The sequence below is a fragment of the Pteropus medius genome, unplaced genomic scaffold (assembly GCF_902729225.1).
Source record: "Pteropus medius unplaced genomic scaffold, Ma_sr-lr_union100, whole genome shotgun sequence".
Taxonomy (NCBI): Eukaryota; Metazoa; Chordata; class Mammalia; order Chiroptera; family Pteropodidae; genus Pteropus; species Pteropus medius.
The window spans coordinates 24,879,309-25,023,487 of record NW_024350319.1 but is presented as its reverse complement, the minus strand read 5'-3'; the positions used below and the strand labels follow the sequence as shown (position 1 = coordinate 25,023,487).

General features: G+C 35.1%; 2 protein-coding genes and 1 long non-coding RNA gene across 5 annotated transcripts; 1 reads left to right on the top strand and 2 right to left on the bottom strand.

Moving 5' to 3' along the window:
- Positions 1–17,826: 17,826 nt before the first annotated feature.
- On the bottom strand, positions 17,827–20,026 carry LOC120583367 (uncharacterized). Its single transcript, XR_005647780.1, has 3 exons — positions 19,493–20,026; positions 18,739–19,306; positions 17,827–18,283 (listed from the first exon to the last, which is right to left on the bottom strand). It is a non-coding gene; the product is annotated as an uncharacterized LOC120583367 (long non-coding RNA).
- A 5,847-nt stretch (positions 20,027–25,873) lies between these two features.
- Positions 25,874–43,593, top strand: CSRP2 (cysteine and glycine rich protein 2). The gene is made up of 6 exons (XM_039838898.1): positions 25,874–25,981; positions 35,708–35,820; positions 38,507–38,675; positions 41,827–41,956; positions 42,616–42,709; positions 43,286–43,593. The coding sequence occupies exons 2-6, from the start codon at positions 35,709–35,711 to the stop codon at positions 43,360–43,362; spliced, it is 582 nt and encodes a 193-aa protein (XP_039694832.1). The 5' UTR covers positions 25,874–25,981; position 35,708; the 3' UTR covers positions 43,363–43,593.
- Positions 43,594–48,284: 4,691 nt separating this feature from the next.
- Positions 48,285–127,325, bottom strand: ZDHHC17 (zDHHC palmitoyltransferase 17). Of its 3 annotated transcripts, none has more exons than XM_039838896.1 (17): positions 127,113–127,325; positions 108,159–108,262; positions 102,313–102,435; positions 97,212–97,289; positions 96,273–96,417; positions 91,272–91,336; positions 90,473–90,635; positions 84,126–84,251; positions 69,251–69,393; positions 67,791–67,891; positions 60,614–60,738; positions 59,466–59,528; positions 56,772–56,865; positions 55,773–55,856; positions 54,611–54,768; positions 53,849–53,943; positions 48,285–51,130 (listed from the first exon to the last, which is right to left on the bottom strand). In XM_039838896.1, exons 1-17 carry the CDS (start codon positions 127,203–127,205, stop codon positions 50,992–50,994), a joined length of 1,899 nt encoding a protein of 632 aa, XP_039694830.1. In that variant the 5' UTR covers positions 127,206–127,325; the 3' UTR covers positions 48,285–50,991. The 3 variants fall into 3 exon arrangements, with proteins under 3 accessions (XP_039694830.1, XP_039694829.1, XP_039694831.1); XM_039838895.1 differs by having other exon boundaries at positions 48,285–51,145; positions 127,113–127,304; XM_039838897.1 differs by lacking the exon at positions 48,285–51,130 and adding an exon at positions 51,171–51,473 and having other exon boundaries at positions 127,113–127,304.
- Positions 127,326–144,179: the final 16,854 nt, after the last annotated feature.

The window sequence follows — 144,179 nt, the reverse complement described above, 5'->3', positions numbered from 1 at the left end:
CAAAAGAGAATTTTCAAACTACTTTAGCAATGGCAGCATCAATGTAAGACTTGCATAGCTTTACCTACAGTATAGATAACTTCCTTGAAGAGACTAAGTTTCAGTTTTGTTCTATTGTTAATCAGCCATGTTACATCACAGTTCATGCATTCATATTCGTATGCACAGATCGTGTATCTATATCTGTGTGTATACAGCTGTCGGTCATGGTATGCATTCTTTAGATTGTTAGAATGCTGTTGCTTACCTCAAATGGCTGATAAAATTTTGGCTATCTGATTAGTAGTTTATTAGAGTGAAAAGGACAAGTGAAATGCCCCAAGAAACATTTTGAAAAAAAGAACACCTAGTCCCAGTATGGTAATTACTCTTTATCTCCTTGCCCTGTTTTTATTTTCATCATACCACTGATTACTTATCATAAGTTATCTTGTTGATGATTTGTCCTCTTTTTCTCCCTACTAGATTCTAAGCCCCATATGAGTGGTAGGGTCTGGGTCCATAGCCTGAGGCCCAGAACAAATAAGTGCTTGATAAATATTTTTTTAAATGTAGGGAAGAAGGGAGGGAGGGAAGAAAAGAAGAGAGAAAGAAAGGGTTCTCAGGTCTGGGCTGCAGTTTTAGTCGGTTCTCTGTGAAGGAAGTTCGGTCCACACTGAATCCAAAACAGGAGAGAAAGCTAAGGATAATTCAGCCACTCTTTTTGCACCTGACCTCCTCCAGCCACAACCAACAATCTCTGCCAGTTCCTACTCCACCTACGTCATTATTCTTTGATAAGTGTTCTCAATCTTAAAGCACAATGCAAATGCAACTCCAAGCCAAAGATTTCAGCCATTGTTGCCCTTTCTGTATAGATATTATGGAGCTGCCTAAGAAACCCAAAGTTTTGAGTATTTTATTTAGGGCAGGTTCTATGGCATCAGATAAAAGGCACTAATCTCTGCCTCTCTATGCCTCTCTCCCCTTTTCTCACCAAGGATCAAGGTTCACACCCTCCTCTACCAAGGTCAAGAGTCATCCTAAAGGACAGTTTAGGCTGCCTCTCATATTCACAAAAGTCTGAAATGTAGACTTTAGATATTATCTCCAGGTGAACTGATACTTATAGTTGTCTTTGGGGATAGAGGTGTGTTAAAAGAAAAGATGTGTTAAATATAAACATTTAAAATAAATATAATCCTGGGTTTGGGCATTTCTTCATTTTTAAAAGATATTGGGAGTCTCAAGAAATGAAACTAGCTTGGTAATTCTCAACCTCTAAATGTCTTAAATATGATGAGGAACTCTGGCTTATGGTTGACACTGAATATAGGTCTATACCTTAGAGACCCAGTTTAGTCATTTGTAAAATGGGATCATTTCTATCCTGCCTAATGCATGATGCTGTTAAAAGAACTAACTATGAAAATGCCTTGGAAACTGTGAGGAGCTTTATGGCGAGGTGAAAACATATGGGTTAGGGTCTAGTGTCTCCACTGGCCAGCTCTGTGAATTTGGTCAAGTCAATGACACATGTTGTAAAAAGAAAAGCACACCCAGATCTGTTTTCAATCTCTGTCAGCTATCGAATTCTATGATGTTAAAAGAAAAGAGGGGTTATTATAACCACTTCGCCTTTGGTAATTGCTGCTATGTTTACAATAGCTGAGACTGACATAAACTGGCATTTTTGAATATTACTTTTATTATATGGAATTAAGAGTTTACCATTAACAAACTTCAGGAAACTAAACAGAGTAGAGCTAAAAGAAAAGTAGCAGTAGGTTTATTGAGAAATTGGATTTCTGCAAGTCTGTGGCTAAGCAAATTTTTTAAAAAAATTCTTTATGCTTCTAGCCATTACAGGTTACTAATCTTAACAGTCTTCAGAACTAATCAACTGTAGCCAGTCTGGATTATTACATGTAATTCAAAGCATGTAACGCAAAGGAAATGAAAGCTAAAAGGGGGCAGGGAAAGGTGGTCAGAAAAACAGTGAATTTAGTCTACACGTGCTTTGCAAATAACAAAACAACAAAGAAAAAAAAAGAATGTCTGCTTTGAGTTTGATAATGACTAAAATAAAGCAAGAGGTTTCTTTAGAAGCATTTATAAAATGGAATTCTAAAGTTTCTTCATTCTTATTAAAACTTCTTTTAAGTAAATACCTTCACCAGTTTCCCTCAAATAGATGTAAACTCAGTTGTCTTGGGTTCTCACTCCTTCGCTCACTTACACCTGTCTCACTTTTTCTGTTACAAAAGCCACTGTTACCACCATTTCATGAGACTGTCCATAGCCATGAATTAGTCTTAATTCACTAATTCTTTATTGATTAATATTGTTATTAAATAATATATATTAGCTATGAAGAACGTACAAAAACTGTATTCTGGGCAATTATACTAATACAGAACTGTTTAGTCTTATAATGATTTCCTGATTATATTATCAAATAGTTATATTTCAGAAAATGTATGTTCTGTCATGCTCATATGTAGTTTATATAAATAATCTTTATTTTTATCACTAATGTCCAGGAGCCAATGATCTTATCTCTAAGAGTTAAAAAAGAAAAAACTTCATCTGCTGTCATTCAGAGATCCATTTTAATGATAGATCCAAGGCATTTTAATGATAGATCCAAGGCTGTACCATCTGCTGTCATTCAGAGATCCATTTTAATGATAGATCCAAGGCTGGATTCCAAAGAGGACATTTGTCCCTAGATACCGTCATTGTCTGCACTTAAAACCTCGCAAATCAGAGGCCAACAGGCTGAGTCCCTAGCACAGGTATGTTTTGTTTGAATAACAGTATTATAGAATTTTTTGAGCAAACAAAAAATATAGAGACATTTAAAAAGAAAAAGCCTGATTTCTGGCTTTTAAAAAAATTGGAAGATCAGGCAGCAATAGACACCCTATATTCTCTCTGGTCCCAGCCCCACTTTCCCTCCCCCCGATTCTCTCCTTTAAAACACTAGTAGATTTCATTTATTTAGATTTCCTGCCTGGCCCCAGATCACAATTCTGGTAGCGTCTTTGTTTGGATTTCCTTTATTTACAGTATATTTTAAAAGGTTTTCCTGCTTCTGAGTTTTTGTCTTAATGTCAGTATAATATGACCACTTTAATAGTAAAAGACCTAAAGGATAATTTTTTAAAACATATATTTGTGATATAAATAGAGAAGGCAAAGAGTGAAGAATTGTAAATGAAAAAAATATGCAAATTAAGAAAAAAGAAAATTTCACCGACAGACTCAAAAATCCAAAGTTCATTAAAATGAATCTGTAGTTTAAGAGAACATGAATCTCATTAAGTTTCTAACCTCAAGGAACTAATTTTATGACGAACCCTCAAAATAAATCAGTTAAAAAATAGTCTGCTCATATACCTGAAAGTTACATACTACAAACCAGTTAAATGCTGGAGCTATAACTATCACAATGAAGTCCCTGATTGCAGATCAGAAATTCCTAAACTTGGAATTATCATGGAAGCTTAAAAAACTTGGAATTACCATGGAAATTTAAATCCACTCCAAAAGTTTAGGATGTTATCGGTATGCAATATGGCCTGGATGTTGGGAATTCAAGAAATTGCCCAAGTGCTTCTAAAATGTGACAAAATTTTAAAACGTTGCTATAGACATTACTTTGGCTATCATGAACATTAGGGCTACTGTCTCTTAAAGCCACTGGTAGTTCTTGAGAGTAAAGTAAATCCTCTGCGTATCCCCATAGCTGAAGAGAGAAGGTCTGCATACAACTCCTCCAAAAGATGCATCATGTCATTAAACTAAGGATTTGAGAGAAGAGCAAGCCAAAGGTAAAAATTTTTTACCCCAAAGGAAAATCCGATCTGATCCATCAAGGGAACTTCTGCAGTCCCACCTGAACCTGAACAAGTTCATTCCTGAACTGAGCCTTGATAGCCCCGTTTGTAAAATGGAGACAATAATTCTTCCCTCTTAAAGTTATTCTAAAGGTTAAATAAGATCATGTATATAAAGTAATAGTTGGTTCTTAATAAACAGTAACTATTTTTTCAAATCCAATATTCAGTGATTATAGTTTTTCCTCAAAGCCCTAGCCAATAATTCTAGCTAATGTTAATCTCTCTCCTCTTTTACATTACGCAGCACTCTAATTTCAAATGCTTCATTTTGTCTTGTTCTATAATCGTTCAGTGAATGTAGTTTTATTGGACAGACAAGAATGATTTGAAAGAAAAGGAAATTAAGCAGACTATTTATTAGCGATAATAAAACTCGCTTGCTTTTGACACAATTTAATACCATATGTTGAGAGACTTGACCCTAAAATTGTCAGGAGAATCTGGTCATGAGTTTTTAAATGATGTCCAGAAAGTCAGTGGTTCAACAGCTGGGGAGGGGTTTGTGGAATAGTATTTGCCTTTTTAAAGGTAGAATAAGCCATATTTTGGATATTACTTTTCCACTGCAGCTATAACAAATTACCACGAACTTGGTGGCTTAAATGACACAAACTTATTACCTTATAGTTCTGTATGTTATGAAATGTAACAGAGTATGTCTCCTCAAAATATACCACTTTGGTATTTTGGTTATTTTAAGCTGTAGACACTTGAAAAACAGCAGTGAGATGTTTTCTCTGAACTCATCTGCCTAAAGACAGAATCTCCGTAAGGAATGCAATTATAAATTCCCTCTCAGGAGTTTCATCAGAAAGATTGACTCATCACCGGATAGGAGATTAGAAGTCGACATCACACCCAGATAAACTTTGTCATAAACTATCATATCTCCCATCTATTCTTCTAAGGGCCCATTCATCTTTCATAAAAATCATTTCCTCTCCCCTAATAAGTGTATATCCTCTTGGCCCCTTTCCTTACTAAGATAGTATTTAATCCTGAATTCTGAAGCTACCTCTTTGAGTTACTCATTTTTTTCTGGGTATTTCCCATGTATACATGAGGCATACAAGTTAATAAATTTCTGGGGTTTTTTCTTGTTAATCTATCTTTTAATACAGGGCTGTCTCAGCAAAGAACTCAAGAAGGCGAAGAGAAAATTATTTTTCCTCCCCTCTGGTTAGAAATATGACATGGATCTTACAGGGCTAAGAGCAAGGTGCGGGCAGAATACATTACTTTCTGGGGACTGGAAAGGAGAATCCCTTACCTTGCCTCTTCCAGCTTCCAGAGTCTGCTTTTCTTGACTCTCAGCTCCCTCCTCTATCTTCAAAGCCAGCATGGTGAAGCAAAGGCCTTCTTCATGCTGCCAACTCTCTGGTTCTCTATTCCATACTCCCATCTCCCTCTGACTTTGTGTCTCCTACCTCTCTCTCCCACTTTTAAGGATGCTTATAATTAAAGTGGGTTCACCTGGATAATCCAGGATGATCGCCCTAGTTTACAGTTAGTTGATTAACAATTTATTCCATCTGCTCCCTAATTCCCCTTGCCATGTGACATATTTACACAGCAACAAACTATGGAAAGAGACATCAAACTAGAGTGCCAGCTAGGTTGCAGTCAGCGACCATCTTATCTCTAGGCTTAGTCAGAACTGTTATCCCAATTCCAGGGATTAGGATATGGACATCTTTGAGGGCCCTTATTCTGCCTATCACATTTGAACACACCCTTAGAAGCTAATTAGGATCAAGAGTTTGTAAAGAAGTAGGGCCTACAACAAACATATGAAAAGATGCTCCTCACACTAGCTATTAGGGAAATGCAAATCAAAACCACAATGAAATACCATCTCACACCTGTTAGAATGGCTATAATCCACAGGACAAGTAATAACAAATGTTGGAGAAGATGCAGAGAAAAAGGAACCCTCATACACTGCTGGTGGGACTGCAAATTGGTACAGCCACTATGGAAAACAGTATGGAGGTTCCTCAGAAAACTAAGAATTAATCTACCATATGATCCAGGAATCCCTCTACTGGGTGTTTACCCCAAAGACTTAAAAAATCATATCCATAAAGATATTGCATACCAATGTTCATGGCAGCATTATTCACAGTGGTCAGGTCATGGAAGCAACCAAAGTGTCCTATGATAGACAATTGGCTAAAGAAGCTGTGATACATATATACAATGGAATATTACTCAGCCATAAGAAGAGATGAAATACTGCCATTTGCAACAACATGGATGGAACTTGAGATAATCATGCTAAACGAAATAAGCCAGACAGAAAAAGTTGAAAATCACATGATATCACTGATATGTGGAATATAAACCTAAAAGCAACAAATGAACAAGACAAACAAACAGAGACTTAGGGACATGGACTATAGATTAGTGGTTACCAGAGGGTAGCAGGTAGAGGAGGAGTGGGGCAGTAGATGGGGTAAAGGGAGTCAAATATAGGGGGTAGGGGGAGGGTGAAGTAGGTAAAGGGGATCAAATATATAATAGCTAAAGGAAACTGCACTTTGGGTGGTAAACACACAATAGAATATACAGATGTCAAATTATAATGTACAATTTAAAAAATTATATAATTGTATTAACCAATGTTATCCCAAGAAACTTAATTTAAAAAAAAAAAAAGTAGGTCCTTATACTAGACAGATTGAGATAATAGGAACTGACCAAATGGTACGAGCACAAAGCAATCATACTTCCTCTGCTCCACATCTGATTCATCGCAGACATTGCTAATCAAACAGTATAACGGTAACCCGAGGCACCTTCCCTATACAGCATGCTCGGTAATCGCCAATACAGTCAATTATACTTGGCACACCAACTGAAATCTATTTTCCATTCTAAATCTGAACAATTAGAGTGAGAAGAGACTTTCTCTCGACCTTTTCTAGCAAAAGGTGATGTACTGATGTTTTTAAGTCAGCAGACAAAAGGAACCCAGCTGAACTAAAGAGATCATAATAAGACAGTAAAATAAGTGAAATAATTAATTCAACCTTGACAGAAATCTGTTTCTATGATACCTTGTAGAGAATCTTTACAGTAAATAAGAAAATCTGCATTTATTACTGGCCCTGCCCACACAACACAAAACCTTTACTTGAGATTTATTATAATGCATCTTTTTTTTCCTCCTATGAGGATATTTTGCTTAGAAAACTATTTGAATATATGTTTATATATAGGTATATAAAAGCTTTTATTATTTTAAAATAAAACACTACAAGTAAGTATATAAGAAATCTATGATCATGGTAAAGAATTTAGAGAAATTAAAGAAGAAACAAAAAAGGAAAAGAACACATAATTCTATCTGCCAGAAATAATTGTGGTGTTTATTCTGCCAGATGTTTCTCTTCATTCATTCATTCATTCATTCAACATGTTTTTATTGATCCTCTGTGCCAGAAACTATTCTAAGCTTTCAAGGTACAGCATAAATAAAACTAACAAGAATCTATATTCTCAGTGAGCTCAGCTACATACAAAAAAAAAATACATTTTTTTAAAACCAAAATGATACTATTTTTCATATTGTTTGCAATTGGCTATATGCTAGTTTGTTTAAGCATCCCCCTAATTTTGTCAAGCTTTTGTTGTTTTCCTTTTGTAGTTGTAACTGAACTGATAAGATGAACACTGATTGCTAATTAATTGGCAGTCCAGTCTGACTTCTGGTTCCATAGTTTGATGCTATGATCAGAATGCTATGAATTCTTTAGACCACAAAAGGATACTTAGGGAATTGACGAGAACATTCTATTCTGTTCCAGTTATCTATTGCTGCATAATGTGTCCCCCTAAAACTTAGTGGCTTAAAACAACAATCGTTTTATTATTAACTCTTACAATTCTGGAGGTTTTCTCAGCTCAGGAGGGCAACTCATTCCTGGAGTTTTTTTTTTTCCTCTTGCAGTCTGACAGTTTTTGGTACTGGAGTCATCTCGAAGATTTCTTCATTCACATGACCCATCGATTCTGGCTATTGGCTGACTATCCTTACAACATGGTGGTTGAGTTTCAAGATAAAGTGTGTCCCGAATCAGAAGTTATGTCATCTTTTTTGACTTAGTCTTGACAGTCACACAGGGTTACTTCCACCATAGTAACAGGTTCATCAGTTTCCAGGAGAGGAAACGTATACAGTTCTTGATGGGAGGACTATCAACATCATTTTGTTAAGAGCAGGATATACTGTAGTGACCACATTTGGAAAATACAGTCTGTCCTGTAGCTCAGTCTCCTTACACCTTTCATTTATATGGTTAAAATCAGGGACAGTAAACTTCTGGGGCCACTGTAAGTTTAAGAGAAAGTTCTATTGTTATCAATCCTCTCAAAAAACAATATGCCTCAATGATGCAGTTTAGTAAAAAAAAAGAACTGATAACTGAATAACCAACTATTCCAATGTCCCCTTTACTTATCCCATGGATTCACATTAAAAGTATCAGTGGATGATAACACAACTTGATCATGTTTTTTCCTCTTTAATTTGCAAAACTCTGCCTGAGAAAGTGACACATAGAGAATCTTTCCTATGCATGAAGCAGGGAAAAACCATTATAATGAATCCTGGCATCCAAGGCTAATAAAATTGTAAAGTAAGTTAATCAGTGTTTAAATGTAATATTAAAAATGCTGCTAAATGAGTTTCAGACATCTGTGGGATCTCTGTGTAAATTATTGAGAAAGGACAAACACATTAAATCATATGAGGTTACTCTTCCCAAAAAGCCAAATAATAATTTAGAGGAAGCATTTAATACTTGTGAAAAAACAAAAACATAAAAAAAAAAAATAGTTTATCCTTTTATTACAACACTTAATGAGCACTTCTGATGTATCTGGTACAAATAAATGCTAAATACTTACTGAATATTAGCTATTTAGGCTATATATAAGGCAATATTAAAATGATTGATACTATTATCATTTTAATAGCCCAAATACCATTATTTCATAAATACCATTATGAAAAAGGGTTCTATATATTCTATATTCTGCAGATATATAAATATCATAGCAGAATCCCCACAACATTAGAATGCTATTGATCTGATCACAACACACTCTACCTGCTATACAGTAAATACTTTTTCATGTCTCTCTTTAAAAAAAGAATACTTCACAGGTTCACAACTGTTTCCTGTAGAAGAGAGAGTCAAACAAGATGATAGCTGAAAGCCACACATTTCTTTTGTCCTGATGTTAAAAAAGCACTCACTTCTTCCTTGGTTGGTCGAATCCATACTCTAGAAGTTTACGTAAAGAAAAAAACATTTTTCTATTCCTGAATTCAGTTCTTTCTCCTTGTAAAATTCACCACGAAGTGAATCAATGTTAATTGTTTCTTTCAGACCTGTTTTCTAATGAGTTCATTAAAATTAAAGTTCTTGTTTAAAAATTTTTTATATTCTTTAAAGCTCGTTACAATGAGAATCAACTACCAGTTTCCAATGACATTATGCATTAATTGATAAAATCATCCTAAGAAATCGGAGATTCTTCTGCATGAAGTACTCAACTTTGTGAACTTAATGGGTCATTTCATTTGAGAGGGGTAAAAAAAATATGGAACACACAGAAGACTATCACAGACTAGTAAAGGGAAGTTCTATTTTGTTCTTTATTTGTTTTTTGTTTCTGAGGTTTGGGATTGATTTTGGTTTGGTTTTGCTGAAGAAAGAAAAGCTTTTTCTTCTATCAGGAGCCTGCTCACCAGTCTACGATGACAAAAAGATGGCATTGACAAAACCATATTTTCGTGAAATCACAGCTTTTCTTCCCAACTACCAAAGATGGTTTAAGGAACTCACACCATCCACGTCTTTTCCAGAAAACTCAATTTTCTTTGTTGAATTAAATACAATACTTAAACAGAGGAAGGAAATGATGAAAAAGTCTTTTTCTTGTTCTCAGACTCGCTGCCTGCATGGGTCCATGAGTGGAGATTAGACTCACTTGTGAACAATTTTGGGTCTTCACTAGATATTTTTTTGTACTTTATAAGTTAGAATTTTAAGTAATCTAGAAAAATATAGCTTATGTAGCTTGCATTTTTGCCTTAACGTTTGACATGGTAACTACCTTAGTGTTTCAACTATTTTTCTTCAGATACTGCAAATGTATAAACTACATGATGCGAACCATTACTCTTTTTTTAAGTCTTATACACATGATCATAGGCCTTCTTAGGTCAAAGAAGTATAAGAGTTTAGTAGTAAAAAGTTATCATCCCTTTTGATGATATAAAGTCATAGAGAAGAAAGAATAATAGTTACGACTGTCAAATTCATATCCAGTTTTCCAAATCTGTCATATATATAAGAACTGAGGTGTCATTTCATAGGCATTGAATATACATATCTGGGAACTCGATTTACAAAAACCGAGTTAATTGGCCTTTTTATGATAGGCTCTATAATCCCTTGCTCTGGTTTGATTTCATATCTTTTCCCTTGTATTTATTCAATCATTCTGCCAATACTTCCATTACTTCTACTTTTCTTCCCCAATGCAAATCTTCTAGGCTTACCTATTTATCAAGTTTTCCCTCCACTGATTATCCCAACCCACATAATAAAGTTCAGAAATTCCCTTAAAAGGTAGGAGTGGGAGGGATCAAATGGCTACAAAAGATTGGACTATTTTAACCTGAAGAGGTGAAAAATACTCTACAAATGCTTATAATGTCTTTCTTTCATCTCTGCTATTCAAATAATCATACTACACAGTATATCTTTTTAAAATGTAATGAGTATCTGGGTGGGGGTAAGGAGAACATTGGTGGCTTTTGAATTAATATCTAAAGGATGAAGAAGAACAAACCAAGTGAATGGGTTTGGCAGGTGAGAAAATACTCTGGGAGGGAGACCCATCATTGGACAAGACGCTGAGCCTGGAGGAAGGTGGGAAGCGTAAGGAAGCAAGTGTCCTGAGAATGAGGGGAGCATGAGGCAGGGGGAGGCTGAGGGGTAAGTCAGGTAATACTCAAGCAGCTAACTGCTGAACTGCGAAAGAACAGACATTCCTGACCAAACAGGAGAGTCTGGCCCAAAAGGTTCGCAGTTTCCTTGAATCTTCGGGGGACAAAGTAAAATCATTTTCATGGTGTGCCTAAGCCTCAGCCTTGTAAAAAAGAATCCCTTTCAAAACTCTATGCCTGGGTTGTTACACTATAGCAAATCTGAGTTACGTAAGTGCTCTGTGAAGAAAGAAATGAAAAGTGCCTTCAGCACAGTGTCTCTTGGCTGAACTTGTTAGACATCTTTCTGTGATATGCTTAAGTTAGAAAAGGGATCACTGCCAAGATCTTTTTGCTGTTATAACCATGATTAGTTCAAGTTTCTAATCTTTCACTGCACAGCTTTCTGAGAGAAATTTAATGCTAATAGGAGATCAAAGTTGACTTGGTTTTTTGCCTAAGAATATGGGCCTAAAAAACTTGTTTATTTGTCCAAGTGTTTACTGATATGGTTGGATTTAAGTCCATCATCTTGCAACTTGTTTTCTGTTTTACCCATCTGTTCTTTGTTCCCCTTTTAAAAATATTTTTCTGCCTTTTTTTCAGTTGAGTATTTTTATGATTCCATTTTATTTCCTTTGAAGGCTTATTAGCTATAACTGTTTTGTTTTGTCTTAGCGGTTGCTTTAGTGTTTATAGTAGGCACCCTTAATTACAGTCAATATTCCAATGATAATATACCAGGGGTATATTACCTATAGTATAAAAACCTGATAATAGTATTCTTCCTTTTCCCACCTCCAGGCCTTTGTGCTATTACTGTCATACATTTTACTTCTACAGTATTCCCCCCCTTATCCATGTGGTATATGTTCAAAGACCCCCAGTGGATGCCTAAAACCAAAGATAGTACTGAACCTTATTTTTTCCTTTACATATATAGCTATGATAAAGTTTAACTTATAAATTAGGTGCAGTAAGAGATTAACAACAACTAAAAATAAAATAGAACAATTACAACAATATACTATAATAAAGGGTATATGAATGTGGCATTATTAAGTAAAATAAAAGCTACTTGAACACTAGCACTGTGATACCAAGATGGTTGGTCTGATGACTGAGTTGGCTAACTAAGTGGCTTGTGAGTGAGTAGTGTCTATAGCATGGATATGCTGGACAAACAGAAGATTCACATCCTGGGTGGGATGGAGCAGGACAGCAAAAGATTTCATCATACTACTCAGGAGGGCATGTAATTTAAAACTCATGAATTATTTATTTCTGGAATTTTTTATTTAATAGTTTCGGACTGCTGTTGACTGCAGGTATTTGAAACTATGCAATGCAAAACTGCAGACAAGAGGGAACTACTGTACATACATTATAAACCCTACAATACATTGTATATGTTGCATTTTTTCTTGTTAAACAATTGCCTTTTACCATATTTTAAAAATAAGGAAAAAAGTTTTTGTATTTACCTCTCTATATACTATTTCTAGTGCTCTTCATTCCTTTAAGTAGCTCCAGATTTTTTCTAGAATCTGCCTGAAAGAGTGTTTAAAATTTCTTTTGGTTCAAGTCTGCTGTGATGAATTCTTTCAGCTTTTATATGTCTGAAAGGGACTTTAACTTTCATTTTTTGAAAGGTACTTTTCACTTGTTTTTGAATTTTAAGTTGATAGATTTATTTCTCTCAGTACTTTAAAGATATTGTGCCATTGTCTTGCATCTTGCATTGTTTCCCACAAGAAATATGCTGTCATTTTTACCAGCACCGCCCACCCCCCATCTGCATATACTAAGGTATTTTTCTGATTATCACTGGTTCTAAGCAATGTGATTATGATTATGATATGCCTAGGTATGGTTTTTAAATGTGGTTCTCAGAGTTTGTTGACTTTGTTGTTTGTAGAGCTATAGTTTTCATGAAATTTGGAGAATTTCTGGTCATTATTTCTTGAAATATTTTTTTTTGCCCCTTTCTTTCAGAGACTGTAAGCACATGTATTAGGTCATTTGAAGTTGTCCCACAACTCACTAATGATCTACTCACTTCTTTTTTTGTCTTTTTTCCCTCAGAGTTTCATTTTGGGTAGTTTCTGTTGCTGTCTTTAAGTTATTTAATCTTTTATCCTGTTGAGTATAACTGATTGCAATTTTCATCTTAGACATTATATCTTTTATCTTTAGAAATTCAATTTGTGCCTTTTAAATATTTTCCATGTCTCAATTTAACATGCTCAAGCATTTCTCTACTTTACCATATGAACTTATATTAATATAGTTATAATTGTTTTAATGTCCTTATTTGCTAACTGTATTATCTATGTCATTTCTGGATATGTTCCGTTGATTGAGTTTTTTAATGTTCATTATGTATTCTCCTGTTTCTCTGCATGCCTGGTAATTGTTGATACCAGCCACTGTGAATTTTCCTATCAATATTCTAGAGCTTTGTTCTAGGATTCAGTTATGTTATTTAGGAATAGTTTGATTCTCTCAAGACCTGCTTTTAAGCTATATTAGTAAGGACCAGAGCAGCCTTTGCCCTACTACTGAGGCAAATTCTACCAATATTCTGTGAATTAGAAAATTCTTCCTCTCTGGCTGGTGGAGACACAACCATCCCCAGCCCTGTGTGAGCTGTAGATGTTGCTTCCTCTGCTGCATTTGGGTGGATTTTCCATTGCCTCAGGTGGTTTCTTCACACTCATGCTCTGATCAGTACTCAATTGAAGACTTGGGGGGGACTCTCTGTAGCTCTCTCAATCTTTCTCTCTCTGGAGCTTTCTCTTATCTGGTACTCTGCCCTGAAAATTCTAGCCACCTTGGTCTCCTTGGACTTCCAACTCCATCTTCTTAATCCAAAGAGATGGCCAGGCCCTGCCTAGGATCCCTCCCTCTGACTTCAACCTGGAAACTCCAGGCAGTAAACTGGATCATTCATAGGGATCATTCCATTTATTTTCCATTTCTCAGGGATGACTGTCCTTAGCTGCCTGACGTCCAATACATAAACTGTTGTTTCACATGTTTTGTCCAGTTTTTCAGTTGTTGCAGGTAGGAGGATAACTCCTGCTCCTGTTAACTCTTCTGAGCTGAAAGTAGAAGTCTTAAACTGTGTTAAACAGGTGGTTCTCAAACTTTAGTGTGCACCAGAATTAACTGGCAGGCTTGTTAAAACATAGGCAGCTGTACTCTCCCCCAGAATTTCTAAGTAAGTAGGTATGTGACCTGAAATTTTGCATTTCTAACAAGTTCTCAGATGATGCTAAAGCCTCTGGTCTAGAGACCACGCTTTGAGAACAACTGTGTTAAACTATTCGATTATCTCAGATGATGCTCATCTGTGAATCAGCAACACAGAGTGAACCACACTGATAAAGATAAAACCTGTTATCCATAGAAGCACAATCATAATGACTTATATGCTGATGTTTAAAACCATTGGGAGACACATACAACAAAAACTAAAAAGCCATTCATGCTCTTTCATCTGATAAATCCAGGAAATAAACTTCAAGGAATCATGTAAACAGAACTTTCCCAAACAATATTCTTTAGAACATTAATACTCTGTGAGTTGTTAATAGGTGCTTTGTGGAAATTTCTAGAGTCAGATAGTGTTAGGAACCTATAATATGCAATGTATTTTATAAATCGTCTAAAAGGAAGATAGAATACAAAGTGTTTTCCAAACTCATTTGACCACAGGACCGTTTTATGTTGCCAAACACCTATTAGCAACTTGAGAAACTCTAATGCTCCTTGGAAGCCAGTTTGGAAAATACTGGAGCAGACCCTTGGCGTCTGTAAGTTTACCATTTTCAATGTTAGCTATTTGTCAGAATAAATTCCATTGCTGTAGTAATTTGTAATTCTGCTAGAGCAAGATGGAACTTGGTAAGTGAGTCACTCAGCTAATGAATGAGCCCAGCCCACTGCCCACAAAACATACACTAATGTGGTTTTTAGTTGGCCGCTCATCATGCAGTTGCTTTTGTAGTAATAAAAATTTGTTCGATGTGTGAAAATGGCCCTGAAAAAAATGCCAGCTGTTGGTTTGGGTGATGGAAAGGAATTAAAGGAAGAAAAAGGACTTGGAGGTGGAGGTGATATTAAGGAGGGGACGGGGTGGGGTGTTGGTCTTAGCAAGAAAATAGAAGTTTGGGGATACATTTTAAAGGTGGTCTCCTAAATTTGGTAGGGACTTGGGGCTATAGGCAAATGAGCTCATCCTGTAACCTACATGGAAACCACAAAAAGTGATTCATGGATGCTTTAGTGAGAGACAAAACTTAGCAAGATAAAACATTACACATGCAATTGCTGACTGAAATGTAATTCAAGAGAAAGCCAGAAGCCTGGGCAGTTGTTTCTGTGAAGCCATAGGAGAAGACACTCACACAGTAAATAAAGTTTGCTTCTAGAATTTAAAGAGGAGCATTTCTTTGCATATTATGATGTTAACAAGGGAGATGTGGCCTTAGCTGACTATATTATAAGGAAATAGAATATGTTTTATCCTAAGCAAAAGACCTCACAGACGAAAATATCTGAGAAATAAATTTCATATCTCAGGACCTGCAGAAAGTTGTACAGGAAAAAAATGTGCTGCTAATCACAATGATTCTTTTATAAGAGCCTAAACTTAAGTTCTTTTATTACCTCTTTCACACTCTACTTATGGACTTTTCCCTATAATTTAACCAATGTTACCCAGCATCTACTAAGTGCCAGGTGATATGATAGTTACAGGGGTTTAAATGTAAGAAAATCAGTGCCCTTCCTGCAAGGAGCGCAAAGCAGTCACCTGATTCACCTCCTATTCTCCGAAGGCTGGAGGCCTTCTGAACTACTGTAGCCTGACTAATCAGTAGCGGTGCTTCAATGTCCCCTAATAAATGTCGACTCCATATGGGCAGGCGTTTGATCTGTCTTGTTCATCTTTGTAATGTAGAATACTTATTTATTGATTAAAAGAATATTCCTTATTATAAAGTTTGAAAACAACCTAGATATTTGAAAATGAGGAAATGGCTAAGAGTTGACACAATGAAATATTAGGCAGCAATAAAAATAAATATTGACTTATTATTAACTTATTAACTGCACAAACTGGCCACTGACAAAAACAATCCCTATTTATGTGACTTCACTGAGATAGTACCTGAATGAGCAGGTGAAATACGCCAAAAAATTGGGTGACCACGTAACCAACTCTGCACAAGACGGGGGTCCCTGAATCTGGCATGGCAGAGTATTGCTTTGACAAGCATGCTCTAGGAGGCAGTGATAACAAAAGCTAAGCCTTAGGTTATTAAGGCAGCGTATGCACGTTGGCGTTACCTTTACCCCTTCTATAAATTGTTCCAAAGCAAACATCCACTTAAATTCTTTCTTTTGTATCATTCTTTCAAATAAAGTAATTGGTACCCAACACCCCCCAATACAAAAAAAAAAAGTCAAGAATTAAAATGTCAAGAAGGAAAACAAACAAAAAAGAATTATACCAGATGTATTAATTATCTAAAGTATCCTGAACTTTGCCTTCTCTAGGTCCATGCTCTAACTCTTCCCTGTGTTTGGAACGGCTTTTCCTTGCCTACATCTGTTGACATCTTACCTCATTAAGATTCAGTTGAAGCACCACATCCATCTTCAGAATCAACCTACTAGAAGATGCTGGTAATTCTCACCCATGTGGTTCCAGCTTTAATTTCGTGTTTACAGGTGAACTTCCAACTGCTAGTAACAGTGTGTCTTTGGTCAAGAACCTCCTCCGCTTGCTTGGCAGGCCAGAGTGCTGGAGAAGTAACCTCCTCCAGAAATGCCCCAACTCCAAGATGGGTGGAAGTTGGTTGTTTTAGTCTCTGCTCAGGCTGCCTTAATAAAATAACTTAGACTGGGTGGCTTAAACCACAGAAATTTATTTCCCATAGTTCTGGAGGCTAGGAAGTCCAAGATCAAGGTGCAGGCTGCTTCAGTTCCTGGTGACACTCTCTTCATGTTTTGCAGACAGTACTGTAGTTTTCTTGTCATGTCCTTGCATGAGGGAGAGAGAGAGCAGGCTCCCAGTTGTCTTTTCTTATAAGGGTACTAATACTATCATGAGAACCTCACCTTCAAGACCTCATCTTAATCTAATTACCTACCAAAGGTCCTATCTCTCAATACCATTATACTGGGTGTTAAGACCTCAACATATGAATTTTGGGGGAATACAACGTTCAGTCCATAACATTGGTGAATTAGCATCTCAGCTCCTTTGCTCCTTGGTATGTAGTAACTCTGAGGTTGTATTCATTTCATTTCCCTGTTTTCCCAGGGGATTAAGCTTCTGTTGCCCACAGTGGTGACTGGCTTGATAATAAATCTTATGTCAGCCACCTTCTCTTATGTTCCCCGCTCACCTTCCTTCCTACACCTTCCAAAGAAAACTCCCTGTTCTTGCATCTTTGTATCATGGTATGCTCCTCATTTAGCATCCTGTGTTCCTATATTATAACATGTCTCACATTATTCTCTTTATTGCAGGATTTTGTGACTGTCTTGGCCCTCATAACTAAACCATAAACTCTTTGAGAACAGAAACCTCTTTAAATGCTGTATTCCCCAAAGCCTAACAAAATACCTTGCATGTAGCAGGTGCCTTAAAAAAATGAATAGATTAATTAACTATATTAATAAAATTGAGGATTTTTATTAAAACGGCACTATAGAAATCTAATACCTGATCAGTTCACAGCATTCTTTGGGTTGCTAAATAAATCAAATGATTTAAGCAATGTTTTTATGAATTGTAATTATTGATTTAGAAATTTCATAAGCTGTTACAAGTTCGAAATGAGTCTTCAAGTTTAAGCAATAGATTGAATATATTTTAACATTTTCTGGTTGAAAAAATATCAGCAACTACTGAGGGAATTAGAGGGGACAAGATTTTAATCGAGTCCATATTTCTTGACACAGCATTCAAAGACTCACATGGTCTAGCCCTCACCTGCCTTTCCAGATTTTCCTTTCGTTGTTTCACCACTGCTGTATATATAGTTGTGCAGTTTTCATGCAAATGATTTGTAGTTTAAATTTATCTTTGCTTGTTACCAAAGCTGCATAATACCACAGATCTCACTTCATAAGAAAAATTATCATTGTTTTAAAATGGGCAATGGGAGACAAACGAGGAAAAATAACTCCTCAGATAATGCTACTTCAGACCCCACTTTGGCTTCTCTGTCATTATTATATTGCCTATAATAGAATTTCTTCATTAGGAAATTGATTTAAATATCTAGAAATTTGATAGCACGATCTGAATTGAAATAATGATTTACATGCACTTCAAAGTTATTTCCAAGGTCTAATTCTGTGGCCTGTCTCTTGATATCTACAAGACACAAAACAGCAGAGTCACCACTTCTATGTTGCGTGTAATCCTAGGAACATAAATAATAAGCATCATTCTTTTAAGAAATTACAAAAGTCATACTCATTCATGGTAGAAGTATCGGTCAATACAGAGAAATAAAAAGCATACCATTTTACTTCTGATCAATGCAAAACTAAAATTTTAGTGTATAATGTTTCAGACTTTTTTGTATAGCATTTTATATACATATACAAAGGGCTCATGGTGTGCATATGTTTCCCCCCTCTTTTTGCACTCGGCAATGTAACACAAAGTGGCAGACACTACACACAGGCTCACTTAACACCCACTCACACTTCTGATACTGCTTCTTTTTTTAAGGGGCTAGAAAGCTAAACATTTCCAAGGTTTCCTTGCAGCTTGGGTTTCACATGTAACCAAATTTCTACCAAGCCCCATTGCAAGATACATACCCTGAAGCAGATTTTGAAGGCAAATGAGTAATGCGAAGTGATGGCTAGGATCAGGGACAGCAAATCTTCAGGTAGCTGAAATAGGAAGACTTCTCAGGCTCTAGCATAACAGAAGTTGAGAGGCAGGCACGTGCAGCAGCGGGGAATCCTATAAAACGGTATCATACCAGAGTCAGGCGTTAATCCTGGCTCTATAGCATCATTTGCTCCCTTATTCCTCTCAGAAAGTCTGTTATCTGAAACTAAGAACCCTAATGAATACATGTGAACACTGTTCCACGTCCAAAAATACATGACTATAATATCGTATAATTTCAAAGCTAAATGGGGCCTTAGTGATCAACTAGACTGAGGAAAATTAAACTCAAAGAAGTTAAATAACTCACCTGTTTCTTCGGATGGATAATGATGGAGGCAAGACCACATGCAAGTCTTCTCATTCTCACTCTGTATAAGGAGTTTATTCCATCCTTGTGCCCCAATGAGGAGATGGGACAAAAATGGCTGTTCCCCAACTTAAGCTTTAGTGTTTTGTGTTCCATAACGTGCTCATCCATTATCTGACAGGCTTTACCCCAAAGAGAGTAGTCAGAGTGTGAAGTGTTTGCTTCCTCTTCATATCTACCTTTGTTTCCACCCTCCCCCTGCCCCCTCTGCACCATTCCTCACCCCCATCCCCCACCTCACCCCTCCATCCCCCATCCCTTCCCCCCCATCACAGACCCCATCCCCAGACCTGTTCCCTGTTGAATACCAGCTAGGCTTATTTGTGGTGCCACTTCTGTCACAGCATTCACTCCAATCAGCCACAGTGTGGAGCATCTCCTCAGACCGCAAAGGACTTGCTCCCAAGGAGCTAGCAGTCTTTGGTGCTATCGAGTAAGGGTACTTTATTTGATCTTCTAGTATGACAGGAAAGAGTCATTGTTGAAAGGCCCCATTCAGTAATGAACAGACTGTGCAGTTTGAATCCAGACTGGATTTGAATCCCAGTTCTGCCACTTAATAGCTATGTGGCTATGAGACAAGTTACTCAGTTTTCATGAGACTTACCTTGCTCATCTATAAAATGGAAAAAAAAAGATAACGACCTTAAAAGGCTGTTGTTTGGACTAGAAGAAATATTCCTATAATGTCTGACATGCAAAGAGCATTCAATAAATAGTTATTGTTATTGGGTTGCATTATGCACTGTTGGCTTGAAAAATTGGCAATGGTGTGTACTTCGGCTCTTTCCTGTTTATAATTTTATAGCTGAATTTAGACAGGAGAATAAGATCCTTCCAGAGTAGCCCAATGCCCTTTCACAGAGGACTCAGATGGTTTTTGCAAGTCCATGTAAACATATATATTTGAGCTCATACCTAGCCATTAACAGGTCAGTGGAGTTTGGTTCTGCTGTAACACTCTAAGTCTTCTATTGAAGTGAACATAGGGACAAATAAATAAAGAGCTTGAGTCTTTTAACACATGACATTATTTAAGAATTAGAAATAGGAATTAGGTATTCTTACAATCTTTTTGGACCAGCGTTAAGTCAATAATGTTTAAAGTAAAATCTAAGTCAGCTGTCCTTATAAACATATAAATATAGAATTTGCAGGCGCTAGTATTTTAAGTATTAACCTTTTTTCTGTAGCTCAACACTTCTCTTATGAGGTGACAGCTGCAGAAAATGACAGTTTTTATTTTCTTTTACAAGAAAAGTTTTATTTTATAAATGAATTTAATCCCATGTGTAAGGCCATATGCTATAAATAATTAAGTGCCTATCAATTACAGTGTTATGCATTGTTTCCAACCACACTCCTGTTAACCTTCCTTACATCATTTCCTGGAGAAGCGTGTGTGTGTGTGTGTGTGTGTGTGTGTGTGTAGTGTTTTAAGTGGAAATTTTTATGAGATATTTCTCTGGAGATTTATTCAACCCAAACACTAATTTTTAAATTCCAAATTACGCTAATTTTCTACTTATTCTTTTTCTGAACGGGGGAAAAAAATCAAAATTGTTTGATAAGCCCTATTTCAAATTTTAAAAAACTTTTTTTGAAATTTGGTTGATAAATATACACTTATTTTTATATAATCTGTAGGAAAGAAAAATTCTTTGTAAAGATTAGAATATATATTTTTTATTTTCTTGAAAATGTCTGGTGTTTCTAGTCAAAAGAGAGAATAAAAGTTATTTAATGCATCCTCTAGTATGCTCTGGTCTTCATATTACAGTTTTGGGGGGAAGAAATACATTTCCTTGGTTGTGGCTTTGAGAATTTATTTTTATATCTTATCAGAACGGTATCTTAAGACAGAAGTTAACATCCCTATGAAACTCCACAAGTGTGACCTTTCTTAGAAAATCTCATTATATGCATGTACACATTATCATATCTTTATTCAATGTTATCTTATAACCAAGAGGCCAAGTAGGGTAAGTACTGAAAAATGGTAATTGGTTTGACTCTTAGGGGCTCTCTGATGACCACATTGAGAGGCTTAGGGTCTCTCCCAAGGTTGTAATCAAAGTGTCGGCCAGAGCTGGAGTCATTTCAAGGTTTGACCAGACTGCAGAATCTCCTTCTAAGCTTACTCATGTTTTTGTTGGCAGAAGGCTTCAGCTGCCTTGGGGCTGTTGACTGGAGGCCTCTGTTTCTCACCCTGTGGGCCCTCCATAGGCTGCTTAAATGTCCTTCTGACAAGGCAGCTGGCTTCCCCACAGCAAGCGATTAGTGAGGAGGAGAGAGAGGGAGAGAAAGAGAAGTTGATGGGAGGAAGAGGAGGAAGTCACAATGCCTTTTTTTGACTTAGTCTTAGAATCATATGCTTCATTCTGTTTTCTAGAAGTGAGTCACTAAATCCAGCACACACTCAAGGGGAAGGGAATTAAAGTCCACCTGATGGAGGAAGGGAGTACCAGTGAATTTGTGGACATAGTTTTAAACCACTACAGTTAGCTGGGAGTCTTAACCTCGAGTAACAGAAAATCCATCTCAAAATGGACTAAACAACAATAGGAATCCATTTGCTTCCACGTGAAAAGATCCTGCAGGTAGACAAACTTTGTGAGGAGTTTGTTCAGAGATCTGTCCTCTCTGTGTTGAATCATCCTCAGGCTGGCTTCCAAGCAACAATATACGCACACAGCACCTTCCAGAACCGGGGAGCATGGCTCTGTCTCAGCACCCCAGCAAAGTTCAGAGATTCATTCTAATTGGATGCGTCCAAGTCACATGACCACCCCCAATCAAAACTGAGGGTTGGAAGGCTTTGATTAGTTCCACTGCTCCACTCTTACACCACAGCTGTGGGGGCACTTCCCTGTAACCAAATGAACCCCGAACAGAAACCAGGGCCTCTGAGAAAAGAGGAATGTATGCTGGAGAAGCAACCACGAATACCTGCTACAAAAGTCAGGGAAGTTTCTGTCAGCTTTTTAAAAATATGGGTACACAGTATTTTTGTATTCTGAAAGGAAGGAAGCAGCAGAGACAGAGAAATTGAACGGCAACAAAGTATAAGTAAAAATGCCGAAGAAATGGATCGAAAGCCCAGGCAGAGTGTATATTCTTGGTAAGGAGCTGGAGAACCCCCCATTCCTCTAAGATCAAGGACAGCAAGTATAAGCAGGGGAATGAATATGGATGCTTAGAGGCAAAGCAGAGAAAGGTAGAGGCAATGTTGGTTGCTGGTTGGGAATGTGAAAGAAGGTGAACTCGATATCACCAACCGAAAATAAGGGAGAAAAGTGAAATAAGTCATTTAAAGGTTTGAGATAAGATGGATAAGATAGATTGTCTTGGAGGTTAAGGTTTTTTTCATCCTAGTGGCACTAGAAATACTCTGCAGTAAGAAGCATAAACAGAACTCGAAAAGCTAGAAAGCTCTAGTAGAAAACAAAACTGTAACAAGATCGCACTGAGGGAAATAGTAATCACTGGAGAAAAAAGTTAAGAAATAATGCAATTAATTTATAAGGAAGTGGTAGTTTAAAGCAAGTTGGTTTTTTTTTTTTAAAGCAACTATCACAAATATCAAGAATAAAATAATCTACTTTTCAAATTTTAAGCAAATTTTAAACATTTTCTCTGCCAAAAAATGTATCACAGACTATTAGGGTTGAGTATGAGCAATTTTTATTTCCCACCACTGCTCCTAAATCTTGGCTAAGAAATAAGTTGGAACAGCTGCTTGCTTTTTAGTATAAACTGTATAGATTAGCAAAGTGAGAATTTATTTTTTCTTTTATTTAACATATACTAAAAAATTCCTCCCTATCATAGCTTAGCTGGCATCTAGGAAGGAATATTTGCCCTAAAATAAAATAAAGAGGCCCTATGTTTATATTCACACTCATCTGGTTGGGGGTTTTGTTAAAAAAAAAAAAAAAAAGAGTAGCATGAAATAAAAATATTAAAATTATTTGAAAAATCTGAACTTGGAGGACAAGGTCATGAAGAAAGGCAACCTTGGTTCACTTTGCCTTAGAACAGCGACCTTGACAAAGGACTTTAATTCAAAATTGGTTAATGGGTTCCAGAGAATGAAGGACCTGTTACAAGTATAATGTGCATTTTTTGGGGACAAGATTCTGAACACGTTTAACCTTCAGTGTGCCTTTATAAGGCTGAAGGAGTCATAGACTAGGACCATATGGAATTAAGAAGGGCCTATTTCTCTCCATGAGGGCAAATTTCTCCTACTAGCTCCTCTCCAAGCACACAACTTACTTTCTACTGGAAGGCTCTTAATTGTTTTGGAAAACACTGCTTTCTTACTACCAAACCCTTCAGCAGAAAACATAAGGATGAATGCTCAGCAAAACACAGTTTCTATTTCTTTCTCAAGGCAGAAAAGGATATCAAGATATCCTTAAGATAACAACCATCGCCTATTGAGTATTTACCATGTACCAGGTAAATGCTTGGCATTTTAGACATCATCTGATTTAATATTCTTGACGATCCTATAGGGTGTGTAGTATCATTAGTTTACAGATAAAGAAGCATGTGCAAAGAAATATTAGGCCAAGTTCACAGAACTAGTAGGTGAGAGAGTTGTATATCAAAACCACGTGTGTTTGATTACAAAGTCCACACTCCCTTCTGCACCGCTCTGTCTAACTAAAAGGAAAGAATTTCTTAACATTTTTAAGAGACTCAACAGTTTAAAGAAAAGGGAAATAAAATACTTTTTAAAATGTTGATAATTATATACAAATACAGATTTATTCAAAATCAAACGTTGTACATTATCCCCAGACTCACTGTAAAATATACTAAGACAAATACATTTAGGGACGATAGCAGAAATACTTTTAGGTCAGAAGCAAGCTTAACTTCAGATAAGATGTGGCTATGGAATTTAGAGACAACATGAACCTGTCAGAAAGCAAACAGGTCAGGTCCTGGAGGCATCAAGAACTGAAGGGTAGGAGAGAAAGAACAACGGTTTGCTGAAGAGTTCGGCAGTGAAATTCACTAATAGTTTCATTCAGTAGAAATACTTCATAAATCTAAGCATAAATAAATGAATAAATACTACATAAATCTAAGCATAAATAAATAAATAAATACTGTAAGCAGCAAAGCTAAAGTGAATGTAGAATCTGAAGGCCAGACTTTTCAAGTCAGCCCCAGGAGTCAAATTATTTTTACATGAGCTGATATCATAAAAATACGGATTGCCCATATTTAGAAAAGCTCACAGCAGGCAGGAATATTTCCAGACTCCTTCTACAATACCAAGAGATGTTAATCACCACTATGTGTTTTTGCACAGTACTTGGTAGAGAATAAGGCTGCTATTATAATGCGTTTATCCTGGATTGGCCCCAGCATATGAAATAAAATGATAGTATTATAAGCCTGTTCTGCACTTTGTCATGCAGATATATACCAGTGGTTCTCAACTAATGCCCTCTGCCCCTCCGCAAGAGGGTATTTGGCATGTCTGAGAGCTTTTTGATTGTTTCAAGGGGAGTGTGGGGTGGTATTGGCAGCTAGTGGGTGGAGGCATCCTACAGTGTAAGGAACAGGCCTCCACAACAAAGAATTACCCAGTCCAAAATGTCAATAGTGTGGATGGAGGTTGAGACGCTCTGGACCAGGGGAGGCTATTGCATTTGTGACCCGAGGGATAGTTTTTTGCTCACCGCCTTTTCTGAGCTCCCCACTCTCGCAAATGTCAATTCTCAGGGATCATCACTTCTGGCACAGAGTTCATCAGTGGGCCTAGAATGTGAACCAGATATCGAGACGTCATTGTTTATTGCTCTTTTCATATAAAACAACAAATCATACTGTAGCTCAGGCATTAGGTCTCCTCGGTTGTCACTGTCATCCGTGGACCTTTCTGACATTAACAAACCTAAACCTAGGCACTTTGGAGCCCGGCTTTCCGGCTGGGTTTAGGTTTCTTCCCCACAGCAGCCTTGCTCTCGTGTAGCTTTGCCCTCGTGGTGGGAAAAGCAAAACACTTGGGGGAATAAGGCGTTTTCGTAACGTCATTTATTTAGTCTAGATGAGAAACTTTACTCTTTACGAACAGGAAAGTTGCAGATTCCCAGAAGCTGGATATCGAACCAGAGAATATTTGTGCGCTGGGGAAGTAAATCACGTTGTGTTTACTTATAAGGATAAGACAAGGAAAGGAGAGGGTGGTGGAAAGCCCCGATTTGGCAGGTTTTCTACTGCTGGAGCCTCCTCGACCTTGGATTGTTCCCTCCTTTAGGAGAACGGTCGCCTGCGGTGGGAAGGGTACGTCGTCGCAGGGCGGCAGGGGCTATTTCCCGACGGGACGATCCCGGCCTCTCTGCACCGTAAGGAAGTCCTTCTTTTCCAACTCTTAATTACTCCTGGAAACTGCCGGGTCCCGACGGGGTAGAGGGGTAAAGCCGGCGGGACCGGTCCCGAGACGTGGGAAGTTGCCGGGCGGGCGGGAAGCAGCAGGAAGAGGCGGGATTCCTGCCTTTTGTCTCCCGGTCCTTAAGCCCAGAGCCTGGCGCTGGCGGCTGCGACGCCCACCCTCCTGCCCAACGCCCCTGGCCGGGTCGAACGGCTCCGGGAATCCGCCTGGCGCGGCGCAGGGGGCGGGGCGCGGTACAGGGGGCGGGGCACACAGGCCACGCCCACCAGCGGCTTTTAAAGGTGCCGGCCATCGGCGGCCGCGCTCCCGGATTCCCTGCGTGCTGCCTCCAACTCGGCCTCGCCTGCTCTGCCCGCGGTGCGTGGTCCTGCCTCCGACTCGAGTGAGTACCCGCGGTGGGGGCGTCTCCGGCAACCCCGGGAAAGGGGGGTTCCCACAGCCTCCCGGGGTCCTCAGACCGCCCTGCCGGCGCCGCCCCCCCGTCGTCATCCTCTGACATCCCGGTCGCTGCCCCCATTCAAGACCCCAGCCATCCCCCCACCCCTGCTCCCCCTCCGCACAGCTACCCGACTCCACGCAGCCGCCCCGGCTTTGTCCTCGGGTCCTGGGCCCACTGGACAGATAAATAATCATGCGTGACCTCCATAGCACTCTGTCCCCACCAGTGTTCCGGGAGAGAGACGCGGTGGAGAGTTTCTCGTGGCAGCTAATCCGCCTTTGGTAGCCTTGAACCCCCCTCCCCCAGAGGCCGATTCTCTCTCCGTCAAAGGGAGGGCGGGATCCAAGTCTCGGGGTCTCCTCTGACCCAGAGTGTGGCGCGCGCTGAGGGCGACCTTCCCCGGGGCTGGTTCGGAGCCCTGGGGCTGAGGTGGGAGCGTCTACAGCCCGCGCAGCCTAGAATCCTTTCCCTGCTGCGGTACAGCGCACTTGGCATCCCCATTGTTTGGTGGTCTCTGCCCATCAAGCAGCAAACTCTCAATGTTGAAGGAACAGCAGCAGTGAAACGTCAGATTGATCACTCCAAGCCTTTTCCGGAACTTTCTACTGTTTAGACACAAATAGGAAAATAAGAATGCTTGGTTGCGAAATTCTGCAACAGGTCCCGAAAACCACATCGGGGGTTCCAAAGCTCCACGTAGGCAACCCCAGGAGGGAAGGGAGTTTTCTAGGTCGGGAGACACCCATCTCAGCACTCACTCCACCCGCCCCCGCCCCTGCCTCCCCGCCCGCTGCAAGCTGGGACGTTTGTTGAACGATACTTGTTTAAATGGTTACTCAAAATGTTTAACCTGTTTTATTAGTAGTCTGCAGTCCAAGGACATTTTCATTTTATAAATGTTTTCTATTTGGGGTAACTTTTCATGCTCGGACAGTAAGAATGGTCTCTTTAGTTCTTAACTTTTCTGATTAACCTGTTTTAAAGCTCTACCAATAAAATGCCAAGAATTCAAATAGGACAAACCACAAAGTTGACTATAATTTGACTCGAAATTTTCAGGAAAGAGATGGGCAATAGATTCTAAAAGAGTGGCTCACATTCTTTAAAAACTGCATACCAAACTATAACCAATCTTACAAAGTCCTCCGTGGTCTCCCCCCACTTTCTTCGTGGTCATTACTCTTTTGGGTTGATTGCCACTGGTGCTTTATCATTATTTCTCAAGGTTCTTTCTACTCTCGATTCTAGTTTCTTTTGCCCTGTCAGAATGAAATTAGGTAGGGACAGGATCTGCATCCCATGAATCCTTGAAACTCACAGTTTTTGCTTATGTGCCTTAAACATGGTTGGACCAGAGCCAACATTGATTAACTGAATAAACAAATGAAGGAATGAGTAAGGTCGCAGTTGTGGAAAACGGAGATTTAATTGGACTCAAGCAATATACACATTAGCAAATTTGATCCGTTTCTGTTGTAATTTTTTAATGTATTCCTCCAAATGTACTCAACAAATACTGATTGATACTGGCATCTGCTAAATACTGTGCTGAAAGCAGTACTCATTGGAGCTCTGTCCAGATTAAACTGCCAAATTATAGCATGGTGAGAAGGGCAGGAATGAAGTTGGTTGGGCCCCAATTTACATGCGGCTCCAGCACCCATTGGTTTGATGGCCTTGGGCAAGTTAGTCTCTGATCTTCAACTTGTAAAATAGGTATAACACACCTTGCTGGGTTGTCCTAAGGCTTATACAAAGCCTAGACAGCCTGGAGAGGTTTCTTGTAATTGGACATTGTTCTACACTTGTTGAATCTATGGGGAAATGGCTATTAGTGAAAGCCACTTCCAGGAGAGCATTGACTCAGACTGGAACACTATCTCCTTGGCCTTGCCTGAAGGTCAGCTCTTTTCCTTTGCAGATATTCACAGGTTTCCTCAGAGCACCGCATCATTTCCTGGGCTGATATTTGCATGGTATTTGTGCTCTAATGGGTGGAGAAATCCCTAGACTGCCTTGGGACCTTGATTACCTAGAATGGTGCTACCTGTTTTTGTGTTGTGAGACTTTCTGGTAGTCTGGTGAAGCCTCTCAAAATATTTTTAAATGTATAAATAAGTGTATGAAATAAAGTACACTGTACCAAGTTGACTGATCCCCAGAACTTCAAGTAATCTATGGACCTTGAATTCAGAACCCTGACATAGGGGAGTTTTCTCAAACTGGATTGTGAGGGAGCTAGACACATGCTTTGATTGTTAAAAATTTTAATTATATTGTGAATAATTTGCAGAGTATATCAGGTTCCTGGCTTTTAGTACTACTAATTGTCCTTGACTCTTACAAAGAGGACACATACCATGTAATACATTAAGGCCAAAGCACTTCCCAGTTCACTATAGGAAAGAAGGTTTCATGGTGGCTTCTCCCACAAGAGAAATGTGAAGAGAGAATCAAATCCTCATCTAGCTCACAGCAGTACAGGAACTACGCAATTTAAAAAGAACCTAGAATCAGAGACCTAGAAGCCAGTATTATATTCGAGCCGCTAGCAGTGGTTTAGTTTTAGTGAAACATCAAATGAACTCAAATGTAGTTCATTTGAATTTTATTGGTATTAATTCTTAAGTTGAATTGGTAATTTGTTTTGGTTACAGTTATAAGCCAACTTAATATCTCTGTGCCTCAGCTTCCCTACCTATAAAATGGGGAAAATAATAATGCCTATCGCAGTTTTTATGAGGATTAAATGAGTTATTGTAAGTAAACTACTTAGCATAAGTAAAACATATAGTAAGCTTTATGTAAGTCATAATATAATAAGTGAATAATAGTGGATAATATAATTATTTTTACCTACCATATGTAGGCAGTGCTTTGCATATGTTGTTTAATCTCAGAACTGCCTTATGTTCTGACATTAATTATAAATAAGCATTATCTCCATTTTTAAAACGAGAGAACTAGCAGATCAAATAACCAAAGTAAGATCATTTGGCAAATAAACAGTAGTCTTGGCACGTAACTCTTGGTTTGGCTCCATGTAAAAATCATGCAAACATTCAATTGTTTGAATAATTAAATATCTTGTAGTTGGCACTGATTGTGAATTGCTATGGCAGATGTTGGAGGTCAGAGTGACTGAGTTTATAGCATAGTTGCATTCTAATTACAATATGTGATTTGGTAAGTAGTATCCAAATCTCTGTCAAGGATTTTGCTCTACTCCAAGTCGAAGAGATAAGTAGTAACAGGATATAGAATTAGTAATTAATGATGAGGCTGAGGTAAACACAGGAGAGCTCACTAGGTAGAAGGGAAGTTTCCTTCTGTAGTGAAGAGACTTAAGTTAGGAGTGGTAGAGAGCTTTCTGATTGAAAGGGGTGAGATTGGCACACAGAGGACACTTATTAACTACTAGTTAATGGATGAAGGTTGGGTGAAGAGGAAGGTATTCCTGTACACAAGTAATTTGCTAACTCAGAGACTGATAATTCTCAGGAAGTTTGAGTGGTCTCAACCCTTAAATCAGATACAGGAGTTGGGGGACAGCTTGTGGTTCTACAGTCAAATATGGGAGGGATGTGCCTGGATTTGCTTCTTTGGAGGTCAGTGACCTCAGCAAGTCACCTAACTACTGAACTTTTAGTAGCCATTTAGGCCCAGTAGTGCTCCTGAAGGAAAAGGAAGCCAACATTTGTGGAGTACAGGCCTTTTGCTAGGTACTTTACTAATGTTATCTCATTAAATCCTTTCAGCCATCCTGTGAGAGAGTTCTCACTCCTTTACAAGTTACAGCTGAGGAAGTTAAGGCACTTGGTCAAGACCACAGAGCTGATAGCTGACTTTCAAACTTTGTCTTATGCTAAATTCCACACTTTATCTCTTATACCAAGAGTGTCTTAGAGGTGGCACATGTAGTGAAATTTCCATAGCAGACATTAGTGATCACAATAATCTTTAATGTGGAAACTTGACTGAAGTTCAAAATCTTTCTCAGCATAATTCCAGGATCTATAAGATGGAACTGTTTTGCCATTCCTGTATAAGTAGACCATGCACAGCCCTTTCTACACAAACATTGGTCATGTTGGACTATCATTTGTTTATGTATTTCTACCACCACAGCAGAACTCCCTGAGAAATAGGCACCTGTCCTTATGAACCTTTTATCCTTAGCTCCTGACCCAGGATGAATTTATAGGCTTATATGTGAGCTTCATAAACAGTAACATTGTACGTTGTTTATTACCTGCCCCTACCAGAGAAGAATTACTTGAAATACAGAATGAAGTCAGAAGTTAGCTGGATGAGGGAGGAAGCTAAGTCAGTTACCCTGATGAGAGGTATTAGGAGCATAAGGAGGAAGAGATATATGAGTTGGGTAGGGGTAGATGAGTAGTGATAACAAAAATCAAACATTGCTAAATATTGATGAGAAAGGCTACCAATCACTGAGTGCCTACTATAAACATTTTTCTCATCCCATTCTCTGAACAACTCTATAAGAAATGTAGTTATCTTCATTTTACATAGAAGGGAAGTCAGACTGTGTTGACTCCAGAATTCATGCTCTTAAATCACCCTGAGGCTGAGCTGTTTTAAAGGCCAGCTTGAGTATTTGGCTTTGGTAGAAAGAGCCAAATGGAACATGGAGATGATTACTAAGAGAAGAAAAGTCTATTCTTGGTTCATGATATTCACTTAGATAAGGGAAGTAGACTAAGAAGGTAGTTTGGGTAGCCGAAGAAAAAAAATTTAGAATGGGCATTGAGTATAACTTAATTTTCAATTAATGACAGCTCTTAAACCCTGGCCTTGTTAAAAATCACTGTAATTGTTAGTGCTTCTAACTTACGTATTCATTAACAAGTGACCATGAAACTGGTTTATAATAAATTCTCCCTTTCGGGAAATTGGATTATAACCAGGTTCTAGTATAATGGCAAAGCTTCTGGAAGCATTTAGAATGTGGGATAATAGACGGATTCACTCCAAACCTTTGGTATTAGAATGACTTAAACTGCAAGTGGCGACATGTAGACTCGAAGCCATGGATTCGAGTCGTTCATATTCTAAAATAAGACGGAAAATGCAGCACAGGTGGTATGAGAATGATTCATGTGCTCATTTTGTGGCTCTCGTTGGTTATCTAGCGAATGAAGTAATTTTACCACAAGGTGACTCAGAGGTAGACTATAGTAATTTTCTTGTAGGGCTAGGTCTATGAGTTTGGGGTGGTGTCTTTGACGAGGGAGAAACAGGAAATAGAAATTGCATATCGGTGTTCAGATGTAAACCAAGCTTTTTAATCTAAAGCAGTGGATAAATCCTAGTGCTGGAACTCTCTCAGACATTGAAAACCAAAGAACAAGACACTGAGAAACAGAATAAGCTCGCATTTGGCTTCTTTAGTGAGATGTGTGTTAAGTGGGATTTCATTTCTCCTCTTACCCTTCTGTAAATTAATGCATAGGATTGAGGAGAGGCATGCAGCCCAGACTGCTCAGTGCAAATCCAGTTTGCTGTGATTAATGTCAGCTGTTGTGAAGTTGTGCAGCCAAATGCCTGTATGAAAAATGAAGCCTTGGGTTTTTGTGTGTGTGTGTGTTTTTTAATATGCATAGCAATGCCAAGAGTGACAGAAATGGAAGATCATCACTCTTCCCTCTGCCAAATGCAGAAGAAATGTCCATAGTTCACCCTAAAAGTATAAATTTGAACTTAATGTCTGAGATAGTCACCACAAGTGGAATAATTGTTATACTTGGAATGCATTTTAATGTCCCAGAAAAAGAAGGTTTGTGAATGACTAATCAGCTAAGTGTTTTTCTTTACCCTGTCTGTTGCTCTGAGCTTTGTTCTATAAGTGCTAGTCAGTGGGTTTTCCTACTGGAGTACTGACAGCAAGGTAGACGGTATGCGATGCCCCCTCCATCTTCAAGCTAACAAGTTATCGGTTGTCTGCCAAGGCAGTTGTTTACCTTGTTTTGTCTTCCCAATATCAAAGAGGTAGAGAAAGCTACCTTTCCCTATTTTACAGGCGAGAAACTTACGTATTTTACAGATAAACACAAGGTTGTACAACCATTACAATAGTCAAGTTAACCCAGGTCTATCTAAACCAAGCCTCCTTCTGCCCTCCTTTCCTCTCTCCTTCCCTCTCTCTCTCCTTCCCTCCTTTCCTTTGTGAACTATTTCAGACATTCAAAATAGAGAATATAAGGAACATCCAACTATCCGGTATTCAGCTTAAAAAAAAAAAACATAAATCCAGCTGAAGCTTTCTGAGGGTGCTCTTTCTATTACACCATTTTCTGGGACCACAGAGAGGGTTATTCAGAAATCCTTAGGAAAGTTTTTAAAATGGATGGAACTTTAAAAAAGCTAATGACTTGGAAATTTTACTTAGAATCCAAAAATGTGACAGAGAAGTAGGACAGTGCTACGTTTGTCTTGAGAAGCATAAGATCTAATTGGGAACTGTATCAACAGGATGAAAAAGGAAGGATTCTTTAAAAGAATAGAAATGACGATGTTTTGATATATGCCAAGTACTCTGTTTGACGAGGTGCAGAATATAGAGATGTGGTCCCTATCCACTGAGGGGAGGAAGCTTGTAACACAGTAAGCTGAATGTTGTAGAACTTTGATAGGTATTTCCTGAAAAGGCAACATGTTCACATTTGGCTGGTGTGGAAATACATTAGAAATTAGACTTGACTTAAAAGAAGTGAATTTAAGTAACCTTGAATTATATAAAGGGCAGATACTCTCCTCTTTTTAAAAAATCCAAGCTGATCTTTAATAGAGAATAATAAAGTGATGAATTAGCTTTTTAAAAATGTATTTTTTAATGTTATTCAGTAACAACCCAAGATAGCATTTGTCTTACTAGAAATCTGACTCTTATTGGTGATTGCTCCAAAGTAAATATGTATGAATATGTAAGCTACTAGGTTGATATTAAACAGTGTACTTTCTAATACAATGAAAAATGCCTAGACAATAACAAATATTTTAAATGCCAGCTGGGCTATTAATTCTTGGAATCCAATTTTAAGTAATTGTAATGTCATTAATGGCCTGCAAGCCTGCGTTGGTTTTTCCGTTTCCTAAGGAATCATGAGGGCACTTCCGGCAGATGTCTGTTGCCTCCATGAGCGTTCCAGAACACAGTAACTTTGGAGCTATGGGGCAAAGTCAATATCACTAATTGCACTCCAAACTCAAGCCAGTGCAGGCTGCTGGGGCCAAGGCTTTGTGTCAGCTTTTATAGTCAGGCTCAGGTTTCATTGTGGATTTAAACAATGGAGCACCTGTCTCCAGGGAAGGGAATAAGAGATTTATGCAACTACTAAAGGAAAGCTTGCAAATATATTCAGTTGTTGCTAGATATTGATCCTATATGGATGCCTTCACAGTAGCCTGGTAACACTTGTGGATCTTGGAATTACTTTGTTCCTGTCTGAATAAGGGGTACTAGGCTTTTTGCAAGTTCAGACTTAGTGGTAACTAGTCATATCACTCAGGTCTTTGTATGTGTGTATGTGTGTGTTATTGTTGTTATTTGTTTCAAGGAGCAGGAGCTCCATCTCCAGATAACTTAAGAGGGAATTTATTGGCTCACATAACAAGAGTATAGCATAAGGTGAGGCATGGCTGAGAAGTGTCTACACCTAGTATTTCCATCTCTGTTTTCCTCTGTGCTAGCCTCATTCTTAGGTTCTTTTCTGATAGTGGCTAGACAGCTGCTAGCAATGCCATCCCACATTCACACAGCTCTAAACTGAAGCTCCGTGTTTAATTTTTATTGAACTGGTTTGGGTCATGTGCCCATTCTCAAACCAGTCACTGTGGCAGGATGCAGAATACAGTGATCCGGTTGCCATGTCCTAGTCACATGCCCAGCCCTGGAGTTAAAGGTGGAGTCAGTACTGTTTAAACCAATGCTTTCCAACCATCTGTGATAAAGCACCATGTTTGTTGTTTGTTTTAATTTCCAAATACGAATTGATTCTCTGACTGTGCCGTTTAACAAGATGAGTTCTCTGCTCATGCTCTTGATTGTTGTGGCATGAGAATATATAAAAGTTACCAAATTTTGTCTTGACTTGATAACCAGCATGGTGGACCATCCATCACCAAGAGGCCACATTTCATAAGTACTTTCCTAAACCACATGGACTAAGGAGATAGTTGCTTCCCTGAAGAATATCTGGAGAAAATTTCGCCCGAAGGGGGAAAAGGGAATGAATGCTGTGTGCTAGAAAGATGCCCATCACAGTGATTCACTCTAGAAACCTTTCTTTTGAAAAGATGTCATCGCAGTGTTCAGGAAGTCGTTGGGTTCTGGATGTCTTCATGCTGTAGGATGGAAATATAACACCCTCCTGTTTATTTTAAGGATTGAAGATCCCTCATTCTTTTGCTTGGCAGCCCCCCTTTTCCCTTTTTTTAGCTAGGCTTGAGTGAGTAAGGTCTCAGCTCTCTTAACCAGCTCTTTCCTAGAGAGGCAGCACTCAGCAGAGGAGACATAACAGGCAGGGGCTGCAAATACGACTCACAAAAGGGAAGTCCGAAATTGTTGGTGGGGCAAAAAGGAATTCTTTCACTGTGTTTTTAGATTCTACTCAGGGTGGGGCAGACACAACACACAGTCCTCGAAGGACAACTTTCTGGACTATTAGCGAGAGCACTTGAGTCCGTGGGCTATTAAAACTAAGCATTTAAATGGAGTCCAAATGGACCGACTTGTTGAGAAGGGGATTAGAATGTGCTGGCCCTGAATCAACAGCAGGACGACCGAGGAGCTAGACTTCTAGCTCTGCCACCACATCAGGCCTCATTGCTCCGAGGTTATCCTGACATACTCGACAGACTATTCACTTGGCCGGGAAGGGATCCTGGTAGCATGTTCTGTATAGAATGACAGCCCCATCCAAGAGGGAAAACGAACTATTGGCTGGACCAGAGGACCTTGGGATTAGTAAAGACAGAAACTTAAATTGTAGCCATCTGGATGGGTGTGTGTTGTGGTTACAGCAAGGTTTCATGCGTGCAGTTGTGCTAGTCACAGGCACAACTATTTATGCTATATCTCACGTAACTTAAGCAGACAAATAGAAAACTTGTTCTTGCAGGGCAATACACTTTCTTCCTCCCTTGAAAGTGTGTCATAGCTTGTATATGTTAAATGTTAAGAATTTGGTGGTGTTGCAATGAATTAAACATGTAATAAAAAAACTCCACCCAAGGGTAAGTTCTTCAGCTGAGTTTTTTTTATTCATTATGACGGGGTGTGGGGGGCAGTGTTTGCCTTTCCAGTCTCCACTCTCTTTTCTTAACTCCTGTGGATTCTAGTCGCTTAGTCTGTTTTGTGCCTGGTGACCTCTACTGTTCTACTGAATGCTGGTCCTTTGTTCTGTAGGGAAAAAAAACAAAAACAAAAACAAAAAAAAACGAGCAGGACAAGCCAGAGTTTCCTAATGAAAGACCTGTAACTTGAGAGAGGAGAGGAAGTTATTTTGCCTTTTAAAGATGTGGTTAGAGCAGTTCATTAAGACACAAAATCTGCAGCTATCTCCTGGATTTAAACAGATCCCTTGGAAGCTTGTAAGACGTCTCATCCACTATGAGGACATTCTAATGAATTTTTTCTTCCTTCAGAATGCCTGTCTGGGGAGGTGGAAACAAGTGTGGGGCCTGTGGGAGGACCGTGTACCATGCCGAAGAGGTGCAGTGTGATGGCAGGAGCTTTCACCGCTGCTGCTTTCTGTGCAGTAAGTACCTCCCAGGGCTTGACCTGTGACAGAACTTATGTGTAAGAGGCTTCAGTTTACTTATTTAAGTAAAAATTGTGGTTCTGTTAAGGATTATTTTAGAATATTATTTTTTACTTGTCTGTTCTCCTAGACATTGTAAGTGCTTAGCCTAGCAGCAAGGACAGCAGGGTGTCCCAAGACATTTGACCTTCCTGTGTCCCCATCACTCTTAGCCCCCATTTGGCCTTTACTGTACTTTATTTATTATCACATCTGTCTCCCCTGCTTCATTCTCTGAGAGCGCAGTGTCGTTTATAGTCTGGCACCAAGCGCTGTTTCTGGCACATTGTATGAGCTGGCTCTGATCTCTGAATGAACGGATGGCTCCTCATCCACCCAGCTTTCTCTTCCTGGCTGGGCTCGTTCTCTTTGAAACCGTCTTGCATGTTTCTCACCACACTATTAGTTGAAATTCAAATGTGTAGAAGCTCAAATTCTGTCTTCTCTGGTAGTGAATATTCAGAGTTATTTCTGATTATTGATATCCTAAATTTGAGGGAAAGGAATTTGGGATATGAAAATCCCATAGAGACAAGTTGAGAATTACTGTTGTTTATAGATGAAAAATTATCAGAGTGTCTGACATAGACAGGAAGTAGGACATAAAACAATACATACCTCTTTGTTAGAAAGACAGTAAATACCTGAAAATGAAAGAAACAGAACTAGAGATAAGCCCCCTCTCCCCTACATATTCCCTCTAGGGACAGCTAAGTCTTCAGTTTTAAAACAGGAGCAAGCTCTTCATTAATCATCTTCTGATTCAAATGACAAAATTTTCTTTAACAATGGATTTGTTATGTGAGGAACCCACCATACATGCAGATATTTGCTATATCTGTAATACTGAACAGTGAAAATTAGTTAGAAACTGCACATGTTAAAAATAAATTTGGTTACACTAAGAAATGATCTTGAGGAAAAAATTCTCAAATTTTTGTTGTCTTTTTTCCTCTAGGCACTTAAGGTGTCTGGACCTTTTGGTAGTATAACTGCCTTGCAGAGAACTAGAAAGACAACAGAAAGCCACAGCTACAAAGAATAAAAATACACCATGTGAATGTTTGCTCTGTATGCCCCCATGATAGCTACCATTTCTCAGATTTGGTTTAACCATTTCTTCTCTTAGAAATTACTTTTTTTTTTTTTTAAGAATCTATTTTTCAGTAGGTTTGTAGCCAAGAGTACGTGAACACAGAGGAAATGCAAATACTTAAAAAATTGTTCTTAGTTTCATCAAGGGTAAGCCATGATGTCTACATTATAATAAAGTCAGTATTTATGAAATGTCAAGCTCTTTACTGGTCATTTTTACTACTCCTCCCTAATACTTGTCTCTGATGACTACAGCCTTTTAAGAAAATAATTCAGAGTAGTTTGAATAGGGGTGAGGACTGGGGGAAGGAGAGGTGGTTACACAGAAAAATCTTCATTTACTTAAACTTACTTTGGTTATAGAGTTTTTCAAAATAGCTTTTATATCAATTTATATTTATTCTGTTAAGGATGTCTGTTTTTCAGCAGTGTACGATTTTAGGTTAACTATGTCTTGAGCAAACGTCTCTCAGTACTTGAGTCTCGACAGTAAGATATGAGTAGGTGATGTCAGTTCTATCCTACCGGAGAAGACTTCGATCCAAGGTGATAGAAACTTCATGATTTACCTGTTTTCGGCTAACCAGCTAGTTGCCTTTCCCTGCCCTTCTCTTTCTTTCCTTCCTCCTCTTGTTTCTCCTCTTTTAAATAAGGGGGGAGACCCCTTTTCTACTACACGAAACTTGGATTTCCAGCTGCCTGACTGTGCTACCAATAAGGTCCTTCACAATTTCTTTTTTTCTCAGGCTTAACTGAAGTTTTAGAAAGTGAAATAATGTCTGGATAAAACATGATGACATTTGGCAATTTTATGCAGTGTAGGATACGTGGAAATGCCTTGTGGCAAGAAATCCATCAAGAAAGAATGCATTTTCCTTTGGGACGAAAGGGCAAACAAATGCAAACTTTAAACCGCTTGATGATTTTCAGACATACTTATCACTGCTAGAGAAGCCAGTGGTGAGATGAAAAAAATAATACTTTTTCTCTTCTGGACTAGTGATGAAAACTAGAATTCTAGATTGAAAACAGTTTTTATCCCAGGGGGTTCTTTTGGGGGAGGTGAGGTGACCGAGGCAACTCCCCCAGGGCACTTGACCACTTTTTGTTGGTTGTTAGGTTGATTTAACAATACTTGGTATGGAGAGGCTGAAAAGATTTGAGTGTTGCGAGACTGGAAGTAAAGGGTTAGTTTTGTTCCTTTTGTGCATGTGGTTATAGCCATTTCAAACGTCTCTCCCTCCTGCCAGAGGCAAATCATATTGAAAAGTTTTTGAGGCTTCAGATGTTAAAATTCTGATACATTTCTGAAACAAGCGTCATATTCATGAAGGCAGGCAAATAGTCATCCAACGTAGTCACATCCAACTGGTCCAGATGCTGTCTCATGGCTTTTGGGAAGCCACAGAATTAAACTAGGGATGTGAGAAAGCTGGTGCCTTCACCATTTGTAGACCATGTGTCTGTGCCACCATTGTTCTCAGGAAAAAGGCATCTTTGGCACATTTTTCAATTCTAATGTCCACCCCCCCTACCCCCCATCTCCCAGTGGTTTGCAGGAAAAATTTAGATAGCACAACAGTGGCAATCCACGATGAAGAGATCTACTGCAAATCCTGCTATGGAAAGAAGTATGGGCCAAAAGGCTACGGTTATGGCCAGGGCGCTGGCACACTCAACATGGACCGGGGCGAGAGGCTGGGCATCAAGCCAGAGAGGTGAGTTAGGACCATGTTTGCTACATTCAGAAATGCTATGATAATTAATGTTGCTTGTTTAACAGGGAGCTGGAAGTCTTCAGATTTTTAGCTTAAACTAAGTAAACAGAACAACGCAAATTTTCTAGGATAAACTAGTGACTATTCTTTAAGCTTGAAATATAGACAGTGTTAGACCTAACAGTTCTTAGTGATTTTTCCAGTGATTTGTAATCCTGGTTCAAGAGCATTCCAAGGTGTATCAAAGAGTCATGATGTTCTCAAAATCAGGTGGTTTAAATTTACTTCCATTTCACAGCACTTTAGAGACCAGATGTCATGAAGTCAAATGATAAAGAAATGTGGTATCTGAATCATGAGATGCATTTCTCATGTGCAATTAAGCGGTCAATGAAAATTCCTCATTCTTTTATGTAAGAATATTTCCTCATTAGGAAATTACTTTTCTCTAACTTAATATTACTTAAAAATTGAATTTTTTTTTGGTTTTTGACTCTGAGACATTAGTATTGAACTTTAAAAGTTTCAGTACCAAAGTAGCAAGATGCTAAGTCTGCTAAACTTAAACTTAGTTATTTTATTTTTAGGCTACATCAGTCACTTAATTTATCTTAATTTCTTCCTCTTCATTTGTTTTTGTCCCAATAATTCCCTCATTTGAACTTCACCTTTTTTTTTTCATATCCATTTTATGTTGACGAGGCCAAAACTGGTGTAATGCTCCAATAAGATGGTCTTCCCTGGACAAGACTGTAAATCATGCCCTTCCCGCAGTATTAACATATGTTAGCTCATTTAGTCCTCGCAATAACCCTGCCATCTTAAGAAAAATTGAGACAGTGAGAATTAAGTGATTTGCCTAAAGTCACACTGCTAGTTAATTGTAGAGCCTGGAATTTAACCTAGTGTCACTAGGTTACAATTTTAAACATGATACATGATGGTATGACTGAAATAATAATCATTGAGTGCCTATTGTCTGCTGAATATTTATGTTCATTATATACAATCCTCACAGTTACTCTGAGTTTAAATACTTTGTCCCTATTTTATAGACAGGACATTAACTTTCAGGTCAACACAGATAAGTGGCAGAGCCAGGATTTGAACCTATGTGCACTTGGCTCCCAAACATGTGCTCTTTCCACTGCAATGTGTACTGCACTGAGGCCCGCCTTTTTCTCTGTTCTTGGCTTTGTTTCCACACTCAGGGTTTCTGAGCAGTAGCGTCTTGCTGTGCACCAGTTGTGCAAGGGCCGACTCATCCGTTGCTGCCTGCCGTCACTTGCAGCAGCCCAGCTTACCTTTGTCTTTGTTAAAGTTCATCGTTCTTGTTCTGCTCTCCTTTTCCAACTTGTTAAAATTTACTTGTTTCCTAAGATCTTATGTCAAACCTTTCAAAACACACATACTTAGACACTCTCCCCCAAACAAAACCAAATTCATCCATGGCCCCAAAAGTCAGTCAGTGATTGTGGCAATAGTTTTAAAGTCACAGAGACACAGTGGACCCTATATCCACTCCTATTTCTCCACCTTTACCAATAACTGGCAAGCCCTCTGTGCTAGCCTGTTTCACCTGGTGCCCTCGACTCTTCCCCTTCTTAGGCTGGCTACATGCTACTTATCCTTCAGAAGCAGGTATAGGGACTTCTTTTTCCAAGAAGCTTTTCTTATTGACTTAACTTCGGGAGCACCTGTAGTCTGGGCCACTCTTGTGGCACGTGGTGATTTTAACAGTTACGAGACCAAACACCTTCACAAGGGTCTTCTGGAGAGGCAGCACTGAGTGGGCAGGAATATTTTCATTGAGGCAGACCTGCGTCTTTCATTTCCGGCTTACCAATGCACTCTCTAGAGCTCTTCAGCAAATGATTTGACATCTAAGACCCTATTTCTTCGTCATTAACATGAGATAACAATTATCCTTACCCTACAAAGTTGTTAGAAGGCAGGTGAGAGATAATCTATATGAAGTTCTTGTTAACATAACCATCAACAGATTTGGAAATTTTTGTTGGGAAACTTGTCACTGGAAGTGTTGGATATGACTGGGAATGGCTTTTAAAGATCCCTTTTAAAGGTAAGTATATACAGTAGGTTGGGACATTTAAAAACATATGCCTACACTAGAGACAATTGGAAAAATCAGTACTGTGAATTGGTATTTGTTGCTAAAGGTAAAATGTCCAGTGGCCACATCAAACATGATTCAAAAATGCTGTATTTTTTTCCAGTAGGAAGAAATTGGTGCTTAGTTACCATTTTTTGAGTGCTGTTGTTATAGCTTATCCGCTCAACTAACTTATAAGGTTCTAGAAGGGCCATTAAATCTTCTCAAAGCCCGGAACGGTGTTTTGTATTGTAGCTGCACCTACATATGGAACAGAAAAAAGTTACAGAGAGCTAGGAAAATGTGGTTTACCCAGTGGCCTGTAATAGTGCAAAAATACCACTTGGATGGGAGGGAGACCACCTAGGAAGACCAGGTGCTATAGGTGTAAAAAATAAAAGAATAAAGGATTGTAAGCTGACAAGGTCCTTGCAATCAGTGAGGGCAACCAAAGGTTGCCTCGCCTAAAAAAATTAAAAAAAATAAGAAAGAAAAGAAAGTGGCATATTCACCTTTCCCCTACTTAAGATATATTGGGAAATTAATTTGTAAAACATGCTTAACCTTCTTAATTATAGACTACTTAAGTCAATTGGCCTGTATGCAAAAACTGCTTAAGTTCACACTGATTTTTCAATCTCATGTGACATAAAAAGCAAGGTGTGATTCTAGTGGTACTAATATGACTCTGGGTTAAAAATACGTGCTATGATAGGATTTTATAAAGCATAGACTAATAGTTTAGTGGAGAGGCTAGCAATGGGGATTTAAATGAATTTTGACGAGTTTAGACTCAGGAGAACAGATATTTAAGTTTGGGTCTTTTTGAAACAATAATTAGCCCATAAATAAGTTAAAGTAATAACTCTGGCCAGCACCTGAGATTAACTTCTTTCTTCTTTCCCATCTGCTGGCCTGTGAAGGCATCCAGCCCTGAGATAGTATAGCATTAAGTCTATGAGTTCCATTCTGCCTGCTTTATGTACTTAAAAGGGCTCTTTGAAAATCTTGCCTAAATTTTTTTCTCCTTTCCACAAGTGTTCAGCCTCACAGGCCTACAACCAATCCAAACAATTCTAAATTTGCTCAGAAGTACGGAGGCGCTGAGAAGTGTTCCAGATGTGGGGATTCCGTATATGCGGCCGAGAAGATAATCGGAGCGGGAAAGGTAAAGTGCTGTGTTGCTTTAATGACAGTGAGTGACCACTCTTCGCTCCTTTTCTCCACATCCACTCAGGCACTCTGTCTTATAAATAAATGCCTTGGACTGAACCTTTTCTTAATTGCATTTCCATCTGAATCATTTGTTTTTTGAAGTGCTGCCCTTGACAAATCACATCTGTGTCTAAAAGGAACTTGTTTTTATAGGGGGCGCTGCTGAAAGCTGTTAACTAAAAAGGCCAGGCTGTTAACAAATCTGAACTCTGCAGGTTATTTAATGTACTGGAAAAAAAAATCAGTGAACCAGAGTCAGGACGCCTGGTGCTAATTTGGTGGGTGGATTTGGAAAAGTTACTTAACCACTTCACCTTTTTGAGCCGCCGTGGTCTCAACCGTGAAGGAGGCATTCCCTTAAAGGTGCACAGCAGGCTTGCAGAGGGCTCAGGCTACCCTGAGGGAAATGGCCCTTCCGCAGCTCCCAGCCGATATCTTCTATGAAGGAAGTTTGCACTCAGACCTTTTGTAGGTGGCCAAGAATGGAGATACTGGGGAGGTCTAGTTCCAACCACAGCACACAGGCACTCACTTTGGATTGATCTTCCTGAGCGTCTCAGTTGAACTGCAGGAAACCGGCCTCTCAAACTTATACTCATTTGTCTCTTCCAGCCCTGGCACAAAAACTGCTTCCGATGTGCCAAGTGTGGGAAGAGTCTTGAATCGACGACTCTGACTGAGAAAGAAGGTGAAATCTATTGTAAAGGTAATTTCAGTTTTGCTATCCATGTGAATATCTCATACTGGCTATTGTTTAGTGAGATGTCACTAGCATTTAAAAACAGAAAAGTACTCTGAACATGGAGGCAAAGCAAGTAGGGATAGTGTCACTGGCTATTTGAAAAGATCTAAGGATGCTTACAGGTGGCACAGAACCACAGAACAATTTTAGATGCTACAATAAAGTTAAGTTCCTGATCATTTAAACCTCCCCTACTAATAAAAATAAAAACCCCATGAAAAATAGTCTTCTGTCAACTCCATGTTTTAGGCAAAGCCTGTGAGTATATGCTTTGTATATATGAGTATATAAGGTAATTGACAAATATATGTTGCCTGGCCTGATTTTTATGCTTGTAACTCAGCGGGACTATGAGCTGAACACTGTGCAACCAGAATGCTTGGACTTGGCCTTTGCAGCTATAGGATACTACATTAAGTTGAACTCTTTTTGGTGTAGCCAAGTTTTGTTTCTTAATTTATGGGGGTGTTGTTGCATGGGTCATAAGCAATGTTACCAAAGCTTAATGGACTTGTACTAACTCTCCCTTTTCTTTTGTAGGATGCTATGCAAAGAACTTTGGGCCTAAAGGATTTGGCTATGGCCAAGGAGCAGGAGCCCTTGTTCATGCTCAGTAAAGGTATAAACCCAGAACTGAGATCGCACACTGAGAATCGCTATATAATCTAGGCATGAATAATCTAACACTAAACTACTGTGAAATTTTACCATCACTTACGTACTGTATGTTGCTCTATACTTGGATAGGCTGGCCGGATAGTAGGAAGAGAGCACTGTATCCTTTTGCTTTATTCATCAGCATTTTCAAGAACCATTTCTTTTACATTTTAAATAAAATTTCAGCTTGATTCGGGTGTTCATTGTCTTTCAGTTAACCTGTGATTTTAGTGGAAAATCCTTTAGGTCCCTACTTGCATTTTGTTAAAGAGAGTCCACCTCATTACTCCATTGACTCACTGGGTTAATGTGTGCACTACAGCTGTTAGAAAAGACCTTTTTAAGATAGCAAGTATGCCTCAATAGTGAGGGTTACTAGGCAACAGGCCTCACCATTCAGATGCCTCAGAGCTGGCATTCAGCATTGCAGCATCTCCTGTAGCAGCTGGGTGGTTTTCTCTCTTTTGGAGCAGTTTAAGTATAGCTCCTAGACAATCTGCATTAGAATCACCGGGGAACATGAAAAGGTAAGATTCTTAGGCCCCACTTCAGCCCCACAGAAGAAGAATCTGTAGGGGCCGGGCCACAGCCCTTTTAACAAGCTTCTGAGAAAGGCACACTAGAGTGGGCACACTGTTAAACAAAAACACTTAAAAATTCTTTTGATTTCTCTCTGCCAAAAGATCATTAAAAACAGCAGCCTACAAACTACAGAATCCAAGGCTTAGGGTGACTTTTTTAGGCTCTACTCTCTACTAAATCCTGGAAAGGATTGCTCTTCTCACATATTTCAATTTTGCATAAGTAGCAAAGAATGTTGTATTGTCCTGGCACATTCAGCTGGCTCAGACAGAAAAGAGCATTAGACTATATAAGGAGTGTTTTTATTATTTCCCCAGAAAATCTTAATTCTTTACCAGAAGCTCAATCCAACCTTTTATTTTCCAGGGGTAGGTTGTGAAATTGGTCTATGTTTCAGTAAAATTGAATTAGCCTGATCTGTGAACACAATCTTTTCCAAAGACTATCTTAACATACCATATTGCTTACTTTGAAAAGCTAAAGGGGGTGTGTGTTATGTATGACATCAAAAAATAATGGGAAGAAGTTGAGGGTGTGCCAAGTAAAAGAATTCTTGTTAATTTACATCATAACCTCGAGCACTAAACATGTTCCATAAGGCCTACCAATTCCACTCTAGGAGAGGGGTACACCTTTTAAGCAGGCTGGAGAAGTTAGCAATAAAGGAGATAGGTTGACTTGATTTCTTTAATATGTGGTAATTTTAAAACATCCACAATTCTTCGGCATTCCCATCAAAAGATGAAGTCTAATTTCCCTTCCCTATAAACAAAGGCCAACATTGGTGATTTGTTTTCAACTAAGAATTTGATGGACAAGACTAGGTAAAAAAAAAAAAAATTCTGCCTACCTTTCTCTTAGGATGCTCTACCATGTTTTGAGTAAGCCAGATGATACAGGGAAGCCACATGTAGGTAATACACCCAAAGCCTCAGCTGAGATCTCATCCATCAACCTGTATCAACCATCAGACATGTGAGTGAACCTTCAGATTATTCTAGTCCCCAGTTTTTAAACCATCCCAGCTGACAAGTGGGGCAAAGTGAGCTATTCCTGTTGAGTCTTGACCAAATTGCAGAATTGTGAAAAAAAAAAAAAATTCCATTTTAAGCTACTGAATTTTGGGGTGGTTCGAGGCAGCAAAGATAACCAGAATGTTATATATATTAAACTTACCCCCACAGAGCCAACATTTCCCATACTTACCATGTCTCCCAAGTTGTACTGGAGACACTAGTAGATATCCTAGAGGAAAATATTCTAAATGAAGTTGACAAGTACCTGGTAATTTGAGATTTCTGCCTGATAAACAATTTAGACATCCATTTATAAATTATTCTTAAATTCGGAGCCACGGCAAAACAGCTACTCCAAAACTGTAAACTTAGTTGCCAATGGTTTTGGGAATGGAGAATTTGGCTTTGGGCAGACTCTGCTCTGGGAGGAATTACTTCCATTATTTGAATATAAGTTGAGAGGGTGGCCCCAAAGTAATCTGTGATGTTAAAGTGCTGCATGGTAAATAAATACATATTTTTATTTTAAAAACAATCCATTTGGGATATTTTCAGCCTCTTGTGGTGATTTGTTGTATTTGTGAAGGACTGGTAACAACTCTGGTTCCCAAACATCTTCATCATTAAGTGTAGGGAGTCTTGCAGCTATCGATCTCTATATATCCCCATAAATTCACAGTGCACACTAGTATATTGAAAGCCTTGAGATCCTGTGGTTGAGAAGTCTGTTTTAACTTGAAGAAAGCCTTACACTAAATTAGTTGTCCATGGAGCCACTAACACTTTAAGGAACACTGGGAAATGCTGGTCTGAACCATTGGTTCTCAAATGTTTTTTTATCTTAGGACCCTTTTATATTCTTAAATTACCGAAGACCCCAAAAAGCTTTTGTTTATGAGTTATATATACCAATATTTTCCATATTAGAAGTCAGACACATTTAAAAAAGATATTTATTACCTCGGACTTCTACTTATAGCCAAGTTAAAATAACAGGGACTAGATTTACCCTCTCACTTGAAACAATCAAAACCACAAATTACATTGAAAAAATATGGTGGTTTTTGTGACACTGGACAATAGACAACAAAGGACAATAATGGGGAAAATGAGATCAGTCTTAGGATTAGTGTCTACTGCTTTGAAAGTTTCCAAACTAAAGGAAGGAGGGAGAACACAGGTGGGACTGGAAGGCACCCTGACTTAAGGAGATAGAGCCGAGAATCCAGAGGGACTAAGGTGGCTAGAGTTGGAGGGACAACAGAGCTGCCCAGAGGAAAAAAACTCCAGAAATAAGCAGAGAACATCCCAACCCCCAGCTTGCGAGTCTTCATGTGAGGTTACTAACTACCCAAGACTGGGGAAAAGCCATCTGAAAGACACAGGGAAGTGTCTGGTGTTCATATGTAGCCAGGAATAGTGCCCGTTCCTACCAGTGAGATTGGAAAACCTGATTCACGGGGCTTTGGATGGAGTGAGTACACAAGTCTTGCCTCACTAATGGGGCCCAATTAACCCTAAACTGAACACTGCTCTGGTCCTGCCTAACAAATCTTGGTTAACAGCAAAGCCTGAAAGGATCATTGTTTCCAAATAACTGCATCCTAGAATGAAGCTCTGGAATTTTTATAGGAACACAGTAATATCTAGTATTCAGTTCATAGTGTCTGGCATCATCATGTCACCCAATCAAAAACTATCAGGCATTAAAGAAGCAGGAATACGATCCATAAAGAGGGAGAAAAATCTATCAAAACCAACCAAGACCTGACAGATGTGAAAATTAGCAGGTAAGGATATTAAAATTAATTATAATTGTACTCCATATTTTCAAAAAGTACATATGTGGAAAATATAAAAACAGTCCAAATCAGATATTGTAAGCAAAAACTATAAGTGGAAGATGAAAAATACACTGAATGGTATTAATGGCACACAATGCAGAAAAAATTTAAGTGAACTTAAAGACATAAAAACTATCCAAAATAAACAATGGGAAAAATAGAGAAGTTAAAAAGTGAATGGATCGATGAGCTGTAGGACAATCTCAGGTGGCCAAATATATGTAAAGTTTCTTGAAAGAGAAGAAAATATTTCCAAATTTGATGAAAACAAATCTACAGATCCAAGAAGCAGCGGCGGGAGCAAGAGGCTTTCTAATGCTTTAAATGGAAATGGTCTCTCTCTCTGCGTGCTAGAAACATTACTATCTATTACTAAAAAGTATTTTTCGATCCAAGTAAGTTCTGATGGCAGACATATTCTGGTTAAATTTATGTGAGCAAAACATTTGTGGTCCAAAGGCAATGCGTTTAAGAGACATGGCTGAGACATCTTGAGTTTGTGACTTAGCTGACCAACATCACGGGACATTCTGAATATTCCACTTGGAATTACAGATTTTCCTATTTTAAGACACAAAGATATTTAATAGAAACCTCTTATACCAAGAACTTTATGAAACTGAAGGTTTACTTTCTGACAAGAAGCTAAGATTTCTTGTCCTGGTATGTACCACTTGTTTCCAATATCTCTATAAACTCTTACAACCAGACATCCATATCATAGCTACAATATATCAATCTAAGAAGGATTTGGGGAGAGGAGGCATCTGATCCACACAACTAGACAATGAAGAAAACAAAAGTACTTAACTGGAATGAAAACTGATGGCTTGCTGTAGAATTTGCTTTATTTTATACCTTGTGCAAATGATAATTACTGGAGCTCTACATATCATTGGAGGCATTACTTTCAATATTATAAAACAATTATGAAATGAGTACTAAATCCAATATGAAAATATTTAATACCACTGAGTTCTCAATTAAACCATAGACGATCATGTGAACAACAGGAAATGGTTCCTTCATAATTTGTCTTTTTGAAATTTCCAAATAAAAAAGATTTCTCATTCATTGCTTCTCAAGTAACTAATATCGACGTTTGGTAGGTTTCATTTTTCCATATTTTACTACACTGTCTTTAGACGTACTCATATTTAAAACTTGAAGATTCATACAGTCTCTGAGGATCCTAATTAACTCCATGGAATCCAAAATTCTTAGAGAAAAATTCTTTATTAAAAAAAATATTAATTACACAAATACACAAAATTGGGGTTGTTTTAGAATACCATCACCACCTTTTACTTGCCAATTTCTCCAATCCTGCAACTTGAATCCTAGTTAACTCAGATATAAATGTATAATCTTTTCATATCATATGTACCACTACCAGTGTTTCATCAATTTCTTGAAATGAATCGAGCGAAATAATAAGCACACATTTAAGAGTCAATATTTATTCTGATTAATATTTTACAAAATTTTGACAGGTTTAATTTATGTAAGGAGAGCTAATTTATTAAACACTTTACAGGTTTTTCTTTCCACAGAGTAACACAGTAAGTAGCAAAATAATACTTGGCACAGTTATAAATAAAGAAAATATAAAATAAAAATATCCATAGTATAAGTAAAAGGATGCCGTTTTACGCCTACTGATATTGCAAATAAACTCCTGGGAACCATAAAAATATGAAGGAAAAAAAACTCAAAAGAAGAAATTCATGTTCAGAGCTGAGAAACAAGTTCCTATTTGCTAAATGTATCCAATTAAGCCAATATGAAGTATTCCCCAAAGGGTCACCACATACACAGCTTTAGAACTGGGTTAAGCTGGTTCTACACACAAGACCTACAGACAACTAAACAGAGGGCACACTGCTGCATAGTTGGCTCCTGATCATCTGACCATTTCTGAGTTATAGATTTCACTGGTACTATGGGATGATTAGTACTAAAGCTTTAACATTGCTAATATTTTCCATGTAATTTATATGCCTAGAGGTTTTTTTTTTTAATTTAACAGAAAAAAACATCTCTTCTGCACTGAAATGAATATTGTACCACAAAGAAAGAACATGGTAACAACACTCTTATGCAAACTGAGAAAACCACTATTCTATTTGACTGTTAATAAAAATGTATTCAATAAAAATTGCAACTGAGTCTCCATACGAAGTGGCTCAAAATACAAAAAATTAAAACAAATTCTAGCCTTTTATAAATAACTTTGAATTTAAAAATTATCTAAAATTTCTCCCAATTAGTAGTCAAAACTAGCAGAGACATTTGTAAAGTTAACCAGTTTTTTACACTCTATGACAAAATGGCACAATGCTATTGCCACTCCACACCCATCTCTTCCCTTTTCAAAAATAAAGTACATATGCCAATGTTCTAATATTAAAACACTCACATATACTAAGGGTAATCTTTTTGATATGTGACTTGTGGTCAAAAAACTACTATATAAAAATGGTACTTGGAAATACTGAACATCAACTATATACATTTTCACTGCTCCTCTTACTAAGGCAAGGGGCGGGTATACCACTAGATTGCTTTAATGCCTGTAATCTGCATCTTACAGGGAATACTAATTTTACCAAGCATCAGACATGCAGTGAACTTGCAGGGTATAATGCCTATTAACAGCAATACTGAACATCACTAGAAGCTCATTAGTTATCTCCCTTTTTTTGGTTGGATAAAATGAAATGAGCAGCTTTAAACACACTAACACATACAGACACAAAGAAAAACTATTTGATAAATTATTTATATACAGATACACAATCTTTACACTGGTCTAGGATCTGTCGTCGGTCTGACCACCCTTTCCCCACCCTCCCCTAGCCCATTCCCTCTCACAGATTTCCCACAGGTTGCTCGAACCACAGTTTGCTACAGCACTTAAGAGGACTAAACCAAGTCTCACTCTGTAAACAATATTTATGAAAGGAGTAACAAATAGTTCACTGTGAGTATAAAAATGCTGCAACAAAAATTGATCAGTGCATCACGTTTAACAATAAGAAAATCTTTCTGAAATTGTGTCAAACATTAACAAATTTCAAAACATTAAATATTGAGAAAATTAAAATACCATTGGGGGTTGAACTGTTAGGTCATATTTTTAAAATCAGAATATACCATTAGCTTTTTTAAAATTCACATTGCTATGTACAGAGATCATGCTCTATCTTTAGCCAAACTCCATTATTTTGTCTATAATTTATTTTGCAGTTCAGAATTTAAAAAGTATATCCATTTCTATTACTGAGAATTTTGCAATAACTTATTCTGCCTTTTCTTGAAAATACCTCAACTCTTAAAAATTGGACTGTTCACACATCAAATTAAATTCTAATTTATGCTTTACTGGACAGTATGTGCTAGTATACATTCTATGAGGTGTATCATGCACTTAGTAGGGCTTTTAAGTTTGAACAAAATAACATGACTTACTATACTCATGCAAGTGCTTTATTATCAGACCATAAAACCTCAAAGCAAGGTTACTACAAATTATTTCACTGAACTAGAAATATATCAGCACTGCAACTGCTGATAGCAATAAAATATTGTTAGCACATTTTTTTGTGAACATTATTTTCTCGTGCCTTTGAAGACACATTACAGAATCCCTAAGAAAACCACATGATTTTCATTACAGTATTTACATGTACATTCTAAAAGGTACATAATACTAGTCTGAATCAATTTAAGACAACTCTCATGGAATTAAATGCAATACTATTAGTAGATTGCATCATAAAATTTGGCCATATACCATAAATTTAGTTTTAGCTAGACTCTAACATTTCTGCTTAGTATACCATATCTGTCAACAGAATAAGTTTACACTTTTTTCATGAAAAATGTTATGAGAACAAAACCAAAAAGTTGAGTATGTTGTGAATTCCCACCTTAAGATGTTTACTCTTCCCAGAAGTGGCAGTGTGTTCTGTCCATGTTTACTTTTGTTAATAAAAGTGTTGAAAAAAAGACTGAAAAATTTGCCGTTAGCCCTACATATAGCATGCTGTTGTTCAAAGGATGTGGATTCTAGTGTGAGAGAGACACGGACAGACACAATCTCCAGGCACCACTCAGCAATATGCTTCGTATGATAAAGATATTTCTACACGAGCTGGTACCCAGATCCAGATATTTGGTCATATTCTATTGTATACTGCCTGGTCCAGTCCACGATAACAGGACGAAAGAGGCCACAGCATCGAAATTCAAAGAAGTCTATAATATTCCTTACACATCCATGGCTAAACCACCCCCACCAAAAGAAAAGAGAAAAAGAAAAAGTCTATTAGTACAATTATTTAATATATGAGTTTAATATAATTTTGATGTTAAATATATTTTTCTTCTAAACTTAAAAACTCAGGTTACTTGCCAAAAAGGACTTGTTTATAACTATACAAAATATTTACTCATTCATGTTTCTTCACAGCTTGGCCAACTCTGGTTTTTCTTTTCTCTTTTGCTAACTTAATGGGTTACACAATTATATTTTAAAGTTATTCAAATTTGTATTTCATTCCTGTGTCACATGTCATTTTTGATAAAACCTTTCCTTGATTGATGGCTCTTTGGCAAGGAGACAAACTATATCCAAAATTGAGAAAGTAAAAGACAAAATAATTACAACAACATGAATTTGGCAGTATACCTAAAAGTAACAATGTAAAAAACAGAATTGTCCAGGATAAGTTCAGGGAATTTTAGGACTTTAAGAACATCTTTGGAAAAGTAGTCAGTTTTACATCTTATATAATTACTGTGCCTATGGGAAAATTCTCAAAACTACCCAATTTTTGCTTTAATTAAACGTTTGCTTGATTTCCAGAACCATGCAATAATTAATAGCACTGCAAAAGCTTGAACGTGGTAGGCAAGTAACTTGAATAAAACTCCAAGTTCTAAAAATTTCATATAATTAGGAAACTACTGTTTCTTAGCATCAAACTGAATTCAAATTTTAAAAATGTATATATATAAAAATAGAACAGTCTCTTTAATGGTGTCGGAGAAACTGGATAACCATATGCAAAAAAAAGAAAAAAATGAAAGTGGACCACTACCTTACTCCATACACAAAAATTAAGCTAAAAGGAATTAAAGACTTGAACATAAGACCTGAAACCATAAAACTCCTAGAAGAAAACATAGGCGGTAAGCTCCCTGACATTGGTCTTCGTGATGATTTTTTGAATCTGACAACAAAAGCAAAAGTAACAAAAGCAAAAATAATAATTGGAATTACATCAAACTAAAAAGCTTCTGCACAGCAAAGGAAACCATAACAAAATGAAAAGGCAACTCACTGAATGATGAAATATTAGCAAATCATACATCTGATTAGGGATTAATATCCAAAATATATAAAGAACTCTTACAACTCAATAGCGAAAAACGAAATAAACAAAAGAAAACAAAAAAACAATCCACTAAAAAATAGGCAGAAATTCTGAATAAATATTTTTCTGAAAACATACAAATTGCCATCAGGTACATGAAAAAATGCTGAAGATCTTTAATCATCAGAGAAATGCAAATCAAAACCTCACATCTTTTAGAATGACTTATCAAAAAGACTAAAAATAATAAGTGTTATTTAGTGAGGCAGTGGACAAAAGGGAACCCTTAAGCACTACTGGTAGGATTGTAAATTAGCGCAGCCACTATGGAAAACATCATGGAGATTCCTCAAAAATTAAAAATAGAACTATTATATGACCCATATGACCCAGCAATTCCATTTATGGGTAATTACCAAAAGAAAATAAAAATACTAACTTGAGAAGATAAATGCGCCTCCATGGTCATTGCAGCATTATCTACACTAACCAAGATATAGAAACAACCTAAGTGTCCATTGATGGATGAATGGATAAAGAAAATGTAGCATGCATATACACATACAAACACTGGAATATTATTCAGCCATAAAAAAGAAGGGAATCTTGCCATTTGTAACAACATGGATGGACCTGAGGGCATTATGGTAAATAAAATAAGTCAGACAGAGAAAGGCAAATACCATATGATCTCACTTCTTTCTGGAATCTAAACAAACAAACAAACAAAAACCAAGCTCATAGATAGAGAACAGTTTGGTGGTTGTCGTAGGTAAGAGGTGGGGGGGTGGGTGGAGGTGAAATGGGTGAAAGCGGTCAAACAGTACAAATTTTCACTTATAAAATAAATAAGTAATGGGTATATAATATACAATATGGTGACTATGGTTAATAATACTGGGCTGCATCTTTGAAAGCTGCTAAAAGTGTAGATCTTAAAAGTTCTCATCACAGAAAAAAATATTTTTTTAACTATGTATGGTGACAAGTATTAACTAGACTTACTGCAGTGATCATTTTGCAATGTATACAAAAATGATTATGTTGTACACCTAAAATTAATATAGTGTTATATGTCAATTTTACCTTAAAAATATATAAAACTAGGCATGTTAGGATTTTTCTATCATTTGGGGGAAATAAATAATTCTCACTGAAAAGTAGCTGCCCTACAGTCTGGAAAATTTCTCTAAATATGAATTTCCATTAACTGTATTTTTAAAAATCTTATTTTGCTTATCTGGATAACATTCATTTTTTAATGAAAATTTGTAAATTGAGTGAAAGGTTAAAGAACAAATACTAAATGTTAGTAGGTCAATAAAATCCAAATTGTGCAATTAAGAAAAAAAGAATCACAAATTTAGAAACAATTAATGTAGTGAATTCTAAAGTTATGATAAACTAACCAGTGCTATGTCTGGTAGAAATCTAGAATTCAATAGGATTTTTAAGCTATTTTACATATTGCTAAGTAAAAGAAATATTTCTTGTTTAATATCCTATTGCCATACCTAAAGAAAACACTTCTCTTTGATATACTCACTAGAAAACTGCTGAGTCTGGTTTAGTAGGAAATTTATATGCCAAGGGAAAATATTAAATTCATAAATATGTACGTACTTGAATGGACTTTCAATAGATGTTGTTGTGACTTTAAAGTGCTTGTATCTTCTGGCATTCATTCTTTCATTTGTAGTAATACCTAAACATGATATCTAAGAGATAAGGGAAAGCAAACCATTAACTCTCTCAATATTTAATATAAAATAAGTTAATTCTCAAGAGGACCAAGACAGAGAGAAAAACGATGAAGCCTGTTTTTGGTTTTCCATTAGGAGATCATTAAGCTAGTTTACATGACATCATTTGACTCCATGAAAATTAGCTAGTTAAATGGGGAAAATATTTAAAAACAGGTTACTTGGCATTCTACACACATGGAGAGATGGACACTGTGTACACAGACCACCTCTCCATCAGCCCCTTTAAGAATAAGCTTTTTAAAAAAGTCCTTAATTTAAAAAAAGACTCAAATAAATACTGGTATCTGTGGGTAATAAAACATTACTATTAAAATGAAAACAAAATTAGTGGCATCATCAATCTAAGCTCACAAATATACTCAATTGGATGTATCTGAATCAGGGAAAACAGAAATAAAGAGTTCTGTCAAGAGTGGTATCCAAAGTCAAAAGTTCGTAATATGAGAAGAAGGAGAAGAGGAGGAAGGAAAAAGAGACAGAAAGGAAAAGTAAATTAAAATTTTAATTCTTGAAAAGAGAGGTTAGAAAGAGAATACATTATCATCTTTTAAGCAAGAAGTGAATTTTTAAAGAGTTTCCAGTTAGCACAGTGAAGAATAAATAATGCATTTGTGAATACCTGGTACATCTGACACATGAGTAATACAGCCACCCACATGAAATGAAAAACACTGTTCAGAAACATCCAAAACATCCAAGGTGAACATGTGGCAATTTGAGTAATATATGTCCAAAATCCATCCTTGGTGTAAGTGGTCTCACAATGGAGTCCCCAGTCTAAAATGAAAACAGAAGTACTCATATTTACTCAAATATCATCCAAGCACCCTGTGTAGGTATTTGTGGTAGGCACCACTTAAAAAACATGATCTAATAAGAGTCTAGCTTTAATTAATGGCTTTCAATGCAATTTTTTTATACTCTTAAATAATCTCCTTCTACATTAGTGAAAAACATATCAAAAACAGTGATAGAAAAAGCAGCAGCCAGTCTTAAAAAAAAAACTATAACAACATATAGTTTTTATTTGATGCGTATTACATACATATGTTTGAGGGCATAGTCTCCTTTTTCATTAGGGGAATAACAGAGATTATTCTTAATATCTGTGGAAGTAGGAGGACCAGGAAATCATCCTTCTGAGACTTATTTTTAAGCTAGAATTTAATATATCTTTATGCTAAGTGCTACTAAGTCCTAAAAGCATAGTAACAAATACCTTCATTTAAATTATGACCTCAATACAATGAAAAAACCCCCCAAAACTCTAAAATACTAAACTCATATGACAAGTCAACGACAACTTATTCTTAAAAGAGTAATTCTAATATCTTTTAATATTCACTAATAGGCAATAATTATACCTGACTTTTCAAAATATTTCAAGTTCTGGGAAACTTAACTTCAACTATATTTTCCTACTTGGTAAGAAAGAGTAACTAGCACAATCATAAAATCTATAAACTACCAGAGTAAAGCAAGTCATGTGAAAGATGTTGGTGTATTTTACCCAGAAGTTTTTCAAACGCTACTAAGCCAACATGTTTTTCAGGGGACACACATTATTAGAAGGTAGTTAACTGACAATTCTGTTGCCTACACTGTATGTTGAACTTGTTCCATAGTTCTATTATCTAATTTTTTCTGTATACTTCATTGCATTGAGATGCCCCAAACGATAATTTTGTTAAAACTTTTGTCATTATATTTTTTGTTAATATGGTAAACATGAATATGCAAACACTTATGTTTTAAGAAGAGAAAAAACTAATTGTACTCACAAGAAATACAACCATAAATCATCCAGCAGATCATAAAAAGCAAGAAGAATAGGTAGCCCATAAAGTACCTATGGTTGCCTGCACCTAAAGAACAACAAAGGAGCAGTTTTTTTCAGCTAGGAAAAAAAAACAACTGGAAATATTCTGTGGAGGGGTGGGTAGAGTAGGGGGGATTGCCGTGAAAGGTACAACAGAACTTAGACAATAATCACATACATTAGTATTTTAGAAAATGTTCTTCAAAAAAAATGTTTTAATAGTCTTAAAATAAGAATGCTTGTAATTACACACAAAAATGTGATGACTGCAATAATATTCATTCTGAAGGCAAGAGTCCCAATGAACCAAATTAAATAAGAATTCTGAGCTTTAATCCTACTGTGTGCTTTGTGATGTTTAAAATAACCCTATTTTAGCTTTAGTTTTATAAACTTTATAATGCAACTTTCCAAAGGCTTCCCCCCAAGAAAGTCACACAATTTTTATAATGTTTCCCTGATGTTACCTCTTAAAATTCCCAGAGCCATCTCTCAGATCACTTAGTCTATCAGACTATACCATTCTTGAACAATGAGGTATGTAGAGTTCTTATCCATCATTCCTCTCTGCCTCTGTACTAATATCCTTTCAAATATTTTTACCTTTTCTCTAGTATAACTAAAATTCAAAATTATTTAATATGAGTCTTCTCAAAAAACTAAAAAACAATACTATCTGCCTCCTTCTCGATTTCACTATTCTCCAGTGGAGAAAACAGAAAAGAGTAGGGACCAGAAAAAAATGATAGAGAAATTATATCAATATTTTCTAGACTGATTTTATAACTTTTTTCCCTCTCCTGCTCAACTGAGATGCTGTTTTGTCAACCAGATGATGAGGAGAATGGGAATATACAGTAGAGTACAAGAATAAACTTTCTACTATCTGCTTTAATACTGTACTTTATTAATTACCTAACTTAAATGAACAATATATTTAGAAATTACTAATAAAACTTACCTACACAGTTACCCACCCATGGGCAATGATGATCAAATTTCGCTATACAGCGGTTGCATACACCACAATGTTTGGACCTCACTGGTTTCCGTATCTGTTAATAGGCATGTTAAAAGATTATGAAAGGCACTATACCTAAGAAAGGAAAGCTGAACATTTATTTTCTCAAAATATACTTATGAAAAAATAAAACTACATTTTTTTGGAAAAATTTATATCAAGTTTTCCAAAGGGGGAAAAAACAAAAATCATTATTGTTTTGTTTAATAAAATTTCAACTGCAACAACAAAGAAGAAAAAGATAAAGCTACTCCAGAATATAAGCTCAAGAATGGAGTAGAATCATTAATTTGCAAAAATGATTAAGAATCAAAGACCAATTTGCTGTTTGAATGAATGGTACTATATTTAATTCATATCCCTCAAATTTCTGAATAATAAAAACATCATTCTTTAGGTTTGTAAATAAAAATTTATTATGATTAATGGTCATGATACTAGTTGTTCTTTAAAAAAATGAAAGTGTTTCTTAGTAAAAGAAAGGTCAAGTTAGAAGTGAATAAAAGCAGCTTTTAAAATTCAAAATCATTTAATATATGAGTCTTCCCAGTTAACAAATCTAGCAAAAAACAATAAATATTCACATCCATTTCTCTTTTAGTGTCTCCTGTGGGCTCAGATTAAGGTACAGCATGTACTCTGCTGAAATGCATGACGATATCTAAGAAAGTACAACATGTTTAGGAAGTTTAGGTAGTCCCTATTCCTTGCAAAAGAAACTCCACAAAATACATTATTCACTTTTAAGTCAATAAAGAATACATGTTTATGATGTTTTAAGTATTGGGAAATGTTTTACTCTACATTACTTTAAATCAGCCAAGTGAAAACAAGAATCTATTAGTGATCTTCAAAGGACTGGTAGTCCCAATGCTGGATGTACAACAACAGAGTTATTAATCTAGGCCAGAAACAAAATATATAATATCCTTCACTGATGTTTCAACAAAAGCACTGCTATTTTTCTAATAGTATGCATAAGATTATACACTATTCTGAGGTACTTAGAAAAAGGGATAGGTGGACTATGTAGTTCTTACATGTACTAAAATGATCTGTGGACCAAAGAAAAGGGTAAGTTATTCTTCACCAAAGATATGAGACGAAATCTATTTAAGAGAAAGCAGTAGGATATATCAAACAAATTCTACACCCACTTCCAACCTTCAGCTACATTTCCCCTTTGGGAATTCACTTGTCAATGAATTCTAAACTAAAGACAGACACAAGGCTCCTGAATATAAGTCTCTTCAGTTCACTTACAGGGTAATTAATTTAAAAAAAATTCTGATCTACATGTGTATTCTTAGGGACTTGTCTATTTATCAAAGAGAAGGATACCCATATGACAAATACTTCTGTCCATTTGAATCATTTTATAATAGGATATGCTTTTTACTTTACAACATTAAATTATCTATCCAGAAGTACACAGCTTACAAGAACATAATATGTAATAAAACATTTATCCTATGATGACAAAAATAGCCTTGTTCTTACCTAAAATACTTAACTGTACTGAGTAACTCTATAACGAATTTGTTTGCCATGTGGCAAATACATCAGCAATGCATTCTTGACTACAGGATATAATACTTTTTTAAAGAATGCTTGGAAATACAAAAGAATCTAGTCAGCACCCTAAAGTTGCTACTAAAAAAAAGTAAAGCAGTAGATATTTTGAATATTCAAAATCATGACTGTTTGGTCAAAGAATGTTAAATGAAACAACTTAAAAAATGTAGCATTAGAGGTCAGTTTCAAAAGAAAAACTCATTTCTTAACCGTAAACTATTTTATTATTCAAACATTAAGACATTAATTCAGTTGTAATGTATAACTTAAAGGTATAAAAAAGCATTTAGTTTCAGGTATGATTTGAAGATATTTCAATTTCCATGTAGAAAAACATGGTGTACCCGTTGTGGTGGTTTATACATTTTTCACAAGAACTAATTATAAAAATTAAGCAAGAAATAATTAAAACACTAAACAGTACTATTCTATAGAAATCTGATGTCTATAATAATAAAATAAAGTCAATATTACTATACCTGATTCCATAAGTAAACACTATTTAATTTCATATATATCTTAAATCTTTGACCTGGTTGAAGATGACAACTTTTAATATCAATGATAAAATAGTGCTCAAAGTTGCATAAACATTCTAATATAGACAGACTGAAACAGTTTGGAGGCCATGTTACCTGAAAAGTTATCTAATGAATTTTCCCACTATGACCTTGAAATATAAGAATTTTCTTAAAATGTAAATAGAAAAAACTATAGTATTAAGAAATCACACTAAACCTTAAAATAAGGCTTTACTACTTAGTTTTTTATTGTTGAATTACATTTTAAGAGAGAAACAAAGAATGAATACGAATGAACGGCATCTTCTGAATCAGAAATGGAGTGAAGTTCTACCATCAGAGGGAAAAAGCACACTGAGGAAACATTGTTTTACCATTTTTCCTCTTGTACCATGGTCTATTACCATTTTTCTTGGCAGGTATGAGATGTGCTCAACCAAAAAGCAGAAGAAACTGTTCTCCTTATTCCTCACACCCTCTATGCTATGCCACTGCTAGGGGAAGGAGAGAGAGGGAAAAATAAAGAAAAAAATACTACCAAACAGGTACTGCAGAATATACTGAGGTCCAGACTTCCTGTCTCTGCAAGTTCAACTATTGTCTGTGAATTAAAAAAATATATTTTATTCAAAACTGAAAAATGTTCACCAACTATTGTGCCATCAATATCAATCAATAAACATGATGTTCATCTTTAATTAACCAATGTTTTAGTTCAAATAAAATCTTTTGTTCATTTACTTCTATTTCACTACAGTATGAATATAGGAATTTTATTTCTTAATATGAAAAGGAAACCCTAAACTTAGTTATGAGAATATTCCTCTGAGAATAAAACTAAGTTAGCTACTGTAAAAACTGGTCTGATTAGATTTTGATGATTAAGACATGAAAATAAACCTAAATCCAAAAAGAACTGGATTTTCAGCACTGGATTATGACTAAGGAAACCTGGAAAACCAATTAGCAGTAATGTCTGAAGAATACTAATGTAAGAGTACAATCTCTATGTAGCGTAGAAAAAGGGGGATTAGACCATAAGAACATGACAGTATTTTAGTTTATTGTAGACAGAAATAATTCATCAGGACTTGTTTTGTTTACAGAAACTAGATAAAATAGCTCTTAAAATAATCCTGCCTCTATTCCAAGTCTCTACTTACTTAACATCTTTAAATAATAAATTGAGTTTCCTAAGTACCTGCACCATAGGTGAGAGGTACCCTAGATTATATACAAATATATATATATATATACACATACATACATATATATATATATATATACACACACACACATACACACACAAATATTTCAGTTTTTGGAGTGATATATTAGCACTGTTGACCAATTTATTGGCCTTCCAGTTTACAGTCACTCAATATTTACTGAGTAGATATTATTTGCTGAGGGTTTACAGAAATGTTCAAAATATTGTATTTACACCTCAAGGCTATTACATAGCCTTATAAATAAGAGAAATATGAAATTATAAAATGTCATGAAAGTATAAGGACAGGTATCACAAGAGCACCAAGTGCGAGCATCAACTATACATAACCTCATTTTGGTCTGAAATTTCTTTAAATTCTAAAAGACAGTCTTCCTTTGTACTCTAATATCTGCTATAAATACTAATAATTTGGCAGTGAAACACATGTGACTAGTTAAATTATATCTTGCTACCTTTTTCTTTTGTTCTTCTGTAGCTTTAATTATCCCTGGATCTGATTTCCAAGATTTCCCAAAATTGTAGAAAAGTGCAACACTATTGGCAAGGAATGGAAGATGGATAAATAAAAAGTTGAGATGTGCTTAAAGTTAAGGAATCTAAAGAAGTAATGATAAATGAGTTACTCTTATAGGTAAACTTATAATTCATAAAATTTTACTACAAAAAATGCCAATCAAAAAATACAACTTGGTTTATTTATTACATCAAAATAGTTTACATCTACTATACAAGCTGGTTTATCTATTACATCGAAATGGATTACATCTACTACACAGGCTGGTTTATTTATTACATCAAAATAAATTACATCTACTATACAAGCTGGTTTATCTATTACATCAAAATAGATACATTTTTCCATTATGTTCAAAACTAAATGTAAAAAGTAAAACTGATTTTTTTATAAACTTTTTAAATCATGTAGGCTTATCAGACACTTTTTAAAAGTCAGTGAATACATTAAAAATTCATTGAATACATCATTTTAAAATGGTCATTATTTCTTGACAAAAATGAAGAGATTTCTCATGTTCAACATAATTAACATATTACTTCATTTATATGCATTAAAATCTTTATATATCTACCAAACACTTAAGATATAATATTCATATATGTAAAAGACTGCTTTTAAATTCTCTATTGCCTTTTTGAACACATTCAAGTTGATCTTAATTTTAGAAAAAATATTTATAAAGTTACTTAAGACAAAGTTTCTATGTTCACATTTTTCTAACAAAAATATATCAAATGTACTAGGTATTTATAAATGTAAGTAAAGAATCAAAGACTTTTAATTTAAAAACACTAAGAAAAATAATGTTGCTAACACAATACATTTGAGACACCAAAATGTCTGGAATAGCCAGCTTTCATTTTCATGATTTTATGTAGGTACAGTATCATACAATAATTTTGTAAGATTTTTGGGCATTATCACATATACACACTATTTACATTTCTTATGAAATACAAAAAAAGAACAGTGTTTTGAATAAAATGATCCTGTTTGGTAAATATCAAAACACTAAATAACCACTTAAAATACAGGAGAAAAAAGGAAGAAGAAAATGAGTAATTATCATCACCTGTCATATACAAAAGTGGTATCTCATTCTCTAGACCCTGGTATCTCCCACCTTTCGCCATCCTTATTTCAGAAAATGCACTGGCATAGACAGCGGAGAGTAATAAACAGAACATCAAATTTTCAGTTGTTCCAAAAGCTAAAAATTTGAGAATAAAGCAGGGTAAATGTGCAAAGAATGCTAAACCCAGGCAATTTTCAGGGGCACTACCTTTACTTACTGTATTGGTTTCAAAAAGGTGCTAACATGTAAATAAGTAGGTCAAGTTATCATAGCCTGGATGAAGTTTGCAGGAGACTAACTACGAACTCAATAAATAACTACAGATTTCAAAGGGATATTAAGTATCAAGAAGAACTTAAAATTTCTTTGCTTGTTCTTTAAAAGAGATTAGATATCTTCAAATAATAGTTTGAATTTAGCTTTACCAATAGGTCAAACTAGCTACTTTTTAAAATTTAAATGTAACAGACGCTCTATAAATGGCATAGCTGTTTTTTGTAAAGGCTTAAAACAACCTTTATTCCTGAAGAAAATTAGAAAATGCTAAGAAGTATAAAGACAAAGCAATAATTCCACAACTCAGAGATAACTTCCTTTATTTTTGGCACTGTGCATTTTTTATCACACTGGGATCATAGCATATTTATTAACCTTAATAAAATAATGGTCATTAATCAACAACTATGTGGCATTTAAGCTGTTTGAGAACTCTATGATAAATCCTGCTATCCCTACTTTACAGATAACAAAACTGAGGCAGAGGTTAAGTAGTCCAAGGTTACAGAGTAGATTAGAGTAGAGCAGGTATTAAAATCCAGGTTTTTATTATCTATGCTATATTGCCTCCCCAAAGTACTAAGAAGAATGTCTTAGGTTATTAAATATTACAGAAAAATATCTTTGTGTATGTACATTTTTAAGGATAAATATATATTTTATATTGTCAGATTATTTCCAGAGAAACAAACCAAATTTATAACACCACTAGCAACAGGTTTATATTGCTTGATTACTACATTTGCATTAGCACTGAGTAAAGAAAAAAATGTTGCCATTTTAGAGGCAAAAGTGTTATTTTATGGTCTTAATTTGCATGTGCTTTCATGTTTAAACAGTTCTCCAATTAGAGAGAAAACAAATATTTGTCATCAATGTTTTCATTTAAATATTTACAAAATCTTTTTTTACATTTAATTCTTTAATCTGCTGGGATGTTATTCTGATGCCTACTGTGAAATGCGGCTCTAATTTACCATAATACCCAACAAAATGAACCCAAAACAGTAAATCAAACCTACCAACTGGCCCTCAAAACACCAGAACTTTAGAAAGGGGACAAGCCACACCACATCATACTCTTCAGACTGGAGTTCAAGGAAAGAAGATTCTAGTGAGACAGGATGCCTGGGGAGTTCCTAATACCACTATCAGTTGTTATTAAGTAGCATGAAAAATGTAGACGGGAAGACAAACTCAGAATCCCACTCTAGGCCACATGCCTGCGAATTCATATGTCTAGCCCTAACCTCTATTGTGAGTATACCTGGAGTTAAGGTTTTTAGGAGATAATTAAGGGTTAAAAGACGTTATGAAGGTGGGACCCTAATGTGACAGAACTGTGGCCTTCTAAAAAGAAGATCTCTCATGCTCTCTTAGGGAGAAGGTGGCCATCTGTAAACCAGGAATATCACTTGCGACTGAGTGAGGAAAGGGTGTGTGAGAGCAATGACTTCTCTAATAAGAGAAAAGGAAGATACCAGCTCCTCCCTTCACATTATTCATTATAAACAGTAGGTCAAATATATATAAGAACTTAAAGAATATCTTCAAATGATTTCAGAGAAACTTTGCACATGTGCTCAAAAAAGATATAAGAATATTTATAGCAATATTGTTGAAATTTATAGAAAGTGATGACTGGATACCAGAAGACAGGTATTAAAAAAGTTAGAGGATATGAGAAGGAAATTAGGAAAGATACAGAAAATTGAAGAAGTCTTAATAAACTATAGAAAAAAATGCTTGAGGAAAATGCAGAGAAATGTAAAAATGATAATTTTGCACTCTCTTTTTATATATGTAATCAACCCACACTCTAGAAGTTCTTCATATCTATCTTTAGTTTAAAATTTTAAACTGACTGAAAAATTTATTTTTAGACAAAAATTTCTAATAACCTATGTCAATACTTCAATAGTGGTACCAACCACAGCTGACTGAACTGGTTATGACAGTGAATTTTAGAGCTGATTATTATAAAAGAAGCATGGACAATGAACAAAATTTTCCAATAAATAAAAGGACAAGACGTAAGATAAAATCACTCAAAAATTTAACACCCAGAGATAACCACTGCTAAAACTACATAAACTCGCCTTGAGTTCTCAAACTCTGTGCATTTAAAATTAGAATTACTCTGTAAATTTAGTGTTTTTTCACTTATTATATCCTAAGTATTAGCCCATATCACTGTGTGTTAGGAAAGTATTTTAATGGCTATTTTATTCCATACCATATATAGTGTAACTTAAGAAATTATGCCTGTATTCAGGTTGAATATTTAGGTTGTTTCCATTTTTCCCTATTATAATAGTACTATGATAAACGTAGTAGTAAATAAATATCTGATCTTATGAATGATTAAGAGATCAAAGGGTATTTTTAAAGCTCTTTCTAGAGGTTGCTAAATTGCTTTACAGGAAACTTTAGGAACTTAAAATTATGTTCAGAGTATAGTATAAAGATGTTGGAAGAGAACTGTATCAGGTCAAAAGGGTGGTTCTACACCAGACTCTTGATAATCACCTACCTTTGTGAATTTGACCAAGACACACAACTTCTCTGAACCTCAATTTTCCACTGGTTAGAAAATAGCGTTAGTTTATTTTTTTAATCTCAAAGAATTGTTCTAAGAACCAAGTAAAATACCTCAAAGAGCTATAAACCAAAAAGCACTGAATAAATATAAGGTGTTTAATGGGGTGATAATTATTTAATAGTAAAAAAGAATAAGAACTTATTAAAACAAATAGATTATATCAACATAAAATGCATATCCACAAAAACACTTAAGTTGGGTATCATATTATGAAAAACGTAACATTGATACTCACTAAAAATTTACTTATAATCCCCAAATCAATACTCACAGTGTTTCTGCAGTAATTCATAGATATGCACACAAAGTGGAAAGTAATCTGAGTCACCCACAGCACACATTTATAGCCAAGTTGAACAAGGCAATAATCTCTTGTCTTCATGTTTCAGCTCTCATACACTAAACAACTGCCTTTTTTTATGGTCTATCTAGGGCTATATTTTTCACATTTTTGTGCTTTTTGTTGGGTGATTTTTCCTTTTTAAATGACCTCCAAGTATAGTGCTGAAGTACTATGTAATGTTCCTAAGTGACAGAAAGCTATAATGTGCCTTACAGAGAAAATACATGTGTTAGATATGCTTTGTTAGATATTCAAGGAAGGGTTACAGTGCTGTTGGCTATGAGTTCAATGTTGATGAATCAACAATATTAAATTTGGTTTTTAAACCGAAACATGTAAAACAGGGAGGGTTATGTACTGATTGGCTGACAAAAATGTTGTGACCAGAGGTTTACAGGAATCTAAACTAATCTTTTTCTCCTAGGAACAATGGGTATTTGCAGCAACTTTACAGTGCATAACTACCATAAATAATGAAAACTGACTGTAATTCTATTTTTCAAAACTAGTCTAATCAGTTTCAATTACATATGTAGTGATTAGCTGCATGAAGAAAGTGGCAGAAGCAACAGCAAGGAGACTGAGGTCAGCAAGAGGTTGTCCCTGACAGTTGCTGCTATTTTATCTCTGTATCTTAATCATTACCTTATACTTTTCCTGACTAACATCCTTTGTGTATCCATTATAAATTAATCTTGACTCTTTACTGTTCCCTTCCTACAAGCTTCTTGAGCTTCTCTCTCTGACCTCAAAAATTTAATGCTGAAAAACAAAAAAAATGTAGCTCTAAAATCACACAGGACCTAGAGATATAGTTCTTTATATTATAGAGAAGTATAAAAGTTTTTTTCATAACCACAATTTAAAGTTATTTGTGATTTCATTCCACATTGCATGAGTATCATATGCACATATACAAACATTCAATATGTAAATGCACATTTAAAGCCCATTGGGACATAAACTTAGATTTAAAAAGTCATATATAAATAATAACAGGTACTTATTTAGCATTTTTTACATGTCAGGTATGCCCTAAACTATATTAATCTTTTCAAGAATTCTCAGAGACAGTTTTATGATCATCCCTCCTTTACAGACAAGTATAAAACTTAGTATTCTCGTACTACAATTTTTATTTAAAATTAAATTAACGTGCAATTTATTCAGTGTTATTTTAAAAAGGAACTGTATCCCAATCTATTTTAAAGGCAGAATTATTCAAACAGGACAGTTAAATAGACTTGATTGTTCTGGCGTTCCCTTCAAAATCTGCCTCTCACATTCTCGACTCCCCAGCTTTGAAAACTTGCATAGCTATTTTTTCCCCTATATCCAAATAAAGAAAAGAAAAAAATTCAAATTACACTACTTAAAACTGCCTGGCATAAAGTTTTCATTATTTGATAATTTACTAAATTTCCTACTTTTCTCCAATTACATGTATAACAGATTAAGAGTTCAGCAAGTCTAAAAGTATTTTGAGATGGGAACTAATTTTTTCTCTTGCATATAAAATTCACTGTCCAATTTAGGAAATAAAGCTAGAAAATATGTCTGGAATACTAAAGTCATTTCAGAGGTCAGTGCTCTTTTATAAATTTAAAATAGTTGAGGTAATGAAAACAAGCAAATCTGTTTTACTCATACTAAAATATCCCAATAAGACAATTATAATGCTTAAAACATACATGAAGAACAATTTTTAAGTCAAAGTATGATACAAAGCTAGATAGGCTAGTGAAAACTACAACAAGAAAAAATTTCAATAGATACTTAAACTAAGGAAGTATTTAAAAAGTACTATACTTTTCTGAAAGTAATCATATAATACTATAAAAATATAAGAATTACAAGTGTAGCTATAATTGTGCCTTATTCTCAAAAATCAAATAAGCATGTTTTGTTTTTCAACTAAAATACAAGACAAATTAACAAAAAGAATACATCATTATGTCATGCAAGACTGTGAAGTGAAACCAAATATTAATGAGAATCATTCAAAATCATTCAAGGTACAAGTCACAGAAAACTGCACTCATTTAAAATATATCTTATAATCTTTTGAAAATGACTTATTAACATTTATGAAACATTTGCCTTTATTATAATAAATCAGACTGTCTTAACAGACAACTTTTTCTTTGTAAAAATCTCAAAGGTTGACATTGGCCTTCTCTGATAAACACACATGTACATATACATTTACAATTTAAAATTTTATTACTTTTTAAAAGTACACTACATTGAAATTATCTGCTGAAGATACAGCATTATATGCGTTTTATGAAGCAAAAAAGAAAATTAAACTGTTATCTACAATGGCAAAATAATAAATTGTAAAATTAAAAGAATATTTAGATAAAATAGTTTGATACTAAAACATAAAAATCATAGTTTAGAAGGAAGGTTTAGAATATGTGTTATAGAATCAGACAAATATGTTGAGCTCAGCTTTACCAACAGACTAGCTGTGTGGCCTCAGGCGAGTATAAAAGTCAAATCTATTTAAGCCTAAATTTTCTCATCTATAAAATGGAAGCAACAATATTAACATATATGATGTGTATTAAATGAGTACAGTTTTTAAGAAAATGCCCTTTAAACACTAAATAAATGGTAGCTATTATTATTGATGTTATTAAAAGCAGCTTTCAAAAGCAATCTATTCAATAGGAAACAAGTTAAAAACAATATTTTCTAGAAATACTGTTCTACTATAGCTAATAATGAGTTTAGTCCTAATGTTAAATTATTAAATATTTGTTTAAATAACAAAAATTGCATTAGATATGACCTTTATAACCAAAGGATATCATTCCAAAACCAGAAGAACCATGTGACATACATCCAGAATTTGGTTGCCAAATATATTCCAAGGGGCAATGCACTATGCATTGAATGATCAAAAAAGGATCTGTAAAACACAAATTTTATAAAACCTGAGCTCTGTATTTCATTGTAAAAATGAGGATTTACTTATTTAAATGAAAATAACATGTTTTGCATAGTAAACTCTGGTTTAATCAAAACCCAGAAGTCCAGGATGCTTAAAAACCAAGACTGTTTTTATAAATGAGTTCTCAGGTGAATGGCTGATTCAAGATTTTGAAGCTCCTTTTAATTCACCAAGAGTTAAAATTATATTCCATTTACTTTTCATTTTCAAAATTTCAGTGTACTATGCTCTTATATCAAAAACTCATCTTTAATATAAATAGTAACTCTATCATTCAGCATATTATTCACTGAAAATGTTATAGTTTTGACAAATAAGTACAAAGCAACGCTCATGTTTTTGTATTTCATCATTACTTCTCCTTACCGACATACTCCTGGTTAAGCTCTCGGCACATCTTTTCAAGTAGAATGAACTGCTAATTTAGTGGAATTGAAGGTCATTATTTACAGTATTTAGAATTCAGGAAAAATAAATATTAATAAAGTTTATCAAACATAAGCAGGATCAACCATCCATGTAGGCTAAATAGAAAGTCTTGGTGAATTCCTATTTAAAATAGCCCTTGATGCTCCTAGAAACTCTAAAATAGATTAATTACCTAGAATTAAGCCCCTTCCAGAGAGTTAACACATTAGTGTATTACTAGACATTCTCATCTCTGTGTGAATTATTTTCAGAACTCTTTTTTTGAAATTCAGGTGAAGACAAAGTACTAAAGGAATGGAAGTTAGATGGGAAGTTCTGGATCACAGGCACCCGCCTAGGTTTGCTGGACGGGCAACCTTAGGGCAATGGGATCTAAGGACAAAAGAAAAAGGAATGATCACAATGTTTAAAGGAAAAAGAGAGAGGAGAAAAAAAAAAAACTGAGCCTACTTCATATGCTTAGACTCTACCTTACTACTAAAATGAAACCTCTTTTCTTATATACTGTCTATGACCAAAGAAAATATAATTTCTATGGAAAGTTAATCTCAAGCATTATAATTACCTACAAATAAACAATGTGTATGTTACATTGACAGTTCAACAAACTCAAGTTCATTTTTACTGAAATGTTTTAAAACTATATTTTAGCCTTTCAAAACAGATGCTAGGCTGTCATTGAAAGTACCTTTAGACTCGGTTTAACAATGTTAAAATTTTAAAATATTTCATATATAAATTTGCCAAAATTCTTTAACATTAAATTAAGATATGAAGCATGTTACAAAAAAGCAGTATTCTAAACAGACAAAACATTCTTTTATATAGCTGGATCCAAATTATATTCTTTCATATAGTTAAAAATATATTTTAAAATAATATACTTACTTTGAAAGAAATTGTACTGTAGCCCAAACACCACCATACATTAGCCCTTTAATGAGCCAAGAATCAATATTTAGGTCTGCTATAAACCCAACCAGCCAAATAACTAGGAAAGGAGTTCCTAGCATTACTTTTTGCCGAAATTCCTGTACAGAATAAAAAACAATTAGAAAGTTTTGCATGTTTCGAGTAATTTCAATGTGAATTATTTTTAAGTTACCTTTGTGAAAACATGCAACAGAGGATGAAATTCATTCAAATATGCTTTCTATATGCAGGTACTATTCAAGATGCTGGCCTCTGTCTTTTGGAGACAGGTAATAAATACATGATTTAAAAGTACTTGGTTAAAATTGTGGAAAATGAAAATAGAAGTTATAGGAGTGAGTCTAGACGTTCAGATGTAGGAGAGAGCAGTACCACCTGCTAACATGTGGACATGCTAGAAAACAGTTTATGTTGAATAACCTCCCATTTTACCAGGGGTACTGATAACTAGAGACTGATGGTCTAAGAACTAAGGAAACTGAGGATGCTTAGCCTCAAGAAGACATTTTGAATGATACATATAAAACAGTATATCAAAACCTTAAAATGAGATAGAAAATAAAATCAAATAACCTATTGGGCACCAGAGTCCATAGAATTGAGATTATGTACCATTGAACACCTATCAAAGCAGAGTGCTTAATACTCCAGAGGTAGTTCTATTTCATTTTTATACTGGTCTGGTTATTAGAAAGTCCACAATTCTAAGTATAAAAACCTATTTCCTGTTAACATGTATCACAACTGTATTTTCAGAGCAACACAAAGTTAAGTCTTTGCCTCTTCCACATAACAGCCCTTCACAAACTTATACTCAGCTATCAAGTTTTTCAAATTATGTCAGGTAACAAAACTATATGATATTCCAGCTGTGTTCTAATGAAGCTTAGAGTGTAAATAAACATTACTTTCCTCATAGAATGTTTACTTGTCTGAAGGCTAAGATTATATTATACTTTTTTTAGCATCCCTTTCATACTGTTGGCTTTTAATGAAATACTTATTCATATAAATGGCCATGTCTTTCCCAATTCAACCACTATAATTCATTTTCTGAACTAAATATGTAATTTTAACTTAGACTAATAATTAAACATAGCAACTTCAGAGTTTAATTTTATGCTGTAATAAAATAACTAATCCTTCTAATTTGTTTTTTTTACCCCTAATTTGAGAAGTATAAAATTCTTTCAAATTTACCTCAAGGTATTAGAGAAGATTTATAACTAGGAAGAAAGAGTGTGTAGGTAAGAGTAGGTATTGGTAGGAGAGAAGGAGGACACATATCATCTAAAAAAGTATATTCTAAAATTATCTGTAATTTGGCTTTTTTTTAGTTAAGATACTTGTTTTCCCTCAGCAAAACCACATTTTTTCATTATTAAAAATTAAGATACAATTTACATATAATAAAATTCGCCCTTTTTCGTGTACGATTTTGAGTTTTGATTAACATACACAGTTGTATAACTAGAACAAAAATAAGACAGAACAGTTCTATCAAGCTCCAAAATACCCTGTGTCTCCAGTACCAGCCCCTGGCAAACATTAATATGACTCTAACTCTGTCCCTCCACTTTTTTTTTTTTTTGCAGAAATGTCATATAAATGGAATCATACTAAATGCGCTCTTTTAAGTCTGGCTTCTTTCATTTAAAGAAGGCATTTCACATTCATCCATGGTATTGTGTTTATTACTTTTTTAATGCTGAGTAGTAGTCCATTACAGGATGTATCAGTTTTTTAAAAAATTCTCCACCTAAGGGATTAGGGTTGTTTTCAGTTTTTGATGATTGTGAATATAGCCACTATAAACATTCACATACAGGTTTTTGTGTAACATAAGTTCATTTCACTTAGATAAATACCTATGCATAGGGTTTCTAGATTTCTTTTCATACTGTCATTTAATATACATATTATAATATTATCAAGGGGTAATGGTGATACACTGCTTTGGTAGATATGAGAAATCTATTTTATCTTATATTTTATTATGAAATGTTCAAATATATAGAACATTTGAAAGAATTTTATACTAAATACCCGTATATCCACCATCTAGCTTCTATAATTTCTATAACCTATTTTTTAATGCAACGTTTTATTTTGAAAAAACTGCAGATTCACACGCAGTTGTAAATAACAAAGACAAATCCCAAGTACCCTTTAATCGGGTTCTTCCAATGACTAACATCTTGCAAAACAATAGTACAATACCACTACCAGGATACCGACATCGATACAGCTAAGATATAGAATATTTCCATTGCTACGAAGACTCCCCATGTTGTCCCTTTATAGTAAATTTCCTCCTACCCTACCTGAACCCCATATTAACCTCTAGCAACCACTAATCTGTTCTACATTTTTATAATTCTGTCACTTCAAGAATTTTATATAAATGGAATTATACAGTATACAACCTAATAAGATTGAATTTTTCACTCAACATAATTCTCTGGAGATTCACCCAGGTTATTATATATACAATTACTTCATTTCCTTTTATTTCTGAGGAATATTCCAAAGTATGAATGTACCACGCAGTTTGTTTAACCATACACCCACTGAAGGACTTTGGGGTTATTTCCAGTTTGGGGCTCTTATGAATAAAATAAACATTCACATACAGGTTTTGTTAACATGTTTTCGCTTCTCTGGTATAAGTGCCTTAGAGTGAATTTTCTGGGTTGTATGGTAATTGCATGCTAAGTTCCTTTTTTGTTTTTGTTTTTTTAAAACTGCCAAACTATTCTCTAGGATGCTATATTGGTTTATAGTCCTATCAGGAATGTAAGAGGGATCCATCCATCTCTCTGCATCCTCACCAGCATTGGGTGTTTTCAAAACTTTTTATTTTAGTTATTCTGATAGATGTATAAAAGTATGTCACTGGTTTTAATTTGCATTTCCCCAATGACAAATGACATTGAACATCTTTTTATATACTTATCTGCCATTTTTATATCTTCTTTGGTAAAATATTTTATTCATGTCTTTAGCCTATTTTCTAATTGGATTGTTTGATTTTACTTTTGAGTTTTGAAAGTTCTTTATATATTTTAAAAATCTTTATTGGCTATATGGAAAATCCTTCTCTCAGTCTATACACTGTTTTTTCATCCTAATAACAGGGTCTTTGATAGAACTAAAGTTTTTAATTTTGATAAAGTCCAATTGATGAATTTTACTTTATGGATCACGCTTTTTGTGTCAAGTCTAACTCTTTGCCTAGCCCTAGATTCTGATAATTTTCTGGGGTTTTTTTCCCTAAAACTTTTATAGTTTTACATTTTACACTTAAGTATGTGAACCATTTTGAGTTTTTTTAATATGCTGTGAGATTTAAGTAGAGGCTTATTTTATTTCTTTGCTTATGCATGTCCAAATGCTTCAGCATCATTTGTTGAAAAGGCTATCTTTCTTCAACTGAACTGCTTTTGCAGTTCTGACAAATCAGTGGATATATTTCTGTAGTTCTATTTTTGGGCTATCTAGTCTTTTCCACTGATCTGTGAGTTTATTTCTCTAGCAATACCACAGTCCTGACTATTAAAGTTATACAGCAGGTCTTAAAATTGTGTAATTTTTCTTTTTCAAAACTGTTTTAGCTATTCTAAATCTATTGCCTTTCCATAAAAAAAATTTTTATAATTTTGATTACATAAACAAAAATTTGCTGGAATTATTTAATTGAAAAATCTATGTATCAATTTTGGGACAATGACATTGCTATGAACAATTCATGAACACAGTATGTCTCTCCATTTATTTAGAACATCTTTCATTTCTTTCACTGATATTTAAAAATTTTCAGTATACAAATACTTTATACATTTGGTTAGATTTACAACTAAGTATTTAAAATTTTTTTAAGGTTGTTAATCAATTGACTTTATTTATTTATTTTTAACATTTTACTTTTTCCTCCCTCCTCCCTGGTAACCACTAGTCCATTGTCCATGTCCATGAGTCTCTGTTTGTCCTGTTCATTTGTTGCTTTTAGGTTTATATTCCACATATAAGTGATACCATGTGATTTTCAACCTTTTTCTATCTGGCTTATTTTGCTTAGTATGATTATTTCAAGGTGTATCCATGTTGTTGCAAATGGCAGTATTTCATCTCTTCTTATGGCTAAGTAATATTCCGTTGTATATATGTACCACAGCTTCCTTAGCCAATCATCTATATCAGAACATTTCGGTTGCTTCTATGTTCTGGCCACTGTGAATAATGCTACTATGAACATCTGTGTGCCAATATCTTTTTGGATATGGGTTTTCAAGTCTTTGGGGTAAATACTCAGTAGAGGCATTGCTGGATAATATGGTAGATCAATTCTTAGTGTTTTGAGGAACCTCCATACTGTTTTCCATAGTGGCTGTACCAATTTGCAGTCTCACCTGCAGTGTATGAGAGTTCCCATTTCTCCATATCCTCTCCAACATTTGTTATTACCTGTCCTATGGATTACAGCCATTCTAACAGGTGTGAGATGGGATCTCATTGTGGTTTTGATTTGCATTTCCCTAATAACTAGCGATGTTGAGCATCTTTTCATATATTCATTGGCCATTTGTATGTCCTCTAGGGAGAAGTGTCTGTTCAGGTCCTCTGCCTATTTTTTGACTGGATCTTTTTTTGTTATTGAGTCATATGAGTTCTTTGCGTATTTTGGATATTAGGCCTTTATCGGAGGCGTTGCTTGCAAATATATTTTCCCATTCGGATGGCTGTCTCTTTACTTTGTTGATGGTTTCTTTTGCTGAACAGAAGCTTTTTAGTTTGATGTAGTCCCATTCATTTAATTTTGCTTTTACTTCCTTTGTTTTTGAGGTCAAATTCATAAAATCCTCTTTAAGTCCAAGATTCTTGAGTTTAGTTCCTATGTTTTCTTTTATGCATTTTATTGTTTCAGGTCTTAAATTTAGATCCTTAATCCATTTTGAGTTAATTTCAGTGATAGACAACAGTATAGTTTCATTCTTTTGCAGGTGGCTTTCCAGTTTTCTCAGCACCATTTATCGAAGATGCTTTCTTTTCTCCACTGTAGGTTTTTGGCTTTTTTGTTGAAAATTATTTGCCCGTATAAATATGGGTTTACTTCTGGACTCTCGATTCTGTTCCACTGGTCAGTGTGTCTGTTTTGCTGCCAATATCATGCTGTTTTGAAGTCGGGCAAAGTGATGCCTCCAGCCTCATTCTTTTTTCTCAGGATGGCTTTAGCAATTCAGGATCTTTTCTGCTTCTATATAAATCTGATGATTTTTTGTTCTATTTCTTTAAAAAATGCCGATGGGATTTTGATGGGGATTGCATTAAATCTGTATAATGCTTGAGATAATATGGCATTTTAACTATGTTGATCCTTCCAACCCAAGAACACAGGATATCTTTCCACTTCTTTGCATCTTCTTCGGTTTCTTTCAATAGAGTCTTGTAGTTTTCGTTATATAGGTCCTTCACATTATATAGGTGTTTCGTTAGATTTATTCCTAGGTATTTTATTCTTTTTGTTGCAATTGCAAAAGGAATTATTTTTTCCACTTCTTTTTCTGACACTTCATTATTAGAGTTTAAGAACACTATGAATTTTCAAATGTTGATTTTTGTAGCCAGAGACTTTACTGTATTTGCTTATTGTTTCTAGTAGTGTTCTCGTGGACTCTTTAGGGTTTTCTATATATAAAATCATGTCACCTGCAAATAGTGACAGTTTGACGTCTTCGTTTCCTATTTGGATGCCTTTTACATCTTTCTCTTGCTTCATTGCACTCGCTAGGACCTCCAATGTTATACTGAATAACAGTGGTGATAGTGAACAGCCTTGCCTTGTTCCCAATCTTAGAGGGAAGGTTTTCAGTTTTTCACCATTAAGTATAATGTTGGCTGAGGGCTTGTCATGTAGGGCTTTTATTATATTAAAGCATTTTCCTTCTATACCGATTCTGTTAAGTGTTTTGATTATAAATGGGTGCTGTATCTTGTCGAAGGCTTTTTCTGCATCTATTGATATGATCCTAAGATTCTTATTTTTTAATCTGTTTATGTGGTATACCACATTAATCGATTTGTGTATGTTGAACCATCCCTGTGCCTCGGAGATAAAGCCCACTTGATCGTGGTGTATAATCTTTTTAATATGTTGCTGTATTCAGTTTGCTAGTATCTTATTTAGGATTTTTGCAGCTGTGTTCATGAGAGATGTTGGTCTGTAGTTTTCTTTTTTTGTGTTATCTTTACCAGGTTTTGGTATCAGAGTAATACTGGCCTCATAAAATGAGTTGGGAAGTATTGCCTCCTTTTTGATTTTTTGGAAGAGTTTGAGGAGAATAGGTATTAAATCTTCTTTCAATGTTTGGTAGAATTCACTGGTGAAGCCGTCTGGTCCTGGACTTTTACTTTTTGGTAGGTTGTTGATGACTGTTTCAATTTCCATTTTGCTGATCGGTCTATTTAGATTTTCCAGTTCTTGTTTCAGTCTAGAAAGGTGGTAGTTTTCTAAGTATTGGTCCATTTCTCCTAGGCTATTAAAATTTGGTGTTATATACTTTTTCATAGTATTCTTGTATGATACTTTGTATTTCTGCCAGTGTCTGTCGCAATTTCCCCTTTCATCCCTGATTTTGTTTATGTCCTTTCTCTTTTTTCTTTAGTGAGTCTAACCAAGGGCTTGTTGATTTTGCTAACCCTTTCAAAGAAGCAGCTTTGTTGTATTTTTTTTTCTATTGTTGTTTGTTTGTTTTCAATTTCATTTATTTCTGCTCTAATTTTGATGATTTCTTTCCTTCTGCTAACTTTAGGCCTCATTTGTTCTTCTTTTTCTAGTTTTTGAAGACGAAGCATTAGGTTATTTGGGCCTGTTCTTGTTTTTGAAGGTAGGCCTGTAATGATATGAACTTTCCTCTTATGACCGCTTTTGCCGTGTCCCAAAAGTTTTGATATGTCGTACTATCATTATCATTCATTTCTATGTATTTCTTGATCTCTCTTTTTATTTCTTCCCTGACCCAGTTATTCTTCAGTAGCATGTTGTTTAATCTCCATGTGTATTTGTGGTTCTTCCTGATTTCTTTTTGCAGTTGATCTCTAGTTTCAAAGCATTATGATCAGTGAATATGGTTGGCATGATTTCGACCCTCGTATTTGTTGAGGCTATCTCTGTGTCCCAGGATGTGGTCGATTGTTGAGAATGTTCCATGTGCACTAGAGAAGAATGTATAAGCAGCTGTTTGGGGATGGAAGGCTCTGTAAATGTCAATTATGTCCAGTTGGTCTAATGTGTCATTTAAGGATGTTGTTTCCTTATTGATTTTCTGGATAATCCGTCCACACCTGACAGTGGGGTATTTAGGTCCCCTACCATGACAGTGTTTTGGTCTGTTTCTCTTGTTAGTTCTGTTATAAATTGCTTTATATATTTTGGGGCTCCCTCATTGGGAGCATAGATATTAATAAGTGTTATGTCTTCTTGGTGCATGATTCCCTTTATCATTATGAAGTGTCTCTCAGTATCTTTCTTTATTTTTTTGATTTTGCAGTCTATTTTGTCTGATATTAGTACCGCTACTCCCACTTTTCTCTGAATGCCATTTGCTTGAAATATCATTTTCTACCCATTCACCGAGTCTATATTTGTCTTTGGAGCTGAGATGTGTCTCCTAGAGGAAGCATATGGTTGGGTTTGTTTTTTGATTCATTCTGCATCTCTGTGCCTTTTTATTGGTGAGTTCAGTCCATTAACATTTAGGGTGATTATTGAAATATGAGGTCTTCTTATAGCCATTTTATCTTTTCCTTTCTGGTAGCTCAGTGTTTCCATTGTTTCCTTGTCCTTGTGTTTCTGTTTTATTTTGGTTGGCTTTTGTGGGTTTTCCCTCTGGTTCTTCTTGTTTTATGTTATATACTTCAGTTCTGAATCTTTGATGTGTAGTTACCATCACGAATACATAAAGGGTAGTTATACATACATACAGTCGCCCATTTTCTTCTGTGCGTGCCTTATCTCCATTCCCTATTGCGAATTTGGATCTTTGAATCCTCCTCTTTTCAGTCATTGTTATCTCAATTTGTCCCTATGTATGCTGAACGTTCATTATTGTCTTGCTATAGCAATTCTCTTCTTATTGTTTAAGCTTATACTGCCCTGTTCTTAGCACTTTACTCCTAAGTATTATTATTATTATTTTTTTTTTTGTCATTTTGTTTTAGGTGAGCTGACCCCTTTCAGTATTTCTCGTAGTGCAGGCCATGTAGGAGAACTTAGCTGGATACATTATTCTAGGCTGGTAGTTTCTTTCACTTAATAGTTTAAATATCTGATTCTATTCCTTTCTGGCTGGTAAGGTATGCGCTGAGAAGTCCGATGATAATCTAATGGGTTTTCCTTTATAAGTTATCATTTTCTTATCCCTGGCTGCCCTGAGAATTCTGTCTTTGATTTTTGATAAATTTAATACAATGTGACTTGATGAAGGCCTTTTTGGGTTGAGATAATTGGGTGTTCTGTTGACTTCTTGAATTCTAAGGTCCAGCTCATTCCTTAGATTTGGGAAGTTCTCATCCACTATTTGTCTGAAAATGCTTTCTAGTCCCTGCTCCTTTTCCTTGCCTCCGATACTGCTCATTATTCTTGTTTCCTCTCCTGATGGTATCAGCTAGTTCTTGAATTTCTCTTTCATTATTTTTCATTCTTTGGTTTCTCTCTTCTTCCGATTTATTTCTAGATTTCTGTCTTCGATATCACTGATCCTTTCCTCCATTTGCTTGACTCCTTCCCAAGCTTGCTATTTCATTTTTCAACTCTAGCAGTGTGTTTTTTTTTATCTCCAGAAGATCCATTCTGTTCTTTCTGAGGGTTTCAATCTCCTTGCTCTGCTCATCTAGTTGTTTTTCAATTCCTGAAATTGTTGACATAACTCGTTTCAGAACTCCCTGAGTTTTTTCAGAAGTACTATCCTGAAATCTCTGTCATTTAAGTTGCATATTTCTATGTCTGAGATGCCTTGTCACCTTGGTTGTTCATGTTGTTTAATGGACTAGTTCTTCACCTGGGCATTAATGGAAATGTATTCTGCTTTTTTCCAGAAAGATTTATTATATAAAGATCTTTCTTTAGCCTGCTACAAAGAAGGCGCTTTTCCTTTGGTTTCCAGTAGGTGGTGTCTAAGCCTCTTGGATCCCTACTTTATATAAAGCCTTAATACTGCCATTTTATTTTTTTATAGATATTTAATCACGCTCGCTACCCTCAGTTTCAGTCCCTGTAAGAATTAGCAACAGTTTCGGTAGTGTTTGCTCAGATTCCCTGGGGCTCCACGGTGTTTGGTCTCGGAGGGTATGGTGGGAGGGGCACTCTGGGTTGGTAGTTGGGGGCTGCGGTTCATCCTCAGTTTCGTAACCATGGCCAGTAAAAATCAACTGTTTTTCTGCTGTACCACTTCTCTGTCTTCTGCCCTGATGACTGGGCCCTGCCGCCGGCTGCGTGGAACTCACAACTCCCTCAGGCGGGGTTGTTCAGGGTACTCGCCGCACCATCTCCTCTTCCCCTCCTCCTACGGGAGCTCAAGTGGCTGCAAGAGGTAGCTTCTTTATTTCTCTTAGTCCACCACCCAACACTTGGGGTTCTGACCTGTGGTAGTTCTTATGCGCAGATCTCATGCTCAGATGTGCTGGTGTGCAATTTGGATGTTTTTGTTGAGTTTTATATGTTCAGCTTATTGTTTCAAGGGGAGAGATCTGGGACATCTCTCACTCTACCATGTTTCTCCAGAAATCCTTTAAATTTTTTAAAAGTAATTTTAACTACTTTATTCTGCTAAGTACCTTATTCTTCCATTTTGGTGTCCACATTTTATTGCCAAGTATATGGAAATAAAACATTTTTATATATTTATCTTATATGATCGTGCTGAATTCAATTAATAGTTCTAGGAGTTTATTTTACAGATTCCTTGGGACTCCTATATAGACAATTGTGTCAACCAAAAATAGGGAAAATTTTATTATTTTTTCCTTTCTGATCTATATTCCTTTTACTTTCATTTCAGTAGCTAGAACTTCTAGCACTACATTGAATAGGAGCAGTAAGAGGGATATCCTTGACTTATACTTAATCTCAGCAGAAAAGCATTCAGTCTTTCACCATTATGTATATTAGTTGAAGGTTTTATACATGCTTTTTATGAAGTTCAAGAAATTCTCCTCTATTCCTACTTTTCTGTTTTATCAAGAATGTATATTAATCTTTATCAAATGTTTTTTGACATAATCATGAGATTTTTTTTAAAAAATCTGTTAATATGGTAGCTTACACTGAATAATTTTTTAATATTAAATGAGCCTTACATCCCTGGAGCAAACCCCATTTGTTCATTGTGCATAATTCCTCTTACATATTGCTATTTGTTAGTATTTTGTTTAGAATTTTGGAGTCTATATTCATGAGTGATATTGGTCTATAGTTTTCTTTTTTGTCCTGTCTGTATTTGGTTTTGGTATCAAGGAAGCATATATTGTTTCCATTCTGTTACTTGCCTATATAAGCAACTTTAAAATATCCTTATATGTAAAGTGAGTTTCTTATAGATAGCATATAGTAGAGTCATACTTGATAATTCCCACTGCCAATAACTGTCTTGGTATATCAGTATATTTAGACCATTCATATTTAATGTAATTATTGATGTTAGAGATTAAGTCTATAATTTCATTTTTTTTTGTTTGTTCTCCATGTTTTTGTTTGTTTTCTTTCTCCTGCCTTCTTTGTGGGTTACTAGAAAGCTTTTTAGAGTTCTATTTTCATTTATCCACAGCGTTTTTGAGTTCTCTTTGTACAGCTTTTTAAATGGTTACTCTAAATATTATATTATATAAACATAACTTATAACAGTGTACTGGTATCTTCATTTTACTAGTTCAAGTGAAGTGTGTAAAACTTACCTCCCTTTATGTCTCTCTACCCTTCCCTGTTTATATTATAAACTGTCTCAAATATATTCTCAAATACATACATTTAGAGCCACATTGGACAGTATTATAATTTTTGCTTCGACTGTCAAGCAAAATTTGGACTACATAAGATAAAGGAATGTCTACCACATTTACTCATAATTTTGCTTACCATGATTTTAGGTTCCAATTTTTTTTTTTTTTGTCATTTCCTTTCTGTTTAAAGAACTTCTTTTAGCCATTCTTTTGGAATAGGTCTGCTAGGGACAAATTCTCTCAGTTTCCCTTTGTCTGAGTGTGTTTTCATTTCTCCTTTTTCACTGAGCATAGAATTCTGAGTTGACAGTTCTTTCCATTCAACACCTGGAAAATGTGTCAGTTCCTTCCAGGCTCTTTGGTTTCTGATGATTAATCCATTGTAGAATTTTACCTCTATTGGTAAAATTTCAGTATTTTTATTTTTTCCAGAAGTTTGACTATGATGAGTTTGTTGAGGAGTTCTTTGAGTTTATTCTTTTTAGGATTCTGCTTCTTACTTAATCTGTAGTTTTCTCTTTTGCCAAATTTGGGGATTTTTTTTAGCCATTGTATATGTGAGTATTTTTTCAGCCTCAACCTCTTTCTCCTCTTCTTCTGGGATGCCAATCATATTAATGTTAGCTATTCTTTTATAACCACAGGTCCCTGAGACTGTTTTTTTTTTTTTTCCAGTTTATTTCCTTTCGTTGTTCAAAATGGGTAATTTTTATTGTTCCATCTCCAAAGTCATTAATTCTTTCCTCTGTCTATTCTATTCTGCTGTTGAGCCCATGTACTGAATTTTTTGTTATTGTAATTTTGTCTTAAAATTTCCACTGAGTTCTTTTTTATATTTTACTTCTTTGGGGAGACGCTATTTTTCATTTGTTCCAAGCATGTTCATAATTAATCAATGAAGCTTTTTTTTGATGGCTGCTCAATATCTTTTGTCAAATAATTCTAATATCTCTGTTATATTGGTGGTATCTACTGATTCTCCTTTCATTGTTTTAGATCGTCTTAGTTCTTAGTACAATGAGTGATTTTCATTTGAAACCTGGACGTTTTGGGGGTTGTGAGGCACTGGATCTTATTTTAATCTTTTCTTTTAGATGAAAAGCCTTAATATCCAACCCTCTGATGAAGTTTGGCAGGGCAAGAAGGTGAGGAACCTTCTGATTACTGCCAGGTGGGATGGAAGTCCAAGATTCTAACTTAGCTTCCACAAACATATGAAGATGGGGTTCCTCATTACGGCTGGGCAAAGTCAAACTCTGAGCTCTCCACTATAACTTTACTGATACCCCCTGGCTGGGAAGGTTAGGGGTGCCACATTACGGATACATTACTGTGGTTTCCACTGACTTAGCAGGGGATGGAACCTAATTAACAGCCAGTGGAGATGAAAGTCCCAACTCTCAACTAGGCATTCTCTGACACCACACCTGGAGAGAAGTTAGAGCACCTCGTTACAGCCTGGTAAGGGTAGAAGTCTAGGCCTTCACTGGTGTGAATCTGGGTGGGGCCAAGTTTTTTCTGTAGTGTTTGGTTATAGTAGAAAGTTATTTTCTAAAAGTTTCTATTTTGCTAAGCCACCTTTATTTGTGGTCTTGGCCTAGAAAGCAGGCTTTTGTTGTGGCATTTTTTTTCTGCAACTAATAGTTATTCCGGGTTGTTGGCTTTGTCAGCTCCCCTTCTGGGGTATACAAGGCAAAAAAAAAAAAGTAAAAGAAAACACATGGAACTCAACACCATGCCATTCTATGGGTCTTAAACTCCCAGGCCACTCTGCTGCCTTCTTTTCTCCATCTTCCAGAGTCTTGTTACATTTGTTTCATATATAATGTCCAATTTTTTTAGTTATACTTCTCAGATTTATTTTCACACAATCAATATACATTAGAGAGGAAGCTATGTGAGATTTCCACTGTTAACAAAAGGAATCATGGGTTTTTAAAAGTGGAGAATTACTAATTTAGAAATTTCCATCTCACTTCATATTATGCATATAACACTTATTTATCCATAAATCTGCCTGTCTAAAATCTTCTAACCTTAAAAATCCAAGTGCTTTTAATATAATTTTATAAAATCAAGATTGCCTCCATATCTAATTGTCTACTAGCACTGTTCAAAAAAAAATTATTTTTTCCTCTGGGATGACTTATTTTTAGTAATACTATTGAGTCCTAGATGCCACTGTTTTCCTGTTTAGTTTTAAATATAGAACATACTTCACAGACTAGCAAATCAAGTCATGTTCATGATTTAAATTTTTCTAATGAGATGGAAAGAGAACAGTCTATATAATTACGAAGACTTGATTTCATAAAGCCCCTAACCATTATAGTTTTAACTTTCAAAAAAATGTAATATATTTAAAGTTACTAATGCCAAAAACAAACAAACAAACAAACAAAAAAAAAAGCAAAAAAACCCCCACAGGAATACTTGACTTCTGAACCGATCAAAATATATGAATGTTAAAACTGTTCTAAACTTTTTAATGAAGCTCTTTTGAAAACAAATTGTATCCAAACACATAAACTTGATATATATTAGTTCATTATTGCTGCAATCAGTAACTTTATATGTCAATGAACATCTACAATTTACAAAATCATTTTCATCTGACATTATATTTTTTAAAAACTTTAGACTATTTACACTAAACAAAATGAAAGCATAAGATTATGGGACTTTCCAAAGTAATACAAAAAATTTTTATTACTAGCCTAGTTATTATGAGACACTAGCCATTTTTCACTGTTGAGCGAAACTGCTCTAATCCTGGAGGATAAAGCAACAGCAAAGTAAATACATAATAAGCCATTTTATATCATATCTAATGTGAAATAAAAGAATTAACATAATATGTAAAAATTGCTCTTTATTCTCAACTATGAGGTGAAGAAAGGCAAGTTTATAAACTATAAATCCATTCTGATGCCTAAGTAATGGACCGATGAACTTTTCAGCTCATTAAGGAAGTCTGAACTCCCACAAATAAATGAGGCATCATGCACTCAAATGTGTTTCCTCCTTATCTAAAACTTGTCATTTTGTTTTTGGTGACAGACAGATCAATATTAACTTTAAACAAACAATATTACCACTGAAATAACCTGAGGAAAATATATATATGATATTTGAGGCTAATGCCATTCAACTTGGGATTATTGACAATTATTTAGGTATGTAAAGGAATTTCGGTCAACTCATTTTTCCATTTTTTAAGGAAATTTTTAAGAAATATAGATCCCTCTTTTAGAAAAATGTCTTAGTTTTGAAATCATATTATTACAAATAGGCAATTGAGCCAACAATCACATAGTTTATAATTGAAGGTATAAGGAAGATCTAAAATGGGCATTCTATATACAGAGAAGTGGAAAATGTTTCCTCTCTAAAAAAAGTTACAACATATCACAAAAGAATGGAAAGCTTAAATTAGAGCTAGAGTTGTGAGTAGTTAAAAAAGATATGTATTAGGACTGATTTTTCACAACTGATTACCATACTAACAAATGCACTTAAACGGAAAAAACTTTATTATCTATTACTTAACAAAGTCCGGCTGAATCAATGAACTAAAATTTATGTTAGCAGACTATGAAGATTTAAACAACTTCATAGATCCCCTTCTTAATTATTAAATGACACAAACAGGCCACCAACCAAATAGGCAGAGACCAGAGAAACTTTGCTATCTACCTTCATTTTATCCTGGGTAAATATTTTAAAAATTAAATCAGCCAATGCCAAAATTAAAGGCTGTACATACTCATAAGAAAGTATGCCTATGAATCTTACTTAAAAACAGTATATATTTGAAAATCTTCAGTCATGAATTTACCTTATCAGCTTTCAGCTTTCTAAGGAAAGATGGATTATCATATCCTTTTGCTTGCCTTGCCTCTTGCAAATGGTTGATCATCCACACATTTTTTCTCTGCTTTGCCAAATCAAGTGCTGATTCACCCTGATAATATAAGTAGAGGAAATTCACATTAAAAGTAAAATTAAAGGTAGAATATTTTAGTTACTAAGTTTTAAAAAACGTCCATAAAAATAAATTGACTACACTATTAAGTTCGTTGGTATTATTTTTATACTGGGCAAAATCAATTCCTAAAAGAATAAATAATTACATATTATTATGCACCACTCAAGATACAATCAGAAAATGTATTTACTTATATAGTCTATTTTTGCTTGCATTTTGACTTATTTTAGAGAGTAAATCAAAAAGTAGGTATTTTAGCACCTGCTGGATCAAAGGCTATTATGAAGTTTATCAGTTATTTCATATTATATAAGGGTTTCATTAGTAATAGTTACTGATACATAATGTCCTGCTATAATACCAAATTGCCAGAAATCTTCAGTTTAATTTCAATGATGACAAAAGTCTAAAGAAGAGAAAAGAAAAAGTCAACTTCTACTGCTATGACTATTGTACTGACACTCTTGATCATCTTAAATTCATTTGCCCATCCAGAAATTTCCAAAGAGAGTAAGAGCAGTAACCCCAAAAGAGTGAAATTCAAGTTATGAACTTACAGTTCCCTTTTATATCAAAGAAAAAAATGCCAAAGAATATAAATGAACAGAACTAAAACATTTTGAAGGAACAAGAATAAGTCGTCCCTAATTCTAGATCTATGCTTCCTTTTGCCTTTATTAATTCAATATCATATTTCTCCTTTAGGTTAGTCAGACAGCTATATATCTATTCTATTTAATATCTCCACTATTTACCTACTTCTTTAAAAGAAAAGTGAAATTAAATATTTTGTTTGCCAAAATTTCAAGAATGAACAAATATTCAAAATTACTTTAAAAAAAGAAAAAATATTGAAATTGTATTTTTAAAAACTGGATGAAATAAAGGAATAAGGAGTCTTGGAGCATCTTATTTGAGGGATGATTATTTATCAAGTATGAAGTACGGTTTATTTTTTTTTAATTGAAAAATAAAAAGAAGCAAATAACAAAATAAACACCACTACCACTAACAGCACCAACTATAACAACAAACAATTAACAACAAAAAGCCAACCAATCCTTTAATAAAAAGATCAACAGTATTTGATAAGGAATGGGCTAATCTAGGTGGGTCTTCCACAAGAGATATTTACTTTAAAATATCTCCCTACCTATTCAAAGATTCTATCACCTAAGTTGTCAGAACCAACTAATTAATCCAAACTATAAAGATTACCTGAATAAAAGCAATCCCTTGGGTAACAACTCCCAGAGAATATCCTGCAGTTGCCTCGGTCCAGCTGAGCATCCCTTCCACTAGAGGGCCATGTGACACCTAAGGATTGCCTAGATAAAAAGATGGAGGGAGCTTTAAGCAATCTTTCAACTACTCCTCTAGTCATCTGACTACTTTTGCATAGTTCTTTTATTCAGGGGGTAAAATAAACAGGCAATTAATTTAAAGAACTGTACTAAAATCAGGATTCTGAATCAAGTCTGTATTTTGATCACTCCATGTGTTAGCCAAAATAGTAAATGATAATAACAACAGCAACAATAATAAGAATCATGGAGTATTTATAGACTATGTAACTGATAATAAATTCTTCAAGAATTTTAGTGAGATAAACACTATGGAAGGTGGAGGGTGGCAGATCATATTTTGCCTAAGTGAGGTTGAATTTCATTATTAAAACTAAGAAAAAGTTTTCCTTGCAGACCGTCTAGGTCAGGTGCTTAAAAAGTAATGGAAACAACTTTCTGAAAAAAGCTTCTTACCTCATTCAAGAAACTATATAAGTGTCTTCTAGTACATTAATTAACAAAGCTCAGTAATTTTACATTCTGCACAAGCTAAAAATTATGTCCTCTGACAATTTTAGAAAGAAGAAATTATAAAAGCTTGGGTATCACTCAGAGGTATCACACAGGTCACCCAAAACCCAATTCATCAATATTTATCTCTATAATCAAAAACATTTGTAGGGGGGTAAAATGGGGTAAAATGCTGTTTTTTAAAAAAAATTCACAAATGAGATGCTACTATACAAAGGATAACTCCGTAGGTCATTTAAAAAATTTTTTACTAACCCAAATCACATCCCCCACTGTTGTCACTTAAGATTCGAATTTATTCTATGTAACTATTACCTAGGGCCATGGTTCTTAAAATTCTTTTGAGTCACATCTGATGAAAGCCCTTGATCCTCTTCCCAGAAAAAATGCTAAAACATAACTTTTTTATAACAATTGTAGGAATCCACAGGCCCACCTCCTAACCAAAATCTACTGGCAGGTCCCAGATAAAGAACCTCTAAGGTATATGGCCACCATTCCTGATCCTTTTGAGAATCAAACTAGCCATTTTAAAGTAACCTACCATTTGATGTTGTCTCCAAAATTACTTTATCTTATTTTGATAAAAGAATTATTTGTTTATACGTTAAAAGAATTTAATTCCTTACCCAAATAACTAATTTACAAAGGTAGATATCTAGTTAATATAAAAATATTTCTAAGAAACTTAAGCTTCACCTTATTTGGGAAATAGCTATTTTAGAAGAAATAGGATCAACTAAAAGTTATATAACTATTATAACATAAAGTATAATTTTTCATATTCTTTGAAGAATATAACTTTTACTAGCTATTAAAGCCATATCCAGATTTATAGGCTATATCTTCTTGTTTTAATTCATGTTTAGCACCAGACTCTCTTAAAACGAAACTGAAAAATGGGAAAATATATAGGTATAAATCAACTTTGTCAAATTCCTGGTTAAAGAATCTCAGTTTTTTTTTTTTTAATTAATTGATTTTTCTCTTTCAAAGTTTACAGCAATTTGTTTATTTAATTAGCTTGGCATTCCCCATAGCTAAAAGGCACCACTTTAAATTACATATGACTAAAACAGAACCAATTCCTTTCACCTTCACGCTAATATTTTTCCTTCAGTCTTCACAACCTCTATATATATCACAAGACTGTTTTTCAAACCAAAAACCTAAGTCATCAGTGTTGTTTGCTTTCACCCTATCGTTTCCAAAACCATTCATTTCTCTCCATCTCTATTCCTACAATCATAAACTACACTAAATCATCACTTGCCTGACTTACTGCAATAGCCTAACCAATCTTCATCTGTCTCTTCTATTTTCTTAACTCTTTAATGCATTCTCCATACAGCAACCAAAGTAATCTTTTAAAAATACTTAAAGATTACATAACCAGCCTACATATATCCTTCCAGCTTTCTCTCATGACTGAGAAAACAATTAAAGCTCCTTGCCTTGGCCTTGCATGATCCGGCACTTGCTTTCTCAGTGATTTCACCCACTTCCCAACCCTTGCTACCTGCTCTCAGTCCAGGCTGTCATTTCAGCACCTCTAACATGGCAAGCTTATTCCCACACGTCTTTGCACAACTGAGTCCTTCTCATCAGACAAGTTTCAAAGCAAATGTCATTTCCTCAATGGCATTCACTAATCACTCTCACATGATGTGTCCCCCTCAACTCTTATCACTCTACCATATTTGTGTGTGAGTATGTGTGTGTGTGCACATGCATAGTAGTGTTTAATTTACTATTGCCTATTTCCTTAATACAGTGCAAGTTCTGAGAAAATAGGGACTTCATCTGTCTCAAATACTGTGACTTACCAGCACTGAATATTACTGAATGAAACAAAAATCTATTTTTTCACCAGTGTGGGTACAAAGATTATTTTTACTCTGAAAGTATAAATGTTCTCTGAACAAGTGAAGCAACTCCTTAGATTTTATTTTCTTTAAAAATAATGTCAAGCTACCAGGAAGTTACATTTAGAATAACTTATTTTTTATTAATAGACAACTATGATTATATGTGTCAGATAAAATTATAACATTCATAAAAAGAAAGTGACTAAAGAAAAACAACAACCAGGAATTAAAATAAAAGTTCAACAGGTATGATAGGTATTCACATAAACTATACTTGTTAAAGAAGCTGCATTCCAGTATGTCCTATCTTGGTACCAAATAATTCATGTGTCTGAACCTACAAAACATTAAAAATATACAGTTCAAACCATTTAAGTAATTTCAAATATCTCTACTCTTACCTTTCTGTTAAAATTCATTAGACTATTTTTTTTAAAATTTTTATTATCATGACATTGGTTAAAAAATCCAGTAAGTTTCAGGTGTACAATTTAAGAGTAAGAAATATATATATTTTTCCATTGTGTGTTCACCGCCCATAGTTAGAAATCTGTCACCACATATTTGACCACTTTTACCCCATCTACCTTCCCCTTCTCCCCATCCCCTACCCTCTGGTAACCAATAGTCTATTGTCCATGTCCATGAGTTATAGAGTATTCCTTTTATTAAGTCTAATAAAAAATTTATGCAATGGTTAATGGTTCACTATTATTTGAAAAAACATTAAATTTACAAACAATACCTCAAATACTGAAAGATCATTATCAAAGAGAGAAGTTATCTAAGATTTTATAGGGATAGAAAAGATGTTTTTAAATGTTCAAAAAATATACACTACTAGTTTCAAATTCCAGCCATCCTGTCGTAATTGTTTGGTATTACTGTAACTTTAATATACTGATACAGCTCTTGGCAGAGTCTGTGGAGACTCATTATTTGCCACAGTGAAACTGGTTCTCATCTTTCAATAACATAATACTAAATATCTTGAAATGTATTCTTGGAGCGCAATCACTTTAGGAATGGCTGTCTGGCTGCAGAAAAAGAAAAAGAATACTCTAAAGCAATTCAGGTTACAAAACATGAGATAATCTCACTAATATTTTCTTATGGGAATATTGGTCAGAGTTAACCAAACTCCTCCTCCCTTATGTTTAGGCCTTAGATCCCTAATTTACTAATAACAGTGTTATAAACTTTTCAGAACTTTCTATTTTAAAACCTCTAGAAAAGCAAAAATTTTTCTCCAGAAGTGGTAGAGAAATATACAACCAGAGTCATGAAAACTTAAGAGGTAAAGCCAAGACTACAAAAATTTTCATTCAGTCAGTCAACAAATACTTAGGAGTGCCCATGATATATCAGGCAATATGGTATGCTTATTGGCAGACAAGGCCATTCTGATTCCTTTGGGTAGGAACAAGATTTGAAATTTAAAAAATAGAAAGATGAAGAAACTATATAGTTTTCTCAATTTCTTACAGTTTCCGATAAGATATTTGATATTTACTCTTAAATATTTTTGACTCATTTCTACATATTAATTATAATCTTAACTAAATTAGGCTCCTTATAACTGATTTAAGTTATTTTAGTAGTTTTACCTTCACTTTTTATAGTAATCAAAGAGAAAGAATTATTCACTGAAACATAACAGATGCCCTGATCCAGCAGGAGATAATCTACTTTTTGATTGCCATTTCAGATTATTATGTGTCTTGAACCATTTCATATTTAATTAGCACATATTCTTTAGAGATTTAAAAAACAAGACTCAGAAAATACTATGGTTCATTGTCAAAATTAAAGAACATTTGTCATTAGTACAAAGTTATTTATGAATACACATTACTAAAAGATGATATTTAAAACTTTAGTCATTTCACAGAAGAATCTATTGCTGAAAGGTGTGGTAGATCCTTAGGCATTAAAAATGAGAATGGTTATGCAAATTTTAAGACTACCAATAGAATATTCTTGCATATATTCATAAAATATCTACAAATTCCTAAATGCTCAGAGTATAAATGTTAATTGTGCTTTGCTCTCAGATAATTCTGTATACTTTTCCTGGGTTAGTCCAGCATTTGAAGGACAGAGGTTTTCCTATAAACACCATAAAGGTGTTTTATCAAATTTAAAGGTACTGACCTTTAAAAAGATAACAAATGACCTAAAGAATTACCAAGTTATTATGTATAATGTGATTTAACTACAAACGTGATTCTCTGTAATGGTCTTTAACAACCAGAAAACTACTCCAGCTTTAAAAATACAGATAATTTTCAAAAGTAAAAATTCACTAATGAAAAGGTCGCCAAAATCTAAAAGATGAAATAAACCAGAATCTTTCAAAACAAATTCTTGCATAGAAGCAAAGGGTTGAGATTAAATAAGTTGTTTCTTCCATCATTTACAAGCTGTGGAAAAACCTATGTTTTATTGAAATATTCACATCTTAGTAACCATATTTCACATAGCATAATCAATATAGGGTAATTAAATTTACCTTGATATTCTGGGCATCAACATTAGCTCCAGCTTCAAGAAGAAGACTAATAACTGTGGTATTCCCTGCTAGTACTGCCCAATGCAAAGCAGTGTTTTTGTGATACTTGTCACCAAGGTTAACTGAAACATTGAATGTTAAAAGCAATCTAGTTGGATCCACACTGAAAAGGAAAAAAAAAACAACAACAACAACAACCCTAATTTCAATTATAGAAATCATTATAGATACTAAACTGATTGTGGCTGTATTCATATTCCATCTTGGAACACTTCTATTCTAATCTTTACTCAACAAGCTTATGACTGCTAATGAGACATTTTGATATCAAGTATTATATGCAACATGTAATATGCAACAAAGTAATATTATGCTAAGAGAAAGCATATACTTGCTCTTGAAATTTTTTTTTGCTCGAGTTTAATGTCATTAATATATATAATTAAACAATTATGTTTTTAAATTTAAATCTAGGTTGTCCCAAAAATAATTTAAAGCAACTTACTAATTAATATATTAAACTTGGTAACATGCAAATCACATGAAAAAAGTTACTTTAAAAAAAAGAGATAATTTTCTATTCTTGGAAAGTGTTGAATGAAAATAGATTAAGGATACTACAATTACCAAGGTAAAGGTAAGCATAGATACTCAAACATCCAAAAAGGTAACTTATGTTATATACAATGTACTCATAATGAAAATTTTAAATATTAGCAATAACATTAACTTTTTTCTCATCACCTACTTTACATTTTATGTTGAAAATGATCTGAGTATTTTAATAATGTTTACATACCTATGTGTTCTATAAGCTGCCCACATTAAAGGTGTCATTCCATTCTGATCCATCATATCAACATCCTGATAGTTAAAAACAAAAACAAAAATAGTAAAAATTTTTAAAGTTCTACCAAACTTACTTGAAAAAATCTAATTTGATCATAGGAAAACCCAATATAATACTACTCAATCATATGTGATTTATGAAACTTTTTAATTTTAAAATAAAACTATGTATTGTCACTAAATATTTTAATTGGTGTATATATTTAATTGTACGTATATATTAAATGTATATAATTAACATATATTTACAGTGTTCCCTTTTAAGATGCATTAATCAACCTTTAAATGATTTGGATTTAAAAATGTTGACCTACTCTTGATCTTTCATCCACAAAGAATAGGTTAAATGATTTAAGTCTCTGAAAAATGTATTTATACTAATTCATGATAGGAGGGAATGATGAAACCCTGTTAATTCCTAGGCATTTCAAAACAAAGAATAAAAGACCAATCTTTTTAATAAGCTCAAAAAAAGTTTAGTGTTTCCTTTGCATTTTGTCACTATACATGTACATTTTTAGAGTTAACTAATTCTGCAAAGTTTATGACGAAAAGCAATGTGATAAATCAATTCTCTTTATTACTCTCCACTATTTTTACATTTTTAGTTCGTTATTTTGGTATTTATCTCCGTATCTTTAAAAAGATGCCTGAATTGCTACTTTTTGATTTTTCAGTTTTAGGCCCTGTCTTCTGAGACTTCTCAGTATGCAAAATGAGAACTTCTCTTTCCTCTCCTTGACCCATCACAAGCATGCATCTTTCCTATTCTTTCCTCTCAAGTGATCTATTGTAACTGTGATTCTAAACTTTTTTTTTTAATATTTACATTACAATTCCCAGTAAAATCATACAGTAAACCATGATTACTTTTCCTCTCCTACGCAACTTTTTGCTTTCCTTGGTACTGTCTTTTTCCCCTTTTGGCTTAGTTTTTTTTTAAGCAAATTAGAATTAAAACTACCACCTACTCAATCAAAACTCTTCTCTAGTTATTTAAAATCTCCTTTTGAGACCTTATGATGTATCAGGAACTCTATCGGTTTCACTTCCCTAAAATTCTCTCCTAACCCATTCCACTCTGGACTGATTATCCTATATGCCTGAGGCATCTGTTTCATTAAAAGGTGTTCTTTTGAGGATCGAAATCATATTAAATTCACATATTCTCAGTGCCCAACAGAGTGCATGATCAAAAACCATTCATTAAAGGAAGACATGTTTATCCATCTACTCTTCTAGGCTTAGGAAAGGCACTGGCTTTAGAATAAGACAGAAAAGTTTTAAATTCCTAGCTCCACCACTTAATAGCTATAAACCTGACGAAATTACTTTATGAGCCTCAACTTCATCATCTAAAAATATAAATACAAATAATGACTTCGGAAGACCCCTGTGATAATTAAATGAAATGTGTATAAAGCACCTAGTCCAAAGCCTGGAACATTACAGACATTCAACAAATATTAAGTTTCTACTTCTTCCCTCCCTCGTCACCTATTCCTGGATTATACTGAATCAGCAGTTCTCATTCAACCTGTGTTATTTAATTCATCAGTCAGTGGAGAGAGGACAGAATTATAGTGGGTACACTTCATATCTCTAAGCAGCAGTTCTCTGTGAGCCACTGTTACTGATGGAAATATATCTCAAATGTGAACTATCCAAGTGTACTGAAGCAGAAAAAAAGCTGAGAACTACATTAGACAACCTGTAACGCACGTTTAGATGTCATTACTTTAGTCCCTCATGAATACTGTATTTGAATGTTATGTCTTATCCACTATAAATCCATTTCTGGATTTACCTTAAAAAGTGTTATTTGGAACATCATATGTAACCTCACACAGTATTTCTAATACTATACATGTTGATTTTCCAATAAGTTTTTAAAAAATATCTTCCCGACAAGCTTCCTTGTTTCTTATATGAAAGTTAAGTACTATAATTTATTTTACTTCTTTCACTTTCCTGGTTTCAAGAAAACTCAACTAATTCTGATGCCCAATTAAAACAAACATGTAAATTCTTATGTTTAAGTTACTTCTTTCTTCTTAATTGTGACTCTTTTCATATCATTTTGAAAAAAGTGGTATTAAAAATATCAATAAGTAAAATAAAAAATGTAAAATTATGTCACATCTCTAGAGTACTAAAAGAAAAATAGAATTCAACCTTTTCACTCTTTAGGTAAGGATTTAAAACTTGGTACTTCTTTTCCAAGTTCAGCCTAGACGTATGGATATTCTCTATTAGGAAGAATTAACAAGCCCAAATCAAAAGCTTATGGGAATTCCATAATCAACAGGGTTCCGTAAGTTAGCAGTTTTCCCTTTTTCTCCTGAAAATCATCCAAAAGAACTGGTAGCGAGCACTAAATATATTTAACAGTGTAACTAAAACAATTGTGAAGAACAGAATGACAACTGAACAGAAATATATATGTCCTAAGAATGCAAAATTGATGCAATTAACAAAATTGGGAGGAGGTTAAAAAAAGTATAAGTGCATAATCTATAATAGTTATAAGTCAAAAGATATTATTTAAAGCTGAAAATCAAGGAAAAGAAATGTAGTTACATTTATCAGAACAAAGTTAATAATAAGAAAAACAATATATTGACTAAAGTCAGTGAAAGACTAAAGTCAGAGAAAGAAGAAATAAAAGTTACTTATTTGAATATTGCTTATAATTGAGAACTGATCAATTAGAATAAAATGTGACTGAACCTCTGACTGCAGTAAGAGAAAAAGAACTGTGTAACTATCTGAGGAAAGGATTTACCAAGCAGAAGAAACAGCAAGCACAAAGGCCTTAGGAAAACAGCATGTCAGACTTGCTCAATAATAGAAAGACTGGGGTGGTTAAAGCAGAGTGAGTGAGGAGGAGATGACAGAAGATAAGCTGGAGAGGTAATTAGGGCTAGATCCACATGGTTCTATAGGCAGAGAAAGACTTTGGACATCGAAATATGATGTAATGAATATTAGAGGATTGTGTTTTATAAGAAAGTATACATGAAAAAAAGTTCCAGAAAAATACATACTGAACTGTTAAAGGAAGTAACCTCAGGGAGACAGATTTCATTTTCTAAGTCATAGCCTATTATGTTTGACTAGTATACATTAAGCATACGTTACTTTTGTAAGCAGAAAATGAATTTACTCATGAAAAAGATTATTTGTCAAACATTTATTATCATCATTATGCATTTACTATACAAAAGGCACCATGACAGGTAGAAATCGCTGCCTTTAAAAATTTTATAGCCTACATCCTGTGCCATACTGAAATTATCCAAACTCCAAAACCAATAAGCTAACAAAAAGACCATGAAGACTCAAAAATTTACACTTTTCCTACTAAATTAAAAACTGAAAGAAAAAAAGTAAATGCATACTATAAATTTATATCTGCAATACAAAAGGCCAGGAAAGATATTATCATGTGCTACAGCACCATCTACTGCTTCAACTACCAGTCTAGAAGAAACTGTGGGAGCAGGACAATCTCCTGTAGTAGTTGGTCTCTAAAGATGGTCCCCAATAAACCTCACCTCTTGGTACGCAAGCCTTGGTGTTCCTACAGTGGACATGATCAGGCCCCTGTTACTTGTTTTAACTAAAAGAATGAAGAAATGCTGCTGTGCCAGTTCACAATTTAAGACTTAAAATACGCAGAACAGCTTTTGCTTTTGTTCTTTTGGGAACTCTAAGCCACCATGTAAATAAACAGTCCACTTCCCCTGATGGAGAGACCACATGGAGGGGTACTAAGAATAAGAAGTTCTGAGACGGCATAGAGAAAAAGAGAGGCCAAGCTGTCCCAGCATCGCAGGTGAGCCCAGCCTTTTAGCCATTCCTACCAAGTTTCAAGATATGTTTAAGTGAGCTATCCTCTACCTACATGAGCCCCCAGGTGACGGAAGCCACAAGAAGAACCACTCAGCCAAGGCCACTCTAACTACAGAATTATGAAATATAATAAATGGCTGGTATTGTTCTTAAGCCATTAGATTTCAGGGGGTAGTTTGTTAACACGGTTACAGAAAATAAACTCCCCCTTCCAGCAATTAATTTAACTAGTCTATGCCTGTTTTCCTATTACACAACACACAACGGTCGTTGCTCTGACTCTGCTAATAAATATCTTAAAGGATTCTTAAAATACTATTCAATTTCTAAATAGCATAAAATTTTATATTAAAGTAATAATTATGTTAATAGCAATGAATTAAAATCATCTGTCTTTCTCTTATGATGGGATCCTTAGCTATAAAACTAATGTTTAAGTATAACCGGAGAAAACACATGAAAGAAAAACTGAGTGACATTACTTTTAACATAATACATTCATTACAAAAATATGGTCCATACAAACTGGTAACACTTAATGTGATTATAGTTACTGCACATTCAGGAAAAATCAGGAGGAACCACTTAAATCATGAGAAATTTTCTGAGATGTAAGAAGTAGCATTATTTTATACACCAGAAACTAAAAAACTGATTTTAAAGAATTTATCCTCTCAAGAGGTACTTAATATGGAAAATAGCCAGAAATATGTTCAAAAAAGTTTAAATAAATTCAGATATATTCAAAAAACACTAATATGGAAAATAGCCAGTAATATAGTCCAAAAAGTTTAAATAAATTCAGATGATATATTAAAAAAATACCTAAAAGTTCTCCCTTACTTTCTGGAATCCATCTCTATTACTCAGAAATAAAAAAGGCCAACTTAATGGATTATTATCTGGTTCATGATTGTCTTTCTTATTTTTATGTTAACTATATTAAATATTAAATAGGTCAATATCAAACTATATAATTATCCTCTTCATCCACCATAAAGTATTATTTAAATATGACCAGGTCTTTACACCTATAACATCCATTATGTTAAGCATTTAAACCATGAAGAACATCCACACCATTGTGTCTTTTTACCTGTCCTTTTGCTATGAGATAAGCAACAATTGAGGTATGTCCAAACTGAGCAGCCAGATGAATACAGCTACATCCTTCTCCATCAATTAATGAAGGATCTGCACCATATTTCATTAGTTGCACAACCATAGATAGATGGCCTTGTCTAAAACATAAAGAATACTTAGATATACAGTTATTTCAAATAAAACGTCTTTTTAAATAGGGTAATGGTACAAAAGATTACACAAATATCTTTTTAAAGTCCTACACCTTTCAAAATGCAGTATCTATAAGACAAAATTTTAAATAATTTAGACAATGTTCATGTTCAATTTTAAGAAATTATATGAAAAACTAAAAATAATATCTTTCATTTTAGCTCTCATGCTGGCTTATGCCTTTGAAGATAAACAATCTTTTGTGATAGTTTAAAATACATTAAGCAGAATTTTATATCAAACATATCACTCACTTTTGTTCTAGAAAAGAAAAATAATTTTGTTTTACAATAGACATATGTCAATACATATTTAGGGTTTTATGATTTTTAAGTCTTAACTGGAATAACAGTCCTTGAAAATTTAGAGATAACTCATAACTTCTTTAAATATATAAGTTGTTATTACACTCTATTAATCCTATTGCAAAATGATCTTAATCGTCCCATGAACTGGACAACTTCTTTAATTGTAAATATACATAGGCTGCAAAACTATTACATTAATAAAATTTAACCCAATCTTATAACTAGATTAATATAAGCATGGTTAATTCCCTAAACACTTTGGACAATAAATCTTGATTCTAATGCAGGTACACTGGACAGCAATACATTAGTATGTTAATGACATTCACGACTAGCATAAAAAATTCTCCATTTTAGCATACCATTTTTTAAAAAGTACTTAGTTATACACTAAAATATATATATACATATATCTAGAAGCAAATTTAAACCTTGTGGCCCAATGCAATGGAGTTGAATTTAGGTCTCCTCCAAGTTGATCCACAATAGCACCTTTCGAAATGTAGTATCTATAAGACAAAATTTTATATAATTTTATATAATTTAGATAACGTTCATGCTCAATTTTAAGAAATTATGTAAAAAATAAAAAACAATATTTTTTATTTTAGTTTTCATGCTAGCTTATGCTTCTGAAGATAAACAATCTTTTGTGATAATTTACAATACATTAAGCAGAATTTTATATCAAACATGTAACTCTCTTTTATTCTAGAAATAAAAAGAAAATAATTTTTTAAGGTTAAAAAAAAAGCAATGCCAAATAACAATTACATAAAAACAAGGCAGTCAAGAGAACCACGAAGATTTGGGTCAGATAGCAGCAGCGGATAGAATCTTGGAATTAGAATACTTGGAGAATAGGCCAGATACTTAGCCCACCATGGGACTCAGCTTTTAAGCTTTACTTACCTCACAAGCTTATTGTATTATTAAATCAAACAATATATGTGAAACAATTTTATAAACTGTAAAGTATAACATAAACATTCTTTATTCTTATTTGTTGTGCCTTTAAAGCTGTGTTGCTTTAAAAAGAGCAACCTCACTGCTTAATGTACTAAGCAATAATCATAATATCTTGATATCCTCTTAAATGAACAGGACCTAGCTGCTTCTTGCAATGCTTCCTTTGGAAATAATCAATGCAATGACTTGAATATAAACAGTTTCAAGTATCTGATATCAAATGCTTGATGTGTGTATATTAGTGAGGCTCTTAAACTGTTCTAAGTGATTACTGCCTTAGATCACTAATGCATTTACTCTTAATGTCATAGTTCTAAATATTTAATATACTTAAATTTACATATCTGATTCAGAAATTTTCTGCTTTATATATTTGTTAAATTTATGCTTTTAAAGCATTATGCAATGAAGGGCCCAACTGTTCTATCATGTAAAATATTTCCAGACTAAAATATTTTCAGTTCAAAATATCAGATAATTTGAATTTTGTATATTTTGAAGAAAAATACAGAATGTCTGTAGTCTGAACACAAATATTTAACTAGTCCTAAATTGTTTCTTTAGATACCTGGTGGACATTAAATTATAGTTGAAAATGCTTTTATAAGCCCAAAAGGAAACATAGCCAAAGAACAAATTTGATAGGAAATAGTTTCTTAAAAATTCCAAGCAGAGTTTTTTAAAAAAAAAAAAAAACAATTTGGTTACCTTCTCTATAGTCAATATATCTGCTCCTGAGAGTTATTTTTACTCACATTTCCAATATTTGCTAGGGCTGCAGCAATGAGTGATTTTCAACCTGGTTCTAAAGTACAACTTTTTTTTTCATAAGGATAGGGAAACTTTTTTTCTGCATGCTAAAAAAGAATCACTTCTATTACCTTTTCACTGTAACTACCTGGAAGTACTATATTTTTATAACATGTTATTCTTTGTAGTTCTAAGATCCTAGCTGAAAACTACAAACTCCTGAGATGATCATATAATTCTCATTTTTAAATTCAAGCCTCCCTGCAATACTACAAGAATAGTATTATCATGGAATGTACTTGCCGGCACATATTTCTGAATCTAATGGATGAGATGCCCCTTAGAGAGAAACATGGTTTTCTAGTTATTAGTCTCATTTTATTTCTGGGCTGTTGAGAACAGGGCTGTTGCATACACCTGGGAAGACTGTATACTGCACCACTCCAGATGTGAAGGGCACTACAACTTCAAATTGTGGACCCTGATTCCTACTTTTGTTCAGTGGAATACATAGATATTCGTAATGTAAATGTAATTTTCTATTGCTGTCCAAACAGTTAAGTAAAATATCCAGAATAGGAGAGTTATCATTAGACCCCCAAGCTTTTGTTCTCACATTTCCTAATTCCCCATAATTATTTTCATGTCTTCAGGTCAGCTGAATAATAGGCAGTCTTGCTGAATCTCCCAATATTCCCCCCGTGTCTATCTCTCTCTGTCTCTCTCTCAAAAAGCTATTAGAAAATGTGCTCTACTAAAACCAAGGAACAAACCAAGAGAGATAAAAACCTGAGATCCAGGAAACTAAGACCAGCACTGGAGCAAAGGGAATTTCCCAGGATGATGGCAAAGGAAAGTCTCAAGACAATGACTGTTCCGTAGCTCTAAAGAACAAACAGTCTAGGTTCGAGCAGAAAGGTGGAGAAAATCCAGGAATGATTTAATAACCCCCTCCTCCACCAAAATAAGAACTGATAAACTATCTATTACTGTTTGCATACAGAGTGGTTTTATAGTTCTAAGATTATGAGAAGAATTAGTTAGAATATATAGAAAATTAAACAAATTTTAAAAAATGAAGCAACTTTAACTACAAACAAAATCCAGAATTCTACAGGAAAGAACAGATAATCATAGAACACTTCTAGATTTAGCAGTGAGAATTTACATCCTAATAACAATTTAAACTTTTCATAGTGATTTAACTAAAACTATAATAGAGGATGGAAGAAGTATTAGTGATGATCTAGGACATCTAGTTAACCTAAAATAGAAAGTCAAAATATAATAACTGATTAATCAAGAAATAACAGCAATATTTATTAAAATTCAAAATTCGTCTAACTTTCTTACTCCTAAGAATTCTACAGATATGTATGAACATAAGCAAAGTGATATGTGAACAAGTACAGCACTGTTTGTAGTAGTAAAAACACCAGAATTAATCTAAATGTCTACCAATAGAGAAACAATTAAATCCAATTAAATAACTGAATTTTATTCAGCTTTTTAAAAAAGAATGATGTAGCTCTCTTTGTACTGAAACAAAAAATCTCAATGATGTATAAATTAAATGAAAAAGCAGAAAAGTACCATCATTTGTGTAAATAAAATAACTTTCTAGATAAAAGTAGCAATACAAATTTATAAGCTACAAGAGTAAATACTGAAAGAAACAGCCAACATACTGAAAATAATTACTTTTGGGATATAGGACCCTGAGAGTAGAGAGAGATTGCTGTTTCCCATTGTAAGCTTTTAAGTACTATTTAATCTTTCAAATTGTTTATGTACTATTTTGATTAAAGTAACATTAACTGAAAAAACTATAGAGGCTGTGGAAGTCTAGATAACTTTAGCCTAGACTCTCATTAAAGAAAACTTAAAAAGCTCAATGAAATATAATAAACATTTTCTTAAAAAGCAAAGCCTAAGAAGAATAAGAGCATTTACCAGGCCAAGCAAAGTAGACAAAAGCAAAATACAGGCTGGGACCTCAAAAAGCTGCACTGAAGTGGTAATTAAGGACCAGAAGTAAAACTGGCTCTAGCATGGTCCTCAGCTACCTGAGCCAAAAAAATCTAAAGCCTTAAAACTAATTTAAAGTTGGGCCTCGCAGAAATAATTGGGCATCTTCCCACCTTAGGTCTCAACTTATTCAAAAAATAATTTTTCAAACACAATGTCAAATACATATTTACATATTCAAAGATAATCAGGCACATGTAGAATAATAATAGATATAGACCGACACAGACTCCAAATGCTATATTCTCAGACATCGATTATAAACTAACTATATTTACAATATTCAAGTAGACAAGACTGAAAATTTTAACAACAATTTAAGTAATACGTACTTTTAAAAAACAATAAAAATTCTAGAACTAAAAATAAACAAAATTAGAAACACATTAAATAGATTTAACAGCAGATTAGACATGAAGAATAAATTAACAGTAAGATAGGTCAAAAGAAATTTCCAGAATGAAACAGAGACAAAAGGAGAGAACAGAGAGAAGAGAGGATAAGAGACATAGTGTACAATGAAAAGGTCAAACATATTTAACTGGAGTTCCAGAAGGAAAGCAAAAAGAGAACGGGGGAGAAGTAATATTTGAAGAACTAGTGGCTGAAATTTTTCCAGAACTGATGAAAACATCAATCCACAGAATTGAGAATTCTTTGCAATCTCATTTAGGGTAAATACAAAGAAATCCACACCTAGATATATCATCATGAAACTGCAGAAAACCAGAAACAAAGAGAAAATCTTAAAAGCAGCCAGGGAGAAAAAAAGCTTTCAAAAGCGCAATACTTTGATTTCTCAAAACTAACAGAAGCCAGAAAACAGTAGAATGGTATTTTCAATAGGTAAAAAGCAAAAATAAAAACTGCCAACCTAGATTTCTATACCATGTGAAAATTTCCTTCACTAACAAAGATGAAATGAAAACATTTTCCAACAAGCAAAAATTAGATATCAGAAGACCATACTGAGGGCAGAGGGAAGGATAGAGATATATGAAGGAAAAACACGAACAAATAAAATGGAAATATATTATCTGGAAGAAAGTGATTCATAAAGTTCAATGCTTTAGATATTACTTGCTAAATCTTTAGAACTCTAAGGGCAAACTCTTTTACCTGGCATTAATATCCTACTTGCCCTAGACTCAAGCAGTTTATTTCAGAATCTTGTCTTTAGATAAAGATCTTATATCCAAATTATCAGACTACTAAACCGGATTTACTAAGAAAGACTGTTGCTTATCTAATTACCTCTAATACTAAACAAGCAAATTAACAATACGAAAAATCATTTTACAATTAGTATGTAACGTATTCATCACTTATGCTAGTATAAACAGATTAGATTATTATTATCTATTATCTTGTTAATCTCTCTCTTTCCTTTTGTAGCTTTTCCCCATAGAATTCATATTTAGAATGTGAGCTGCAAGTTAGACTACTGGAGTTAATGTCCTGACTCCAACCTTTATTAGCTGTATGTCATCGGGAGCATATTTAACCTCTTTATGCTTTAGTTTCCACATCAGTAGGACAGCAGTAATTTTTTTTTCACATAGGGTTACTTCAAGAATTAAGATTAAAGGAAATATACATGGAAAAGTACTCAGCACAGACCTGGTACATAATAACCATTCAATATATATTAAAGACAAATTTTTTCAGGAAAAAGGGTACATAGAATCTACATTTTAAAAGCTATAAATTTTAGAAATTATTAATTTTTACACCAATAATTTTTACCAACATAACAAATTACTTAAAAGTACAGAAAATACGTACTTGACTAAATCTATTCTGTTATTGATGGCAGCCCAATGGAGGAGTGTAACATTTTCTTTGTCTGGTTGCCGTACATCATAACCTGCTTCCACCAATTCTCGGCAACGTTCATATATTCCATATCTTGGGAAAAAAAGAAAAGAGAGATTGTTATTACTATTCAACAAGAATTTTGATATGTGGAAATTAAAATGGATTTCTCAACATGTTATTTTTAACATGTCAATATTCCAACAGCTTTTACTAATCCATTTTACATTTTAAATGTCTCATCTATAAAAATGCAATACCTCATTAGGTGGAGGAGGATACCAGAAATAAAACATCTATCAATTGCATGTTTTTATTTATATCATCACTTATTCTACAAAACGCTTGAGGCAGCTTATAAAAATGCATACAATTATGTTAAAAAATATTAAGTACATAAAAAAGCAGTAACAAAAAGCATATCAATGATTTATAAGAACATCAAAAAGAAATGATGTTTTATAAGCCTCGGGATTCTCTATTTACAAATTTAGATTTGATATATTCATGAAGGGAAATAAAGAAGGGTATATGGATGTGGGAAGAGGGGTGCATAGGGGAAGAGTCCTATGAGACATAAAAGAAGTCCACAGGGAGAGTTCTAAGAAAGATGTTCATACTTGATAAAGAAGAAGGGTACATGTGAAGAGCCTGATCCTTTCCTCCTTCTTTTGGTCATTGTGAGGTAGCATAAACATTTTTTAACTTTTTATTATGGAAATTTTCAACATAAACAAAAGTAGAGAGAATACAATAAACTACCAAGAATCCATCATCAAGCCTCAATATCAACTTTATCCTAAACAAAATATTGGGTCCTAGAGATATGACACAAAAACAAATTTAAATGAGCTTTGACTATATTTGTAACTTCTTAATCAGACTGGTCTTCAAAATGTGGAAGGCACACCAAAAAGTAAGGTTGGGGCAGGAGTGGCACATTAACATGATATTACAGCAAATATTAAAACTTCTACCTATATTCATGTCTTAGCTAATAAAGAAATTAAGCTTTTCTAATTTTTAATACAGCCTTCACATTGCTGCCCTCACTGGCTCTGTTTTTCAAGTGTACACACACACACACACACACACACACACACGCACGCAAGCACGCACGCAAAAGGTAATCAACCTAAGGGAAGAGCAAGAGTTTCCAAAGAGCAGAACCTACCTCACACTTTGAATGAGTTGATAAGTGACCATGGTAATCTTTTTAACCATACAGAAAATCACTGGTTATTTTTTAACACTTAAAAGTTAATATGCATTTTCCCTTTAACAAAAAAAAAAAACAAGTGTTTCAAATTTGATGGCTTTTTTTGAGGGGGTAGGAGGGAGTAGTTATGACAAATAACTGTGATTAGTATGTTATCAACTATATATTTTTAAGAAAGTTAAAGATATTTAGTTTGTTCCCCTTCAAGGCAAAGGGGATATTTCAGACAATAGTGAGAAAGTATACTTTTCTTTCAGAAAAACACTCGCTATGAAAAGAATATTTTAAAAAAAACTGTATGTTTAGAAATGTTTCCATCATTATATAACATAGCTGCTGAAAAATCTAAATACATCACCTATAAAAAAAACTCATGTGGACACACTAAAAATTTTTGATACAATTTTCTAACATGTGTGAACTCATTATTGTAATTACAAAAATGCCAAAATCTGATTAGTTTGCAAGAACTATCATTAGAAAATAAACATTTACAAGTGCAGTTCAGTAACATCTTTGCTTAGTGAATAATACTGAAAAAGTAATTACTGTGACTTAGTAAATGCAGCACACACTGTAATTCTTCCATTAAGGAATTATATATCTTTGCAAAGCTAATTTTTTCCCAGAAAAAAAAAAATCGTTAAAACAAAGTATCCAAATAAAATCAATTTAGGATCAGATTTCCATATCATAAAATATTAAACCAGCTAAAATAATAATGAGGAAGCATATTTAATTATATTACTGTCATTGTAAAAGACATTAAAGTGTGTATTTAATGTATACATTAAATACATAAAACCAATTTCCCTCAAATTACTCTACAAATTCAATAAAATTTTAATTAAAATCCTAAGTGAATATCTCATGAACTTCCCAAATAGAACTCTAAAATTCATTTGTGAGAGTAACAGGCCAAGAATAGCTGAGACAATACTGAAGACTAAGAAGTGATTAAAACAATGTGGAACTACACAATATTAAATAAATGAAAGAGAAAAGAGTGACATCAGCATCATGGTAGAATAAGACATCAATCATTTTGTTCTTCCTCCAACAATCTGGCATCTAACCACAGACAAAAGTGCCTCTGTGGGGGCTGTGGGATCCAGCACCATACGCTAAGGGAACTGGGAGGAGGATCACCCATCCTAGTATTGGATAATAGGTGTACAGACCTCAATCCCACCTGTGGATCCTGCAACAGTCCATGAACTGGCTCCAGCCCCTTTCGGCCAAAAAATACTGTCTTAGACAATCACCCACAAATGAGAGAGCTTTTGTGGAAGTCCGGGTTTCCAGAGACAGTCAAGCACATTGATGCAGAAAGAAAAATACAAATTTGGACACACTAGAGAGGAGTACTGAATTCTAAGCTGCCTGACTGGGGTGGTGGAAAGAAGCTGAGAGAGCGGCACAGGACTCTCTGAGGTCAATACAGGGACATGAATCCTACTAAATTCGTAGTGGACTCCATCAAAATACATAAAGAACTTTTATAAATCAATTACAAGACAAAAGAACTTCAAAATGGGTAAAGGATTTTAAAAGGCGATTCACACAAGAGGAAACCCAAATGGTTAATAAACATAAGAAATATATTCAACATCATTTATCATCAGAGAAAGGCATATCAAAACAAAAACCATTTCACAACTATCAAACTGACAATAATTATTAAGTGTGACAAAATTAGGATTTATCAAGAAAGTAGTGAATGAAAAACTCTATTCCTACACTGGAAGTATATACTGACATAAGTTTGGACATTAATTTGGCAATAATCGCTAAAGTTTAAAAAGAATATACTGAACAAGACAAAAATTCCACTTGAGTTGTCTACCCTAAAAAACTCTTGTTTATGTGCATGGGGAAATAGGTGGGAGGACATTTACTGACACTAAGTTTGTAATAATGAAAAAATATAACATTCTTAAGTGTCCTCAGTAAGGAATGATAAAATATATTAGTCCTCCCTTATCCCTGGGGGAGACATTCCAAGACTCCCAATGGATGCCTGAAACTGCAGATAGTATCGAACTCCATACATACATACTACGGTTTTTCCTATACATACATACCTATGATAAAGTTTAATTTATAAATTAGGTATAGTAAGAGATTAACAAAATTAAAAAGAAAAATTTTAACAATATACTGTAATAAAAATGATGTGAATGTGGTCTCTTGCCCTCAAAATATCTTATTGTACTGTACTCACCCTTCTTCTTGTGATAAGATGATAAAATGACTTAAGTTGTGAACTTTCATCCTTTCACTTAAAGGAAACACTTCACAGCTTCTCTCTGGCATATCCAAATTGCCAGCATCACTACTCTTATGCTTTGGGGCCATCATTAAGTAAAATGAGGGTTACTTGAACACAAGGACTGTGATACCTTGACATCTGATCTAATAACCAAAATGGCAACTAGGTAACTAAGAGGACGGGTAGCTTATAGAGTGCGAATATGCTAGACAAAGGAATGATTCATGTCCCGGGTGGGATGGAGTGCGACAGCACAAGATTTCATCACACTGATCAGAATGGCACACAATTTAAAACTCGTTAATTGTTTATTTCTGGAATTTTCAATTTAATATTTTTGGACCACGGTTGAGTGCAGGTAACTGAAACCACAGAAAGCAAAACCATGGATAAGGGAGGACTACTGTACTAAAAAGCAGTTAAACAGAATAAACTGTTTTTATCTATTAACAATGATAAATCACAAAAGCTATATATATTTTTTTAAGTAAAAGCAAGCTGCAAAAGGATATGTAGAACACAATTTATATAAACTTTACATTACAATAACATGTTTTGCTTACAGATATTTGTAGAGATGCAAAAGAATGTTCATGAGAATGAGTCACAGAAATTTCAAGACAGGTTTCCTTGGGGGACAGGGGGAAAGAGCACACTGAGCAACCTGTAGCAATTACAGCAAAATGTTAACATCTGCTTAATGTGACAGGTATTCTTCTCTGTACTTTCCGTAGGTTTGAAATGTTTCAAAACATAAGTAAATGGTTTTAAAGGTAGAAATTACAGACAACATACTTAGATACTTTTCAAGAAACAAGATAGTTACATGAGTATGGGAGGGATAAAGAAAGGTAGTTGTTTTTTTCTTAAAATGAAAAATTCTGGAATATATTTGCTGATGGAAATGATGGATTAGGTAGGGTGAGAGAAATTAATGACAATGGAGAAAAAAGAGGTATCGAAAGGAGCAAAGTCTCAAAAGAAAAAATGAACACAAAGCAGTATAATATTTGCTAAATATAGTTGGCACAATGTGTTTTGATTTTTGATACATAAATTTTTTTTAAGAAAGTAGGGGGATATCAGTAGTCTAAAGACCTCCGAAAGTTTGCCTCTCCACAAAAGTAATGAAAAATCTAGCAAAAAAATGTCAGAATCAACTTTTTCAGAACTCTGGAAATTAACAAAAGGCTCTCAGCAATCCAAGGAACAGTTAGCCAAGAAAAACTGAATTTCAGTAAGGACAGAGAAGTTAGTGGCATTTTAATCTATCATGGTCCCATTCCTTGCTCCCCAGCAGCCTTGAAAAATAAATTTGTGTTCCTGGTACGGTAATGCAGTGCGCAGAATTGGGATAGAGTTCTTTCAAAGCTTCATTCCCAAAGAGGAATGGTCATTATTTAACCTGTTTGGGGGTTCCCTGGAAGAGTCTACTTGAAGGACTTACCTACTAGATCTCACTCAAACTCATTAAAAGCTTCTCCCTGGGAAAGGTGTTTGTCAAATGTTTTAACATCATAGTTGCTTGGGAGGTTGGATAAAAGTTGGGTCAAAGAACAGACAAATCAAAAAGCTTAAAACAAAACTTTGAGGAATAAGGTTATCTCTAGGGGCTTTGAAAAGCTTGGTCATACTCTTGAGAATCTAGAAAGTCACGCACATACATAAGGTTGTGTACACTTGTTCAACAAAGACCTGAGAAGGCCCTAGGCTCTCATCTCTGATAGACCCTGAAGTCCTGTGTAAGCAGAAAGTGAAGGTTAAGTCAGAGTTGTAAGCTACCTGGCTGAGTGCTGAGTATCCCAACATACACAAAGAACCCCTTGACAAAGATCAACTTAATGATTCTAGGGATTTAATCATTAGTTGACTACTAATTTATCAAGTAGGAACTTCACTGGCCATGCAAGACAAAGATACAAACTTTACAAAATTAGTTTAGAAATGTCACAAACAACAAATCCTGGAAGAACCTGATATCCAGAACTGATATTCAAATTACATTATTTGAATAGTCCACTTTTCAACAAAAAGTATTACAAGACATCCAAAGAAACAAGGAGAATTCATACACAGGGTGGGGGTGGGTGCAAGTGATAGAAATTTTCCCTGAGAATCCCAGACATTGGACTACACAAAGACTTTAAATCAGCTATTTTTAATTTGTACAAAGAACTAAAGGAAATCATGTCTAAAAAACTAAAGGAAAGTATGAAAACAGTCTCGCCAAATAGAGATTATCAATAAAGACAAAGAAATATTTGTGTTCACATTTCACTTAAAATATAGACGTCAAAGAAGAAATCAACTACAATGAAAACTTACTGTGTAGCCTTAACTATGTCCCATGTGCTATAATCATCAATATGAGTTTTCCGTCCAAGAGATTCACCATATCCATGGTTATAATGGCTTTGGGGTTTGATTTCCTGTTAAAGCAAGAATTGAGAAAAGGTACAGAAAACGTTTTAGTATTTCTGGACTGGTTTTGCACTATTTGAAGAAAATTCACTATTAAAATGATTATAGTCTACCTTTTTCTGAAGTCTGTACTCTTTAGAGAAAATGCATATTCAAATAGATCTACCCCTTTTACACACTCTCAAAACAGAAAAGCTACAAAACTAGAAATTAGTGACAAATTACTAACTGAAATTCATCTTTAGCACCAAAAAACTCTTATCTCTTCATCAAATCAACTCTCGTTCTCTCAGACCAATTTTTTTATTATTCTAGCATTACCCTTAGCTCTAACTATCTACTTTAAAATCTTCATCACATGCCAAATAAACTCTAAGGTCCTAAAGACAGGACCTATTATTTTCGGGTATTACTTTTTCTTATACTCCAATGCTGAGAACTTGCTAAGCATCTGCCTAGGTGAATAAGGAACAATAGGACAGCTCTGATAAAATGTAAATCCATTTGAATAGTTCTAAAAATGTCAATAATATTAAACTAACTTTTATATAAAAATTGAATTAAACAAGTTTCACGGAATAGTACATCCATTCAAAGCTTATATGCCATGTGCAATTTTCTATTTAATACAAAATTTCCTATGCATATTCCACTTCCTCAACATAATGTAGCACTAAGATACAATTATATTTCTTTTATACGTAAACAGAAAAATTGAGCATGTTCAGCTCTAATATCATTCATTCAAATTTCTATGATTCTGATTCCCCCCCACTCTCCAGTGCGTGTGCATCCAAGCTCGCATGCTCTCACTTTCTCGCACATGCTGTTTCTCTCTATCTCTCCTCCTCTCTCCCTCTTCCTCCTCACACACATATAAATGTAAATATAAACAAATGGATAAAGCATAATGAAGTATTTGGAAAGAATTAAATCCTTAAAAGAATTCATGTTCTCTTGGCCACTGAAATTTAATAATCCAAATTTAATAGTATTTTATTGGAGGAAAAAGGCTATTATCTTTAGATCACTCTAGCCATTTGATTTGTGTGGGAAATTCCAAATTAATTTCTTTGAGCCATAAATTTAGAAGACTATCAATCTGAATATTTTCAAGGACAAGAAATTTTAGTTTCACGGAAGCAATTTCTGCTTAGTATATAAACCTTTCAACAAATAAATGCTTAGTTCCTTATGAAAATGCTATAGACAATATTAAAATACCCCAGTAATAATCATTGATCCACTTTAGCAAAAGAGACATCCATCTTAAGCTAAGATTCACAACACATATAATGTATATAGTTTACTAAGTGATTTTTTGAGATTGTTTTTCGACTCCATTAAAATAGAACTGGTTAAATATGAACATAAGCAGGTATAGTATTTTGGGTGTGTGCAACATTCTGAATAACTGATGGAACAAAACACTACATAAGACTTACCCATTTAATATATTTAAACCTTTGTATTTAATTTTTCTACTGAATTACAGTTCTCAATTTCTCCATGCCCTATATAGTCAGTGTAGCAAAGTGAAGAAAGATACTTTTTAGGCCAATAACACTTCCTTCTTTCTAAATTTTCTTTTTATTCTCCCCTACCACCAGGAAAATAATTTTTTAAACTTTCAATTCTGACTTGATACTTGAAGGAAAAAAAAAACTGGTTGTAGTTTACAAGCAGAATACAATAACACTATATCTAACAAAACACGTTATCGAGAGGCCACTATACATAAAGCACTCCCCAATCTACTGGGACCCCAAGCCAGGACAGTGTGAGGTCAGTACAAAGTTTAAGAGGGTGCCAAAAAATGTAATAATCAAGATTTAAAAACAGTTTAATGGGTTATCTTTTAAAAATCAAAACCGATGCAAAAAAAAAAAAATCCCAAACATCAGCATTTTAAATATAGGCAGCACCAGTATTGCTGATTTTTCCATTTGCACCAGGCTCCAATGTGGCTGGGAACAGCAGTGCAAACATACACCAAATATTGTCTCTTGCCCTCAAGGACTTTACAGTCCAGAGTGGGAGGACAAAGTTGGTAAGAAAATTAAGTCAAATATTAGAAACAAGAACCTGCCAAGGGATCAAGAAATACAAACTGGCAGTTACAAAATAGTCGTAGGGATGTAAAGTACAGCATAGAAAATATAGTCAACAATACTGTAATAACTATGCATGTGCCAAGTGAGTACTAGATTTATTGGGAGATCACTTCGTAAGTTATATAAATGTCTAACTACTATGCTGTATACCTGAAATGAATATAATATTGAGTGTCAACTGTAACTGGAGGGAAAAAAACCTTCCAACAACAAGTTAAAACCTATTTAAATAAAGACGACATGAGGTCCAAAAAAAGTATTAACTTTAAAAACTATTTCAATTTGGAAATCTCCTAGGGCAAACTGCTATTCTTTTTTTTTTACTAACAGGCAAATAAAAATATTCATAAAACAAAAAATAAATTTCTATTTAAAGCTTATTATTGTAATGTTTTCACACATTTTAATTTCATTTTTATCCCCAGAGACCTCACTTACTGTACATGATTAAATCGTATTGTTTCTCTACACTCCATTTTGTCTCACTGACATTGCCAAATGTGATCTTCCAAATGTATTAAAAATCACTAATTTTTCTAGTAACATTTTTTTATTAAACCTACACCAGTATCTGTTTTATCTCATCTATAAGGTTTTTATTTTTTACTTTTTAGTAAAAGTAATCTGATGTTTTTAAAGACAGCTTTAAAGCTATCCCTAGAATAATTTTAGAGAGGGAGAATTATTGTCACTAAAAAGTAGAAGAAATGATGTTTAATCAAATCTCCAAGCTGTTTTATTACTAAAAAAAAAAATTACAATACAGAACTTAAATTATTTTTCTCACTTTTAAACAGAATGGAAGCTGGTTCATCTAACTAGAACTAGTACCCTGTCAGTGTGACAAATGTCAACACTATCTATCAAGATAACCATCACCATCACTAGGTCTAGGAATAACTGTAATTTTTAAACTTTAAAAACAAAACTAAAAAACTATAAATAAATATATCTTATAATGTGTAGATAACATTTTTAAATTACAAAACTGCTATTAAATATCAGATACATTTTAACATAAATATTTAATGACACTCAAATTCTAGGGATACTATAATTTTTTAAAAAGTAGCATTGATTACATATAATGAAAAGGAAGAATAAGCATAAAACATATCTAACCAAGTGAACAATGAAAACAAGGAAAACCAGTAGCCACAGAAAATTATAAAACAACTTTAAAATTGTATTTGGTTAACAGTGCCAGTAGATGGCACTAAACTCAAGACAGAATCCTTTACTAACCTATGCACCTTCTTTAAGGGAGACTGGACAAAAAAAAAAAGATGTGGTTATGTAATAGAAAGATTTCGACATTCTTTTTTTTTTTTTCCAGTAAGCAACTGGTCTCTTCATATTATGTATTATGTTGTGGTACCTGATCCTTGGCTAAGAGTACTTGAAATTAATAACATAATATTTTTTAAGCAAAGAGTATTATCAGTGTTGCTTCTAACAAACAGTCCGACTTGAGGCTGTTTTTAACCACCACAGTCAAAACTATCAAATTAACATTGTTCACTTCCAACAAATTTTAGACTATAAAAATGTTCGTTACCTACTACCTTCTTTAAAAACTAGTTTTCACTTCATTTCGTTCTTTTCACTTCAATTCGTTATAGCATTAATCCGCATGTACATATATATCTGTAACAATATACATAAATGACATACTTTTTTCTTTCCACAGACATTTGATAAACAAATATCCATATGGTATTTTCTCCCTCTCCTATCTTGTTAAAAATAAACTATTTTTTAATACAGTTCAATGATTCACAAAAACAATGCAGAGTTCCCATATTCCACATACCCAGTTTCCTCTATTATTATTAATATCTAACATTAGTATGGTATATTTGTTACAATTAATGAACCAATATTGATACATTATTATTAACTGAAGTATATACTTTATTCACATTTCCTATTTTTACATAATATCCTTTTTCTGTTCCAGGATCCCATCTAGGATATTGCATTACTAAGTTGTCATGGCTTGCTAAGCTCTTTTTGGTTATGACAGTTTCTCAGACTTTGTTTTTGAGCTTCTGTTTAAAAAACTAGTCAGGTATTCTGTAGAATGATCCTCAACTAGGATTTGTCTGATGGGGTTTTTTTTCATTATTAGACTGGAATTATGTGTTTTCAGGAGAAAGTGTTTTTTTTAACTTAACCTAATTTTACAAATTTCTTTCAACACTGCTATACAATCTTTATTTGCCTAAATGTTTATATATTTTTATGTAACCTGTAATCACAGTACTCATATTTTTATATTCTTCCCTTTTATATTTTGCCATTACACATAATTTGTGTAAGTACTGTGTTTTAACTGTTGCAAAATATTTAATTAAACTGATATACTGAAACATACTGTAACACTTGCCAATCACTGAACATTTAGCTTATTCTTAAATTTCTTAACTAAACTCATGTTATTTCTTAGGCATTCCTCTTTTATGTCTTCTCCTAACATTCTCTTCACCATTAAACTGTAAACTACCATAGGGCAAGAACCCTATTTTAATCATTTGTGTACTTCCAGTGCTTAGCATGCACACAGCATGGCATATTAGTGCCTTTAAGTGAAATAAAAAGAATGGACTTTTCCTCACTAAAAAATACCTCTTGAACTCATTTAACATTTCTTTTTTACTGGAGTAAACTTCCTGGAGAGGAATTCTTAAAGGGTATGAACGTTTTTATGGTTCTTGATACAATATCTAAATTGTTTTGCACAGAAATTATATTTATAATACCACCAACATATAATTAATGTTTTTCCATAAACTCACTGGCACTAAGTATTACTTTTAAATTCTTCCCTAATTTAAATAGAAATTTCAACTTTAATTTTCCTATTTCTTTTTTAGAGAATTTCCTGTTCTTATCCTTTGGCCATTTTATTCTGAGTCCTGAAATTTAATATATTTGAACCAAACATATATATAGGTTAGATAGTAACCTTTTTCATACTAATCTAAATACTATTTTGTTCCATTTTTAGAATTATTTAAGCTTTCAATTTACTTCAAGGAATATATTTTTAATAGTGACATACATTAATCTTCTTGGGCTTTTTTGGTCTTGGCTTTTATACTTAAACAGTACGGTAATCATTAGTGCTACTCATGAAATATTTCCAGCTCTCTTCCTAAGCACATGGTAGGATAGTCCTTGGTCCCTTGAAAGTTAAGTGTGTCCAAGTGACTTTTTTTTTTAACCAATAGAGTACAAATAAAAAAGACGTGTCAATTTCAGAGAATAGGTTTTAATAGCCAATATGCAATTCCTCACTCTCTCTTTCTCTCTGCCACAGAAACTGGCAAATGTTCCAGAGAGGAGATGATCAGTCTGGGTCCAAGAGCAGCCATTACCTAATCCACAATGCATGTGTACTGAACCACTAACATTTAAACTACTGCAACAAAACCTAGTTTATCCTGACTTATATGACAACTCTTAAGAATTATTTTGGTCAGTACTATGTAGATGGAGATCTACATAAACCATTTTCATTGTATTTTAGAGCTGGTTATAACTAGTATATGAGAATACTACTAATGTTCAGATTTATCTTGTAGCTGGACACATGTAAAAATATAATCTCTGATCTTCCTATGATCTCTTAGAATGGTCTAAAAATATAATTAAATCTCCTGTAAATAATCATCTATTGTTGGTGGAATTATAAATATAATTCATTTCCATGATATTGGCAAAAACAGCAACTGTAATATTGGAAAAAAATAGTAATGACAGTACATCCTTATTTCTTTATGTTTTCTCTATTTTAAAAAGGCAATGCTTTCATTGTTTCTCTATTATATGTAAAGCTGTTAAACAGTCCTTATTCAAATACATTCCAAAGAATGAATAACACTGCATTTGGATATAAATGCCCACTTCACCACCACAATATGAAATGTCCAATTTCATATTTCGCGAGATTAATTTCCAATTTTATCCTCCAACTATAGGCATCTGACTAGCATTCTTTTAATATACCTCCTAGTTAGACTGATTATAGAAGACACCTTCCCCGCCTTCTGCCCTTCAAACACACAGCCAATTCTTACTAGCAGCCCTAACTCACGTCCTGGTCGCAATTCCAACGAAGTCCCAGAAAGCAGAGGCAGACACAAAATGTCCTATGTCTGAAAAATTCTGAGGAAGTACCTTTTAGGAGTTGTAAGTTGTTTTATTTTAGCTGTATGGATCAAATGCACATGTAAATTATTTAAATGTAAATTTAATTACCAAAATGCAAATGTAGATGGCAAAGAGAAACACTGAAAATCCTAAAATAAAAAATGCACAAATCCCATCTTCAATTGAGAACAAACAATGGCATCTAGTTCAGAAGACAGCAAGAATCAATCATGGCATTTTGAGCAAGGAAATCAATCAGATTAGATATGTAACTTTAAAAGACCATTTAATAATTTTTTCCTCCTCACCACCTCCACAATATATTCTTCCTTCTTTCTGTACTATTTACTAAAAGGTATTTCCAACTATCAAAAGTCCAAGCTGAAAACTCATTCAGCCTTGACTCAATCTCCCAAAATCTTGCGTATAATTAATTGGCTACAGAGTCTTAGTACTTCTTTTCTCAAAACAAATACCTATCAGACCTTTTCAGTTTTGCCTTTAAATATCCTCTCAACACACTGCTGTTCACATAGCTGCTACCAATCACTCCTCTGCTTAAAAGCCTTAAAATCATGCAGATGGGGTAAACCGAGAAAATTTCAGCAACCCTACAAAATCACGTGACTGGTCCCAATTTACTTTTTCCAGCTGTAGTATCCACTATTTCCTTCTAAGCATCCAACATGTTCACGTACACCAGCCATTCCACAAAGGTCTGTACTTTAAAAACCTCAGTATCTTTTTGCTCATGTTAGCTATTCTACTCAGAAGGCATACTCCATCTCAGGTTTCGCAAACTTTTACAAATCTTTCAATTCACAATTCAGGTATCACCATAGCCTTCCTTGTTTCCCTCGGGTAGAATTAACTGTCCTGTTATGTATTCCCATTGCTATATAAACAAATTATTATAGTACTGCACGATGGCATATGTTAGTTTCCTATTGCTGCTGTAATAGATTATCACAACAGGAATTTATATCTTATAGTTCTGGAGGTCAGAAGTTCAAAATTAACATCAATATCCCAAGGTATGAGTAGGGCCATGCTCCCTCAGGAGGCTCTAGGGGAGAAGTCATTCTTTGCATCTTCCAGCTCTGGTAGACTTCTGGCATTCTTGGCTTGTGACAACATCACTCCAATACTCAAGGCCAGCACCTTCAAATTCCTCTGGTCTGCTTCATATAGCCGCCTTCTCTGTGTGTGTGTGTGTGTTTAAATCCCCATCTGCCTCCCTTTATAATACATGTGATTGTATTTAAGGTTCACCGGGATATCCAGGATCATCTCCCCATCTCAAGACTGTTAATTTTATCATCCCTGCATAGAATCTTTTTCCTTTGTAAGGTAACACAAGTTCCAGATATTAAGACTCGATATCTTTGGGGAGTCATTATTCGGCCTACCACAGGATGGGAATAAAGGTTGAAAAGTGAGAAGGGGCAAAGTTCATGTTACATAAGGTTGTAATTTTTCTTTCAGCTATCAAAATCTCCCAATCACTGGCAATATCAACTGCTGGCTCTCTCACATGAGGCATTTTGAGAATTCTGAAATTCATCCCATGAGAACAAAGACACTCTTAAACCAAACTTTAGTCTGACTCCTCTGAGTTCTCTTCTCAACTAGGTTTCGGCCCTGGTCCCCATCCTTACTGGGACTGCACAGTCCAGTTTTAGTAAGAACCCTACTAAATCTTAATTGGATTTTGAGAATTTCCCATCCTTGATAGCTGATCACCCTGGCCTGCCTTCAGCAAGGATCTTGGTTTAGCAAAAATCTCCCTATCCTCGATGTGTCCTCTTAGTATTATCCATCCATGGATCCCTCATTCTGCTTGTTGGCTTTAAATCTTCAATTGCCCTTGTTGTATTTGGAATTGAGCCCAGCTGTATACTAAAGGCCTCTTATCTCCTATTGTGATAGAGTCTGAATGATATCCATTTTTACCACTTTAACTACTGTCCAGCTCTGGTTTTCTATGACGAAACTTTTCTCTCTAACATTCTTTGGTGAAGAAGAGACATTCTTCAGCCCACTTATAGAAACTCCGCCTCAGCCCCTATGTCAGTGGTGTACTCCTGGAGTTGCTTCTGCAGAGCAAGTAATTCTCTTTGGTAAGTTTCTTTCAAGATGGCTCTAGCCTATCCAGCCTGTAAAGTGTTTGGTTGGTCCAAGGAAAAACCCTTAACTCAGTATCACTGGACACACAGAGGAAGTTCCCGCTTCTGGTTCTTCATTGCAAGGTTACCTTCTATCTCTCATCTTTTACATTTCCCCAGTAAAGCAGCAGCAGCCCCCAGTTTCTGGGCCTTCAATACTTCTGGGACCCATATCACACTTTCCCAAGAATTCTCTAACACTCCACTCAGACAGCATCCCAGGGAGGCCTAACTATTTTCTGCAACCTACCAGGCATTCAGCCAAAGAAATCTTTTCCCTCTCAAAAACTCCCAGTGTTCTACAGGAATCATTTGCAACCCACATGGAGGATAATATAAACAGTTATAGCACTCCCTCCTGGGAAAATAACTGTTCAAAGAACCCTTCCCCCCAGTAAAGTCTCTCTTTACATTGTATAGGCTGGAAGTAATAAGAGTTCTAGGACAAATCATAACCATTTCCTAGCAAGTTCAACACTTCCGTTTATACTACAGGAATCCTTTGTCAGCTACTATCCTCACTTTGAGCTCCAGGAAAAATGGTTAGATACTTAGATAACAAGAAAAGTCCCACATAATATCCTATTATACATAATATATCATAAAGTACTTATCCTTTCACACCAAGTACTTTTCACTTAACATTATATTTTTGAGATTTATCTGTGCTGACACATGTAGTTCTAGTTTATTCAATGCAACTGCTAGATGATATTCCATTACATAAATAAACCATATACATACCACTTCTAAGAGACTTTTTGCTACCATATATTATTCTGCAATTAACAATCTTAAGAGGTCTCATCTATAAAAGTTTCTCTAGGGTAAGGATCTAGCAGTGAAAATTCTGGATAAAAAGACTGAGTATTTTCAACTTACTATCATTAAACAGCTTTCTGAGGCGGCAGGATCAATTTATACTCTCAATATTAATGCATGAGTTTTCCTTTTACTATACTTAAATTTACCAGACTTATTAATTTGGAGGGAATCTGATGGATACCAAATTATATCTTCTTTTGATCTGCAATTCCCTGAAGCAAAATGAAAAAAGTTATATAGGAAATGATCAACTATATTAATGTTGTAGATGAGTGAAGAAAAATAAGGACTGCAAGTTGACCACTAAATTTAGCAATACAGATATCGTATTATTTTGATAAGGTGGGGTCATATACCAGACTGAAATTGATTAAAGAAAAGATGGAAGGAAAGAATTGGAAACCATAAGTACAGACAATTTTTTGAGGAGGTTTGCTACTGTAAAGAAGAACAAAGAAATAGGGCAGTGGACAGAAGTGAAGTGAGATCAAAGAAAAATATACTTTTGGGTTTGGATTTTTGTTTTTTTAGGATGAGAAAAATGATCGCTAGCAGAAATGATCTAGTAGGTCCAAAAACTGATGATGGAGGAATGTTAGTAGAGAACTGCTAGAGAGAAGCCTAAGTGGGCATGAAAGGATAGAAATTAGTGTAAACAAACAAATACAGTACTTTTCACTGAAAACCGCAAAATACTGAAGAAAGAAAGAAGATCTAAATAAATAGACAGACATATCGTATTCATACATTGGAAGACTTAAGATGGTAAAAGTGTCAATTCTCCCCTCATTTATGTGAGTTTAATACAATTCCTATCAAAATCCCATTAAGATTTTTTGTTTATATAGAGAAGGTTATTCTAAAATTTATATGGGAAGGCAACTAATAAAGCTAAAATAATCATGGAAAGATAAATAGATTAGGGAAGAGCAGTCTACTAAATTTCAAGACCTATTATACAGCAACAGCAATCAAGACTGTATAGTATTAGCTGAGGGACAGACACATAGCTCAAAGAAAACACAGAAGCAGAAATAAAAATACTAATATGCTCAACTGATTTTTGACAACAATGTAAAAGTAATTCAATGGAGGAAAGATAACTTTTTCAACAAATGATGCTGAAGCAGTTGAATATCTTATAGGCAAATAAATAAAAACCTCAACCTAATTCTCACATTTTATATTAAAAAAATAACTCAAAATTGACCTGGAACTTAAGTGCTACATGTTAAACTATAAACTGTAAAAAAAAAAAGGGGGGAATCTTTGGGATTTGGCAAAGAGATCTAGCTTGACACAAAAAGCACTACACACACACACACACACACACACACACACACACACAGAGGATTTCATCAAATTTGCAAACCACAACAAAAGATTAGTGTCTGAGATATATAAAAAACTCTCAAAACTCAACAGTATAGCCAGTACACAAGCCCTCCTCAACAGCCCCTACTAATAATAGGCTGGCTTTGGGGTAAAACATTCTCTGACCTACCATCCCATACCACTCATGGTCATCCCGCTTCCTCACACCCAATTATGTCTAGGCTCGTCTACTTCTCCCTATGAAAGAAAAACTCTTTTTGCCTAATTGCTTGAGACACATGTAGATTTTATGGTCAGAGTATTCTCTCATTGCAAAAGCTTCTCTCTCCCTATTGCAATAGTTCTTTCCTCCCTTGCAATAATCATTTCAAATGGTCTCTTCTTACTAAGGGTGGGCGATGGGGTAGGAACTCAACAGTAAAATAAACAATTTAAAAAGCTGGCAAAAGATACCGTTATGAGCTGTATCCGTAAGTGAAAGCCCTTACTCCCAGTACCTCAGAATTTGACTGTATTTGAAGCTAGGCCTTTTAAAGAGGGGGTTAAGTTAAAATGAGGCCATCAGTATGGACCCCAATCCAGGATGACTGGTGTCCTTGAAAGAAGGGAAAATCTGGACACAGATACCAGGGGCACTTGGAGATAAAGGGAAAACCATGTGAGGACACAATAATAGGGCAGCCACCTGTAAGCCAAAGAATTAAACCTCAGAAGAAACCAAACCTGCCAATACCTTGCTTGATCTTGGTTGAACTTGTAGTCTCCAGAACTGTGAGAAAATAATTTCCATTATTTAAGTCACCCAGTCTGGTATTTTGTTATGGCAGTGCTAGCAAACTAACTAGCAGACGGAAAGAGACAGTTCACCCAAGAGGATATACAGATGGCAAATAAGCACATGAAATAATAGTCAGTATCATTAGCCATTAGGGAAATGTAAATTAATACCGCAATGATTTATCATCACATATTTATTAAAATGGGCTAAAATTAAAAATTGACTATACCAAATGTTGGTTAGGATAGGGAGATCAGATCACTCATATATTCCTGGCTAGAATGTAAAATGTACAGCCACTCTGGAAAACAGCTCAACAGTTTCTTAAAAACATTAACACACAACTACCATATGATTCAATAATTGCACTTGGGCATTTATCCCAGAGAAATAAAAATTTATATCTACACAAAGACTTGTACACAAATGGTTAAAGCAGCTTTATAATAACCAAAAACTGGAAACAACTCAGATGTCCTTCAATGGGTAAATGGTTAAACAAACTGTGATATATCGACATTACCCAGTAATAAAAAGTAATGAACTACCGATACACACTACAACGTAGATTAGTCTCCAGAGAATTATGCTGAATGAAAATAGCCAATCCCATTGGTTACACACTACATGATTCCATTTAAATAATATTCTTAAAATTGCAAAATCATAAAAACAGATAATAGTATGGGTATACGAGGGTGATGTGATTAGTGTGGGTATAGAAAGGCAAATCAAGGATCTTTGTGGTAATGGAAATGTTCTATATCTTTACTGATTCAATATTAATCTCATAGGTGTGATATTACAGTACAATTTTGCTAAGTATTACCACTGGGGAATCTAGGTAAAGGGTACATAGGATCTCTCTGCATTTTTTTTCTTATTTTATCTTGAAATAAAAAGTTTAAAGAAAAACTATCAACTTAAACACTTAAAGTTTGTGCAATTTATCACAAATAATATGCCTCAATAAAAATTAGTTATGCAGTAAAAAAATATTTTTAAAAGACATGAATTTTTTAAAAACTGTCCAGACCAGTGTTATCTAATAGAACTTTCTGCAATTATGGACATATTCTATATTTTCATGCTGTCTAAAACAGTAGCCACTAGCCACATATGGCTAATAAACACTTGAAAGTTACTAATATGAGTAAAATGCTGAATTTTTTATTTTATTAATTTTAATTAATTTAAATAGCTACACGTCATTGGTGGCTACTATATTGGACAGGGCAGGTCTAGACATTATAAAAACCGGGAAAGATCATTATATATTAAGATGGAACTATGTCCAAAGTGCACTTAGGTAAAATTTTATAACAGTGTATAACAACATTTATGTAACAAAAACAAAGAAATAAATGTATATAAAACATACATTTACATAGCCTTTTACATTCTACTATATACTCTTCTGTACTATTTAAATTTATATTGGGTGTTCAATCTGAAAGCAAAATTTCCTTAGAAAATCATGTGTACAATTTATTCATGATTATAGTTACAAAATTATGAATGGAGATTAATTTTTATAATTACAGTGAAGAGAGATAAAATCTCCAAGGTAGAAACGGGTTTAACAATGGTATACATGCATTCCCATAATCTTGAACTGCAGAAAGAAAGTAAAGGTTATAAAACAAATAAGAGCTATCTCTAACTATGTACCAAGTACTGTTTCAAACTTCAGAGACAGGATCTCAAAGAATCAAAGATGCTGTTGATTATAAGATGCACCATTATTGAATGTACCACTAAGAAAGAAAACACTGCCAACTGAACTATATACAATGCTTTATCACTCAGAAGTTTTATTCATACTATTTAAAAGATTTCTTATAGACTTATTGAGACAGGTTTTTACCATATATCACTCTTTAGATGTACTGAAAAGAGCTATATAAGCAAAATAAATTGGTTATTTTATTGCTAAAATATGTTCAAAACCAGCCTCTTCTGACAAGAATTCTTCAAACTGGATTGTCAATATCCAAGTTTCTCATTACAGTATTATTCATGAGCCACCAAGCACACATAAAGCATTTCTTCAAAGAATGTGTCACTAGTCTCTCAGGGATTTCCTTCCAAGCCACTGACACACACTCTTCGAGCTTTGATGCTAGCATTTTCTTAATCTTACCAGAACATATCAACAGTTTTCAGGAAAATCCAGGAACCATACTCTTTCCTCAAATATTCCTTAAATGACTGGAGATTGAAATTGGGCTGCAAGTATATAAACTTGCCATTAAGAATAATCACAAAGTGACGACTAATCACTACTACCACTGGGCCAAAGGCAACAAGCACCACTTACTGTTAAGACGAAAAAAAAAATTTTCAGAGATGTTAAAATATAAAATATATACATGTTAAAATCTACAAAATATGGTATATTAACTCTTTTAATTTCATAAGAAACCTAAAAGGTAGGTATTGTTATTTCTCCCGTTTTCCAGATAAAGCTGAAGTAATGAGAGGTTAAGTAATCTGCTCATGATCAAACAACTACTGACTGCTGGATGTGGCACTTGAACTACATTATTCTCCCTGAAATGTACCTCAAAAAGCTCCATTAATTAAGAGAAAGTGGTCCAGTAATAAATCTTTAGAAGAGATTTAGAATACAAATGATAGTGGGACTCTTAGACACACAATAGAATATACAGATATCAAACTATAATGTACACCTGAAAATTATATAATTGTCTTAATCAATGTTACCCCAATAAACTTAATTAAAAAAATTATTTTAAAAGGCTTAATTTAAACCTAGGTGCCCATCATTAAGCCAGCATCACATGCCCTCTTATCAGCTATTGCCACAAATTTAATACAGAGAAAATTTATCTCCAACCCGATCCATACCTAGGGTTATTTCACTTCCTTTCAAGGAGTTTTATTAATGAAACTATATTTTACCTTATCAATTTAAACAGGAGAAAAAGAATAGACTGAATTTTAAAATCTGGAAAAGAGGATTTTTAAGGAAATCTAGTTTTATTATTTCAAGTCAAAAGGTTATTTAATTGCCTAAACAACAACCTCATGAGGTAGGGCTATTATATATCCTCATTTTAGTCTGGAAAATTGGGGCACAGCTCAATAACTTGCCCAGGATCACATAGCTAGTAAATGACAAAACTAGGATTTGAACTCAAGCAGCCAAACACCAGCACTCACATTTTTAATCTCTCTGCTCTTACATCTACCCGCTCCACAAGTCTACTCTTAATAAATACTTTTGGGATAATTCTTTCGAAATCAATAAAAATAGTGAGTAAAATAAAATAATCAAAACAGTAAAATGGCATTTCTCAAATCAAATATAATTTTTTGGTTCTATAGGTCACTGATTTTCAACTTTGGCTTTGCCACAATCCATGAGATAATCAATTAATTGTATTTTCATTTTATATGCTGAGTCAGTGGTTATATGCTTAAGATATAATACTTATAAATCTAAATTACTACTACTAAATTATAGCATTTTGCTGAATAAAAAAAGGCATGAGATCCTAAAGGTTACCAAAAAGATATACTTTGAAGGGAAAGAGTGAAAAACAATTTTCAAAGTAATTTTACATCTGCTTTCTGAAAGCAAATGAGTTAATTTACACATGTGTTCACATGTATAACTCTACACAATAGGGCAAAATAATCATAATGGAAAAAGGTAAAATCACTTTTGATAAAGAACAGCTTCAAAAAGTAATTTTATAAAATCTGTAAAGGTAAGAGATGGAGTAATATCTCAATTCAATATTCTAAAAAATGAGACATAAATATGTACAAAATTAATGTGAAGCCAAAAAAAGTGACCATTAAAAAAATAAGAAACTAAAGAAAAGGCAATAATAAGAGTTTTGAAATTGAGAAAAAAAGAAGCGAGCAAGAGATGAAAGCCCTAGATAATCTAGGCAATTCAGTTCAAAGCTCTGAATCACATCTTGCTGAAATAGAGAGCCCATAAAATAATACTCCGGCAGAAAGGAGTATTGTGGCCTCATTCTAAGAAAAGGCTAAGATGGCTTACTGAGGATGTACTAGTGGGTGAAATGGAAGACTGGTGATAGCAAGTCAGCTGAACCTGTAGACCAACATATGGTCTCTATCTCAGCTGAAGTCTTTCCTCTAACCTTTCTAGATGACAGGAATCTGACACTGCTTATAGGCTACACTATGCAATTCAGTACTTATCTGGATTCTGTTAAGTGTTTCATATGCATATATCTTTCCAACAAGATCATTAACTTCTGGAGAGCGGAAGCTATCCTATTTTTTTTTTTTCACCCATATAACGTAGCATAGTGCTATGCACCTAATAAATAGGTGCTCAAACCTATCAATCTTAAAAAATCACAAAATACAATCAGAACATTAAGAGTCTGAGGAAATCTTGAGATCATCTAGTTTAGCCTCTTTATCTTAAAAGCAAAGAAACAGAGTAGCTAAATGTTCACTAGCCTGAAGTCACAGAGCTGGGATTAGCACCCTAATCCTTTAATAATCAGTTCATCCTTTTCCTAATGGCCTCTAATTTCTCCCATTATGATCAAATGAATAATCAATCACCTATTTCATCAGAAAACAAAGTAATAGTACCAGTATTCACTATATGTCAAGAACTTTAGTAGGTTAGATTTGCTTGGCAACATAGGTGTATAGATCTGTGATGACTGCTTTCTAACATTTTTTTTTTTTAATACTCACAGTAACTCTAAAAGGTAGGACTATTTAACCCAATTTTACAAATGCAGAAAATGTAATTTGACCATGATGATAGTGGCAGAACCTAGATTCTCATTTTGTCACCAAAGCCTTGGCTCTTAACCAGTATCTTACATTGCCTCAGTGAATTTACCACAAAAATCCCAAAGTCTCAAGAGTCTAGCACAGTGTCTGACCAAACAAGATAAACAAATGTTTAAATGACTGACTGAAAGAATGGATTATTTAATTAATTAAAAAGTTAAAGTTCTCTGACAGTGAATACCTCTAAAAAGAAGGGTTAGTTGTTCATCTAAGATTTTTAAAATGAGCAGTTTGCATACTAACAGAAGATTTAGGAATGGCTAATGTCTTCACCCTACAAACAATTCATCTATTCAATAAATATTTAGTGAGAAACTACTTTCATGACAGTGTTAAATCTGAAAATGAACATTAAAATAAAACTGTTTTTATTTCCACTAAATTAAAACTCACTTAAATGTCTAAACCATTCACCAAAACCAAATTAAATGTGTAACATCCCCCTCCTTCCTCTAGCAGAGGAAAAGAGAAGTAATATTAATTGAGCACCTATAATGTGTCAGTTCTTAAATCTCCACATATAGTCTCACCCAATCTCTTACAGCCAAGGGAACTAGGTAGGCGATATCTCCATTTTCTAATGAACAAACTGAGGCTCTAAGAGATTAAGAACTTGTCTCGGTTCACTTAGCTAATTACTACAAATCCTGAATTGGAACCCAAATCTGTCTGACCAAAAGTCTGTTTTCTCCAAAAAGAAAAGTATTAGTATTTTATTTGCTCACCAAGGCAAAGAATAAGTTCCTTTCCAAGGGATACTGAAGACATTATTTTAGAACAAAAAAAAGAACACATATCTCACTTAATCCTCACAATAGCCTATTAGTAATTTTTCATCCCATCATTACACATGTTGAAGCTAGAACTCAGAAGTAGCTTGCCCAATAACGCACTGCAAGGAAGCAGAACACTACCAAGTCTGCACCAAGTGTGAATGCAACACTAACCACAAGAAAAATGCAGAAAGACCTTAGCCCTGTAATTATAAGCTTAAGATTCAAAGCATCCAAATGCATCAGCCCTTGTGTTCGTTGGGTAAAAAGAATTGGGAGATATTTACAAACACTTCCACTTTCAATAATGAGGAAGTCAATTTTCTAGTAATATTTTATTAAATGCCAACCTAAAGACTGGTCTCTAAACTTCAACCCTGCAGGCCATTCCATTATACCAAACAATCTCAGTATTTGTTATCAGTTTAAATTATTCTTAATGTATGAAACAATGTACTATTTCTCAAAGCAAAGGTTTATAAAGAGAGCACAATGTTAAAATATACATACAATCAACATTTAAGTATTTGAAATACTTTCACGGGAATAGATGAATAAAAATATTCCTTGGCGACATTTTCAATGCATCATCCAAAAACTACTTTGTCTATTTCTTGACATATTTTTAGGGCCTTAGTGTGAACTAAAAAAGTGTGTCTCCAATGCCAGTCTTGAAATGCCACTTTGGATAAAAAAAATGTTTAGTCTTACTGTACAGTTCTGTTTCTCAGCTATCCAGAGTAGCCTTTTCTATTGAAATGGACCCAGATATATTCCTAAGGAACTGTCCCATCTGTTTTTGATAAATCAAAGTGATGAATGGGAAGATAATTGAATATTAATATATAACTTGAGTAAGTGTTTTTCTTTATTCATTTTACTAAATAGTATAAGCATGTTACAAATCAAAATCCAAAAATAAATAGAATCGTTCTAATGCAAAGTAGCCACGTAGAGATTTCCATGTTTGTTCACCCCACAACACAGATTGTCCTCAACCTTCAACCTCATAAAAACTACAGTTCTTTAGGAAGCTTTGCCATTGACCATCCGCACATCACTGTAGATCATTAAAAGCAGAAATACATCAAGAATTGCTTCCAGACCTGAACCAGCACTAACTAGTTCAGCTATAAATGAAGAGGTAAGCAAGTGAAGAATGTGACTGATCACGGAGCGTGGCACTGTTTACTTACATAGGAAGATACTCATGTTGTGATGGGAAACGTGTTGCACTGTCCTCCCTGGCTCCAAAAACAAAAATTGGTACTTTGACGGGCTAATGGGCATGTGGGTCTATTGCCAAAAGTTTTGACCTCTCTTTATTAACGCTTAAGGGCAAACGCTCTAATCGGAGATGACATAAGGTGCCGGAGATGCTGCCTACGGCTTAAGCTGGAAGGACATCACTTTGTCCAAGAAACTGTGTTCTTACCCTACATTGTCCCAGTGTGAGCTAAATGGGAGGAATAGATAGCGTCCTTCAACCTGGCGAAGAAAGCGAAGAAATCAAAACCAGACGCGCTTCCTCCTCGCCCCTGAGAAGCTTGGGGCAAGACTCGGGGCTTAAGCTGCAGTTCCAAACCAGGACAGGCCCCTGCAGCCTGTGTACCCGCGAGCAGCACAGCGACAGGGCAGAACCATCAACATTTCCACCTCTGTCTTCCAGGGACAGCCAGGGACTGCGTCCCAGAGCCCGCCCCGGCCGGGCCCGCCCCGCTATCTCCTCCCCCGTTATCCGCTCGCAGCCGCGCTCAGGCCTGGATTTGCTTCCCCGCCTCCCAACTTCGGCACGTTCCACTACCCCACACACGTAGGCCACCGCCCTCCGCGAATCCCAGGAAGAAAGGTCCCGGGGCCTCCGGGCGAGGAATGCGCTCGGCGCGGTTCCTCACCTCTGGATGGAGAAGAGGCACGCAGCCCGCTTCGGTATCGTACTCATCCGGGCCGTCCGCCATCTTGGTATTAAATCCCTCCTCCCGCTGCATGCCGGGAGAAAGCGTTTCACCCTCGCAGGGCTCGGGTGAGGCGGAGGGCGAGCGCGAGGGCAAGCGCGAGCCCCGCGGGAGGCGACGCGACCGCCTCCTCCTCCTCCTGCCCCTCCCCCCAGGACGCCCCCTCTGCCCCCTCCCCCTCGGAGGGCGCGGGTCCCTGTGCGCGTGCGCTCGCGCCGGGCCGGCCACGAGCGGGAGCGCGCTCTGCTGCACTGCGCCGGGGCAAACTGGCTGAAGGCTCTGGGCGTGGGCGCTGCTGCTCCGGGGCGGGTCCCGGGTCTCCAGCCCCAGGCAGATAACCGCCTCTGGTCGCCCAGGGAAGGCGGCTGGGGGGCGATTTAGTCATTAACGTCGGAAACCTAGCGGCGGGGCGGCAGCGAAAACGGAGCTCTGGAGCTGCATAGCCGAGGCAGCCCATGTCCACAAGCCCCACCGTCCCATCCCTGGACCCCTGGGATCCATTCTAAGAGTCCTGAGGCGGAACCGTCACTCGGCTCCAGGTACAAGGTTTTGAGATCTCAGGCTTGAATCTAGACGTGCATCTCTCCCGAAGACAAAAGACGCACCCCCTCCCTCCACGATCAAAAATCACCCAGAAATTTATGTCCCCGGGGCCGTCCAGAAAAACGCAGATAATGCTTGGAGCTTCCTCCCAGAGAAGCCTTTTAAAAATGATCCCAACCTTTCTTCCTTGATCTTGAGCGAGCCGTAACCACGTAAAAAAAAAAAAATACGCCCTCAAAGCCCGTGTACCCCCATCTACTACATTTTAATACAACCTAAGAATTCGGAACAAAATTGGTTTAAACTAAATTCGCTGAAATGAGAACAAGATAAAATAAGTAAAGCCACTTTTAAATGGATATGAGGGCTGTATTAGTGGGGCGAGGGGGATTTCTTAGCAATGTGCTGATGGAACAATTATAGGAAGCATTTATCTTTGTTTTTAGCTATTAAAAACTGTCAGTCTGAACTGCTCAGAGGAAGATTTAGCAGAGATCCTGACACTAACTTGTCTCATGTTAAAGCCAACTCAGCCAAAGACTACCTGGAAGAATTCTGCAATCCGCTTACAACATTTGTAAATAAGGAGGAAAGGCTCTCCAGAGGAAGTGTGGAACCACCGGAAAAGGGAAGATGAAGTGTCTTTTGTAAAGTTTAAGTTCCCGCCAAAAGAGTCAGGAGGGTCTGAAGAGAGCAGGGATCAGTTCTGGATTGGACGCTGTTTCTGAGGCGGGATTAGGAAAAGTGGGGGGATTAACCAGGGATTGGATGCTGTAATGAGGAGAGGGCCATTTAGTAATTGGGTACACCCAGTAATAAGTGAAAACAGCAAAGTAGGCCTGGATTTCGTTGGTAAGAAAGCAGTGTCACTGAAAGGAGAGTAAATATGGCATTTTGGCAGCTGTTGCATGGCAGTGGGGAAAACAAGGTTCTCTGTTAACTGCAGCTGGCTTTATCTGTGTCTACACTCCCAGCAGTGCTGCTTTTTCTCATTTCAGTCAGAGCTGATTTTCATTCTTTTGGTCCTGACCCAAAAGGATTTTGGTTTTAACTCTTTCACCCAGGATGCAGAACTAGACAGAATTAGAGTTCTGCCTTTGGAGCTCCAAACTGCTTTCAGACATGGACAAAAGTTATATTCACAAGTTTCATCCTACCCCTTATTACCCTTATGTATTTACTGGAAATAGAGAAAGGAAACGAAACATTGGGAAATGGGGCAAAAATATTGAACTGTGGAGAAGTGAAGAAACTAGACATGGAGAACAGGAAAGGCCGTTTTGTGGGTGCCCGTGTATTAGGAAAATTGAAGCAAGAGTATGATGAGGAATTTTCAAAAGTGAAGATGTTGAGCCTTCCTAGTGATCCTAGGTTCACAGAGGTCCTAAATGGAAGGATCAGGGCCAAATTCGGCCGGCAAAGATGTTTCATTTGGCCCACATGGTAATTTTCCAAATATATTTTAAGTAGATACCAAAATTTAATAAATCAGGAGATTCTACCTTAAAATCTAGATTTCTAGTTTATCTGGAAAACATGAAAGATCTGCTTCACTCATTTTCATGACCTGCCCGGCTGCTACAGACAATTTTATTTGTGACTTTTGAGAATTCTACAGCTTAAACATAGAGAAAAATACTAAAGGTAGGTGAAAAAAAGTTGAAACAACTAGTCCATATATGCCTTGCCTACTGTTGTAAGACTGAAATGAATAGTTACTAAATGAAGAAAGAAAGAAACCAGGAGTAAGAGCAGCCATTCTTGGGAAAATATATGAAAGTCAAGGCTTGGGCTGGGTTCAGTATGGACCAAAATGAACCCTGTAGATACAATCAGAGTCTAGTATAGAGTTCTTAACTACACCCAGATTGGAGAAAATATATTCAGTACCATAAAGGACGGACAAGACAGTGGACAGACATGTCAATGGACAGATGGGCAAAAGAAGAGCATAGAATTATGGAGGAATACAGAATAGTTGCTGAAAATAAAATACAAAGAGAAAATGGATCTTGTTAGAGAATTGTGAAATGGATTTAAAAGCAGACAGATTGAAAGGAATGGGGAAATATGTACCAATGTGGATACATTTGCAACTTAAGAGACTACTGGATCTAAAGACAGCATTAAAATCATCCAGTTCTAGTCCAACTCCAACATTTCACAAGTGGGGAAATGATGGTTGGGGAATTTGAGAAAGCCACTTAAAATCACAGAACTAAATGATAGCAGAACCATTTCTAGAGGCCTCCTGGCTTTTCTTCATCTATTACTCTTGCCTCTACCCCATATGTTTTCTGTTGTAATTATCTTTAGTGAATTATTATTTGGCACATTTAATAATTATTTATTAAACATTTATTCTGTGTAAATGTTAGAGTTAGTAACCATAACACACATCATTTTTAAGATGCCACTCAGATTATTTGACCTAACTAAGTGCTGTCAGTTGCGATAGTCCTTAGAATTAAAACTAAGTCTGTTAATTGTAAGATTTTCCTATAAGTCATTTCATAAATTTCCATGTCTCTTTAAAATTGTGGACTCTAGAACCAAATAAAATACGGACCACTTAGAACTGGGATGGGGCAAAGGGTTGCTATTTTAACAAAAGAAAGCAAGCACATATAGCAATACTCTATAATCCTATTTTGAGTGAAGTGAGGACAATATTTTCATACTCATATTCTGTATGAATCATTACTGTAGATAAAAACAAATCAGAGAATTAAAAGAAATAAATGGAATTTGACATGTGGTAACCAATTTCTAAGAGGGCCCCCAACGATTCTTATCTCCTGGTATTCACACCTTTGTGTAGTATACTCCACACTGAATAGGGTTGACCTGTGTAATCAGTAAGATATTGCAGAAAAATTGTGTGTGACTTTTGAGGTCAGGTCATAAAAGGCATTGTGGCTTCTGCCATCTTCTCTCTTGAATTACCAGCTCTGGGGAAGCCAGCTGCATATCATGAAGACAATCATACAACTCTATGGAGAGTTCCACATAGCAAGGAACTGAGGCGTCAAATGTGAGTAAGCATGATTCTCCAGCCTCAGTCAAGTTCAGCACACATCTCGACTGAAAGTTTGTGAACAACTGAGCCAGAACCAGCCACCTAAACTGCACCTGGAATTCTGATCCACAAAATTGTGTGAAATATAAGTTTATTTTTCTTAGCTGCTAGATTTTGGCATAATTTGTTATATCCAAATAGATAATACCTTATGTAAAGGATAAAACCCTTGGAGTCATTTGCAAGGTGTATGTTTATATGGATACAGCAGGATCAAAACATTCAACCCAAGTTAATAGAACTGGTTCTTTTTTTCCCTAAACTTTACTCCTATGGAAAGAATGTGTCATTGATTTTGTTGCTATTGTTGGGGGGGGAGTAGGGAAGATGTTATATACAAATTCTTTCTTTCCAAGGAATGTTGGAGGACTAAACTAGCGCATAACTGAAGAGAGTGGAATCTGTGTGAAATACTTTGGGTCATCGTTTTCTCTTGGGAAAAGAGAGAGAAAGGGAAAAGGAGAGGAGGGGAAGAGAAGAGAAATGGATGGAGAATGGAACTTTGTTGAGAAATAATGAGGATTTGAAACAACGATGTATATATTGGATGGGGGACTAGGGAGAGAGGATTGTTCAGGTAGCAAGAGTATGGATTGCTGGATTTGAACTTGTCTAAGAAAGTCCTGCTGCCAGGAAATATGGAGAGAATGAACTCAGTGAAGAAGAGAAGATTCCACTGTGAGGGCCTGTAGAGTGCCCAGGAGATTTGTGGATCAGAGGCCTTGCAATACCCAGGGCCTCCCTTCATTCTGTATGAGGGAGTAAATTTATCTTGTTAAACATCAGTATTCCATCATTTTACTGTTTCTCGGGAATGACACAAAACTGTGGCCATGTCAGGTGGTGCCATTAAGTTTTACTCTTTGCCTTTGACCCTCACCTCTGCAATATTCCAGGGCACCTATAAGCCCACAGGGATCCCCAGAGCACCTGGAAGTTGGGAGATAGGAGGAGTATCTGAGAAAGGCTCAATTGAACAAGCTTGAGATCCTCCTCTCAACTAAGACGATGATCAATAAAAGCCCTTCTTATATGCATATGCACATTTTTTCTCTGGGGAGAGAATCCACAGCTTTCATCATATTTTCAAAGCAGGTGTGTGATCCAAAAAAGGTTGCTCAATCTAGGAACATTTGAAATGTAAAATCTACATTTTTAGAAGTATTACCGCCTTTTACATCAATGAAAATTTACACTATTCGTTTTTACTATATTGTATAATTAATATTAATTTATATAAGTGGTTTGTAAATGATAATCTCCACAAGAACAGGAATATTAATTCTGTACATAATACTTAGCATATTGCTTTCTCAAAGTAGTTATTCCATAATTATTTGTTAAGTAATTATATTTATAAGGTAAGAAAAAAGGAAAGCATATATGACCCTATATATGACAAAATTCCACATAATTTATTTCCCCTAGGGGAAAAAAGATAAAATGATAAAATTAGACCAACTTTGTCTATTTGGCTTCAGATAATATGTTTGTTTTAAGATAGAAAATGATCCAGAGTCCAGAGTATGCTGGTTAATCTGCATTCCCCCTTCTCCACCCTGCCCCACTTCCAAATCCATTCTTTGCTTTTTCCTGCCTGTGCTTTAGCAAATTGATCACCAAGGACTGCATCTCCTGGGCTAGCCAAGTTGGCTGCTGTTGAGTTTTTGGCAGATGGGAGACACTGGCAGAAGAAATTGGTCAGAGTATTTCTTCCTAATCCCCCTCTGCTTTGACAAAGTATCTTTATTAGCAGCTTAAAACTACCTAGCCATCCCTCCTGTACAATTCCAGCTATCAGCTGGCTCTCCTCTCCATGTCCCCTCAGCCTTAGAGTATTGTTCATTTCTGGGTGCCCACCATCCCTTGCTTGTTCTCTTGAACCTCCCCACACCACTGTAAATAGTACTTTCACTAAAACGTCTTCCTTTGGATCATGTGGAGGGAATTCTATATCCTGGAGGGGCCCTGACTGCTAGACATTCTATGTGTTTAAAATGTTTAGTGTACTTAATCTCATTTAATCCTCATAGGCAGCCTAAAAAGTAAGTACTGTTAATATCTCCCTTTTACAGGGTTGTTAACCCTTTACAGTGAGTTAACATGATGGCTACATGGGATTGTAACAGGGAGTCTGTAGACATCTACACATTATGTAGTTTGCAAACAAGTAATGATGCATCAACAATCTCTGAAATCAAATATGTAGACAATAGCTAATAAGCTATTATGTTGATATATGCTAGTCGATTATGTATCATGAATGCATATGACTTATTGTCATAAAATTACTTATTTGATCTAATGTCAAATACACTTAGCTTTTCTATTACAATTCAACAGTCCCAGAAAACTGTTTGTAATTGACTATCCACATAATACTTACAATTAATCTCAACTTTAAGAAGAGATGTAGTTAATTGTTATTGAAAATAAATCTTTTACATTACTTCCATTAGTCAATGAAAGCAGTTGAGAGAAGCTTTACATGATAGCCCTCTATGAATTAGGGGGAAATATAAAAAAGTTAAAACATGTTTTCAGTGATCTCCCACAAATTTTCCACATCTCCACCCATTCTCTGCTTGCCTCCAGTATGCTGCCATATAGTTAATGTCATTTTTATTTTTCAGAATGACTGTTGGACTACAAGACTAAATTCTGCACGTCTTTACCGACCCAAACCCACACTGGAAACAAATTAGGTGTTCTTTATGCTTTGTTTTTTTAAAGAAGAGGGCTTCGATTCAGCTATTGTGACACATGAAGGAAGTGGCCCCAGTTATGACATCCACATTCCTGTTATCCTGATTTTAAGGCAGAATGCTCTTATGTTTCAGGCATACTTAACTTAGGGCTGGAAGAGGTGACAGTCATGGTGCTAATAGTTTCTTCATTCACTATGCTGGTCCTCTGCCAATGCTCCTATTCAAGAGGATAGTAAAAGAGTAAACTTTTATATCAGGGCTTCATTAGGACAATATGGATCTTGTAGACCTACATAGTGAACAGGCCACTTCCATAATGTTCCCCAGCATTGCTGTCCCTAATCTCTTCCCCAAGCTTCTGGTCCATTATTGGAAGGATATAACCTAATTGGTTTATGTCCCCTAAGGCTATTAGATCAGGAACCAGTAGCTCTTCTCTCGTTGGCTTATTTACACCTGAGAATCAAACAGAGGTGGAAATCTACGGTTGGCTCAACTGCTCTATCTATTTTAGGAAACAATTTAGTAAATCAAAACATAGTTTTATCCAGATTTCCCAGGCTAGTCAGACCACTTGGGTTTGAATCCCAGTCCTATTATCTTAATTGTGGGACCTGAAGAAAGTTATATACATTCTCTGGCTGTAACGTGCTGACTGGGTTGCCATGCCACTTCTTTTCATCTTGCTCAGGCTCAGATAGCTCCGACAGATCTTCCATTTGTTGTTATACAGTGTAGGGGACGTTTTTGTTTTCTCCATATCCGAGTCAAATTTGGTTTCCACTTTTAATGTTTGAAGATAGAGTATTTATCTTCTGTTTACTTTTCTGTACCTCGAGGAAATGATGAAAGAGAGAAAAGCTCTGTTGAGACAAGATACAGGCTGTGTTTGAAACATGGATCATTCTCTCCTTGCTGAGTGTTTGTTCTTGCTGAGAACTATATATCATTCCCATAGGGAAATATCCCCAGGCATCAGATGGTCCTCCCATCTTAGTGGCAGTCCTGGAACTTTCACTTTCATTAGAGTCAGCCCCATGGTTGACTTGCTCCCTATCACCAGCCTTTCTTGCAGCTATTTCTAGTAATGTACAGTGAGAAAATGAAAAATCTAAGGAGATGCATTAGCTTTGTTTCTCTACAAATTTGAGGATATTAGTGTGACTCAGAATTTGGTGTATTTATCAGTATAGCTTGAGCTGGGTAGATGGATGAAAGGGCAAAGTTAAGAAGTAAGTCCAATCATTCTCTGCTCTGTTTCAGAATGTTATGTGTCTTTTTGTGCCTGCCAGTTTTGTTTTGTTTTGTTTTTAACTTTAAGGTATTGCTGAATTGGTGAACTTCCTAGATCTTTTTTTTAAAAACAGGTATTAAGAGATAGAAAATATATGGTGCAGTCTTAATTGGCCATCTGGACATTTCAAAAATCCCCAACACATAGGAGTTTTCTTCCATACCCACTCAGCTTTTGATATGCTGATATCATCAGATTCTCTAGAAAATATTCCTATATCACTGAACCTGATAGTCTTTCTATAACTGGTTATCTCATTCATTGCATAATTTTTTCTAATTTAATTCTCCAAGATTAATCTCAAATTCAGCTTTGGGGATATGTGCTGTTCAATTAGTCCATCATGAGGAGGTACTGGGAACTGCAGATTTCCAAACAGACACAATTTTGCATGAGTATTAGAGAGTTCAAGATTCCCTGAGCATAATCTATGGATCCCATGTGAAAAAAAAAAAAAATCCCTGATTGTGATAAATGATAGCTTCAGTTCTGGACTAATGTCTTTAACCTATAAAAGACTTTGATAAGTCATCTAGTTTATCCTTGTGGCTTCAAACAAAATTATTCTCAATAAGTGTGGTATAGAAGAAAGACAATTATGGGAAAGTGAACACTGGTTCTGGCATTATAGCTAATTAACTGTATGATCTTTGTCACTTTAATTTCTCAACCTCAGTAAAACAAGGGTCTTGGAATAGGCACTCTCTAAAGTTTCTCATATTTATGATTTTAATTATAATAATTCCATCCTAAACAGATGATATTTCCTTTTAAACTATCATAATGAAAAGTCTACACTGTCTGTAATTAACCTCTGTTCTGTTCTGTCTGTGGTAGTTTTTGCCATCAGAAATTTCTTCTTGATTTCTATCCTAAACCTCTCATGCTGTAGGTGTTTTGTTTTGTTTTTTTCAATCTTCTAAATATTCTCTTTTGTCTTCCTTACCTAAATCATTCCCAGACAGGTAAAGTCTTGTTAGTGAAACCCAAGGAAGGACTTGCATCACTAAGTACCATTTTTCCACTTCTAAATCATTAGTGCACATAGTAAATGAGATGAGACACAGTCCTAACACCCCAAGACAATCCATTATGTATTTGTCTCTCAAACAAGAGAAACTAAACTGTTGTAGTTGTGGTATCTGCTATTTCCTGCTCTTCTAAATTATACCCTTCTAAGCTTCACTCAGAGAGAAGATGGCATAGCTAAAGAGCATTAGGAGGAAAAAATAGAAGTGAAGTCATTTATCTGACCCTAGGGTCTTACTCCGTTTTAGGCATCAACATTGAGTTACTACATCCTCAGACTCCTGCAGAATCCTACTTAAAATACCTGTCTGTTTAGAAATTAACAATTTTCTCTTTTTTAAATCAGCTTTTCAACTTTAAAAATAACAATTTCACATTCTTCTAAAAACCTAAATAATGAAGTAATGTCTACAATTAAAATTAAGTCTCTTTTTCCTCCCTGTTCATCCCAACAACACTTCCCAGAGTTAATCATGATTGATCGCAGTCTTCCCAAAATTTTAAGGCATATATATCTATATTCTTAAAAGATGTGCAAACTGTTCCATACCTTGCTTTTTTTACTTAACAATTTGTCTTGAATCTAAAGGAGCTCATCACCACTAAGCCAGTATTACAGGAAATGTTGGAGGGACTTCTTTAAGAAGAAACAAATATGTATCAAAAATATGAATAAAGAATAGCAATAACTATTTATCAACAAGTTCTTCAAATGAAAAAGAATTAAGTGTTCTAATCAAAAGATAGCATGGCTGAATGAATAAGAAAACAAAACCCTTTACACATGCTGCCTACAAGAGACTCACTTTAGACTAAAGGACATACACAGACTAAAAGTAAAGAATGGCAAAAGATTTTACGTGATGAACCTAGAGGGTATTATGCTGAATGGTGTAAGTCAGATAGAGAAAGGCAAATGCCATATGATTTCGTTTTCATGTGGAATCTAAAATAAAATGAAATAAAATTAAAAAAAAAAAAGAAAAAACAAGAATGAAAGGATTTCAGATGATGCCTCAAACATTAATCAACACTGCCAGTTCATCTGACGCAGCCACAGATATTTGGTAATTAGGAAAGTTTTCCACCTATGAAAAAACAAAGCAGGCAATGGGTATCAATCTTTTGTTATCAGTAGTCCCTTTTATTCAACTAGTTTGTTATCATGTTCTAACATCCTTCATGTCAATCTATAAAAAGAGTTATTTTCACGACAGTGATTGCTTCACTATCACATACAACCATAATTTTGAGTACTCAATACTTGAGAATCCATTTTTCACTTTCAATCAATTCATCAAAAGTTTACAAAGTCCCTATCATGTGTCAAACTATGCTAAGTCTGGGAGAAACCCTGGACTGTTTGCATCAAAAATACTTGGATTAAGTGTTGTGAAATGTTGTTTATATCCCTTTTCTCTTTATGACCTAAAAGAGAGTTTTAGATGTTGCACCAAATAGGATTTCCAAAGCAAAACTTAATGTGTTCTCTTAATAGTAAAATAAATGATGAGCATCAGTTACTCAATTGAAATACATAATTAACTAGAAATGTGTAAGTGTATGATTAAGTTGAAAGTGAACCATAAAAATTTGATCGAAGTACTCTGTCAAAACATGTTTAAGTGAACATCAATAATTATGGAAACATGTTGAAATGAGTTTAAATGAATATCAATAATCATTAATATTATTAAAATATCATTTCCAACAAAGATAAAAAAGAAAGGGTTGTTTCTTCTCATGTGCCTCTTTTTTAAACCGAGGAAAGCTTGTAGAATACCACCTTTTGGGTTACATTGGTCAGGATTTGAGTACCTGTCCATGTTAAAGCCAATCTTTAGCAAAGGAAATGAGACCACCCTGATTAACTTACACAAGGTTTGGCAAACTATGGCTTGTGGGTAAATCTGGCCTATTGCCTGTTTTTGCATGGCCCATGAGCTATGAGTTTTACATTCTTAAATGGTTGCAAAAAATGAAAAGAAAAATAATATTTTGTGACATAGGACAATTATGGGAAATTCAATATTCAACATCCACGAGTAAAGTTTAGTATTCTTAAAGACTGCCCTTACACTACAATAGCGGAGATGAGTAGTTGGAACAAAGACCATATGGCTCACAAAGCCTAAAATATTTACTACCTGGTCCTTTACAGGAAGAACTTGCTAACCTCTGGCTTAGACTATAACCTGAGGCCAGGGAGCCCCTCCCCTGAACACCAGGCGATATGGTCAGTAAACAAACAAAATCCAGGCTCTTCTCAGCAAGGAAGGAGAGGCAGAGAAGAAATGGATTTGTATAGGTAGTCAACAATTTCTGTTTTATGTTACCACACATTTTCCCTAGACATTTCAATCAATTCTCTCAGAGCAGATTCACTTTTAATTGTTAATAGGTAAGGGCAACTCGTATCTCAATGTTGAAAAGTGAGCTGGTTTTCATATTGCTTCAGGTTAGCAGAGGTTTGGTATAGAATTAATGAAATTGCCTCCTCCTTGTTTATGAAAAAAAGTCCAGCTAGCATGGCACATAAAATCTCCTGTATTTGATACCTGTTTATGTCTTCAGCACCCTTTGCCACATCCAGCGCATGACTTTATTGCTCCTCTCATTGTGAAATACTTAAAAATGTCCTGAATTTACCGAGCCTTTTTCTGCCTCTTTGCTCTTGTCCATACTGTTACCTCTACCTGGAACACTCTTCCATTTTGTCCACATGCAAAACTTCTAAGGTGATATTTTAAGACATAACTCAATTGTTATTTCCTCTGAAAAACTTTATAGCACCACATCTGGGATTCTATCTTACTTTGTTGTCTTTGCTTGGATTCCCTGAAAAGAAGAACCTGAGACAAAGGCTCCTTCACATTCATTTATTTGGAGACATGATCCCAGGGAACAAAAGTTGAGGGTAGAGGAGTAGGAGTAAAACAAGATAAAAAATCCGATACAAAAGTACATTATTGATCTGCCTTTATAGTCCATGAGGACTCAGCACTGCTGGAGAGTTTCTGAGGGACCAGAACTCAGAATTGTTTGCTGAGACACAGAAGAAAGCATTTCATTCCCTATTAATACATGATTGCCCTAAAGAGTGTTCACTCTCTCATACTTCCATATTTGCAGAGTAGAGAAGCCCGAGAGCAGAAAGTAAGAGACTTGGTGCAGTGAACAGATATCACCTTGGCTCAACTGGTAGCTATAGGTATGACATGGCATAAGAGATGTCTGATATATTCTACAATGTGTATTCCTCAGATATTTTAGTAGTTTCCATCATATATAGTCTATCACAGAGCCTTCAAAGTTGTAGTTGACAGCAATGCCTACAAAAGATTCAATACGGGAGTGTCAGAGGAACAAACAACATTCCCTGAAGCTGTAATTGGTCTCAATACCATACGTGATAAATTTATCCTGTCTCTCTTCTACCACTCTGCTTGGTCTAGGTTGTTTGCCTGGTGGGTTATCCAGTTCTTCATCTGAGAGGGGCTGGAGCCCTTAGTTGCTTTAGCCTGACTGGGTAAGGGCTGTTGCATCTCTGTCCTTTTATGGTTATCATTGGGCATGGAAACACAAAGAACTGGGTGTGGAAGTGTTTTGTTACTCACTGCTTAGCAGGTCCAATTGGCACAATGTCATCATCGTAGCATGATATTCTATTGAATGTCAAGTTGACCAATGTCCTTGTGAACTATATATATTATAACAGAGAGCAGGAAGCTCTGGAGCAGGACAGTGAATGTGCACTGCTCTCCTTCTCACATAGTGATAACCATTTTTGCTCCTTTTTGCTGACAGAGATTGAGAAGACTCTATTCACTGGAGCAATAACTATGTACTGGATGCCAAAGCCTGTGTGGTTATTTTCTAGTAAATATACCACAGCAGCTGTAATTTGGGCTACTCTTAGGTTAAGTTCACAGTAGTCCACCATCATTTTCTATAATAGATCAGTTTTTTGCAGTGGCCAAACAGGATAAATAGGTGACTCGAATAGATTATGAGGGTACCAACACCTCTGAATCCTTTAAGTAGATTTGATAGTGGAGTTAGACTCTATATTTCCTCTCAGGATATTGTATTCCTTCTGATTCACCATCTTAGCCAGTAAGAATGTGCAGTTTCAGGGGATTCCAGTGGTCCTTCCTATCATAATAATTTTATGACATAGGTCAAGAAAACAAAGTGACAGTTCTGCCAGTTGCTAAATATATTACATTTCGGGGATTATTCACTTGGAAGGGAAGGTGTGTCTGTGACTTCATTGGAACACTATGAGAAGAACGTGGGCCATCTGGTCCTACTCTACCTGGAGGCTATGATAGTGCTTCTAGCTTCTTGGTATTAATATCAACTCAGCCCCTGTATCTAACAAGCCTTGAAATGCCTATATGTTTCCCTTTTCTTAATGTGGAGTTTCTCTATAAGTGGTTGTATGCCTTTTTGGAGAACAACTGAGGGACTATGTAGTATATGTATGTGCTCGTATTGCTGAGTCTTTACTCAGCCTCCCCTTCAGATTGTGGGCTTTGAGTCTTAGAACTAGTTTAAATCTATAAAGTGGGTGAAAGGTTGCAATTTTCCATTGAGACAGCTGGCATCAGCCTTCTTTTCACCAGCTGTTGCATTTTTCTAGTTATATATATAGGTCAAGTAACACCCTAGTGGATGTTTATTTAACTTGCCCTGAGGAACACCATGGTCGATTAATCATTATCACAGAGCCCTGTGGGTGAAGACATTCTTGTTGCCCCTCTGGCCTTGCAGCCCATTATCATAATTATGTACACTTTTCTTCTGTCACTCAGATGTTACCATCTGGCCTTTGCTATTTTAGATTCTTATCAATCCAATTGATATTAGGGAGTCCAGTTCCATAGCAGCATCTCTTACTGTCAACTACAATGAAGAACTACCATGAGCTTCTCAAAGATGCCAGTGATACCCTCACCACTGTATTTCTTACAGCCTTGGAAATGTACCTATGTCCTCTGGGCCCTTGTAAGAAACATAGTCAGATGTGGGTCCCCAGGTTTCATATAAATTTATTCTAACATCATAACCTCCCTAGGCCTTCTGACACCTTCCTCAAGATAGTTAAGGCCCTTCTAAAATTTCTCCTTCATTTCCTATAGGCCTTTATTTCATTCAAGCTTTAGGGAGCCATTTCAGTGACATATTAAGACACTCCAAGTATTTTTCACTGTCAATAAATTCTCTCTTGTTCACCTTTATATTCTGCTCTATCAGATCCAACACTTTCAAGATTCACTTGTATACCTACCTCCTCAGTTCCTTTAGGTAATATTAGCCAGGTCTTACAATCCTTTGTTTTTTTACATGCAGTTGCCTCATTTCAGGTTTTTGCGAAGTCTCCAGACAAGGGAAAGCTATTCTCTTCAAACAAAGCAGAGAAAGCTACTTGTGCCACAGAATTCAGAAGAACCCGGGGGTTTAAATTTCTCAGGTTTGTCCTGTTCCAAGTCTTAGAGTTCCATTCTTTTCTAGAGCCCTGCCTTTGGCCTAGAAGACTTGTCGAGGCAGCCTTTTCAGTCTCCTTTGTAGTTATGCTACCTTACAATTCAATCCTGCGTCTGATTATTAACACAGTTTGCTCTATGGGTGCAAGAAGTCGGCATCTCTTTTAATAATGCTTTGGAGGTTTTTCTGATTTTCATGGCCTGCCTAGAATTAAGTTAGTAACTTGAACCTATCTTTTTATTAAAAGTTTTCAAGAGCCTTTAATATAAGTGAGCTAATCCGCAGGCCTTATAAATACTATTGTCTTCAGATCGTTCAAAGGCCATCCCTAGTACCTAAGCACATGCTTGACTTTCCATCTATACCGCAACCCAGTCATCTACCAGTGAAAGTCTTAATGATAATGATTCTAGCTAGGAGTTATCACCGCCTACACTTTCCATCAGCAGTGGAAGTGAGTGGCAAAGCGTTCACTTCCAGAATCTCTTCTGGGTGTTTGCTTTCTAGTCTACTGATATCAAAATCTTATCATGGGTTCCCTCAAAGGCAGAGTTTGAGACAAGAACTTGGATGCAGTTGGTTTACTTTGGGAAATGATTCCAGGGGGCAGGAGTGGGGGTCTGGAGAAGAATGGTAAATGGAAAGAGAGAAAGCCAATTCAAGGGCTCATTATTAAGCCGGTCACCGCTGTGGGAACATGGAGCTTGGTCCTGTCGAGAACCCTTTGAGAGCTGTGTGAATTGTCCCTAAAAGAAGTGGATATATATTTATCCATATATGTGAATATCTATGTGTATGTATGTTTGTTTCTTTTTCTCAATCACCTAGCCAATGCTTGCTGTCATATAGTAGATTCTTAGTAGATGCTCTAGAAATCGGGAGAGGAATGCTCTGAAACAAAAGAAGGGCAGGTTTCTAGGTGATCTAGCACTTCCTTTTCCTGTGGTGATAATTCAGGAAACTCTGCTTAGGACTTGAGCTCTTTCACCCTAAGCTACCATACATCCAAACGAAAACTAAGCTTAAGAATGTGCCTTGAACAATCATTTTAGGAAGAAGTTATACCAATTCTCTACAATCTCTCTCAGAAGATAGAAGCTAAGGGAATACTTCTCAACTCATTCAATGAGGCCAACATTATCCTAATATCAAAACCAGACAAAGATGTTGCAAAAAAGCTATAGACCAATATCTCTCATGAACATAGATGCAAAAATCTTAACAAAATATTAGTAAATTGCATCTAACGATGTATAAAAAGAATTATATACCACAACCAAGTAGGATTTATGTCAACTCAGAACTCACTGATGCCAGAAAATTGTTAATTCTCAGCTTTCTTCTACATAAACCAGAGAATCTGTTTTAGCCTGAACTAGTTTGACGCAGGCTCCTGAGCTTGCTACCAAAAACAACCACCACCAACAACCTAACTAACTAACACCATTGGTTTGTCCTACTCAGGGCTTCCCTATGTTGGAGAGCTACTTGAATTAAATTTAAACAAAGATAAATAGGCCTTTTGCTTAATCTTTGTGTGGCATTTCAGTATTCAAACTCACCTCAGTACTAGCGATTTTCTCCTTGCATTTGACCACTGCCTCCTGTTTCTTTCACAGCTGCACTTGAGATCTGGGCCAATCCCAGCTTTTTAGTTTTACACACGGCATAATCATTTAGTTTCTTACCTCCTTCTTATATAACCTTAGAAAAGCTGCTTTCTGTGCTGTTGGCATGAAGCCAACCCACGCTCTGTGATTTTTATATTTTTGAGTTACAATTTTTAAGGCTACAGTAAACCATATTGTCCAGCTTTTTAAAGAGGGTATGAGACGCTGTCATTTCTAGGTATTAAGAATGACAGTGCAAATGTAACGTAGACTGCTGCTTTGCAATGAGGGAATACAGAGGCTCCATGGGGACCCAGATAGATTGGATATCTATCTCTTCCTCATATCAGGAATCATTATTTCATTACATATGACCCTGGCACCAATCTAATTTTAATTTTAATTGTGTGCTTTAAAAATTCTAGTAATTTAATGTGAAACTCAAAAACATGTGCACCCTTTCTTGTAAATTATCTGCAATGTAAAAAATCCAGCCATAAAAAAAATACAGTATAACAAAAAGGTAATAGATATGGTTAATAAATCTCATTTATGATTAAAGAAATGCATATTAAAATAACAATGCTATAATCACTACCAGATTGGCAAAGATTAAAAACAGACACTTTCAGACACATGCTGCTGGTAGGAGCACAAGCTGGCACAACCGTTTTGGATGGCATTTTCATAGTATCTTTCTAAATTTCATATATATCTACTCTTTGGCCCAGCAATTCCATTTCTAGAAATTTGCCTTACAGATATACACCACATAAGCATGCAAGGATATATATTACAAAGTTATTTATTGTAGTAGTGTTTTTTATAGTGAAAAATCTAAAATCATTCTACTTGTATTTTAATAAACAGTTAAGTATATTACAGTACATTGATACTATGAAATATTTATATGACATACACAGATTGTTAAGCAGAGAAAGATAATTATAAGATTGTGTGTGTATATGTGTGGGATTTGTAGAAAAAATTGTATATTCCTAAATGAAATAATGTAATGTGGGAAGTGGAATTTGAGAAGAAAGAATGGGATAATTTCTTTTTATTTCTCAACTATTTCTATTTGTGCAGCATATATTACTTTTAAAATTAAATGTATGCTCTGGTTTTTCTTCAGATTAACTACAATTAAATATATTTTTTAATTCAGTCACAATTTTGCATAACAACACAATCCATAAAACAGTAGAAAACACAATTACACTCTGCTAAAAATTAAACAGTAAGTAAAGCTTA

What these genes read in the sequence shown, in the direction of transcription:
- ZDHHC17 (XM_039838895.1), bottom strand. Translation starts at nt 127,205, where the DNA reads ATGCAGCGGGAGGAGGGATTTAATACCAAGATGGCGGACGGCCCGGAT. An exon ending in GCAGCTTATAGAACACATAG is followed by an intron (nt 90,636 to 91,271) that starts GTATGTAAACAT and finishes TTTCCTTTTCAG; the next exon opens with TGTGGATCCAACTAGATTGC. An exon ending in GAAAGCTGAAAGCTGATAAG is followed by an intron (nt 69,394 to 84,125) that starts GTAAATTCATGA and finishes TATTCTGTACAG; the next exon opens with GAATTTCGGCAAAAAGTAAT.
- CSRP2 (XM_039838898.1), top strand. Translation starts at nt 35,709, where the DNA reads ATGCCTGTCTGGGGAGGTGGAAACAAGTGTGGGGCCTGTGGGAGGACC. An exon ending in CCGCTGCTGCTTTCTGTGCA is followed by an intron (nt 35,821 to 38,506) that starts GTAAGTACCTCC and finishes CCCATCTCCCAG; the next exon opens with TGGTTTGCAGGAAAAATTTA. An exon ending in AGGTGAAATCTATTGTAAAG is followed by an intron (nt 42,710 to 43,285) that starts GTAATTTCAGTT and finishes TTTCTTTTGTAG; the next exon opens with GATGCTATGCAAAGAACTTT.